This window comes from Panthera uncia (assembly GCF_023721935.1).
Source record: "Panthera uncia isolate 11264 chromosome E2 unlocalized genomic scaffold, Puncia_PCG_1.0 HiC_scaffold_19, whole genome shotgun sequence".
Lineage (NCBI taxonomy): Eukaryota > Metazoa > Chordata > Mammalia > Carnivora > Felidae > Panthera > Panthera uncia.
The window spans coordinates 14,916,615-15,060,793 of record NW_026057588.1 but is presented as its reverse complement, the minus strand read 5'-3'; the positions used below and the strand labels follow the sequence as shown (position 1 = coordinate 15,060,793).

Below are 144,179 nucleotides of genomic sequence, written 5' to 3'. Positions count from 1 at the left end.
ATCTGTAATAGATTAAAAAATCAAGGGCTAGTTTATTTAAAGCCAACTTATTAAGTAATAGAAAGAATAAATATTGTATATAGAAACAGAGCACAATAACACTAGAACAAAAGGGGATGGCCGAGTGGCTCAGTCAGTTAAACGTCCAACTCTTGATTTTGGCTCAGGTCATGATCTCAGGGTCAAGAGATGAAGCCCCATTGAGACAGGCTCTGCACTGGGCATGGGGCCTGCTTAGGATTCTCTAACTCTGCCCTTCTCCTGCTGTCTCTCTTCCCCCGCCAAAAAAAAAAAAAAAAAAAAAAAAAAAATTCAAAGACAACACTAGAACAACAACAACAAAAAATCTTCCTCATTATTATAAAAGCTATAGTATTAGATGACCAAAATAAAGGCTAGGAAAACAGACAAGTGAAAGTCTTTTTTAAAAACTGTAAATACCAGAAAACATCACATAAAACAATATACAGAGTTAAGCCCAAACATATCAAAAATGTACCTGGATTTTCACCTATTAAATTGAAATGATACTTAGATTGGTTCACAAAGCAAGACTCAATTCTATACTGTATGTAAATGCCACATGTAAAATAAAGTGGTTTTTTTTTTTTTAATGTTTATTTATTTTCCAGAGAGAAAGAGAAACAGAGTGTGAGCAGGGGAGGGGCAGAGAGAGAAAGACACAGAATTCAAAGCAGGTTCCAGGCTCTGTCAGCACAGAGCCCGACACAGGGCTCGAACTCACAAACTACAAGATCATGACCTGAACTGAAGTCAGATGCTTAACTGACTGAACCACCCAGGCGCCTCTAAAATAAAGTGATTTTTAAAAATTAAAAATAGAAGTCTGAGTAAAGGTCCTAAAAAAAGCATAAAAAGGCAAGAAACCGATTCTTCCCTAGGGCATTCACAAAAAAGGCAGGCTGCTGACTTTTTTTTTTTTTTTTTTTGGCTGACATCTTGATTTTAGTCCTGTAAGACCCATTTTCTACTTCTAACCTCTAGAGCTATAAGATAATAAATTCCTGTTGTTTTCAGCCACTAAATTTGTGGTACTTTGTTACAGCAGCAATACAAAATTAATACAGAAGTAGTCTGGCACAACCTTTCTGGAGGGGAATGTGGCAACTCCTAACAAAACTACATATGCACTTACTCAGGAATCCCATTTCCAACTCTCCTGAAAACATAGCCTTGACATTATGAAAATACGTATGAACATGGTTATTTACTGAAGCACTGGTTATAACTGTAAAATAGTGCAAACAGCTAAAAGTCCACACATCAGAAAGTAGTTAAGTAAATTACCATAACACCCACATAATGAAGTATTTTGCAGCTGTTAAAAAAATGAGGAAGATCTCCATGAATAATATGGAGTGATTGCCTGTGTATATAGTTAAGTGAGAAAAATAAAATGCAAAGTGTATCTACAGTATGCTACCCTTCATGTAATGTACAAAGACTTACAAGAAACTATACATATGTTGGCTCATTTGTACAAATGAAACATAAAAAGGACAAACCTGAAAATACAGAGATTGGTATCTACAAGAAGCAGATAAGAGAGAGGAAGAAGTTAAGGAGATAAAAATAGGATAGTGGGGATGAGGAGAGAGTAACACATTTCTGAGGACGTATTTTTGTATAGCTCTGATTCTTAAAAGCATAATAATGTTTCAGATACCAAAAAAATAAGTAATTAAAATCAACCACGATGTGGTAAGAACCCAAACAGAATACAAACAGTAACAAATGAACCTAAAAGAACTAACCTAACTTTTTTCTAAATGTTTATTTATTTCTGAGACAGAGAGAGACAGAGCATGAGTGGGGGAGGGGCAGAGAGAGAGGGAGACACAGAATCCGAAGCAGGCTCCAGGCTCTGAGCTGTCAGCACAGAGCCCGACGCAGGGCTCGAACTCACAAACCATGAGACCATGACCTCAGCCGAAGTTGGTCGCTCAACAGACTGAGTCACCCAGGCGCCCCTAACCTAAGTAACTTTGAAAAATAGTATTTTGGCTGAATACTATAAGACTAAAGACAAAAGGAACCATATATGAATAATGTAATCTAGTTAGTAAATTTGTTTCTCACAGAGGAGTATCTTGGAAATTCTGAAATTTTGTGTATGCTAAAATTGAGTAAATAAGTAAATACATTGTTTCTTATTGTTAGAACAACAAATTACAGATAAGGAAGAAGGTTACAATAAGCCCTATGGAGTAAAACTAGAATCAAGATATCAAAATAAACTGGTAATTTTAATATATATAAAAAAAACTGAGACAGAAATAAATATAGAAGTGTCTGTGTACCTGTGTGTGTTGGTATATATACATATATTTTCCAGCTCAATCTGCTGTGAGGGTCTAGGAGCAAAGACATCCCAGTAGCAATGAGCACTCATAGCACCTACACCTTGGTTTCTAAACATCATTTCCCAATAAAAGGAACCAGAGCTCCTAGGAGCAGGACCTGATTCAAGGCTGGGGCAAGGAAAACAAGATGAACCGGGAACACCCAGAGCTGGGGAGGAAGGAAGTGCTCGAAAATGGATAGGAGCATGTTAAAAGGTCAAAGAAACCAACTGGAATGAAATCCCAATGGTCAAAGCTAGGGCAATTTGAGCAACAAAATAATGATTTATTGGCTTTATCTCCCTCAGAAAAAATAAAAATCCATGATTCCATAAAGAAATAATTGAATAAATAAATGGGAGAAAAGAAACAGTTTTTCTAAGACAATCCTAATTAATATATGTAAAGGAGGGAAATGGAAAAATCAACATTAGGTCAATATCACAGTAATAACTATTGCAGACAAGATCCAATGGGGCAATGGATGCTAAAATTAGTGGGCAAAAGTTTCAAAGACACTGAATAGCCTCAAAGTATCTCCCCTAAGATACTTATTAATTACAAATAGAAAAATAGTAACTTTACATTGGAGAAACCAGACAGACACTACCTTACCAAGTGATCAAAGACATATCAATATTATGAATCCAGTATGTTGCACTGAGTGGAACTTAACATTATTTCTGTTGCACTTTTTCCAAAAATGCGTTACCTCAATCTAATCACGAGAAAACATCAGGTAAACCCCAACTGAGCGCAAGCAGATGTAATGAGCGATTTGTCCAGACTGAAGTATATCTGAAGAGTCTGGGAGAGATTCCTCCACGATGATAAAATCAATAGATTAGCTAATGTGTCTGACTGTCTTAAGAGATTTAGATAGTTGATGGAGAGTTGGGAATTGAGTGAGGAATAGGTATACAGAAAATCAAGGGGGAAAAAAAAACAAACAAATAGACAACCCCACCCCCACCCCAGAAATTATTAACTCCAGGAAAAATAAAAAGTTGTATGGAGGGGCACCTGGGTGGCTCAGTTGGTTAAGCGTCTGACTTCAGCTCAGGTCATGATCTCACAGTTCTGAGATCGAGCCCTACATCAGGCTCTGTGCTGACAGCTCATAGCCTGGAGCCTGTTTCAGATTCTCTGTCTCCCTCTCTCTCTGCCCCTTCCCCACTCATGCTCTGTCTCTCTCTCTCTCTCTCTCTCTCAAAAATAAATAAACATTAAAAAAAAGTTGTGTAGGAAAAGTAATCTTGGTATATACACAGAATGGCTATGACTAGCACTTAATAGCCACAATAATATAAACACAATAATATAAACCCTGAACAGTGATTCAATCAAAATTATGATACTGAGGAGATGGGAAGTGTGTGTGTGTGTGTGTGTGTGTGTGTGTGTGTGTGTGTGTTTGTGCACGTGTGTATGTGTGTATGTGTGTGAGCACATACATGTATTTGATTTAGGATAAGAAAGTATTAAATTCTTATTTTCAAAAACAAAATTCTTATTTTCTTAGAAGATACTGGTTGACGACTAAACCTGAAAAAGTAATTAAGAAATAGCAACATATACGTATTTGTTAAAGAAATGAAGAAAACATCAAAAAAGTTGCAAAAGTAAAGAAAGTTGGTCCATTTAAGGAGAGGGAAGCTAGGGAGGTGGACAAAAGACTGCCTTTTTAAAGGGAATATGCCTTGTAAACCTACTTGACTCGTTAAGAAATGTGCATGTATAACTTTTATAATAACTTGGATAAAAATAAAAACTCTAAAATGAAATCTGGAAATGTACACATTTCCGATCCTAAAAGGAAAAGAGCTGGCGAGGACTGAGATTTGGGTTATTTCTAGACGAATCATAGAGCATATACTTTGATAGAAATAGAGAGAAACCCACCCCCACCAAGCCCAGGGTAGCCTCCTCAAGTGCAGGGAAGCATTCTCATGACCAGTTGGGCTGGCACCTTACAACAACACTCCTTGTCCAGTTCCCTGTCACTCACCAGCATATTGACCATCTGACATCTCTTTCTCCACCATCCAAGGTTCCTTCCCTTGCTCCAATAAGGAGATCATGTTGGGCTTAGAAATGGAGAGTCCTGTTTACAGGAGAAGAAAAATGAGAGCAAGAAAGAGACACACAGAGACAATCAACTTGCTTTAGCCTTTCTAGGACTCAAACGCAATCTTTTGGTCATTAAGCAAGAAAGGCAATTAGAGGAAGGGCCAGAGAAGGGAATGATGTTGGTATGAAGGATGAAGATGAAACTCTTTCCGTAGCAGTGGTTCTCAAAGTGCTAGAGCAGAAGCACCACCACCTAGGAACTTATTAGAAATGCAAATTCTCAGGGCGCCTGAGTGGCTCAGTCAGTTAAGAGTCCTACTCTCGATTTCAGCTCGGGTCATGATCTTATGGTTTGTGAGTTCAAGCCCCAAGCTGGGCTTCACCCTGACAGATAGGAGCCTGCTTAGGAGTCTCTCTCTCTGCCCCTTTCCTGCTTGCTCAGCACACATGTGTTCTCTCTCTCGCTCTCAAAATAAATAAATAAACATTAAAAAAAAAAGCAAATTCTCAGGCCTCAACCCAGACCTACTGAATCAGAAACCACAGTGGTTCTCAAACTTTAATGGGCATCAGAATCATTAGGAGGGCTCATTAAAACCCAAATTACTAGGCATATTCCCAGAGTTTCTGATTTTGTAGGTCTATAGTGGGATGCTATAATTTTCAATTTAACAAATTCCTACGCCATACTGATGCTGCTATTCCAAACCACCCTTCTCCAACAATGGGAACTATTCATTTCTAACTCTTTGAAACTACTTCAAATTATTTCCTGGGAACAGGAAGAAGAAATTCAGCTAAGCACTTAAGATGACCTAAATATTCCTAATGGAGGAAGCAAAAACACCCGAGGGAAGATTCTGAATTATGGGGAGACATCCTTACCAAGCCATACCAAGTTCCTGTAGTTCTCCAACATGACATCTCTGTATAAATCCTTCTGAGATGGGTCCAGCCATTCCCATTCCTCTTGGGAAAAATCTAGAGCCACATCTCGGAAGGTCACCAAACCCTGAAATTATAAAAAAAGAAAAAAGAAAAAAAAATCTCATTTGCCAAGTGCTCCCATATGGTCCTGGCAGAAAAGATGAATTCTGCCAGAGTTCTCTAAGTGGTCCAAGGAAACTGATTATTGGGGAGCAAGTACATGTCCAAGTTTGTCGAATATTTTGAGAGAAAAACATTTCACATTTTTGTAAATAAAAAAAGACCTATACACAGGAAAAAAATAGCTTATGGCATGAAACATGAGTTTATAGCATGCAAGTATGTGAACAAGGCTGTTTTATGTTACATACACTATGTATCAGGAAATTCTTATAGGGATGATTCCTTTATATTCCCCAAACTGGGATATCACATGGGTCAGAGAAGTGAAGAAAGGCCTTAAATTGGGCTTTGACTAAAGGGTATGGTCTGAAACTTAGACTCTATATGTAAGGAAAAACTTCCAAAAATGTGTCCTGAAGACATAATAAAGTATATGTGAAGATATTTAGATAGAATTTTCATTGGAAGGTTACATCTGGAAAAAAACTTACATATCAAAAAATAAGAGTTTAGCCTACACCACTGAACTATAACCTGTATGAGGGAAGGATATCTGTTTTACAATCTCTTGATTATCCAGTGTCTATTATAAAACCGGTCACATTGTAAACAGTAAATATTTGCCACTCAGTGTATAAATGGTAGTTTCCTATAGTATATCCATAGGAAGGAAGAGTACTCAATGCTTAAAATGACATTTTAAGTTCCGTTTTGCAGAGTATGATCTCATTTTTTATTAAAAATAATAAAATCGCTATCAGTGCCGAGAATGAATCTAGTGCCAAGATCTCAGACGCCAGCCAAATCAACCTGCAAGTGGGTTCTTCTAAACACAGCAGCTTCGGGCCTGCTATGTTAACTCTTTCTTGCACATTGCTCTATTTAGTTTTCTATTTTTTGAGCTGGTCTTTATATTTTAAATTTATGGAGAAAATAATCTCTTCTGCTAGTGCTTTCAAATTAAATGTTCTATTGTTGTCCATCAAATTGCAAAAATAAATAAATATTAAATATGGTTATTCCACATAGTAGAAATGTGGTTGAATGTGGCCAGAGAAAAAACATCAGACAAATACATACTGTTGTATAACTTCCGTGTGCCCCTCTACACTTCTCTATGTCCTGTGAGGTTGACCTGTATTAATTGCATTAATAGACTCCCTTTCCCGACCCCATCTTCAGTTGGGTTCAGCCACAGACAAGAGATGAGAGAGAGGCAAGCGAAGCACAATTTTTACTCTGCTGGCACCCTCCCTGCAGCTCCGCCCTGTGTGGCCCCTGTCCTTCACTCCTAGGTCACAATGTCTGTCAGTGGCCCTCTGCACTCAGATCTCTCTGTCTCTGGGTTCAGGCCCAAGTTTTATTGTTATGAGTCCCAGGGTATAGCACTATCCTCTGTGGTTTCTTTATATACTGATCATAGCTTATAGAGTCCCCTTTTGAGTTTCTTGCTGGAACCCTGACTGATAAAATGTTAACCCAATGTACTTCTAGGATATGACCAGAGATTCCACAAAAGCACCACTACACTTCCCTAATAAATTCACTTTCCAACTCTCATAGTTTCTGTCTCTCTTTCTCAAACTACCACCAACTCTGTTCTCTCTTTGAACTTCCTCATCTTCTTGTTCATTACAAGTCCTTGCTGCCCTGTATCCATACTCATATATTCTGTCTTCCCTCTGTTTCAATGCATAAAACTCTAGGCTCCTATCTATGACCAATCCCTTCACTTGTCCATACAAAGACACTGTCACCTCTCTCCCTTGTAATTATCAGGAAGATATAAGATATCTCCCTTATCGGTATTTTCTCACTTTACTAGATTATTTCTATCAGTATACAAACCGATGCAATACTTTCATCTTATAAATAGATAAAGTCCCTTCCACAATCTCACTGTAGTTATTGTCCCATTTCCTTACTGCTCTTAACAAAACTCTTCCAGGGGTGCCTGACTGGCTCAGCCAGAGAAACATTCAACTCTTGATCTTGGGATCGTGAGTTCGAGCTCCATGTTGGGTGTGCAGATTACTTAAATGAAACTTTTAAAAAAATAAGAAAACTCTTCCAAAGAGTTGTTTACATCAACAATATCCAATAGAAATACAATGTAAGCCACGTAATAAATTTTTTTAGGGGGCGTCTGGGTGGCTCAGTTAAATGTACCACTTCTGCTCAGGTCATGATCTCACAGTTCATGGGTTCAAGCCCTGTGTCAGGCTCTGTGCTGACAGCTCGGAGCCTGGAAGCTGCTTCAGATTCTGTGTCTCCCTCTCTCTCTGTTTCTCCCTCACTCGCATTCTGTCTCTCTCTCTCAAAAATGAATAAATGTTGAAAATTTTTTAGTAGCTACATCAACAAAGCAAATAGATTCAATAATGGAAAAAATAAGAATAACTGCTATTTATATTCTGCTATTTATTGCCCAATTACTACATTTCAGACACCCTAATAAGCATTTTACAGTTATTATCTTATTTAATCTCACTGTAAAACTTATTTTAAAAAAGTAAGAAAAAAGTATAAAACACATTTTATAGATGTTTAAGACCAAATGTCATGCTGAATCACTAGGTTATATTGCAAAAAAGGAAAAAAAGGTTAACAGAAATAGGTAAATTTAATAATATACTTAATTTAACCCATTATATCTAAAATATTATTTCAACATATACCCAATCTAAAAATTATTAATGAGATGTTTTACATTCTTTTTTTGTACTAAATCTTCAAAATCTGGTATATATTTGGTGCACTTGGGTGGTTCAGTCGGTTGAATGTCTGACTCTTGATTTCAGCTCAAGTCATTATCCCTGGGTCCTGGGATCAAGCCCCACATCAGGCTCCTTGGAGCATGCTTAAAATTTTCTCTCTCTCTCCCTTGGTCCCTCTCCCTGACTTGTACTCTCTCTCTCTCTATTTCTAAAATAAAAAAATAACAATACTAATAAAAATTAAAAATCTGGTATATATGTTATAGCACATCTTAATTCAGAGCAGTCTTATGTGGCTACTGGGTACATTACTGGGCAGTGTAGGTCTAGACTCATCTCGATTCTCACCTTTTAGGCCAGTGTTCCCTCATGAACCCACTGTAATGATGCTTTCATCTCAACCCCTCTATGAAGTAGCTCTTGTCAAGAATATCAGTAGTTTCCATGTTACCAAATCCAATGGTCAGTTCTCAGTCTGCATCTTCCTCAGAAGAATTTAATTCTGTTGGTCACATCCTCTATAAAATACTCTGTACTTCTGACTTCCCCACTCTTCTGGTTTTCCTTCTACATCAGTCCTTCTCAGTCTCTCTTGCTGGTTCCTCTTCTTCTTGTCAGCCTCTAGATACTGAATACCTAAATTGAGTCCTTGGGCATCTTTCCTATAGACACTCACAATCAGATAATCCTATCCTGTCCTACGGCTTTAAATACACTAATCATTCTCAAATTCACACCCCCAATCATGATTCCAGTGTATAATCAATATTGTACTTGGATACCCAATCTCACAAACTTAATATATCTAGAACTCAGTTTTTGTTCCCATCTCATTCTGCCCTGTCTTTCCATCTCAGTAAATGGCACAACCATTTGTACAGTTGCCCAAGTCAAAAATCTTTGTAGTTATCCTTGACTTCTTTCTTCCTCTCACATTCCACAACCAACCCCTGACCAAATCCCACATTTTCTATCTCCAACATATACCCCAATCCCAGCAGCTCCAATGATACCACCACAGTCCAGGCAGCTATCACCTTCCACCTAGATTACTGTGGTAGTCTCCTAACTGATCGCCCACTCCACCCTTAATTCCTTTCTATTTTCCTTTTAAAATATAAATCAAATTGGGGTGCCTGGGTGGCTCAGTTCGTTAAGCATCTGACTTTGGCTGAGGTCATGATCTCATGGTTTGTGGGTTGGAGTCCCGCATGGGGCTCTATGCTACCAGCTCAGAGCCTGGAGCCTGCTTCAGATTCTGTGTCTCCCTCTCTCTCTGTCCCTCCCCTGCTTGTGCTCTGTGTCTCTCTCTCTCTTAAAAATAAACATAAAAAAAATTTTTTTAAATATAAATCAAATTACATTACAAACACTCCAATGACTCTCCTTCACTCTTAGAACAAACCTCAAAGTTCTGGTCATGAGTTTCAAGGGCCTATATAACTTGTTCCCCAGCTACTCCTCTGATCTCATAGTGTTCATTTCCCTCTGAGGATACTGGCTCAATGATATTCCTAGAGCTCATCAAACATGTTCCCGCCATAATAACTTCATATTTGCTATTCCTTCTACTTTTAAAGGTCTTCTCCAAATCTCCACGAAACCTAATCCTTACTTTCACTGAAGTTTTTCTTTGCTTAAATGTCACTTCCTCAGAGAGGCCATCCTTGACTTCCCTATTTAATAGGGCGCTCAATAATCACACCTCTGTCCTTTATTCCACTTGCACTAATCCCCAGCATAACAAATCATGAGCTATCTAAAAAGGATAGTTCTCTTCCATCACATATTTGAGCACAGCACTGAGTAAAAAAGATACTAAGTGATTTATAGAGAGATTATATGAAGTAGTTGAGAGAGACAAGTGTGAGAGTGCTCACTGGGCTATTTGTGACTTTCTGAAGTCACAAAGTCCTAAAAAAAGAAGTAGAATTTCTGGAAACAAAGTGAAAACACCAACTTACTTGAGACATGGCTTTACAAAGTCCAACAGCCATTCTTCCTTTCTTCTTTAATCTTCTCTTTTGGAGAACAATGTCCTGAGAAACGAGAATTAAAGGGGAAAAAAAATGGCAAACCAGCCCCAGATTGCTGATCTGAGAGATTCACAAAGATAGAACACTTGTCCCTTTATGGTCTCTACAGCCTCCTTGCATAGGCCAGCCCTAAGCCTTCTAAGATCTGAGAAAAGGCCACAGATTAATTTAACCCCTGAAGTCCTCACTGGTATTAAGAACATATAGCTTGAACTCAACAAAATCTAAATGGCCAACAAGGTGGTTTATGATCTGGCCCTTGGATGCCCCTTAGACTTCATTTCCTACCCTCATTCCGCTTGCTCGCCCCACTCCAGGCACACAGGTTTTCTTACAGTTCCTCAAACACTGTGCACAGTCCATCTTCAGGGCCGTTACCTTTGATTTTCCTTCTGCCTGGACATGGCTCACTCCCTCTCTTCATTCCTGTTTGTGTTCAGTTGTTACCACATAAGAGGCACTTTCCTGAAAATTCTATCTAAAGATAACTTCCCTTCCAGTCTCTTTTTCCTTATTGTGATTTTTCTTCGTAGCTTTTGACACCATTGGACATGTTACTTTTTTTCTCTGTTTATTGTTGTCTCCCCAAACAACAGTGTGGGATATAATAGAACTAGGATTTGTTTGGTTCACTGATTGTATCTCTAGTGTTAGAATAATGCCAGAACCTTTGCAGGCACTCAAAAATTATTTGTTAAATGGAGGCGCCTGAGTGGCTCAGTAGGGTTAAGCATCCAACTCTTGATTTTGGTTCGGGTCATGATTTCACAGTTCGTGGGATCAAGCCCTGCATTGGGCTCCCAGCTGACAGCATGGAGCTTGCTTGTGATTCTCTCTCTCCATCTCTTTCTGCCCCTCCCTCCCTCACTCATTTTCTCTCTCTCTCTCTCTCAAAATAAAAGCTTAAAAAATATTTATTAAATGAATAAATCAATCTTACTGGGCCTCCTGTAATATAAATAGCGATGTTACACATGTTGTACATGCCATTATCTTTTTTTTTTAACATTTATTTGTTTTGAGAGAGAGAGCGCGCACGCACACGAGCAGAGAAGGGGCAGAGGGAGAAGGAAAGAGAGAATCCCAAGCAGGCTCTGCGCTGTCAGTGACCCCTGAGATCATGACCTGGGCTGAAACCAAGAGTCAGATGCTCAACTGATTGAGCCACCCAGGCACCCCTACATATGTCATTATTTTCTTTATTCTTCACAAAACGCAAAGGTAAATATTATTATCCTTATCTTGCCAACAAGTAAAACTGAGGTTCAAAAAGCTAAAGCAACTAACTCAAAGTCGTAAGAATCAACTGCGACGAGACTCAAAACTGGTCCTCTTTCAAGAGCCTACAATGTCTGAATGGGAATTATTTAACATAACCTGGGGAATCAAAGCCATATATCTACTAGAGAGGCATTTTCAGAGATGCAGATATTACCTTTATTACTTCACAGAAATAGAGCTTGAGGCAGGCATTGCTAAATTTTAATACAAACCAATAACAAATTGCACAGCCTGAAATATTTGTTGTTCTCTCAGAGCCAACATTTCTTCAATCTGAAAATGAGGACAGTCATGTTTGACCTAGAATTCAGGATATACGACTTCCTAAACCTGGGCTACTCTGCACTGGCCAATCAGTCTCTGAGAAAGTTATTTCCTTAGTGCAACACAGCTTGAAATTGTCCATAAAAGCCTTTGCAACCTGAGAGGAGAATCAATGAAGCCTTCTCTGCATCTGGGAGCCCTACATAGCATCTGCATAAAAGAAATGTCTTTTACTTTTTTATTGTTTTAGAGAGAGAGAGAGAGAAAGAAAGCGCAAGCAGGGGAGAGGGGCAGAGGGAGAAAGAGAAAGAGAGAAAGAGAAAGAGAGAGAGAGAGAGAGAGAGAGAGAGGGAATCTTAAGCAGGCTCCACACTCAGCACAGAGCCCAACATGGGGCTGGATCCGGGGACCCTGGGATCATTACCTGTGCTGAAATCAAGAGTCAGAAGCTCAAGTGATTGAGCCACTCAGGCGCCCCCCAAAAATGTCTTTTATATTTCTGTCTGCAAAGAGTGGTGCATCACTTGGGTAATACTTCCAAAGTTTGAGATAAGCCATCAGTCTCCGAAAGAAGGTGATGTTAAAGACTTGGGCTTCACATAGCCCCCAGGCGCATGGTGACTCTCCACTCCTTCATTCATTGGCTGCATGACCTTGGGCAAGTTACTCCATCTCTCAGAACCTTTCTTTCCTCACTGTCTCACTGCCAACTGCTGGTGTAAAGAAGTGCTACCCTCGTTCCTGCTTACATTCTCTACACACATCTGGAAAGGAAATGAGACCGTTTTTCTTTATTAACTATGAAAGTCAGAAGCAAAATTTAGCTAACTTGGTATATCAGAAAAAGAGCCATGGATTGGCCTCTCTCAGCACCAAACGTGGAAGAGTTTTGACAAAGACAAAGCTAAAATCTGAAACTGCATGGCCTGAGGTGAGGAAGACCTGGCTTTCAGACTGAGCTTTCCATCCCCAGAGCAGTCAGTTTGAGGATGGTCTCACTACAATGTCTTTAGACTGGGTTCTGTGACTCACAAGGGGACTGAAGGACGAGACCCACATTAAGTTCCCATATCCTGACAGTTCCTCGTCCAAGACCAGGGACAATCCTCTCCAACACCTTCAGAATCCAAGGCCCCCAGTTTTCACTCTCACAGTATGGGAAAGACCAAGAGAGTTTAGTAATTAAAAGCAAGGCCTCTGCCTAGGCTCAAGACCCTGTTCTGTCACTTATAAACTGTCTGAACTTGGGCAAGTAATTTTAATCTTTCTGCGCCCACAATCACACACTAGGTCCCACACAATCAAGCCTTCAGTCTCACGTACACATACAAATTCTCACCCAGTCACACACATACACTATACATGGTCACACAAGCTCACCTGTAATGTCAAACACATACACAGTGGCATTAACCCAAAGACAGAGATGATGACACACAATTACTCCGACAGACAGTCCCACGCAATCTCGCAGTGACTTAGGACACAAGGTCACACATCCGGTCACCATTACTCATACAAATTTATACCTGCAGAGAAAGATGCTCATGGGTTCGCAATCACACCTGCTGTCACACACATTCAAACACTGTTATATCCACAGAGACAAGTAGTCAAACATAATCACACATATTCATACAGCGACACAATGTCACACCCGCTGTTTCTCACAAACCCATATACAGTAACACATAGTTACACCTGCAGAAACAGACACACACACAGACACACACAGTTTTATACCTGAGACATATAATCTTTCATAATCACACACACGGTGCCACACAAGATCACATTCTGTCACATCGCGACCTCTCACACAGTTATACAGGAACCCCTGAGGGCACCTCCCTGGCCCCATCCCGGTCCCTGACGGTCCACCTCAAGCCCGGCCCTGACCTCTGGCTCCCGCGCTCAGCCAGGCCCAACTCACCTCCCGTCGCCGCGGGCTCTGGAAACCCGCCCAGCGACCCGAGACCCACGACGTCCCCTCCCAGAATGCCCCGCGGAGCGAAGCGGAGCAGGGACTGAGCCGTGCGGGACCGCGAGCTCCTCTGGGGACACATCCAGCTGGACTGGACGCAGCTCAGCTTTTCCTTAGGACCCTTCGAACCACCAGCCCCAGAGAGCTTTGCGCCGCGGCCTTCATTTGCTGAACTACATTTCCCAGAGGGCCCCAAGGCCCGCCTCTACTCCGCGCCTGCGCAGGTGGCCGCAGCCGTGGGAGTCTTGACCCGAGAACCGTGTGCCACCCTGGCGGATCTTGGGCACGCAAGTGACTGTGGGCGGCTGTGCGTGAGGGAACCGTGAATTTGCGCACGTCCGTGATTGTTACTGAATTCTCAGATGTGGCGATTTCTGTGTGACCGTCGCTGCACACTTTTGTGCTTGTGCACCACGGGGCGAAGCCTTCTGTCAGTGCAGTCAGCTTCTGTATTTAAAATCACGTCCCGTGATTGTGGGTCGATGTGTGACGCCGAGAATGTGAGGGTGCCTGTGGGTTTGTGAGAGGGACTGTGCCTGAAATGGACGAGCATTTCTTTGTGTTCTTACGCCAGAGGTCGAAGGAGTTTACCTGTGACCAGAGGTGGAGCTTTATTCGTTTCTGGGCTGGCTTTTAGTGTTGAGCCTGTGGAAGAGGTTTCTTTGTGTGCCTTTGTGTGTGACTGTCTCCAGATCTAACTGTTCTCCCAGCCCCCCACGCCACCCCTCATCCCCGGCCATGGGCCGGGTCACTGCTACCTTCATGTTTATATCCCTTTTCTACTAGGACCTAATGTGATACCACAGAAGGGTGATTACATTCCGTTTGTTAGGGAGACGCTCATTTGCACCAGAGCCCTTTATAATATGATAGCCAGTAGCTCTGGGGGTGCTCCTGATGCTGTTTCCACCTTTTTACCTTACAACTTCAATTAGGGTCCAGCTTCAAGAAAACTATCCACAGTCAGGAAGACAAGAAAGCGAGGCCCTGAGTGATGATAAAGAAAACCAAAACTGAACAGTAGTTAAAGAAGTTCAAAAATAGATTTTATTCAGGAACACTGCAATAGGGGAGAAGAACTTCAGCATAGAACCAGGCTCAGTTCCAAATACAGAAAGAACAAATAGGGTTTATATGCAATAGCAAGTTGGTGGGAGTGGGGGGAAGTCAGTGGATGGAAAATTAAGAGGAGACATCAAAGGTAAGGGGAAATTCTTGCTGGACTGACCAAGAGAGTTCTTGATATCAGATATCGCCTGGGTGGATGAAGACTTTAATTAGATATTAAGAGTAATGAGATATCAAGAGGTCTGGCTAAACTGAGTTGACAGAATTCTTGCTAAAACTGGGTAATGCAAAGACAAACACTGAAGCCAAAAGTTGAATCCTAGTTGAGAAGAGAGTCCAGAGGAGCCTAACTAAAATTTGGTCAAGGAGGAAGTATTTGACAGTCAATATATTTTTTTTCTTTTCTTTTCTTTTCTTTTTTTTTTTAAATTTACTTATTTTTAAGAGACAGAGAGAGACAGCACAAGTGGGGGAGGGGCAGAGAGAGAAGGAGACACAGAATCCGAAGCAGGCTCCAGGCTCTGAGCTGTCAGCACAGAGCCCGATGTGGGGCTCGAACTCACAAACCCTGAGATCACGACCTGAGCCGAAGTCAGACGCTTCAGCAACTGAGCCACCCGGGTGCTCCAACAGTCGAAATTCTGAACAAAGCAGCATTCTTCCCCACCCCCAGACCCTGGAAGATCTGGAAGGTGCACCCAAGTCAAGATCTTGGTAAATAGAGGTATGTGGAAACAAGGGGGGAAGTTCTTGAAATGAGAACCAATCTTTGGAGAATAAATCCTCCGATCCCCATTCCATCAAGAAACCTCTAATAGCTAAGGCTGGAGAGTTGGACAAAAGGAGTGTGGCTAGTAGGGTTGAATGATTTGCTGTTTATAATGTGAAATTGGGCACTGTTACTTTCAGAAGAAGTCAAGCACCTTTTTTTTTTTTTTTAAGGCTCTAGAACATTTAATAATTGGGTTGCTTCAGTGGGGAAATGTACTAGGTAAGTGTTCTTTGGATAACTGTGATTGGCTACTTGACCAATACATCAAACAGCTCTTCCCTGGATCTGATTATCAGTGCAGGATAGAGATCATCTTGGACATTTCATACTAAATGCTAGAAATTTAAGATACTCCATTCTTGACTGGCATAATATACCTTCAAGAGAAACTTTGAGGGCACCTGGGTGGCTCAGTCGGTTAAACATCAGACTTTGGCCCAGGTCATGATCTCGCGGTTCTTTAGTTCAAGCCCCATGTCGGCCTCTGTGCTGACATCTCAGAGCCTGGAGCCTGCTTTGGATTCTGTGTCTCCCAGTCTCTCTCAGCCCCTCCCCCACTCGCACTCTGTGTGTGTGTGTGTGTGTGTGTGTGTGTGTGTGTGTGTGTGTCTCAAAAAATAAGCATTAAAAAAAATTTTTTTTAAAGAGGAAGTTTGTGTACGACTATCTCTTCAAATGTCAGTAATTGATCATAGGAAGACTTTTTGTCCCTTATTTACTTTTCTTATGTCATACCACCAAGTCCAACACTGGTTTGAGTCTAGTCATCTCCAGTAGAGTAGGACAGTGGTCCTCAAAGTATTCCCACAAGTAAGCGGTTGTACTGCTAAAACAAATTGTGGTTAGGACTATGTCCATCAGGATATAGTAAAAAAAAGCAGAACTATACTGGTAATTTCAAACAATATTTAATTACAGGAAATTGATTATACAATGTTGGATGACTGAAAGAGCAAAAAGGGGACAGATTTGTAACTTCAAGAAACAGCTAACACCATAGAGCTTAGGGAACAAAGGAGAGAGGAAGGATTTATCAGAACCTAAGAGTTTGGAAGAGGAGTCTGTTAACATGACTGTTAACTGGGTTTAGCAGTCTGGTGCTGAGAAAGCAAAAAGAATTTGCAGGCAAGCTATAGCCCTCCTCTACTGCTAGAGATACTGAAAGAACTGGAAAACAAGTGAGTTCCTTCTCCCTTTCCCCTTTTCTTCTCCGTACTGAGCCTTCCAGTCTCCCTTTAATGCCTCCATGGGCAAACTATAACAGTAGCAAGGGAGACTGGGACATCTTTGTCAAAGTCCCAGCTCCAGCATCTCAGAATAGAGAAAGGCATGCTTGAAGCCGAAACTATGACAGGGAAATGATCAGTCTATGATCCTTTTTAAATTTTCTGGAAAATAAATTAATTCATATAATTTTTCATGTTACTTTTTCTTCTTAGAAATTTTTCTTAACATTGTCACTACTTCCTTATAAAGGAATCCTATTAAATAACAAAAAATGGTGCATGTTTAGTAATAGTATCTTAATAACAAAGCAATTCAAATTCTGAAATAGCTATCAGTATATAACATGTAGCTATTTGGATGAACTCATGTTTTTACCTATTTTGTTGTAATTTTGATAATAAATATTGATTTATACATTTTCTAACTTTGTGTCATCTAATATAAATATTTCATGGTGAACCACTAATTGCCCCCATGACTTAACAGTTCACAATATCCTAGTAAGTGTGAAATTCATGGTATGTGATTTTTTAAAAATAAACTTAGATTATATTAGTTATTTCTTTTTTAAATTGAGATATAATTGATATATAATGTCATTTTCAGGTGTACAACATAATGATTCAATATTTGTATATATTGTGAAATGATCACCACAATAAGTCTAGTCAACATCCATCACTATACATAGTTACAAAAGTTTTTTTTCTTGTGATAAGAACTTTTTAACTCTTAGCAACTTTCAAATATGCAATACAGTATTAACTATAGTCACCATGCGGTACATTACATCCCCATGATTTATTTATTTTATAATTGGAAGTTTGTACCTTTTGACCCCCTTCACCTATTTCTTTTTAAGTTTTACTTAAGTAATATCTAAACCACATGGGGTTCTAACTTACGACCCGGAATCAAGATCTGCAAGCTTCTCCAACTGAGCCAGCCAGGTGCCCCTTCACCCATTTCACCTAGATTGCATACCCCGCCTCTGGCAACCACCAATTTGTTCTGTATCATTCATGTGTTTTTTTTTTTAATTAAAAAAAATTTTTAAACCCCAGTGTGAGGCTTGAACTCATGACCCCACATCAAAAGTTGCATGCTCTACCTACTGAGCCACCCAGCTGCCCCTCTTTGATGTGTTTAGGTTTTTTTCTTTTTTTAGCTTTTTCTTATTTGAAGGCAGTCATTCTGAATTGAGAATAAAATCAAATTTAGAATGAAGAAGCCAAGAAAGATTTCTTGTGTTAGTTATTTTGATTGACCACCCATATTCTTTTTTTTTAATATATGAAATTTATTGTCAAATTGGTTTCCATACAACACCCAGTGCTCATCCCAAAAGATGCCCTCTTCAATGCCCATCACCTACCCTCCCCTCCCTCCCACCCCCCATCACCCCTCAGTTTGTTCTCAGTTTTTAAGAGTCTCTTATGCTTTGGCTCTCTCCCACTCTAACCTCTTTTTTTTTTTCCCTTCCCCTCCCCCATGGGTTCCTGTTAAGTTTCTCAGGATCCACATAAGAGTGAACACATATGGTATCTGTCTTTCTCTGTATGGCTTATTTCACTTAGCATCACACTCTCCAGTTCCATCCACGTTGCTACAAAGGGCCATATTTCATTCTTTCTCATTGCCACGTAGTACTCCATTGTGTATATAAATCACAATTTCTTTATCCATTCATCAGTTGATGGACATTTAGGCTCTTTCCATAATTTGGCTATTGTTGAGAGTGCTGCTATAAACATTGGGGTACAAGTGCCCCTGTGCATCAGTACTCCTGTATCCCTTGGGTAAATTCCTAGCAGTGCTACAGCTGGGTCATAGGGTAGGTCTATTTTTAATTTTTTGAGGAACTTCCACACTGTTTTCCAGAGTGGCTGCACCAGTTTGCATTCCCACCAACAGTGCAAGAGGGTTCCCGTTTCTCCACATCCTCGCCAGCATCTGTAGTCTCCTGATTTGTTCATTTTGGCCACTCTGACTGGCTTGAGGGACCACCCATATTCTTTACACTAGAATGTTTTTCTCTAATCCCGCCTAGGGACGGATAAAGCACAATTTTACCAGGGCTTACTTAGCACTGCCTATTGGGGCATTTGTAAAGAATCCAGACCCTACTATTAATACTAGTGAAGAATCTTCTCACACCATAATTCATGAATGTCAAATCCAGATAAATAAAAAACCCATGGCTGACTTCTGGGGAATGTCTAAGATCCAAACACTGTGCAATTTCCTTTATAAATGTTATTTCATTTGTTCTTCACAATAGTACAAATAAATATTCCTATCCAATTTTTCAGTTGGGGGACTCAGGAGTGTGACAACTTGTAAAAGTTGAGATAGCTGGTATGAGATAGGAGTCAACCTCATTTACTTCTCTTTAGCATCACGTGTCTGTGATGGTACACTTTGATACATCATTTACTAAACTTGATCTTCTTTTATCAGAGTAGTGGTCTTTCAAATGTTTTGCTACCTTCCCCTTACAACAGTTTCAAAAACTAATGTATCCCCTTTTACATTATTGACATCTACAGTATTTTCTTTATAAGTTTAAATGACTCAAAGATACCATTGTAGCATATTTTCTATACCAATATCAATTAAACATACATAAGCTTTTTTAACGTTTGGAAAGTGTGCACTGTGCCTTTTTCTTGAAATCGTTTCCATTCAACTTTCACCACTGAATTTTGTCTTAATGCAATAATTGCCTATCCTTAAAAATCTTTTACTAATCATCTTGATTTACTTCTCTGCAGCAAAAATGAAATTTTAATTTTTCCCTGTGACCAAAACACTCTATAAGTGTCAAAAAGATTTTTAACGATTCGGTTAATACAATTATCAGTATCTAGTAACAAATATATTTTACATTTTAATAATTATTAAACATACAAAGGGTCACAGTTTGGCCCTCATTTGGCCAAGCCCCTTTCCTTCCTGGTGAGAAATCGAGATGCAAAGACACATTCGTGTCCAGAGCGTGAAACCTCCTTTAGACCGTGCTCAGGGTATCTGCGAATTTTCCACTCAAGTAGCTTCAAGGCTGCTACCAGAGTCTGTGCCTCTTCTGTGTCCAAAGCTCCCTCCCTCCATCTGTCCTCTGGAAGGTCAATGTGCTGCCTATGTGCACAAGGTGGCCAAGTGGTAGCTACATGGTGAGACTAGACAGCTTAGACATACAATCTGGAGTGCCCACCAATGTGAACATGAGGCCCCTTTTTGGTGTGGGACAAAGGTGGAGATGGTTAAGAGAAGGGAGCTGGCTGGCGACTTCTACTTGTATGTTGACCCAGGTCTCTAAATGTCAGTGGCAGGTTTGCTTCCTCTACAATCTGTTTGGACACCACTGATTTTGTTAAGATAGGGTGCTTTGAAGTAGGGAAGTAAATGTTGGAGGCAATGAAAAATGGTCAAAATGATACAATTTGAGTGTAGAAGTAACAGGAGTGGCTGGCTGATGCTTGGATGTGAATGGGAAGGAAAGAAGTTAAATACAATACTTAAATTTTCATCCCGAACATCTACATGAATGGTAGTTTCATTTACTAAGATGGTAAACAGTGACTATGTAGGGTGAGGTCATGTTAAGCTTGAGATACTTGTTGAATGTTAAAGAGGTGATATCAAGTAGGCATTTAGACGTGGATGTAGCTCAGTGGAAAGGTTGGCAGTTGGAGTAAGAATGTGGGAATTTCAATTAAGATGCTTTTAGCTGGAAGTTATGTAATGCCCAAGTGGAAGTGGCTTTTACAATAAAGGTATTTATTTCTCCACTTGGCAAAACGTTCAGTTGGCTTAGCAGCTGAATGATTATATCAAAAGTATTTTATATCATTTATTTTCATAGTAGATACCTTTTATCAAATGCAGTTGGTTGAGTAATTGCAAAAATTTGGCTTTAGTGTGAAATCATGAAAAAATGATACATGCCAAAACCATTTGAGTTTTATCCTAAAATATTTAAATGCATATTCATTTACCTGTATTTTGATGTATCACAAGGAATTTATATGACTTTCTTCTTCTCTCAAGAGCCTTCCAGCTTTTTTTAACCTAATTTTCATTGCAGCTTCTGCATGTTGGCTGAGAGAACCTAATTCTTGCCGTATCTATTTCTTGTTGGCTTTGGCACATCAGCCCACAGCCAGACATTCTGATGCCTTGAGTCCAAATCCAGAAGGGGAAGAGCATATGGGGAGGGGAGGGAATAGAAGTGATTGAGGGAGTTATACTTCCCTGAGTGAACTGTTTTGTGTAGTTTAGACTTTTAGAAATGTTAGTGTTTCACATATTAAAAGAGTAGATAAAATTAACAAATATTAGTTTTCTGTTGTTATACAACCAATTACTACAGACCCATTTATCTCAATTTCTGTGGGTCAGGAATCTGGGCTTAGCTGGCTCTTCTACTCAGGGTCTTACAAAGCTGAAGTTAAACTGTCAGGTGGGCTGCAGTCTCATCAGTAGGCTTGACAAGTAAAGGGTTAGCTTCCAAGCTCTTTTAGGTAGTTGGCAGAAATAGTTTCTTTGTGACTATAGAATTCAGGGCAGTCTGTTTGGAGTGCCTGTGTGGCTCAGTCAGTTAAGCATCTGACTCGATCTCAGCTCAGGTGTTGATCTCAGGGTCGTGAGTCAAGCCCCACATTGGGCTCTGTGCTGGATGTGAAACCTACTTTTAAAAAGAATAGAAAGAAAAAATAATTTATGGCAGTTTGTTTCTTCAAAGCTAGCAATAAAGAGAAAATCTTTGATTCTCAGAGTCTCTCTTTTTTTTAAATTTTTAAATGCTTATTTATTTTGAGAGAGAGTGGGGGAAGGGACAGAAAGAAGGGAGAGAGAGAGAATCCCAAGCAGGCTCCACACTGTCAGCACAGAGCCCAACTCAGGGCTCTTTTTTTAAAGTTTTTATTTATTAAGAAAGAGAGAAAGAGTGAGTGGGGAAGGGGTAGAGAGAGGGGGAGAATCCCAAGCAGGCTCTGCATTGTCAGCAAAGTGGGGCTTGAACTCATGTACAATGAGATTATGACCTGAGCCAGAAGTTGGACGATTAACTGATTGAGACACCCAGGTGCCCTGACTGAGGCCCTCTTAAAGTGTTTACCAGATTAGGTGAGCCACCTAGTATAATTTCCCTTTCCCCTACATAGTCAACTGATTAGGAACCTTAATTACACTTGCAAAATCCCTTCACTTTTGCCATACAATTTAACATAAAAACAAGAGTGATAGCCCATAATCTTTACCATATTCTGTTGGTTAGAAGCTGCTCATAGTCCCACCCACACTCAAGGGGAGGGGATTACTCAACAGTGTGGTTATTAGGAGTGAGAATCATGGGAGACACCCTAAATGTGTTCACAACAGCAAAGATGAAGAGAACCCTAAAACTAAACACAAACAGAAATCAAATGAATAACATAACCACAGTGAAGGGTGGAAAAAGAACTAACCCAAGTAATTCAAATGTAGTAAGTAATTTGTCCTCAGGCCAAAGACAAAAAGATCTACAAAAATAATGAACTCCAATGAGTAGGTATGCTTATCACAATTGTATGCATTAGCAATTCTGAAACTACTTAATATGTATTCCAAGAATGAGCAAATAAGTAAATATATGATGGATAATGAGAACCAGGTTTTTCACTATAAGAAAATGGAGTTACAGGGGCACCTGGGTGGCTCAGTCGGTTAAGCATCCAACTTCGGTTCAGGTCATGATCTCATGGTTTGTGGGTTTGAGTCCCGCATTGGGCTCTGTGTTGACAGCTAGGACCCTGGAACCTGCTTCAGATTCTGTGTCTCCCCCTCTCCCTACCCCTCCCCCGCTCATGCTGTCTCTCTGTCTCTCTCAAAAATAAACAAACGTTAAAAAAGAAAGAAAAGGGAGTTACAGATGTGGAAAGGAAGGTTAGAATAAACATTGTGATGTTGGATTGAAATTGGAAGTATCCATATGAACTGATTTTTTTTCAGATATAAACAGGTATTTGTGTACACACACACACACACACACACACACACACACGTAAATTTCCTAGCTCTGTCAGCAGAGATGGTCTAAGACCAATGAGCACACCTATTACCTAGGTCTTGGTTCCTAAATATCATTCTCCACTGAAAGCAACTATAATTTCTTAGAGAAATGGTGAATTCCAGGGCCGGGGCTGAGAAAGTACAAAATGAGCCTTTACTATCTGTCAGAAATTAAGGAGATGCTTAATGAATGATGGAAACATGTCAGCAAGACACAAGAGGCCAGCTTGAAGGGGCTCCCATTGGCCAAATCTAAGAAACTTTGAGTTAAAGGGTATATAGTACTCATACCCCCATGGTCACCCAATTCATTACTCAGTGGCAACCCATCAGCCAAGATCCCTCAAGAAACCAGAATTCTCTATTTTCTCGGATTTTTGTTTGTTGATCTTGTACTCTATAACTTTGCTCAATTTGTTGATTAGCTTTATCAGTTTGAGTTCACTTGGATTTTCTATATATAAAATGATGTCTGTAAATAGAGATGGTTTCACTTATTCCTTTCCAATTTAGATGCTTTGTATTTATCTTTCTTACCTAATTGTTCTGACTGTGGCTTCCAGTACTTGAATAGGATGCTCTATTCACAAAACAAGAATATCAAGATGAAAATGAAAAAGTGAGTATAGCAAATACTACCAAAAAAGGCAAATGCAAACAGTACTGAGAACGGACTAATTAGAAGCACTGAATGGGACCTGGGGTTGCTCAATGGTTTTAAAAGAGAAAATCCATCAAGAAGAAATTTTATTAATTTCTGTAGATCTAAATAAAATAGCCTTGAAATGTATTAAGCAAAATTTGATGGCAATACATGGAGAAGTGTTTCTTAACATGACCATAAATTTATTTACTATTTCACTTACAGAAATGGAAGTGCTAAGTTTTTAAAAATAATTAAGGCTTACTACTTCTTCTGGGGTGAGTACAATGGTGCTTATTCTGTTAATATTACTTGTATCTATATTTACATTACAAATCTAATTTCACATGTTAACATAGAAATAAATATGAAATTAATACAAAACAACAGGAGAATAAGGTAACGATATAGAAAAACATCAACATTTATAACCTTTTGTGTTAATTTTGGTAGAATATTGTTAAAATACACATACTCATGTTACATACTTGCTTTTTAAGATACTCATGAAAACTGGGGTGCCTGGGTGGCTCAGTCAGTTAAGCATCTGACTCTCAGTTTCAGCTCAGGTCATGATCTCATTTTGTGAGTTCAAGCCCTATATTGGGCTCTGTGTGGAGCCTGCTTGGGATTCTCTCTCTCACTGTCTCTCTGCCCCTCCCCTATTCTCTCTCAAAATAAATAAACTAAAAAAAAAAAAAAAAAAAAGATATACATGAAAATTCAGAGCCTGATTAGATTCAAAACTAAACTTTATGAATTAAACTGGAAGTCCACTCTGGAAAACAGCATGGAGATTCCTCAAAAAATTAAAAATAGAACTACCCTATGACCCAGCAATTGCACTATTAGGTATTTATCCAAAGGAATCAAAAACACTGATTTGAAGGGACACACGTACCCCAATGTTTATAAAGCAGTGCTATCCACAATAGCCAAAGTATGGAAAGAGCCCAAATGTCCATCCACAGATGAATGCATAGAGAAGATACATACATACATACAATGGAATACTACTTGGCGATCAAAAAGAATTAAATCTTGCCATTGGCAACAATGTGGATGGAAATAGAGTGTATTATGCTAAGCAAAATAAGTCAGAGAAAAACAAATACCATATGATTTCACTCATATGTGGAATTTAAGAAACCAAACAAATAAACATAGGAGAAGGGAAGGAAAAATAAGACAAAAACAGAGAGGGAGGCAAACCATAAGAGACTTTTAAATACAGAGAACAAACAGGGTTGCTGGAGGGGAGGTGGGTTGAGGATGGGCTAAATGGGTGATGGGCATTAAGGAGGGCATTTGTTGGGATGAGCACTAGGTGTCATATGAAGTGATGAATCACTGGGTTCTACTCCTGAAGCCAATACTACATCATATGTTAACTAACTTGAATTTAAATAAATACATTAACATTTTTTAATAAAATGGAAGAAACTACAAAAATATATTGACTATAATGCTATAAAATTTAAAAAAACTAAATACTAGGAGAGTGTAAAAATGAATACATCCATCTAGCCATTTGTAGAAATAGTAATTCTTGGCTAAAAGAAAAAATAAAGATAAAAATTATAACTGATTTGACTTTCAGAAGAAAATAAAAAGGAAAAGGTAAAAAAAAAACCTGAAGTATGATTGAATAAGCTTCAAAAAGCAATTAATAAAAACTAGCTTCAAGATATTAGTAAATATTAACAAAAATTAACAAAATATAAGTTAAAAACACATTGGAAAGATTAAAAGAATAGATTTTAATAAAAAATAGAAAAATTGGCAAGAATATTCAGGAAGAGACATAGCGACAGGCACAGAGATTAAGTAATTATATAATTTAGTTCTAGCAATGAGTATTCCCCAAGATTTGTGTGTTTTGTCTAGATAGAGCAGCATACTTAAATTGTAGGTTTACATCTGCCAGTGGGTGTTAACAAGCATTTCCTTTGCATTTGTGTTATTTGGTAATTTTCTTCTATGCCTAGTTTAATTTTTTTTAAGTTTATTTTATTTTTTTTAGTAATCTCTACACCCAACATGGGGACGAAATCATGACGCAGAGATGAATATTCTCATGCTCCACCAACTGAGCCAGCCAGGTGCCCCATGCCTAGTTTAAATTATATTAAGTATAATAGCATGTTAGGTAACTTCTTTTTTTGGTGTTTAAGTGTGTGTGAAGTATTTTTTGTTGTGAGATATAGACCATAAACATCTAAACGTTTTGTTGTTAAGCTCCACACCCAACACAGGACTTGAACTCATGACCCTGAGATCAAGAGTCGCATGCTCCACCAACTGAGCCAGCCAGGCAACCCCAAACCTGTTTGTTTTTTTTTAAAGACTTATTTTTAAGTAATCTCTACACCCAGTGTGGGGTTTGAACTCACACCCTGAGATCAAGAATCACGTGCTCCACTGACTGAGCCAGCCAGGTACCCCAAAACCATAAACATCTAGAAACAATGCACTTTAAATGAGAAGTAAAGTGCTTCACTTTCACTTGGGTTTGAATATTTTCCACCAAAAAAATTAAAAAAAAATAGATCAGTGAGAAGAGTGGCATTATCTTGTATTTTTGAAAATCTCTTTAATCTTAATATAGCTAGTATTTTATATGTGCTCTTGCATTTAATTTGCTGAGATAAATAATATGACCCCACATGTACAAATTTAAAAAATGGAGATGTATCTTAATGACCTTTTCAGATATTTGTTAATATTATTCTTTGACTATACCAAAGTATACCAAAAGTCAACAAGTGATAATTTTTTAAAGGTTACTGTAATGTGGACTCTGGCCTTTATCTCTTTTTTTTTTTAAAGATTGGTATTGGGGCGCCTGGGTGGCGCAGTCGGTTAAGCGTCCGACTTCAGCCAGGTCACGATCTCGCGGTCCGTGAGTTCGAGCCCCGCGTCAGGCTCTGGGCTGATGGCTCGGAGCCTGGAGCCTGTTTCCGATTCTGTGTCTCCCTCTCTCTCTGCCCCTCCCCAGTTCATGCTCTGTCTCTCTCTGTCCCAAAAATAAATAAAAAACGTTGAAAAAAAAAAAAATTAAAGATTGGTATTAATTTTAATTTTTGTTTTTGGTTTTTCTTTTCTTTTTTAAAGTAAACTCTATCCCTAAAGGTGGGGCTCGAACTCACAACTCCAAGATCAAGAGCTGCATGCTCTACTGACTGAGCCAGCCGGGTACCTTTATCTTTTAAACTGAAATCCATTTGCCTATCTTATACTTTAATATCACCATGGATGATTTTGTAGCATCACACACTAATCATTTGGAAAATACTTGTTCAGTGAGTTAGGCAGATCTTCCAAATGTTTACGTATTTCATTATATGGTATTACAAAATCACATTCATTAATATCATCAGCAATCTTGTCACAAAAGACTAAGTAGTGGAAAGCTGTCAAGTTCATGGCGACAGTTGTTTTTCAATATTCTAACTTTTGGTTTGAAAGTCAAATTCACAAAAATTACTACCAGTTTTCTTCATAAAAGCATATAATACATTTCTAGTCTAAATACATCGGTAAATAAGAGTATCTTCAGTATGGATTCAACCTGGAAACCAGAGACAGCCCCTGGAAGCAAGCAAAAATGGATACTTCCTCCCAAAACCTAGAGCTAGGACAGTCATGGTCTTTCTCACTTGTAAGCCCTTTTGCATAATAAAACCTTCTTCTACCCACATACTACCTCTGTCTCCATGAATTCATCATTTCCCAAACTTCCCTGAAACTGACTGCTGCTGGGTCCTGCTCTGGGAAAGCAAGATAAAATCAGCAATGGTCTCTGTCAAGTCCCTTGTTCTCAGAAAGTCGGACAGATTTTAAGGGGCGAGCTCTATTATTGCTGTTATCTCTAACATCCAGGCTACTGTGTAAGGAGGGTTTAAATATTCTCAGGAAATGACATTAGAATAGTCTCTATTCCTTTATTTCAATCTACTTCTAAGTGCTCCCTCCATCAAGTTACCTGATCTTCCACAACCCACCATCCCCACTGGGGGAAGCCAGAGCTCCTGAATATGAGCCAGTAGTTCTCCTTCAGGTGGACTGGAGAGGTTGACTCTTCCCATTGGGCTCGTGAACATTCCTGTCACATGTAAGTAGCTGTCTCCACTTTGGTGTCTGGTAATGGCTGACTTCTTACTAAAACCACTAGGTGTGACTTCTGGCATCTTGTGAAATAGGACTCTTGACTAAAGATTTCACTACACTCGCTGTACACACAAGGTGTCTATCCTGAGTGTGTCCTCTGATGTCTGATGAGGTTTGATTTCCGACTAAAGCCTCGCCCACACTTCCTACAAATGTAAGGCTTCTCTCCTGAATGTATCCTCTGATGTCTAACGAGGTGTGACTGCCGGCTAAAGCCTTGCCCACACTCCCTGCACACGTGAGGCTTTCCCCCGGAGTGTGCCTTCTGGTGTGTGACGAGAGTTAACTTATCACAAAAGCCCTGCCCACACTCTTTGCACACAAACGGCATATGACCCGAGTGTGCCCTCCTGTGCCTAAAGAGGTTTGGCTTCTGGCTAAACCTTCTACCGCACTCCCTGCACACAAAAGGCTTTTCCCCTGAATGTGTTCTCTGGTGTGAGATGAGGGTTGACTTATCGTTGAAGCCTCGTCCACACTCCCTGCACGCAAATGGCTTTTCCCCTGAGTGTGTCCTCTGGTGTGTGATAAGAGTCGACTTCCGGGTAAAGCCTCGCCCACATTCTCTGCACACAAATGGCTTCTCCCCCGTGTGTGACCTCTGGTGTTTGTTGAGGTTTGACTTCAGGCTAAAGCACTGCCCACACTCCAGGCACACATAAGGTTTAACCCCGGAGTGCGTCCTCTGGTGTGTCTTGAGGTTTGATTTCCAACTAAAACGGCGCCCACATTCCGCGCACGCGTAAGGCTTCTCTCCTGTGTGTGTCCTTAAGTGTCTACTGAGATGTGACTTCTGGGTAAAGCACTGCTCACACTCCCTGCACACATAAGGCTTCTCTCCCGAATGTGTCCTCTTATGTCTGATGAGATGTGAATGCTGGCGAAAGCCACGCCCACATTCCTTGCAAACGTAAGGCTTCTCCCCAGAGTGTGCCCTCTGGTGTGTGATAAGGTTTGACTTCAGGCTAAAACTCTGCCCACATTCCTTGCACATATAAGGCTTGACCCCTGAATGTGTCCTTTGATGTGTGAAGAGGTTTGACTTCCAAGTAAAGCCTCGTCCACACTCCTCACACACATAAGGTTTCTCCCCTGAATGTGTCCTGTGGTGTGTGATGAGGTTTGACTTCCAGGTGAAGCCTCGTCCACACTCCTCGCATACATAAGGCTTCTCCCCTGAATGTGTCCTCTGGTGTGTGATGAGGTTTGACCTCCAGGTAAAGCCTCGTCCACACTCCTTGCACACATAAGGTTTTTCCCCAGAGTGTTTCTTCTGGTTTTTGATGAGGACTGACATGTTGCTAAAGCCCTGTCCCCACTCAGTGTACAAGTAAGGTGTCTCCCCTGTATGCATCTTCTGGAGGCTGAGCAGGTTTGACTCCCTCAAAAAGCCTCGCCCAAACTCCCCACATTTGACTGACCCAAATCTTGAGACTTCTACACCACGCGATCCTTTGTCTGATTCCTCAAGGTCTGTCCTCTGGCCTAGGCTGGGCCCTATATCCAGCACCGTGTTGTCTTCCCTGGACCTGACTGGCTGTTCTTGCAGTGGGCTGGACAACACCTCCCAAGGGCCTCTTCTGCTTACTCTCCTGAACAAGGGCTTGGAGTCTTCTGTCTCTTGAATTTCTGCTTTGTCACTCAAGCAGGCTTGATCAAAGAGTTGTTTCTGCTGCTGTTTCTGATCTTCTGGATAGGGTTTCCCTGGACGGAGATGATTTCCTGCACAGTAACTTGAGAAGAGCTGAGGAAGATGCCTGAGCCACACATGTTGGCTGAGGCCTCGCTGACTAGAGAATGCCAACGGGCAGGGGAGATAAGGTTGAATTTCTAGCTTTGATCCTGGTGAAAAAAGAATATATTTAGTCAGAGTAGCCATAGGTAGGGTTGCCTGGGCCATTTTACTCTGCCTGTTGGTCATTCATAATATGTTTATATCACAGCATGTCTCCCACTCAGACATCCTTTCATCCATAAAAAATGGCTATTTTTCATTTGAATTTAAACATTACATTTTTAAGTACAGGAGTTAGCAAACTTGTCTAGTAGGCCAAATTCAGCCTGCAACCTGTTTTGGTATGACCCACCAGCTAAAAATGGATTTTACCTTTCTAGGGGAAGGAAGGAAGGAAGGAAGGAAGGAAGGAAGGAAGGAAGGAAGGAAGGGGAAAGAAAAAGAGAGGGAGAGAGGGAGTGAGGAAGAGAGGGAAAGAGAGAGAGAGTGAGGGAGGAAGGGAGAGAGAGAGGGAGGGAGAAAGGAAGAAAAAGAAGGAAGGAAAGAAGGAAAGAAAGAAAGAGGAAGGAAGGATAAAAGAAAAAGAAAGGAAGAAAGAAAGAAAGAAAAGAAAAAAGAAAGAAAGAAGAGAGAAGGAAGGGGAGGGGCAAGGGAGGGGAAGGGGAGGAGGAGAGGGAAGGGGAAAGGAAAGGAAAGGAAAGAAAGAAAAGCAAGTCAACCAACCAACCAATGGGGCACATAACTTGGAAAGCTTAAAATATTTACTAATGTAGCCCCTTACAGAAAAAGTTTTTGACCCTTGTTCTATGGCAATGTGGAAAACTCATACTAAAAACTTATTTTCACAATACCTGACAGACTACAAAGTTTAATTCCAGAAATCAATCAAAAACCTACAGTAACTTGAGAAGTGTTTATTCACAAAAAATACTGAACTCCAGATAAGAAAAGTGGGAATCTGTAGCATTGTTGCCTGGAGCTGTTCTCACCCTTCCAATCCCCCAGCTTGGTTGGTGTGGTCGTTATACTAGGACAGGCCATAGAATGATCAGTGCTGCCGCTGCCAGAGGGGCAGTCACTTGATTTGAGGGGGAGGTGAAAAACCAATGCCCAGTGGAACTGTCCATAAATGTGATCTAGGTGGTAAATGAACACGGAAGGCCACCAGGGACTGCTGTCTGAGGTTCAGTCTTGGTTGGGAACAACAACAAAAAAGACTGGTAGACCATCCAGAAATGTAGCAAGGGAAACCTGAAAGTGAGAGAGCCAGGGAAGGGCTTGATAAACTCTCCACACAATCCTGGCTGACTGAAAGGCTGTTTGCAAAAGCAGGGAAGATTGATGTGATTGATGCACATAACCCTGCCTGATAGAGAGGCTACAACCAAGTAAAGAGGAAAACATCAGAGGGGTCAGTGGAAAGTAAAAGGCCAGAAAAGGCTTGAAAACTATCTGAACTTAGAGCTCCCCACCCCACACACTCATCCAGTGGCAGAGGCAGGAAGCCTTACTGGCTCAAAGTCTTTGAACACAACCTATTGCTAATGTCACAGTTCACTAAGCTCTGCAGACACAAGGTTGAAAACAGGAAGCCAGGATTAAAAATAAACACAAGAATAAAATAACAAATCACGCAGAAACATCATCTTCACAGAAAAAGCATATTCCCTGTATTAAGGTTAGAAATGTTTCTAAACCAAAAACAGCAACAACATCTAGGCAGGAAACATGAGATACCAGAAGGGATACAATGCAGTATCTAAAATATCCAGTTTTCAAAGAAACAGGAAAGAGTGACCTATGTGGAGGAAAAAATGTAGCCAACAGAAACTTTGCTGGGTGGCCCAGATGTTGATGTACGAGGGAAAAAGAGCATTCAAGGCTGGTATTATGAATATAATTAAAGAACTAAAAGAAACAGTGTGTAAAAACTTAAAGGAAAGTATGACTACTTAAGAAATAGAAAATCTCAATAAAGAATAAAAACTATTAAAAAGGAGTAAAAGGAAATTCTGGAATTAAAAAGTCAAATAACTGAAATTACAAAATTACTAGAGAGATCCAACAGCATATTTGAGTTGGTAACAGAAACAATGAAGTTGAAGATAAATCTATAGAAATTACCTAAACTGAAGAACAGGTGAAAGAAAGATCGAAGAAAAGCAAAGAGCCCCAGAAACCTGTGGGACACCATCGAATAAACCAATCTATGCGCAACGAGGACACATGAAGGAGACAACAGAGAGAAAGAACAGGAAAAAAATGTCCAAAGAAATAGTAACTAAAAAGTCTGAAATTTGATGAAAAACATTAATCTGCAAATCCAAGAAGCTCAACAAACCCCAAGAAAAACATAAAGTCCTAGAGAGACACATCATAGCCAGATTGTTGACTATCAGAAAAAAAAGACAAAGAGAAAATCTTAAAACCAGTAAAAGGAAAATGATTCAACATGCACAGGAGGAAACAGTATGATTAGTGCTAACTTCTCATCAGAAGTAATGGAGACCAAAAAGCAGTGGAGTGATTTATTCAAAGTGCTGAAATAAAGGTTAAAAAGTTAACAAGGAAGGGGACACCTGAGTGGCTCAGTTGGTTAAGCTTCCAATTTCTGCTCAGGCCAGGATCTCATGGTTCATAAGTTCGAGCCTGCATTGGGCTCTGAGCTAACAGTATAGGGGCCTGCTTGGGATTCTTTCTCTCCCTCTCTCTCTGCCCCTACCCCATGTGCATGTATGTGCACACTCTCTATCAAAATAAATTAAAAAAAAAAAAAAAAGAAAAGCTAGCCAGGGAGAATTCTATTCTTACAAAAGTATCCCTCAAAAATGAAATTGATAGGGGTGCCTGGGTGGCTCAGTGGGTTCGGTGTCCGACTTCAGCTTAGGTCATGACTTCACGGTTCATGAGTTCAACTCCTGCATCGGACTCTGTGCTGACAGCTGGGAGCCTGGAGCCTGCTTCGGATTCTGTGTCTCCCTCTCTCTCTGCCCCTCCCATGCTCGCTCTTTCTCTCTCTCTCTCTTAAAAATAAAATTTAAATTTAAAAAAAAGAAGAAAAAAATTGATACAAAGATATTCACAGATTAAAAAGTACTCACAAAGTATCTATTGCTGGCAAACGTGCCTTACAAGAAATACTAAGTAAGTCCTCCAGGCTGAAAAGAAATGACACCAGACACTAACTCAAATCCACAGGAACAAATGAGGACCATCAACACTGGTAAACATGTAAGTGAATATAAAAGACTATGTCTGTATATTTTTCTCTTTTCTTCTCTTAACTTCTCTAAAGTGCCTAAGATTATCATAAAAGGCCTATAACACCATATTGTGGGCTTTATAAAATATCTATTTTACTGAAACTATTAACTAGATTGTGATAAATTAGATGCATATTTTAATTCCTAGAGCTGCACTAAGAAAATAACTTCAAAAACTCCATATTTGTGCCAAAAGGAAGGGAGACGAATAAAAAAAACCATGAGACATATAAAAAACAAATAGCTAAATGGCAGACTTAATGCAATCAATAATTGTATTAAATATGAACAAACCGAACACTCCAAACAAAAGGCAAAAAAGTTCTTAGTTACACCACCAAAAGCACAATCCATTTAAAAACTGGACATCACTAAAGTGTAAAACTTATGCTTGAAAAGACACCACTGGGGTGCCTGGGTGGCTCAGTCGGTTGAGCAACCGACTTCGGCTCAGGTCATGATCTCATGGTTTGTGAGTTCGAGCCCCATGTCGGGCTCTGTGGGGACAGCTCAGAGCCTGGAGCTTGCTTCGGATTCTGTGTCTCCCTCTCTCTCTCTGCCCCTCCCCCACTCATGCTCTGTCTCTGTCTCAGAAATAAACAAACATTAAAAAAAATTTTTTTTAAAAAGAAAGAAAAGACACCATTAAAGAGAGTGAAAAGCCAAGCCACAGACTTGTCTTCTGAAACTTCATTTTATAGAGTGGAAAGTATGTGAAAATCGTATATCTGATATAGGACTGTGTCTAAAATATATGAACAACTCTTACAAGTGAAAAAGAAGACAAAACAATCCAATTGAAAAATGGGCAAAAGAACTGAATAGCTATTTCATTAAAGAAGATATGTAATGGTTCTAAGCACATGAAAAGATCAACATCATCAGTACTAGGGAAATGCAAATTAAAACCACAGTGAAATACCACTACACATCCACCAGAATGTTTACAATCACAATTAGAGACAATTCCAAGTGCTGACAAGGATGCAGAGAAAGTGAAACTCTAACATCCTGCTAACAGAAAATGTAAAAATAGAAAACGGAAATGTAACATAGAAATGCTAATAGAAATGTACAGCCACTTTGGAAAACAATTTGCAGCTTCTTAAAAAGTTAAATATGAACAAAGCATACAATCCAGAAATTTTATAGCTACTTATCTACCCCAAAATGAAAATGTATGCCCACATCGAGACTGGTACATGATTGTTCTTAGCAGCACTATTCACAATAGCCAGAAGTAGACACCACCCATATATCCATCAACCTGTGAATGGGTAAACAAAATTGCTATATTCACACAATGGAATATTATATGGAAATAAAAAGGAATGGATTACTGATACATGCCACAACCCGGATGAACTCAAAAACATTATGCCAGATACAAAAAGCTATATATTTTACGATACCATTTATAGAAAAAGTCCAGAAACAGCAAATCTAGAGAGACAGCATATCAGTGGTTCCCTAGGGCTCAGACAGGAGGAAGAATAGATGCAAATGGGCAGAAAGGAACTTTTTGGAACAATGGACTATTCTAAAGTTAAATGGAAGAAATGATCATACAACAATAAACGTTTACCAAAAATAATGCAACTTACAATAAGTAGATTTTATGGCATATAAATTATATCTCAATGAAGTTTTAAAAAAAACAGGAACTGTAAGACTGTGTATTTCTAAAATGTCAGTGTCCAAAAGACAGGAAAGGTTACTGAAATGATCTGTATTAAGGGAGATTAAATAGACATGACATGTCAATGTGCTACCTAAACCTGGATTGGATGTTCTGCAGAGTAAAAAAAGATATTACTGCTTCTACTGACAAAATTATAATATGAGAAGTAGATATTAGATAACATTACTGTATCAAAGTTAAATTTATTGACGTTGATAACTACCATGGTTATATGACAACACTGCCCTCCTTAAAAAAATCTTTTAACAAAATGCACATATGAACCTACATGCACACATATATATACATAAATATATCCACATACATCTGGAGAGGGGAGAAGGCGATGGGAGAACAAGTACATAAGATAGCACACAAGCAAATGTAAAATATTAATAGGTAATTTTATGATGCTATTTTATAATAACATATATGCCATATATATTTACACATATGTGTGTGTAGAGGATATAAGGTATTCTTTGTACTAATTTTATTTTTTAATTTTTATTTAATTTTGAGAGAGAAAGAGAGAGAGAGAGAGTGGCAGAGAGAGAGGGAAACAAAGAATCCTAAGCAGGCTCTGCACTATCAGCAAGCCCGACGTGGGGCTCGATCTCACAAGCTGTGAGACCATGACTTGAGCCGAAATCAAGAGTTGGATACTTAGCCAACTGAGTCACGCAGGTGCCCCTGTACTAATTTTATTTTTGCAAATTTTCTGTAATTTTGAAATAATTTCCAAATCTCAAGTCCAAAATATATAAATTGAATTGGTCACAAGAATCCCCTACAGAAAACAATGATGAAACTGGATAAATACAAGAAATAATTACTTAAAGTCACTGGAAAACACTCAAAAGCAACCAGAAACTGGTTGGAGGAGAGAGTTTACACTAAAAAAGCAATGGAAAGGGAAGGGTAAGAATTTCGTTTGTGAGTTTCTTGCTAAAGAGCACTCCTGACACACACAACCACAGCAGTGGAGAAATAGTGATGAAACACCAAAGCCTTATGGGCTCAAGGTACCAGAGGTAAGGATTCAGAGGTGGAAAAGAAGCTGCAAATATGTGTTAGGGATACAAGGACATCTATAGTCTTAAATCCTTATACTAGACAAGAAGGAAGGCTGAAACGTAATAATGTTAAGCATCTATCTCAAAAACAGAAAAAGAATAATAAAATAAGCCCAAAGTAAGAAGAGAAAGGAAATATTAAACAGAAGTTCAGACATAAAACATACAATAGACATGATCAACAAAGACAAAAACAACAACAACAACAAAAGGCAAAATAAACAGGTAAAACAGTTGTCTACATATGAAACTCCAAAGAATATACACAGGACAAATTACTGAATTAATTAAACCACTCAACAAGGCCACTGGGTATATGATCATTATGATGAAATGAATTTTAGTTACATATTTTAACAAAGAAATTATACAAATTTAGTTTGTAAAAATATAGCTCTCCAAAAAAATAAGCCTACGTATAAATTTAAAGATGTACATTTACAGAAAGTTATAAAGCCTACCAAAAGGTAGCAATAATGATGTATTAATAAATAAGTGAAGGAATACACCACACTAAGAGAAAGATTTAATATTGTAAAAGAGGTCAATTTTCTCCAAATTAATATATTAATACATGTATATTAATTAATATATAAATTCAATGCAACTACAACAAAATCCTGACAGGATACTTTATGAAATCTGACAAGTTGATTGTAAAAGTTCAATGGGTAAAGCTACAAAGACACGTGAAGAATAAGATGGGAGGACTTAACCTACCAAACACTAAGACTTACTGTAAAGCTGTAGGAAATGAGGGGCGCCTGGGTGGCTGAGTTGGTTGAACATTTGACTCTTTTTTTTTTTTTTTTAATTTTTTTTTTTAACGTTTATTTATTTTTGAGGCAGAGAGAGACAGAGCATGAATGGGGGAGGGTCAGAGAGAGAGGGAGACACAGAATCTGAAACAGGCTCCAGGCTCCGAGCTGTCAGCCCAGAGCCCGACGCGGGGCTCGAACTCACGGACCGCGAGATCATGACCTGAGCTGAAGTCGGACGCTTAACCGACTGAGCCACCCAGGCGCCCCGAACATTTGACTCTTGATTTTGGCTCAGGTCATGATCTCATGTCGGACTCCAGGCTGACAGTGACAGTACAGAGCCTGCTTGTGATTCTTTCTCTCCCTCTCTCTCTCTGCCCCTCCCCTGCACACTCTCTAAGTAAATAAATAAATAAACTTAAAAAAAAAGAGTACCTGTAAAAACTGACAAAATCTGAATCTGATTAAAGTCTGCAGTTTATTTAATAGTACTGTACCAATGTCAACTTCTTGGGTTTTGAAATTGGAGAAAGCTGAGAGAAGAGTAGATGGGAACTTTCTGCATTATTTTTAGATTGAGACTTCTATTATTTCAAAATCAAACAGCTTTTTGAAAAGCATATAGGCAGCCCACAGACTGGAAGAAGATGGACATAATACATTTAACAAAGGATTCATTTCCAGGATTTATTTAAATACTTCTGCCAATGGACAAGAAAGAGAAAAGCAGGCAAAAGATTTGAACAGGCAATTCACAGAATTCAATGCTAATCAACCTATGAACGTTTGAAAAGATGCTCAAACTCCGTGCTAAGCAAATTAAAACTAGTGTGAGATGCCATTTCATACCCAAAGGATGGTCAAAAACTAAAACCTTTTGTGATGGCAACCCTGCAGACTAATGAAACAATTGTTGAGGGCCAGTTGGCATTGCCTAGGCCAGATGGACAAGTGCACGCTCTTTGACTCAGCTACTCTACTCCTGAGCACATATCTTAAAGACACAAATGCTTCTATGCTCAAGGACACCTGTATGATAATGTTTATAGTTGCATTCTTTAATAGCCAAAATTGGTAAAACCACAGATGTCCAACAAAATAAAATGGATAAATGAATTTTGTATTTTAATTATGCATAGACTACAATAAACACGATATAGTAGTGCAAATGAATGAACCAGAACAACCTGTATCAACATGGATGAATCTTATAAACTCAGTGTCAGTGAAGACAGCAAACTACAGAAGGATATACATATTATGATGACGCTAATGTAAAGTTTAAAAATATGCCAAACAACTATAGATAGTTGAGGGATTCATATTTATGAAGCAAAACAAAAAGCCATGCATAGAATTATAAATCCCTAATTTTGAAAAAACACTACTCTTTGGGCAGAGGTGTGGGAAGGTATAGGGTAGAATCTGGGAAAGGGAAATAGGAACTTCAATTGTTTAGGTAATGTTTTATTTTTTAAGCTAGGATGTTGGCTCATGGGAACTTAATCTTCATTACTGAGTAATGCATTTTTTAAACTATGGGAATTGGACATGTAGAGATAATCGATTATGTTTCGCCTAAGAGAAACTGGAAAGTATCTGAAGAGTAGCAGACTTCATATCCATGGGGCAGGTACAGTTTTTAAGATCACGATGAGAGAAAGAAGCCCACGCATGAGGAAAGACTAAACATGACGAAGAAGGCAAGCCAAGTAAGAGGAAGGGAGGCTTCCTGGTAGAGGAAAGAGACAAGGAAACCAAGAAAGTCCCTCCCTCAACTGAAAATGATATTCTGGAAGGGAACTCATGCCAGGCAGACTTACCAACGACCTAGGAGACCCGAGAAGAGCTTCTTTCCTGTACCCGAGAGATGTGTCCTCCTTCCCTATCTGTCAAGCTGCAGATGGTCCCATCTTCCCTGTGTCATACTTACCTGGACAGAGGACCAGCGGACATCGTTTCTCCTCAATCCAGGGCTCTTCTCCTTGCTCCAACTGAGAAATGAGTTTTGGCTTGGAAAATGGAATTTCTGTTCACAGGGGGAAAAAACAAACAAGGAGATTTTTGGTTATGGGCTCAAGGGGCCATTCCAGAACTCAGAGCCAAAATGGGGAGGGAAACCCAAAAGGTGGTACAAAGGACCTATAACAGTGAACTCTCAGGGTGCCTGGGTGGCTCAGTTGTTCAAGCATCGAACTTCGGCTCAGGTCACGATCTCACGGTTCGTGAGTTCAAGCCCCACATTGGGCTTTGCACTGACAACCTGGTTGGGATTCTCTGTCTCCCTCTCTCTCTGCCCCTCCCCTGCTCCCCCTCTCTCAAAAATAAACATTAAAAAAAAAACCATTAAAAAATAGTGAACTCTCTACAGAAGAAGAGTTGAGTAAGTAAAGGTGACTCTAATCAGAAAATCAGCATATTAATACTTGGTGAATGAAAATCTCCTAGGTTTCAAACAACATAAAGTAAAAAGAGAGGAGAGCCCCAGACTTGAGAAAGAGGACTGGAAACACAGTATTATATGCAACATGAGTAAATCCACCTGTTTCTAATTCTAATAAATCCAGATTTACCCTGAGGGAAAATGTAAATTATTGTTTTTAAGCCCAACCCTAGGACAGTTGCTTCATGGTAGGCTTTCCTCATGGTGTGTAGAAAATACTCTGTGGGACAGATTTTAAGTGCTAAGGGAAGCCATCCTTACCTAGTGAGACCAGGTGGTTGTAGGTCTCCAGCATCACTTCCCTGTGCAGGGTCCTCTGGGCAGGGCTCAGCAAACTCCATTCCTCTCGGGTGAAGTCCACAGCCACATCCCTGAATGCCACGAATGCCTTTAACACAAAACACACTGCTGCTCATCCAGGAGTTCGCCTTGCTCACAACTCAGGATGAGGAATGAAAAGGCTTCCCTGTGGGAGGCAGAGATTTCTAAACCCTACTTTGTAAATGAAGGGTAACAGGATATGCCACTATGCCATTTTGACGTAAGTATTATTTTTTATTAATGTTTATTTTTGAGAGAGAGGGAGACAGAGTGTGAGCAGAGGGGCAGAGAGAGAAGGAGACAGAATCCGAAGCAGGCTCCAGACTCCAAGCTGTCAGCACAGAGCCGGATGCATGGCTCAAACCCACTGTGAGATCGTGACTTGAGCCAAAGTCGGGTGCTCAACCGACTGAGCCACCCAGGAGCCCCTGAAATAAGTATTATTTTGAGCTGAAGGAAACTGAGCAGAAGCAGATACAAGAAAAGCTCTCTGCACTCCTCCTATCTTCCTAAAAGAAGAACATAAATTTGTGAGGGTATTCCCCTCCCTCCCCCCAACCAGGAAGAATAGAAGTTAGTCACTGGAAACAATTTATCAGCCAGGAGATGGCACCAGAGGAATTTATACAACAAACCTTACTAACTAGCCCCTACCTTCCATCAGTTCTCCCATGTATTTACCTCCCCACAACTTGCCACCTTGGAAACTCAAAATCCTTTTCCTTGGTCTTGTCACATCTCTAAAAAGTTACTGTTCTTTTGTTAAGATGCTATATGAGCCCAAGTTCTAACCACCCCTTTGAGTTACTCAACACTGAATATTCCCATGTGTAGGTATGAGGTACATATTAATAAACTTCTGTTTTTCTCTTGTTAATCTGTCTTTTTGTCAGTGTAATTTACAAGGCCCTGGCCAATGAACTCAAAACAGGTAGAGGAAAACTGATTTTTTTTTCTTCCCCTATATGACCTTAGTGCCAAGGGTTAAAAGACCATTATTCTGGGGACACCTGGGTGGCTCAGTTAAGCTTCTGACTGTAGATTTTGGCTCAGGTCATGATCTCACGGTTTGTGAACTCGAGCTCCACATCAGGCTCTGCACTAACAGTGTGGAGCCTGCTTGGGATTCTCTCTTTCTCCCTCTTTCTCTGTTCCTCGCCTGCTTGTGCTCTCTCTCTCTCAAAATAAATAAATAAAAGACCATTATTCTCCTATCTTTATCCAGCTGGCACCATTTGTGCACCTATTACTGCCAACATCTTAGACTAGCTGCTATGGGGAATAAAAGCAAAATACAAGTCCCTTCACATTGGGAGCTTTAAATCTAGGTAGAAAGAAGAGGAAGCCATCACAGGCACAAACTTAAACAATAAAAAATAATCATCTTACTGAGTTTGAAGGATATTAGAGACTACTTGATCTAAGCATTTATGTTCTACCTGCTTGAAGCAGCTGAGTGTCTTGAGGGGGTGAATACCAACCAACAGGGGTATTGGTTGGGTATTTGTAGCAGGACCCATCCCTCCCTCTCCCTCACACTGCCACTGCCCTGATGTGGCCTGAAGAGTGCAAGTGGGTGGTTGGGAAGACTGTGGACTCAGATCACACTGTCCCCAACTAGATTTGGAACTCACCTGTCCCCAACTAGAGTACTCTTCAGCCAATTAGTTAACCTATCAGCACTTCCGTTTCCTCTGTGAACCAAGAAAAACAGCATTTATCTTACTGGATTATGCTGAGGATCAGAGAAGTTGGTAAATGTAAGGATTCAAGACAAATGTCTGCTGCACACAGTGAGCGCTCCAGAGAGGAATTCCCTGGCCATTCTATGAAAATTCTTCCTTCTCATTCAGGTTCTTATTCCCCTCTCCTGCTTTAATGTATCCCCTTCACTCTAGATAACGCACATGTTACTCATATTTATTTTCTGACTCTGTGCTAGACTCTAAGTTCCATATGCATTGTTCACAGGGCTATTGCCCTGATGCCCAGAACAGAGCCTGCAAACACTAAGCAGTCAAGTATTTTTAGATGACTGAATGTGCATTTATTATTATTATTCCCTGAACAAAGTTTCAAATGGCCTTCTACTACCTAGAACGCTGTACTTTGGAAGGTGGGAAAATATAATGGCCCTTGGCATGGAAGTACTGGTGAGGTGTCTTGGCGTGGAGGTATGCAGAAACCAAGCTCCAAGGAGCCTAGTTATCCAGTTCTGAGATTCTTCCTACCCCATCAGTTTTTCTGTCTTTTAAAAAATGGCAAGGGATGCCTGAGTGGCTCAGTGAGTTAAGCATCCAACTTTGGCTCGGGGCATGAGTCTCCCATCAGGCTCTCTGTTGTCAGCTCAAGCTGGCTTTGGATCCTTTGTCTCCCTCTCTCTCTGCCCCACCCCCATCAGCGCTCGCGCTCTCTAAAATAAATATTTATTTATTATTATTATTTAAAAATTTTTTAAATGTTTATTCATTTTTGAGAGAAACCAAGCACAAGCAGAGGAGGGGCATAGAGAAAGGGAGACATAGAATCTGAGGCAGGCTCCAGGCTCAGAGCTATCAGCACAGAGTCCGACGTGGGGCTTGAGCCCATAGACCACAAGATCCTGACCCGAGCTGAAGTGAGATGCTTTATCGACTGAGCCACCCAGGCACCCCTAAAATAAATATTTAAAAAGGGCAAAACTTGCAGTCCACAGATAGGGTTAGTTTGAGCCATACAAAGCATTAAAAGTTTTATTTATATTACTTATATAATGTATGATTTCACATGAAAATATCAACTTATGAGTCCTGTTAAAAAAAAATCCATAAATCTGACTACTCTGGGCTTTGCACTGCTGCAGGGCCACAGTTGGCTGAACGTGACTCACACTGGGGGTCCATTACCCTAGGCATGTTATTGGCAGGTTGCTGCAACTCCTACCTTATCTGTTTCATTTAGCTACCTGCCTGTTCCCTTTGGTGATTTGACTTTGCATCCTTTCTCAGAACATCATCACTCCTTGAGGGATGATACTGTGTCTCTCCCCTCTCAGGGGACCCTTCCCCAAATTTCCTGTCCCCTATCAGTGCAACTGTTCTATACTGGTTGTAGAATGGCTTTAAGACAGGACCCCACTTTGTCCCCCGCCTACAGTAATCCCAGAACCAGCCCTCCACCAAACTAATGATTATAAATAAAACACAGACAGGATGAATGAGAGCTATGGTTCTTACCCCTCATCCCTAGCTCTTCCTTCCTTCATTCCCTCCCTCCCTTCTTCCTTTCTTCCCTCCTTCCTCCCTTTCTCCCTCTCTCTCCTTCCCTCCCTCCTTCCTTTCTTTCCTTCCTTCCTTCCTTCCTTCCTTCCTTCCTTCCGAGTGTGAGTAAGGGGAGAGTGGCAGAGGGAAAGAGAGAGAGAATCTTAAGCAGGCTCCATGCTCAGCATGGAGCCCAATGTGGGACTTGATCCCAAGACCCTGACCATGAACTGAGCCCAAATCAAGAGTCAGACGCTCAACGGATTGACTCACCCAGTTCCATGGGGTGCCTAAGTAAGGGCACCTGGGTAGCTCAGTCAGTTAAGTGTCTGACTCTTGGTTTTGGCTCAGGTCTCATGATCTCAAGGTTCATGAGTTCGAGTCTCACTGTCAGGCTCTGTGCTGGTGTTATGGAGCCTGCTTAGGATCATCTGTCTCAGCTCCTCCCCTGCTCTCTCTCTCTTTCAAATGGATAAACTTAAAAATGAATGAATGAATGAATGAATGATCCTAAGTACAGCCATGGCTTAAAATCACTGGGTCAGAGGAATCTCAGGATAGAGAGATGAGACCAGGTTTTATGAGAGGAAGGTATGATCTTGGTCTTAAAGGGCACACAGTATTTTGAAGGGTCAAAGAGAAAGAACAGAGGTGGGCACTCCAGGAAAGACATATAGAATGGGAGGAAATAAAGAATGAAAAGTGACTAGCTATGGGGCTCCTGGGTGGCTCAGTCAGTTAAGCATCTGACTTCCGATGAGGTCATGATCTCGCAGTTCACGAGTTCGAGCCCCACATTGGGCTCTGTGCTGACAGCTCAGAGCCTGGAGCCTGCTTCGGATCCTGTGTTTCTGTCTCTCTCTCTGCCCCTCACCTGCTCACGCTCTGTCTCTGTCTCTCTCTCAAAAATAAATTTAAAACAAAAATTAAAGAAAAAAAAAAGAAAAGTGGCTAGCTGGAAAAGACAGAAGGTAGTTTGTAACAGACTACAGAGGGTTTGAAAGGCCAAAGGAATATAAAATCCTGTACTGTGCATTTAAGGTAGTATTTGAGTAATACCCTTGAACTGATGGTAGAGGAGTGTACATGTGGATGGACAGGTGGTAACGTACATGTAGCAAAATACTATTGAATCTAGAGGTGCCTAGGTGGCTCAGTCGGTTAAGCATCCAACTTCGGCTCAGGTCACGATCTCATGGTTCATGAGTTCGAGCCCCGTGTCAGGCTCTGTGCTGAAAGCTCAGAACCTGGATCCTGCTTGGGATTCTGTGTCTCCCTCTCTCTCTGCCCTTTCCCATTCACGCTCTGTCTTTCTGTGTCTCTCAAAAATGAAACGTTAAAAAAAAATACTATTGAATGTAGGTGGTGGGTGTGTGAGTCAATGTTAAAGTCTTTGTATTTTTTCTGTAGATTTGAAACTTTTCATAATTAAATATTGGAAAGAAAAAGACTACTCACTCCTTCAGATACCTGCCTAGTCCTTCTGGTGATTTGATTTTACAACCCCTTCTTAGAATGAACACACACACACACACACACACGCACATATACACACAAATACTTTGAAATCGCTGACAAAGTAGCTACACTGGAGACCAACTCACATTTTTTTCAACAAGTTTAACACAACTGGTATTCCTGCAACCCTGGAAAAATTCATGGTTTCTCTGTCGGAGAACCATACACATAGGGAGTGTGCTAACTCTAAATGGATGACACTCCATGACCTGTTCCAAACCTCTCTCACTGGCTAGCAACTCAGCTGGCAGCGTGGGGCACTAAAGCCAAATCAAGGGGAGGCCAGACTGGTGTAAAAGCAATCTGTCCCTTTGTCAGCTGAAAAATGGATCTGAGGCTGATGCTACCTGACAAGACACAAGTAGCCTGCTGCTGGATCCTAGCAGAAGACTTCATTTTTCAGATGGAGTGACAGGGAGTCCATCCTTTTTGTGATGCTCACAAAGGTGGGCACAGATGACCCAACTGAGGCAGTAGAGATAAGTGCACTGGCTTTAAGTGTGGTCCCTGAACCCACAGCACCAGCACCCCTGAGGAACTTGTTAGAAATACAAATTCCTAGGCCCCATCAGAACCACTGAATCAAAAATTCTAGGGTGTGGGGCCCAGCAATCTGCTTTCACAAGCCTTTTCAGTGATTCTGATTCACAGAAAAGTTTGAGAAATAGTAGCTACAAGCACACTTTGGAGACAACCATGTTTAAATGACAGCCCTCCTTCTCCCATGACTTTGTACCAGTAACATGACATTTCTGTGTCTCAATTTTCTAAAAATGGGTATTTGAATAATATTACTTTTAGGGTGGTCGTGAAGTTTAAAGTTGCTATTAATAAACATCCTATGACTGTGAGGGGAACCAGCCTGGATGAGGCTGACACTGTGAGCAAAATCGACGAGAGGAATGAACGACTCCTAGTCCTTGATAATCTTATGAAGCGAGAGAACCAACCCCTCCAAGTGTACCCTGGCTCTGAACTTTCTTTTTATTTTTTATTTTGAGAGAGAGAGGGAGAGAGAGAGTGTGTGCAAGTGCATGAGCGGGGGAGGAGCAGAGAGAGACAGGGTGAGAGAGACAATCTTAAGCAGGCTCCATGCTCAGTGCAGAGCCCGATGGGGCTGGATTGCATGACCCTGGGATCATGACCTGAGCCAAAATCAAGTGTCAGAGGTTCAAACAATTGAGCCACCCAGGCGCCCCTGGACTTTCTTTCTTTTTTTTTTTTTTTCTAATGTTTATTTATTTTTGAGGGAGAGAAAGAGAGAGACAGACAGAGCATGAGTGGGAGAGGGCAGAGAGAGAGGGAGGGAGACACAGAATCTGAAGCAGGCTCCAGGCTCTGAGCTGTCAGCACAGCTGACCACAGCCACATGAGTAAGGCCAGGTAAATCAATAGAAGAGCCACTCATCTGTGCCAAGCCTAATGGCTGACCCACAGAATTGTGAGCTAACAAATGACTTTTGTTTTAAGCCCGATAGAAATGAAGAAATGAAGAACCAATAGATAGAAATGAACTACCATAACAAATACCGAAAACACATGGCATTAGCTTTGGGAACAGGAACAACAGAGGCTATTAGTAGGGCCACCTGGGTGGCTCAGTTGGTTAAGCATCTGACTTCAGCTCAGGTCATGATCTCATGGTTCCTGAGTTTGAGCCCTGTGTCAGGATCTGTGCTGACAGCTCGGAGCCTGGAGCCCACTTCGAAATCTGTGACTCCCTCTCTCTCTGCCCCTCCCCCGCTCATGCTCTGTCTCTCTCTTTCAAAAAATAAATAAACATTTAAAAAAATTGTTTTTAAAGCTTCTGCACAGCAAAGGAAACAATCAGCAAAACTAAAAGGCAACTGACAGAATGGGAGAAGATATTTGCAAATGACATATCAGATAAAGGGTTAGTATCCAAAATCTATAAAGAACTTATCAAACTCAACACCCAAAAAACAAATAATCCAGTGAAGAAATGGGCAAAAGACATCAATAGACACTTCTCCAAAGAAGACATCCAGATGGCCAACCAACACATGAAAAAATGCTCAACATCACTCATCATCTGGGAAATACAAATCAAAACCACAGATACCACCTCACACCTGTCAGAATGCCTCACATTAACAACTCAGGCAACAACAGATGTTGGCGAGGATGCGAAGAAAGAGGATCTCTTTTGCACTGATGATGGGAATGCAAACTGGTGCAGCCACTCTGAAAAACAGTATGGAGGCTCCTCAAAAAACTAAAAATAGAACTACCCTACAACCCAGCAATTGCACTACTAGGCATTTATCCAAGGGATACAGGTATGCTGTTTCGAAGGGGCACACGTGCCCCAATGTTTATAGCAGCACCGTCAACAGTAGCCAAAGTATGGAGAGAGCCCAAATGTCCATCAATGGATGAATGTATAAAGAAGATGTGGTATATATATACACACAATGGAGTATTACTTGGCAATCAAAAGGAATGAAATCTTGCCATTTGCAACTATGTGGATGGAACTAGAGGGTATTATGCTAAGTGAAATTAGTCAGAGAAAGACAAATATCATATGACTTCACTCATATGAGGACTTTAAGACACAGAACAGATGAACATAAGGGAAGGGAAGCAAAAATAATATAAAAACAGGGAGGGGGACAAAACATAAGACTCTTAAATATGGAGAACAAACAGGGTTACTGGAGGGGTTGTGGGAGGGGGGATGGGCTAAATGGGTAAGGGGCATTAAGGTAATCTACTCCTGAAATCATTGTTGCACTATATGCTAACTAATTTGGATGCAAATTTAAAAAATAAAATTAAAAAAAATTTTAATATAAAAAAAACCAGGCTATTAGCAAAAGTTGGAAAAGTAGTAAACAAACTGTTAGTGCAGACTAGAAGTGTAGCGAGGAAACCACCATGGCGGCTTGAGAAAGGGAATGCATTCTACATGCTGGCAAAAATGTCACCTGTGCTAGTTTGGAAAATAGAAAAAAACACTTCATGATTTTCAGATCTGGCTAAAGAGATCTCTGGGAACCCCGTTATAGGCTTCCGTTGGATGCTCCTAGCTACATACGATAAGAAAGAGAAGAGCTTGGGGTGCCTGGGTGGCTCAGTCAGTTGAGCGTCCGACTTCAGCTCAGGTCACGATCTCGCGGTCCGTGAGTTCGAGCCCTGCGTCAGGCTCTGGGCTGATGGCTCAGAGCCTGGAGCCTGCTTCCGATTCTGTGTCTCCCTCTCTCTTTGCCCCTCCCCCATTCATGCTCTGTCTCTCTCTGTCTCAAAAATAAATAAATGTTTAAAAAAAAAATTAAAAAAAAAAAAAAAGAAAGAAAGAGAAGAGCTAAAGAGGCAACTAAGCAGTTTATAAGTATAACATAGAGAAAATACAGACCCGTGGGGAAAAAACAAGCCGAGCACCCTAATCAACTAGCCTGGTAACTAGCCTGGTAACGGTCATGCATGGATGGTCTCCAGTCCCAAACTGCCCCCCGACTGCAGCAACATGAGCAAGCCCAGGTGAAACCTGCAAAACACCCATCTGTGCCCAGTTCAAAATGCTGACCTAGAAAATTGTGTGCGAATAAATTATTTTGTTTTAAGTCCATAAGCTTTGGGGTGGTCTGTTACGCAGCAAAGGCTCACTGATAAACTGATAAAGGAATGTCATGTTAGATGAAAAATACTTTACAACCAATATCATCCTTGACTTGCTGTGATGCTAATGCTGTCAGAAACTCCTTAGATTTGGCAAGGAATAGACTCAGTCCTCCTGTTTTTCTCTCACTCTGGAGCATGAAGTCATTACTTGGAAAAGAGGACAGATTCATCTGAATGACCTGAACAGTTATTTTTTTCCCTTTCTTCAGCCAAGTGCCTAAAAAATGAATTAATCTATGTTAAAAGTATATATGATGGCTCCACTGTGTTGGCAATAAACACACTTACAGAATAATCAGAACATGTCAGAAAAGACCACACATTTGAAATGAAGAGTGTCCTGAATATCTAAGACACTGTCATGAGCCACTGAAGGAGGGTTTCTGAACAGAAAACTGATGTTACCGTAATGTTTGGGGAAAATGAGAATCATAGAAACACGCAGTGGGTAGCAAAGGACTATATCAACACGCGGAAATAAATTGGGACACGATTGTGAACATTCACATGAGAAAAAAGATCTGCACTGGCAGGTCTACCCTGGGGATGTAAAACTACACAGTATAACAATAAAAACAAAAACAAGAAAACTGCACAACATGAAGCAGACATCGTGATGGAAGAAGGGGGCCTCAAAAATGGAAGAAATAATCCACAGTATCAAATGTTTTAGAACAGGCAAAGTTCCAAAGCTCCAACTGGTGTGAGTCCCCACTGCTTCAAAACAGTCATTTCCATTTACCTTATCATATTCCTGTTATGAGAGTAAATACAAATCTATAAAAAGAATTGCATGCACTAGGGGCGCCTGGGTGGCGCAGTCGGTTAAGCGTCCGACTTCAGCCAGGTCACGATCTCGCGGTCCGTGAGTTCGAGCCCCGCGTCGGGCTCCGGGCTGATGGCTCGGAGCCTGGAGCCTGTTTCCGATTCTGTGTCTCCCTCTCTCTCTGCCCCTCCCCCGTTCATGCTCTGTCTCTCTCTGTCCCAAAAATAATAAATAAAAAACGTTGAAAAAAAATTAAAAAAAAAAAAAAGAATTGCATGCACAAGATTGATCATAGAAGCAAAATTTACAATAATTAAAATAACTGCGAGCAAGTTAAATGTTCCCCCAAAGTGGACGGAACCCTCTTATACTGTTGGTGGGAAAGCAAGCTGGTGCAGCCATTGTGGAAGACAATATGGAGGTTCCTCAAAAAGTTAAAATAGGAACTACCACGCCATCCAGTAATCACACTACTGGGTATTTACCCAAAACAAAACAAAATAAAACAAAACAAAAACATGAACTCAAAGGAATACAAACACTCCTATGTTTATAGCAGCATTATTTACAAGAGCCAAATAATGGAAGCAGCCCAAGTATCCATCATAGATGAATGGAAAAAGAAGATGTGGTATAAATATATAATGGAATATTATTCAGCCATAAAAAAGAATGAAATCGCGCCATTTGCAACAACATAGATGGTACTAGAGCATATAATGCTAAGCAAAATAAGTCAGTCAGAGAAAGACAAATACCGTATGATTCACTCATATGTCGAATTTAAGAAACAAAACAAACAAGCAAAGGAGAGAGACAGAAACTGAGAAACAGAATCTTAACTACTGAGAACAGACTGATAATTACCAGAGGGGAGGTGGGTGGCAGGATGGGTAAACTAGGTGATGGAGATTAAGGACTGAACTGGTGATGAGCACTGGGTGATGTATGGAATTGTTAAACCTCTATATTGTACACCTGAAACTAACGTAACACTGTATGTTAACTATACTGCAATTAAAAATAATAATACAAACGTTCCCCCAACTTGGTTAATAGTGGATGGGTTCATCCACTCATTGCACTATTATATAAATCACATCCAGTGGGATAAGTGTTGGTAACCCTAACCCTCCACCTATGAAAAATTTGTCTGGATAGATACACTGTACTAGCTTTAACATAGTGATTTTATCATTAAGGTCTATCAAAATGTGTATGTGCGAGTGTGTGTGTGTATGTGTGTGTGTGTGTGTGTGTGTGTGTAAAATTAAACAAAAACCCCAATGGTAACAGAATCCCAAAACAAAATGGAAGACTCGGAAGTGTGCAGGCTGTGCCCCTCCACATTACTGAATGTTGTCCACCAAGTACCCTGCACACAGCAGACATTCAGCAAATTTGTTCAATGAAATCAACGAAAAAATGCTGAGGCTTAGCAATACCCTGTGCCTGCCAGCCCATCTCATTTGTTACAAATTCTCATTTGTTCTCTCAGGCAAAGGTCCCTGGCAGTGACACCTAATATCCTACTGCATATTTGTTTAAATTGGTTTGCATAATTCAGCTGTCATGCATATCAGAGTACCTGCATGGTCTATGCAAACCCCCTGAAACATGTAGTTAATTATGCGCCCCAAATAACATAACAATACAAACAACAGAAACTCCTTTGATACTTAGTTCCTTCAAATAAATTTATTTAAATTTGTGGTTCCTCTATGCACCAAACATTTAGTATGTGTCAGGTACTCCTCTAGGCACAGAAGTTTCATCTTAAACAACTTATCCATTCAAATGCTTGTACCCTTTGATCAATTTTTCCTAATACTTTTTTTTTTTTTTTTTTTTTTAAGTATTAGGGGCAGGAAAAATCAGCCCACACAAATATCTAGCTTTTCCCAGAAATCATAACGCTTTCCTATTAACATTACGAGGTGGTGAAGAATACACACAAAAGACTCAATGTTACGTTAGGTAATGTCCTCAATTAGATTTATTATGCATTCTTGGTACTAACACTTTCAAATGAATGAAATATTTTACAAATGAGAAACACAGAACTCTCATAGTTGTTCTGATAACATCCAGGAAATTGTAAATCACTACCACAGAAGCTCAGGATTAAATCAACGTCTCATTTTCTGTTTAAATTTTCCTGATTTGTTTTTATATGGATAGTCAAAGCAGATCTGAAATAACCAAGTAATGCGTGTCAAAAATCATAGTAAACCAGGCTGGCAACTGCGTTGGTGCTCGATAAATGTTAATCACATTCAATTAAGGGAAGGTCATCACAGCTACCATTGACAGGGGTTAGAAAGTTTCCCCTTAGGGGCGCCTGGGTGGCTCGGTCGGTTAAGTGTCCGACTTCGGCTCAGGTCATGATCTCACAGTCCGTGAGTTCGAGCCCCGTGTCGGGCTCTGTGCTGACAGCTCAGAGCCTGGAGCCTGTTTCAGATTCTGTGTCTCCCTCTCTCTATGACCCTCCCCCGTTCATGCTCTGTCTCTCTCTGTCTCAAAAATAAATAAAAACGTTTAAAAAAAAAAAAAAAAGAAAGTTTCCCCTTAAATCCCTATACATCCATGCCTTTGATTTCCTTATGTCAAATTCCTTCTCAACATCCTTCAAAACCTAGCTTACTCAAAGACAAAATCTACACGCCTCAGTCTGGCACTCAACCTAGCCACCCAGACTCAGAGGTGAAAAATGAAAATCCTTCAGGGGCAAGATAGGTAATAAATGAGAGAGGCAGGCAAAATGATAGCTGGTCAATAGTTTCAACCTCAGTTTGGAAGGTATTGTGAAAAGTGCAGCAAATAAACTCGGCAGGACCTGTCCAAATGATGAAGACACTGTTCAGTGTGAATTACCTGACACCAGAGTTAAGAGCAGTTTATTTTCAGAGAAGCAGGCAATCCAGAATTTTTGGTGAAATCTCCAAATGCTGAAAAGGCTCTCAATGTAAAATTCAGGTCAGACCATCAAACTCCTCTCTGTTCCATGCGTCTGTATCTTCACCAGCACATAAAAATCAACCTGAAAGCATTCTATTAACCACTACAACCTTGCCACACTGTGGCCAGGGCACTGTGCCCTGCCTCAGACTAACCATGCTTCCTGCTCTCCTCCCTGCTCTGCCAACTCTCCAACTTGCCAAACCCTCAGGGGCAGTTCTGACAGCCCTTCTTCTGGAAGCCCTCCCTAACCACCTCAGGTCACAAGCATCTCTGCTGTCCCTACCCTTCATCCTTATCACTGGACAATTAAGCTTGGATGTTCCTGTATTTTTATTTAAACTGTTTTACGTGTGCTGTTCAAACTGACCATTTCGAGGATGGCCGAGGTATGGAAGAAACAGAAAGGAATGGTGAAGGGGGGATTCTATGTCAGATGAGCCACCACGCCTCCACGAACAGGAGTGAACTTGGCCCAATACCAACAAGGCAGTCTGCAGTGCAAGAAAAAGGAACAGGGCCATTCTGTTGGCAGCCAGCATGGAATTTGATGAAAATTCTCACCTCTTTTTTGGCTTTCAGGAGCCCCGTGGCCATTTTCCTGGTCTCCTGAATGCTCTCTCTGGAGAAGGGCAAAGTCTCAGAAGACAGATCTGGGGATGTGAAGAGAAATGCCCCTATGGAGAAGCCCCTCCCCAAGAGTCGGGGGGGGGGGGGTCGGCTCCGGAGCCCCACAACTGCGGGTTGAGAGTGTCCAGAAATCACCAGCACAACCCAATTCCCATCCAGAGCCCTGGGAAAAGGGTCCAGGGTGACCGAGCACCCTCACATTCAGCCCCAAGCTCTGGCCAGGGAGTGGAGCCCATGGCCCCCTGCAGAGGCGTGGGGGGTCCGTCTCTAACCTTATGGGCTGGAATGAAAATATAAAGGCCTGGAGGTGCCTACAGAAGAACGCCCGAGTACAGAGGCAGCCTGTTCCCCCACGAGTAAAACAGGGACAAGCAGAGGGATGCGCTGACTGGACGAGGCAATGGTTATAGGGCACTCACGGAACGCGGGGTGCACGTTGCCGATCCTGAGGCTGAGACTCGGGAACGAAGTGCAGAAGTACGGGAAAATCCCGAATGAAGTGCCGACGCCACTTCCAAACAGCGAGTGGCGGATCCCACGGACCGGAAATGCTCCTGCTACGTCAACTCAAAAACAGGGGGAGCGGAAGGGACGGCGGAAGTGGCCGCACGGGCTTCTGGACTGTGTAGTCTTTGAGACAGAGAGGTGGTGGGTGAGTAGGCTTGCTAACTGCAAGGTGACTTTGACTTCTGCACCTCTCATACAACCAAGTTTAGGAGCCCACTGTTAAGATGCCCAGACCGCAAGGTGCACTTATTTCTCCTCCGAAGGGCAGTGAGATCTTGCGGACCACGAGAGGGTCGCAGAAGTGCCCGAGGATTTTAGGATATGTGATCCTGGCTTCCCGCCGGTGCTACGGAGGCGGGTGGCCAGGCTGTGCACTGACGGTCAGCGGCGCGGACGAACTGGGGTAACTCATGCCAAGGCGCCGCCCCGTGTGCCCTTCCCGTAGCAGAAACCAGGGTCCAGATTGGCGCGAGTGGGCGCCGGTCACGGCAGAGCACTTGAGGGATGAAGCAGTGGAGTGATGCTTTGTTGGGACTCGGGGATAAGAGCGACACCGGCCTTGGTCCCCGGAGGTAGGAGGGGCGCCAGTATGGACAGGGAACGCCAAGGCTATTTTTGAGGAGAGCGGGATTGGCTGGGCTAACTCCAAGCTTTGGTCTTGTGTCCCCGGGGTTTTGGTAGATAGGGAGGCCGGACTTGAGGCCAAGAGCACAAGGCCCCCTGGTGGTAGACGTAGTCCCTGGGTTTTTTGTTTTTGTTTGTTTGTTTGTTTTTGGTGTTTGTTTGTTTGTTTGTTTTTTAATTGGTAGCTAGGTGACAGGTGACACTTAGAATAAATTTACAGGGGTTGTGGTTGGGAGGTCGGGGGGGAGTGAAGAGGAAGCATAATTTGACAGTTTTGTTCATCATGATTTTTTTGCATGAATTCTGATTTTCAAAGATACTACCTTAAAATATTTATCTTGAATACTGAACTTTTATGGTGCCCCTTATATTTTGCCCCCCAAAGTCCTGGCTGTAGGGAAAGGCATGAATAGATCTGACACTATATGAACCTCATTGGCACCTACTGGCTTGTAGAGTTGATAGGAGATGAAGGCCTGGCTTCTGGGCATTAAGTAGCCAGAAAGAGCCCTTTGGGAGCTTACCCTGAATGGTTGAGTTGGGTTATCTTTTCTTTCCTGATTTCCTTAGTATCTACAATTTCCTGATAACTGAACCTTCCAAAGCCCCACCCACAAAACACCTCCACGACCTATCATGGTGCACATATTCGAAGACTACTCTTGAATCTTCACACCCTACTCCAGAATATCTTCCAATATCTCTTTACCTGAAGGAGTAAAAAAACAAAGTTTGCATGTTAGTATCAGCCTTCCCCATTGGATGGTGTTTAGGAATGAGGATCGGCCCAGTGACCTATTCCAGTCCTGGTGGCATACCTCAAGAGTTTCGTATCCGTGAATGTGAAATGCTTGTTAACAACTCATTACGAACCAAAGTCAGGCATGGGGCTGTGAAGAGCATACATGAAATGGAGGGACTGAAAGCTTTAGAGAAAGGATTGGGGTGCTGGTGGGGGGAGGTGACTGGAGGTAAGATTCTGAGATTATCCAGATCCCTATGTGTAGACATGTGTGTACACAGTCACTGAAGAGAAACCTAGGCTGATAGGCTACCTGTAATAAGTCAAACATAATATAACACAGCAGGTCAGGTGAGGGGCACTTGGGTGGCTCTGTCAGTTAAGGATCTGACTCTTGATTTTACTCAGGTCATGATCTCACGATGCATGAGTTTGAACCCCCCTGTTGGGCTCTGCGATGACAGTGTGGAGCCTGTTTGGGATTATCTCTTCCTCTCTCTGCCCCTCCCCTGATCAGATGAACACTGCTCTCTCTTCTCTCTCTCTCTGTCAAAAGAAATAAACATTAAAAAAAAAAAAAAAGCAGGTCAGGTGATGATGTGACTCTGCAAACTTACTCATACCCCTTTCTCTCCTTCGGGGAGGGGAAAGGGGTTGGAGGTTGACTCAATCGCCAGTGGCCAATGACTTAATCAATCATGCCTGCCTGTGCAAAAACCCAAAAAGCCTTCATAAAAACCCAAAAAGACGGAGTTCAGAGAGCTTCCAGGTTGGTGGAGATTCAGGAAGAGTGGTCACTCAGAGCATGAAAGCTCTGTGACCCTTATCCATACCTTGCCCTATGGCTGTTCCATCTAGCTGTTCTTGAGCTATATCCTTCTATAATGAACTGGTAATCCAGTAAGTAAAATGTTTCTCTGAAATCTGTGAGCCTTCTATCAAATTAAATAAACCTGAAGAGGGAGTTGTGGGAGCCTCCAATCTATAGCCAGTTGGTCAAAGCCCAGGTGACAACATGGACTTGTAATTGGCATCTTAAATGGGGGGATGGGAGGGAGTCTTGTAGGACTGAGCCCTTCACCTGTGCCATGTGATACTGTCTCCAGGAAGGTAATGTCAGAATGCAGTTGAAATGTAGGACACCCAGCTGGTGTCTGAGACTTGCTTGAATGTGTGTGGGGGGGGGGGGGGGGGGGGAGGGGGGGGGGGGGAAACCCACAGTTGGAATTAAGGTGCAGAACCCCTTTATCTTTTTTTTAAATTATTTTTATTTTTTTCAATATATGAAATTTATTGTCAAATTGGTTTCCATACAACACCCAGTGCTCATCCCAAAAGGTGCCCTCCTCAATATCCATCGCCCACCCTCCCCTCCCTCCCACCCCCCATCAACCCTCAGTTTGCAGGACCCCTTTATCTTGAACCTGAGTTTCCTTAATAAATCTCAGAGCTTTGAGATTTAATCTCTGTGCTTTGAGGAGTCCTATTTCCCATACTCCTAATTGCACTCTGAGGCTCAGAGATGTGAAAATCCATTTAAATTATAAACACAGTGGAGGAAAAAAAAACTAGTCATGCCCATCTAGGAAAATCAATTAAGAAGAAAAAAATTGAAGAAATATTCTTTGAAATTAAAAGCCAGACAAACTACTGTGTCACTGATGACAAAGAAGAAATTGACCTGCAATCTATTAAATCACTGGAAGAAACAATGGTGAAAATACTAGAATAAGGCTACTTTGGCACCCAGAGATCTTAAAAACAGTGCCTCCCCAAAAGCACTATAGGAGGAATTTCTAGTTGGAATAAACTCAGAAAGTTTAAATAAAACTGATCACAAAAAGGGAAGGACAAAACTCCATAACTGGACAGTGAGGGGGTGTGGGTGAGTCTAAATCACCAAAAAGTCAAATCATTAAAAATTAATTTCCAGTGAATGATCATGAGTAAAAATGATGGTTAGAGGGAAGTTTTTAGCCTGAAAGTAATCTATGACTTAGACATTAAGGCAGAGGCAGAAAACTAAGGAGCTAGCAATCACCTCTTAGGTCAGAAAATGAACAGGAAAACAAGGATATGAGGGAGTGAAGAAATAATCAGATGAGGGTGGGTGGGGGCACTTATGGGAATGTAGGAGGCAGAAGTGCAGTTTGTGCATAAAGTCATTACAGAGACAGTCCTTGGGGAGGGGGGTACACAAAGGATCATACTAGATGTGGAAGATGACAGTTACCCCTGGAAGGTATATTCAGGGGTTGATATTAGATTGTTTAAAAAAAAAACAAAACACGAAAGAGTCAAGTGTAGAGCCTTTCCCATCCTATGCACAGATGGGAGGGCAGCATGAGTGACATCAGCACATGATGGGCAAATGGGGTAAATAAATAAGTAGAGGAAACAGCCCTCAAGAGTGAGATGAGGGGGGCACCTGAGTGGCTCAGTGGGTTAAATGTCCAACTCTTGGTTTCAGCTCAGGGCATGACCTCACAGCTTCTTCATGGGTTCAAGCCCTATGTCAGGCTCTGCATTGATGGTGAGGAGCCTGCTTGGGATTCTCTTTCTCTGCCCCTCCCCCATTTGTACCATCTCCGTCTCTCTCAAAATAAATAAACTCTTAAAAAGAAAGAGCGAGATGAGGAAAATGTGCACAATCCTGTCCTCGGAAAGACACACCAGTAAAATACTCATGTGGGAACTCTGGGGTTCGAGGGTAAGAGATGGCTGCCCACACCTCTGCTATGTCCCTGCAGCCACAGGCTAGCAGGCAACACCTTCTGCTCCAACAGAGTTGGCCAGAGAAGGCAGTTAGAGCAGAAGTCAGGGAGGAGCCAGGGCCTCCCAAAGGGCCTGGAGACCTGCTGGTGCCACAGTGACTCCCCAGTGGGGAGGAGGCTCCACAGTGAGAGAAAAAACACAAAGTAAACACAGAATTTGTATATTTTTATAATAAGATATTTCATATACATTCAAGTAGAGGTGGCTACAGTGGCAGAAAATAAGACAGAGGAATCAGCTAGACACCACAGATGTGTAATGATGGATAAATAAATTATATGTAAGGAGAGTTTATCCACATATGCAGGCTTTATATGTTCATAAATACTTATATTTATGCACCATAGAGATGCATAAACCAGTAGAGATGTTCACACAAACTGCACTCACACTGTGAAGTCAACAGAAGATGAAGTAAAAACAAAGCGGTTAGAGAGCATCAGTCTATTTTGTGAGACACACACAAACACAGCTTCTCACCTCCCTTCTGAACACCACTACTGCCTGCAGCAGTAGAGGCCAATTCCAGCCCGGGCTACTTCTACAATGTCATAAACATGGATATACATACCACAGACCTCACTAGAAACTAAAGCCAGGAAGTGCAGAGACTGCGGAAGACAGACTTCAAGTAAGAGGGACTACAAAGTCCGGGAGAAGGCACTGGGGAGTAGTGATTCCAAGAGGATCCAGATGCCTGTGCAAGGGCCAAGCAGTGAGCAGACACATGTGACTAGTACTAAGTTAGCATGAACTCAAACATCATCTAATTATAGTGCTTCTCAAATGTTGGTGCAACAGATCCACTCGGAGGGCTTGTTAAACAACAGATTGCTGGGCCTCACCCAGAGTTTCTAATTCACTGGTCTGTGTGGGGCCTAAAAATCTGCTTTTCTAACATGTTTCCAGGTGACACTGATGTTGCTGGTCCAAGGACCATACTAAGATCTAGTCTAACACTAGGGGCACCTGAGTGGCTCAGTTGGTCGGTTAAGTGTCCGACTTCAGCTCAGGTCATGATCTCACGGTTTGTGAGTTTGAGCCCCAAATCTGGATCTATGCTGACAGCTCAGAGCCTGCAGCCTGCTTCGGATTCTGTATCTCCCTCTTTCTATCTCTGTCTGCCCCATCCCCGCTACTGCTCTCTCTCTCTCTTTCAAAAATAAATAAATAAACATTAAAAAAAAAATAGATCTAGTCTAACACCAGGTCACGAGGAGGTACTAAAGAGCAAAGAAGCAACAGAAGGGACTTAAAGACTACGTGGAGGGGCTTCTCTGTAAACTCCTCAAATGTAAAAACCTTCAAGACGCTGAAAGAGCATTTACAGCATCATGCCTACAATAAAAGGTACCATGGAGGGAGTGCTCTGTCAGGTAGAGTGACAGGCCCAAGCAATGTACCTATGGAAACCTTCCCCAAAACCTGTGACCCTGGTGCTCTGAGAAATCCTACTTTCCACCCTCTCTCATTGAGATCTGACACTCTGTTTGCTGATAACATCCCATCACAGCACAGGAAAGAACATCATTGATATGCCCGTTTTATGGTATTTATGGACTTTCTTAGGTAAAAATAACACTCACGTAGAAATTTTTAAAAATAAATTTTTCTTTTTCATATAAAAGAACACAAAATTTCATATCAGTTTAATGGAAATCCTAAAATACATAGAAAAGATATAAAAATGATTATCAAAAATACTCAACGAGGCAAAGCAGTACTTAAGAGTGAGGTCTTATACATCCTAAATTATATATAGCTACATATGATATTTTAAAAATCAAGGCAGGGGCGCCTGGGTGGCTCAGTCGGTTAAGCATCTGACTTCGGCTCAGGTCATGATCTCACGGCTTGTGAGTTCAAGCCCCATGTTGGGCTCTGTGCTGACAGCTCAGAGCCTGGAACCTGCTTCAGATTCTGTGTCTCCCTCTCTCTCTCTGCCTCTCCCCTGCTCACACTCTGTGTCTCTCTGTCTCTCTCTCTCTCAAAAATAAATAAACATTAAAGAAAATTTTTTTAATCAAGGCAAAAACATAAGGGGTGCTACACACCTCTAAATTTATGCATTCCAGTTGTCCAGTTTAACGCTAATTTGGAGATCTGTCAAGAAAAATACATTAAAAAAAATGGGGAAATGGGAACCCTCTTGCACTGTTGGTGGGAATGCAAATTGGTGCAGCCACTCTGAAAAACAGTGTGGAGGTTCCTCAAAAAATTAAAAATAGACCTACCCTATGACCCAGCAGTAGCACTGCTAGGAATTTACCCAGGGGATACAGGAGTACTGATGCATAGGGGCACTTGTACCCCAATGTTTATAGCAGCACTCTCAACAATAACCAAATTATGGAAAGAGCCTAAATGTCCATCAACTGATGAATGGATAAAGAAATTGTGGTTTATATACACAATGGAGTACTATGTGGCAATGAGAAAGAATGAAATATGGCCCTTTGTAGCAACGTGGATGGAACTGGAGAGTGTGATGCTAAGTGAAATAAGCCATACAGAGAAAGACAGATACCATATGTGTTCACTCTTATGTGGATCCTGAGAAACTTAACAGAAACCCATGGGGGAGGGGAAGGAAAAAAAAAAAAAAAAGGAGGTTAGAGTGGGAGAGAGCCAAAGCATAAGAGACTCTTAAAAACTGAGAACAAACTGAGGGTTGATGGGGGGGTGGGAGGGAGGGGAGGGTGGGGGATGGGTATTGAGGAGGGCACCTTTTGGGATGAGCGCTGGGTGTTGTATGGAAACCAATTTGACAATAAACTTCATATATTGAAAAAAAATGGGGAAAGTGTCTAACTCAACTAATGGGGCAAAGGAAATAATCATTAGTAAGTAACTGCAAATAAATACCCAACCAAGACAAAAAAGCATGTCACCTCCTATGGGAAAAGGCTGAAATGAGGGTTACAGGAAAAAACTATGACCCTCAAAGAAAAGCAAGACAGAATAAATCAGGCCAAAATGTTAAGGAACTGGAAATGAGTCTCCAGATCAGAAAAGAAACACGACAAATGAAAAGAGAGAAAAGAGGGAGCAACAGGGATGTTGCTCACAGACTCCAGGGATGTAGAGGTCCATGAGAATAACGGACACTGCAAGAGAGGTGGAGTGTGTACATAGAATCATTCTCTAGAGCTGTGCTGTCCAATAATGTAGCCACTCATCACACGTGGCTACTGAGCACTTGAACATGGCTAGGCTGAATTGAGAAATGGTATAGGTACAAAATACACTCCAGATGTTGAAGACACAAAAGGATGCTAATTAAGGGGCACGTGGCTGGCTCAGTCTGTGGAGTGTGCAACTCTTGATCTTGGAGTTGTGAGTCTGAGCCCACGTTGCGTGTTACTTAAGAATAAAATCTCAAAAAAAAAGTCAACTCATTAATAAGTTTTATGTCAATTAAATGCTGAGACCATACTATTTTGGAAATATTGGGTTATTCAGATGTTAAAATTAATTTCACCAGTTTCTTCTTACTCTCCCAAAAGTAGCTACTAGAAAATTTAAAAATACATATGAAGCTTGCATTATATATCTATTTAAAAGCACTGTTCTGGAGAGAAATGGTCTCTAGCAGGGTAGGGTCATAGGGACATAGGAGAGGTGGGTGGAGGGAAGTGACAGAGACACCCCTGGTAAGCAGCTTCACTTGCTGGCACTGAGGGACACTGGCGATTCAGGTGTGGACATGCCTCATTTATGCATAGCAGCAGGGTTAGCATGGGTGACACCAATGGGTGCTAGGCTGACATACGAAACTACCTAGTTTTACAAAACTTTTTTAAAAATACTATTATATCAATGACAGCTCACAGAAAAAAATTATAATTGAAATAAGAAATACTTAGGACAAATAATATACACATACACAGCATCAAAACTATCTGGCTAAAAACAGAGTCCCACTTCTCCACACCGTCCCCCTCCAATTCCATTAAAGTACAAATTATAAGAGAATTGAAGCTCCAAACCAATAAGCTGAGATTGTGAGAATGTTTCTGTTTGGAGCAGGAATCTCACTTCCCCAGTGGGGTTGAAGGTGCCTTCTACTGTTATCTCTGCACTGTGCCCTTTTGACTAAGTTACCGCTAATGTTGAGTTAGAAATCAGTAACAGAAAAACTAGGGGAAAACCTAATTTGGATGTTTAAGAAAACAAAGTTCAAAATTCACTGCTAAGGAGAATGAATCTTCATGGGAAATATGAAATACTTTTTCATGAAAATTCAAGAAAATTCTAACAACCGAAACTTTTGGAATTAGGGTAACCCAGATGAGATTTTAATCCCCCTGAAGGACTTAATTTCCTATGCACCAAGAGCACTTTACAGCTAGAGGTGGAAAATTATCTTTATAACTTCTCACAAAAGATTGAAACTAAATATCCAAGATCAGGTTTTCCTACTCTGATAGAACTGCTCCTGAGAACAGAAGAGGCCTACAGATCTGGAAACTACTCAAGGAATCTGTATTGCTCCTTCATGGCATACCCACAATGGGAACCCAGCAATAACAATAAAACAAAACAAAACAAAACAAAACCAGACAACTCTTGTAATATGGTTAGAATCTGAGGTCTTCAGAGGTGCCTGGGTGGCTCAGTCTGTTGAGCGTCTGACTCTTGATTTTGGCTCTGGTCATGATCTCAATTCATGAGTTCAAGCCCCATTATGGCTCTCCACTACGAATACTTGGGATTTTCTCTCTCCCTATCTCTCTGGCCCTCCCCTGCTCTCTTTCTCTCAAAATAAATAAATAAACTTAAAAAAAATGAAGTCTTCAGCTGGGACATTTTCTATCCTGGAATCTAAACAAGCCAAATATAACCCCTTAAAATGATGTGAATAAAATTAAAGAAGGCATTGGGAGAGAAAGACAGATGAGAGGTTTAAAGGAACACTTGCTTTTTTACTCCAACTTTCAGGGCTCCTCACTGATGAGGGGTCCAGTCCCAGCTCTGGACCAAAAAATGGGAGAATTTTAACATGATTAGTGTTTTCTTTATTATCTATAGTTATAAAAACATTCTCAATAGTTTGTGTAAAAAATAACAACTATCACAGGTGACTAAGACATAAAAACTATCTCCCACTCACCTACCCACAAGCTGAAGAATTTTAAACTGGTAGGGTCATTGTCTCGATTATCACCATGACATGAGATCAAAACCAAATCACCAGGTGCCATATAAATTGGATGTCTCAACTGAAATAAATATATGCTGTGCCTGATGAGGCAACTGAACTTATCCACTGGGGCAGCACACCAGGAGGTGCCACACATGCATCTAGGTGTGCATTTGAACAGAGGGATCAAACTCTCACCCCACAGCTCTCCTATCCCTCACTGGCACTGCAAGGGTGGAGCTGGGAGGGAAACCCACATCTCAGCAATACCATGGGGAAAGAGATACTTTGGAATTTTGCCCTGATTTCTGAAGGGCATTTCCCCTTCTCCCTCTGGGTTATGTTTAAATCCTCCTGTTGTCCACTCATCTACCATTTTGCCACCCCAAACTACAGCCCAAGTCATCTCCTGGGCCTTTCTTGGTGTGAATGTTGAAAGCTTAGCCTTACCTCTTCAATCTCTGCAAGATTTGCCCAAAATTCAGACCTGAAAGAATAACAAACAAGATTTGCTTGAGAAGGTTCAGTCTCTTCCTTCTTAGAGGAACCTTTAAAGAACTATTAGTCCAAGGAGTTGACATGGCGGAGTAGCAGGGGCACTCTACGCTTTCCTTGTCTCTCAAACACAGCTCTATTGAGGTCAGATCACTTGGAACACCCAAGAAATCGAACGGAAAGTGGCAGAAAGATCTCCACAGTTGGAGGGAGACAGCTTGGCAGATGTGAAGTGCGTGGATGTGAACTGGGAGAAAAAAATGGCAGTGCCACAGAGGGGGAAGGAACCCTTTCCATGAAAAGTCAAAAAAGAGAGAAAGAGTTGAGTTACTGTGGCATCAAGTTAGCACAACAGGCAAACTTTTCTGGACCACAGACTGGGGAGAAAGAAGTACTGAGTGTCCCAGATCTTTTTTACAAACAGCTTTTGGAGCTCAAACTCTGGGGTTTTGAAAGTGCATGACCTTCTCCAGAGCAGAGCTGTGGCGGGTGCTCCTGGGGAGGAGGGAGCTGCCCCCACAGTGCATAGTGTGGTGTAGAGATCTCCAGGGTGCACTGGGAGAGAACAGTCCCCTTCCTGGAGTATTTCTGGAAAAGGATATATTGCTTCCCCAAGGACAAGAGACCCTGGAGGTGCCAGCCAAAGGCCTTTCATGAGCAGGGTGGAGAGGCTCTACTCCAGATAAGGGGAGCAGATCCGTGCCTTGCTGGGTCCTTTAAGACTTTGGGTTTTGGTGGTGCCTGGGTGGCTCAGTCAGTTAAGCCTCCAGATCTTGGTTTTGGCTCAGGTCATGATCTCATGGTTCATGGGATCGAGCCCTGTGTCGGGCTCTACACAACAGTGCAGAACCTGCTTGGGATTCTCCCTCCCTCCCTCCCTCTCTCTCTCTTTCTGCCTGCACCCCCCTCTCAAAATAAATAAATAAACATTAAAAGTTTTTAAAAAACACTTTGGGTTTTGAATCCCAGCCACACACCAAATAAAAAAATGCAGGAGAACTGTGGTGCAGGGCAAGCTAACTGCCCTCGCTATTCCGTTAGGGCTGTATGAATAAGCAGGGGTTGAGATCCCTGGGCAGGGACGAGACATTTGGTGGTGCCATTTCCGCCCCCCAAAATCAACACTGTGGGACCTCAGAGAGCAACACAGAAGCCCCCAGTGGAGGTGGGATCGCTTAACACCAAACCCTGCCACTCTGTGCCTGGCAACTGTTTATTTACTGGGGCAAGACTGACTCTGAGCCAACACAGGCAGCCTCTCCTACAGACCATCACAGCCAGCACTCCACATGCGCCAAAAGACAACTCTTTTTTTCTCTCCTCCTCCTTTTTTTCTTTTGGTTTCAGGCTCATAGTTTCTTATCTGTTTTTTTCTTTTTTTTCATTTTTCTTTTCTCTTTTTGGGGGGGGGGAATCAGTCTTTTTTATTCTTTTATTTTTCCTTCTTTTTCTTTTCTTGTACTTTTTTTTCCCTTTCTGTTTTTTTGGAATCAGTTTTATAGTTTTTTGCTTCTCTGTTTGGTCTTCTTTTCTCCCCTTTCATTTTTCTCTTTATATGGGATCAGGCTCCCTGCCCCCCTTTTTCCTTTGTTTCCAGGGTTATTTCAACAAACAAATCAAAGCACACCTGCTTGAAGGTCCAAACATTCCATCACTACAAGCAAGGAGGAGTTCTGCAGGGGACTGACTGGCCAGTGGGAAAGAGAGGCCAAAAATGCAACAGCAGAGTGCATGCAACATACACCAGAAACTTCTTGAAGTGCCAGGCCCTGGACAGTGTATGACCGCTTTTTAATATAGTAGTACTCTCAGGTGCAGGACACATAACAAACCTTTAAAATATGCAAAAGACAGAAACTTAGCCAAAATGACAAAAGGGAGGAATTCTCCCCAGAAGAAAAGTCAAGAAGAAATCACAGCCAGGGACTTGCTCAAAGCAGATATAAGCAATATATCTGAACAAGAATTTAGAACAATAGTCCTAACACTACTAGCTGGGCTTGGAAAAAGCATAGAAGACACCCGTGATGCAGAGATCAAAGACCTAAGAACTAGTCAGAATGAATTAAAAAATGCTATAACTGCGATGCAAAATAAACTGGACACAGTTGACAACGAGGACTGAAGAAACAGAGGAGGGAATGTGTGAAATAAGATAAAATTATGGAAAATAATGAAGCTGAAAAAAAGAGGGAAAGCAGATTATTAGATCATGAGGGGAGACTTAGAGTAAGTGATTCCATGAAACAAAATAACATCTGTATCATAGGAATTCCAGAAGAAGGGCAGGAAATGGGGGGAGAAGGTTTATTGGAGCAAATTATAGCAGAGAACTTCCCTAATCTGGGGAAAGAAACAGTCATTCAAGTCCAAGAGGCACAGAGAACTCTCTTCAAAATCAACTCCCCTCAAAATACAAACATAAAGAGAGAATTCTGAAAGCAGCTAGGGACAAAAGGTCCTTAACCTAGAAGGGTAGACACATAAGGGTAGCAGCAGACCTGTCCACTGAAAACCTGGCAGGCCAGAAGGAAGTGGCAGGAAAGACTCAATGTGCTGAATACGAAAAATATGTAGCCAAGACCACTTTATCCAGCAAGGCTATCGTTCAGAATAGAAGGAGAGATATAGACTTTCCCCGACAAACAAAAACTAAAGTAATTAGTGACCATTAAGTCAGCCCTGTAAGAAATTTTAAGGGGGACTGAGTGGAGGAAAAAAAAGAAGACTAAGGCAATGAAAGAATACAAAGGACCAGAGAATGCCACCTCAAACACCAACTCCACGGGTAACACAATGGCACTAAATTCATATCTGTCAATAACCACTCTGAATGTAAATGGACTAAATGCTCCAATTGAAAGACCGGGGTGGGGGGGGTGGTGGGAGGCACCTGGGTGGCTCAATTGGTTGAGCTGCTGACTTTGGCTCAGGTCCTGATCTTGCAGTGTGTGAATTTGAGCCCTGCGTCGGGCTCTGTGCTGACAGCTTGGAGCCTGGAGCCTACTTCAGATTCTGTCTCCCTCTCTCTCACTGCCCCTCCCCCACTCACACTCTGCCTCTCTCTCAAAAATAAATAAACGTTAAAAAAAAGACATAGGGTATCAGAATGGATAAAAAGTAAGATTCATTTATATGCCACCTATAAGAGACTTGTTTTAGACCTAAGGGCACCTGCAGATTGAAAGTGAGGAGATGGAGAACCATCTATCATGGTAATGGAGGTCAAAAGACAGATGGAGTAGCTATATTTATATCAGACAAACTAGACTTTAAAACAAAGGCTGTGACAAGAGATGAAGAAGGGCATTATATCATAATTAAGTGGTCTATCCATCCAGAAGAGCTAACAATTGTAAATATTTATGCTCCCAACTTGGAAGAACCCAATATATAAATCAATTAATCACAAAGAAACTCATTGAAAATAATACCATAATAGTAGAAGACTTTAATACCCCACTTACAACAACGGACAGATCATCTAAGCAGAAAATCAACAAGGAAACAATGGCTTTGAATGACACACTGGACTAGATGGACTTAACAGATATATTCAGAATATTTCATCCTAAAGCAGTAGTATACACATTCTTCTTGAGTGTATATGGATTATTCTCCAGAGCAGATCACATACTGGGTCACAAATCAGCCCTCAACAGGTACAAAAAGATCGAGATCATATCATGCACATTTTCAGATCACAACACTATGAAACTTGAAATCAATTACACAAAAAAATTTGGAAGGCCCCCAAATACATGGAGGTTAAAGAACATCCTACTAAAGAATGAATGGGTTAGCCAGGAAATTAAGGAAGAAATTTAAAAACACATGGAAGCAAAAGAAGATGAAAACATGACAGTCCAAACCCTTTAGGATGCAGCAAAGACAGTCCTAAGAGGAAAGTACATTGCAACTCAGGTCTATCTCATGAAGCAAGAAAGGTTCCAAATACACAACCTAACCTTACACTTAAAGGAGCTAGAAAAGGAGCAGCAAATAAAGCCCAAGGCCAGCAGAAGAAGGGAAATGATAAAGATTAGAGCAAAAAATAAACAATATAGAAACAAACAAACAAAAAATACCACAGATCAATGAAACTAAATGCTGGTTTTTTGAAAGAATAAATAAAATGATAACCCCCTAGCCAGACTTCTCAAAAAGAAAAGAGAGGTCCCAAATAGATAAAAATCACAATGAAAGAGATCACAACCAACACCACAAAAACAGAAACAATTGTATGAAAAATTATATGCCAACAAACTGGACAATCTGGAAGAAATAGACAATTCCTAGAAACTCACACACTACCAAAACACAAACAGGAAGAAATAGAAAATGTGAACAGGCCCATAACCAACAAAAAAATTGAATCAGTTATCAAAAATCTCCCAGCAAATAGGAGTCCTGGGCCAGATGGCTTCCCAGGGGGATTCTACCAGATATTTAAAGAAGAGTTAATACCTCTTCTTCTCAAACTGTTCTAAAAAAAAAAAAAATGGATGGAAAGCTTCCAAACTCATACTATGAAGCCAGAATTATCTTGATTCAAAAATCAAAGACCCCACCAAAAAGGAGAATTATAGTCCCTGATGAACCTGGATGCAAAATTCTCAACAAGATACTAGCAAATTGAATTCAACAGTACATTAAAATAATTATTCACCATGATTAAGTGGGATCCTGATCATGCCCTGGGCTGCAGGGCTGGTTCAATATTCACAAATCAATCAATATGATAAACTACATTAATAAAAGAAAGGATAAGAACCATATGATCCTTTCAATAGATGCAGAAAAAGTATTTGACAAAATACAGCATCCTTTCTTGATAAAAACCCTCAAGAAGGTAGGGATAGAAGGAACATACATCAACATCATAAAAGTCATATATGAAAGGCCCACGACTAATATCATCCTCAATGGGGAAAAACTGAGAGCTTTCCCCCTAAGGTCAAGAACACGACAGGGATGTCCACTCTCACCACTTAGTTCAACATAGTACTGGAAGTCCTAATCTCAGCAATCAGACAACAAAAAGAAATACAAGGCATACAAATTGGCAAATAAGTCAAACTTCCACTCTTTGCAGATCACATGATACTCTACATGGAAAACCTGAAACACTCCACCAAAAAACTGCTAGAACTGATACATAAATTCAGCAAAGTCACAGGATATAATATCAATGTACAAAAACCAGATTCATTTCTATACACCAATAATGAAGCAACAGGAAGGGAAATTGAGGAATCAATCCCATTTACAAATGTACCAAAAATCATAAGATACCTAGGAATAAACCTAACCAATGAGGTAAAAGATCTGTACGCTGAAAACTATAGAAAGCTTATGAAAGAAAACACAAAAAAATGGAAAAAGCATCCCATGCTCATGGACTGGAAGAACAAATATTGTTAAAATGTCTATATTATCCAAAGCAATCTACACATTTAATGCAATCCCTATCAAAGTAATACTAGCATTCAAAGGGCACCTAGGTGGGGTGGCTTAGTCGGTTAAGCGTCCAACTTCAGCTCAGGTCATGATCTCACAGTTTGTGAGTTTGAGCCTCGCATCCAGCTCTGTGCTGACAGCTCAGAGCCTGGAGCCTGCTTCTGATTCTGCCTCCTTATCTCACTGCTCCTCCCCCTGTTCACGCTCTGTCTCTCTCTCTCAAAAATAAATAAACATTTTAAAAATTTAAAAAATAATACTAGGATTCTTTACAGAGCCAGAACAAACAATCCTAAAATTAGTATGGAACCAGGAAAGACCCCGAATAGCCAAAGTAAAAAGAAAACCAAAGCTGGAGGCATCACATTCTGCACTTTAAAGCTGTACTACAAAGCTATAATCATCAAGACAGGATGGTACTGGCACAAAAACAGACACATAGATCTATGGAGCAGAATACAGAACCCAGAAATGGGCCCACAAACGTGTATGGCCAACTAATCTTTGACAAAGCAGGAAAGAGTATCCAATGGAAAAAAGACAGTCTCTTCAGCAAATGGTGCTGGGACAACTGGATGGTGACATAGAGAAGAATGAAACTGGACCACTTTCTTACACAATGCACAAAAACAAATTCAAAATGAATGAAAAACCTAAATGTAAGACAGGAAACCATCAAAATCCTAGAGGAGAAAACAGGCAACAACCTCTTTGACCTCAGCTGCAGCAACTTCTTACAAGGCATGTCTCCAGAGGCAAGGGAAACAAAAGCAAAGAACTATTGGGACCTCATCAAGATAAAAAGCTTCTGCACTGCAAAGTAAACAACAAAACCAAAAGCCAACTGACGGAATGGGAGAAGATATTAGCAAATGATATATCGGATAAAGGGTTATCCAAAATCTATAAATAACTTACCAAAGTCAACACCCCAAAAACAAACAATCCAGTGAAGAAATGGGCAGAGGACACAAATAAACACTTTTCCAAAGAAGATAACCAGATGACTTATGGACACATGAAAAGATGTTCAACATCACTCATCATCAGAGAAATACAAATCAAAACCACAATGAGATACCACCTCACACCTGTCAGAATGGCTAACATTAACAACTCAGACAACAACAGATGTTGGTGACAATGCAGAAAAAGGATCTCTTTTGCACTGCTGGTAGGAAGGCAAACTGATGCAGCCACTCTAGAAAACAATATGGAGGTTCCTCAAAAATGTAAAAATAGAACTACCCTACGATCCAGCAATTGCATTACTAGGTATTTATTCAAAGGATACAAAAATGCTTATTCAAAGGGGCATATACACCCCAATGTTTATAGCAGCACTATCAAAAATAGCTAAACTATGGAAAGAGCCCAAATGTCCATCGACTGATGAATGGATAAAGAAGATGTATATATATAGAATGGAATACCACTCAGTCATCAAAAAGAATGAAATCTTGCCATTTGCAATAATGTGGATGGAACTAGAGTGTATTATGCTAAGCGAAATAAGTCAATCAGAGAAAGACAAATATCAGATGATTTCACTCATATGTGGAATTTAAGAAACACAATAGATGAACATAGGGGAAGGAAGGAAAAATAAGATAAAAACAGAGAAGAAGGCAAACCATAAGAGACTCTTAAATACAGAGAACACACTGAGGGTTGCTGGAGGGGAGGCTGGTGGGAGGATGGGCTAAATGGGTGATGGGCATTAAGGAGGGCACTTTTTGGGATGAGCCCTGGGTGTTATATACTAGTGATGAGTCCCTGGGTTCTATTCCTGAAACCAACTACACTATATGTTAACTAACTGGAATTTAAATAAATAAATATCAGTCCAGTGTCTTCCCATCTCTCTCAACAACTCTTGTGACCCTCCTTCAGGAGCAGAAGGCAAAATCTTACCCAGGACCACCTGCCTCCATGAACTGTAACACAGCACAGAAACTCAATATAATTTAACATAATACAAAGTCAGGAAGGGATGCCCACCATGAAATATTAAATCAATAAAGTTGCAGTGATGGGGATGGGGGAAGAGTCATACAAGACTCTAGGGATGGGCTGCAAGTGGGTCCTGAGAAATTCCACATTCTGGCAGAGGTAGGAGGTGGGCAATCAGGCTTTGAAGAGAAAGGTAAGCCAAAATTCTATCAGTGCAAACACACACAATTAAGATCACACGAGGTCAAGTGAGGTGGGTTAAGAATGACAAAAAGCAGAGGAAGCAACTGAAAATGTGAAGGGGTTTCTCCATAAGCCATTAGGAGAGTAAATGCACCTCCAGGAAGTGTTTATAGCAGTATTTCTTCAATTAACAGGGCAAAGGTTGGGGCAGCAAGGAGCAGGCACTTCCCCTGGATCATCAATGTGAACCTGGCAGCCAGTCACTCTGAATGCTACCATTTTCCCTATGACAAATCAAAGCCACAGAGAGGTTCATTGGTAGGTTCAAGGTCAGACAGGTAATAAAGGCTGGATATGTGATCTGAATGAGGCTGTTGGCCTCCCAGGACTGTGCCCGATGCTCAATGAGTAAAAATCAACCTCACATAGTGATAAGTACAATCAAAATATCTCTCCAAATCCATCAAGTTATTCTTTTTGGTTAGTATTTGCTTTGTGAGCTAGACAAGGCAGAAGAAAAAGGAGAAAATGAAAACTCAGTAAACACATTTCTAAATTGATGCATGGTCAAAGAAGAAAATGCAATATTCCCAAGGAAAAAATTTCATTTGGCATAGGGACCTAAGCCTATATGAGGTCTCTCACCCAAAGTCATGAAATAAATCCTACCAAAATAAGAGATCCACTGAGTAATATTTTATTTTATTTTTTTTTTTATTTTTTTTTCAACGTTTTTTATTTATTTTTTTTTGGGACAGAGAGAGACAGAGCATGAACGGGGGAGGGGCAGAGAGAGAGGGAGACACAGAATCGGAAACAGGCTCCAGGCTCCGAGCCATCAGCCCAGAGCCTGATGCGGGGCTCGAACTCACGGACCGCGAGATCGTGACCTGGCTGAAGTCGGACGCTTAACCGACTGCGCCACCCAGGCGCCCCTGAGTAATATTTTAAAGGAAGGTAGTGGGAAGGTCAATTTGGGAAGGTAGTGCTATTACCTATTACTAAAAGAGTCAAACCAGGGGTTTTTGTTTTTGTTTTTTAAACAAAACAAAAATCTCTAAACCTCCTTAACTAGCTGTTCCTTTTACAAAAACCACTCTCTATATATCTCTTCCCCAAAAAATAAGATTTTAAAGAAATTGGGGAATTATTACTAAAATATTAAAATCAGTAACTTATTTTCCCTTAAAACAAACAAACAAAATTCCAAAGTAACTTGCTGTGCCTTTCACAGCAATTTCTCAAAATAAATGTTATGAAGCCTAGGACAATCAAAACTAAAAGTTGGGTTTAAAAAAATTCTTTTAACATTTATTTATTATTGAGAGACAGAGAGAGACAGAGAACGAGCAGGGGAGGGGCCGAGAGACGGGGAGACACAGAATCCGGGAGACACAGAATCGGAAGCAGGCTCCAGGCTTTGAGCTGTCAGCACAGAGCTGGACGCGGGGCTCGAACTCACAAAACCTCGAGATCATGACCTGAGCCAAAGTTGGACGCTTAACCGAAGGAGCCACCCCGGCGCCCCAAAACTAAGAGTTGGTTTTAACATAAAATCCCCCAAGCCGCTATAACTGGCTGTCCTTATCACAGACATTCCACTAAATAATAGAGCTAACGAGAATGGAATTTTTTTAAAGGTTGGGCGCTATAGTATCAATACATTCTAAACCAGGAATTTATTTAATAAACTTGAACCCACTGGCCAACTGTTCCTGAAGGGCGTCCTGCAAAAAACACCTGCCGAAAAATAAAAGGGTGTTTTACCCGGGTGGACTGAAAAATGCTCGCTTTTACCTTTAATATCAAGACCCTGCCAGTCGGTGGTCGGGAAACCATGTGGAGCAGTCCCTGCGACGGCGCCCAAATCCAGTTAGAGCAGGCAGAGCTGAAGGTTTACCTCTGGGATTTGGCACCCTCGCGACTGCTGAAATCCCAGGCACGCACTACGCACCCGGAGGACTTCAGGGTGGCTGCGTCCCTCGTCGGGCGGTCTCTTGCCGGGACAACGCAAAAATGTGCAACAACGCTCAGCGCCAGTACGGCTTCTTCCGGCCCCGCGCTCGCCTGTGCCTTCGCGTGGGGACGGGCTTTCGGAAACGGTGGTCAAAGGGAAACCCGATTAAATGTTAATACACTGTACTCGGTTTCAAGGCCACACCGAAGAAGGGAAGAATGAAGGTATCTCAAACATAGAGTCCTTAGCCAATGGATGTGCAAGGGAAGAGGGGTTCTCCTCTTCTTGACAAATAAAAAGCGTTTGCGGCCACCCACCTACAAACAATAACAAAAGTTTCTTGCGGGACCCTGGGCAAGAACGCTTGCCCTGGGCGCAGCATCTCGGCTTGCAATCATGTTTCGCGCTTTTGGCTTCATCTTCTCGGAGATTTGCACTCGGCGCAGGAGATCCTCTGGCCTTGTTACGACCCGTAAACTCCGAGGCTCGACTTTGTACACGGCAGGTCTCTACCAATTGGCTAATAAATCATAAATAATAAAGGAAATGGACAGAGAAGATATTAATGAATAAAATCAGACGCTTGCGGTGAAGGGCCCCTTCTTTGCAAAAACCAAATCCAGGGGCAAGTTGCAGGTTTCCAACCAGCAATCAGAGTACAGAGGGGGCAGGTAGCAGGGCTTTGCATTTGATGCAAATAACTTGTCAGTAAAATCCCAGGGTTTGCAGCCATTTTAATGTTCTCCAGTTTGCCTCAGTTCTGGGCGCAGCGCTTCGCTTACAGGAAGCAGTGACCAACGGGTTTAATTTCAGCAAACTCCTCTTTATGTAGGTATCTGGAACTCTCTTTGGAGGGAACAGTTTAAAATTTCCATTTCAAAGGGTCTGTGGCCTTCTTGCGTTTGTTTCCTGGCCTCCCCTGGAACCCGCGAGCCACTCGACTCCAATCTCCACCCACAGAATTCAGAGCCCTATTCTGCTCCGCGACTGTTTTCCAAAAAGAGGTAACAATATCATGCAGACTGGCTCTCTGGTTCTGATCTGGGCATTTGCGTTCAAGTCCAGACAGTGCCATGCACTTCGACTGTGGTTTTGAGGGACAGGAGGACGGAAAGAGACCATGATTGACAGACCAGCGCTCCTAAGGCTGGACCTTCCAACAGCAAAGGCGCTAAGGGGAGGCCTGCGAAGCCGGGCCAATCAGGCTGTGAGTGACCGGTGGGGGCAGGTCCTTGCAACAGCAAAAGGTCCCTGGGAGGGAATCCACCGCACCAAAGGACGCTGAAGCGTTGCTTTGGGAACCAAGGGCCTTTCAAATCTTAATTAGATCCTTTCTCCGAGAATTTTTCTGTTACTGGCTCATCTCCCTATGAGGTCCCAATGTGCCGATTTCCGCAGTGGAGTTTCCTCTAGTCTCGGGACTATTTCCTAAATCACTGCGCTAATCTCACTCGTCTGCCCCTGATTACCGCTAGTATTTGTCGCGTGCTGTCCCTTGTCCCAGCTAGATTGGCTGTTTCGCTCGCTTCTCAGAGGGCATTTGGGATTTTGGAAGAGGGGGCAGGTCCGGGGTACCTGTTGTGGGGTAGGAGGGGAGGAGGGGGGACGGGCTTCTCCACACCTTTGCCCACGCAGGATCCCCAGGCTGTGACTGAAGAATCATTGTCTTTTCCGGAAGGTTTTAAATATGAGATACCTGGGAAGAGGGCAGAATTGGAGCCTGGTAGGAGCTGGGGAGGGGAGAGCACGGAAGGGTGGGATATGCGCCAACTAAGGCGGTGTCTTTATTCCGCTATCTTTATTTTACACCATACCTTTGCCTAGTCAGGTTTCCCACTCTGTACTAGGCACACCTCTCTCTTCTACGGGGATCTGAGGGGGATATTAGTCCCCAGTCTCTCCTCCCTTGACTGGATTGGAATTGGTCCCAGAGGTTTTAATCTCAATTTACACATCTTGGGTGGAAGGGGTGGCGTCTTTGAACTTTTAAAATATTCAGTTTTTGCTGTTATATTTATCATTCTCTTCCTTCATGGATTCTGAATTTCGTTTCTTACATGCAAAGGTATTTTCATCTTTCGTTTAAAAAAAAACAAACACCTTTAGGGGCGCCTGGGTGGCTCATGGTCATGAGCCCCTCCCGGTTCATGAGTTCTAGCCCCCTGTCGGTCTCTGTGCTGACAGCTCAGAGCCTGGGGCCTGCTTCAGATTCTGTATCTCCCTCTCTCTCAAAAATAAACATTAAATAAAATTTTTTTAAAAACCCTTTATTTTCTTCTAATTATGTTAGAGTTCTGATTCTTAAATTTCTTTTGGAGTTGATTTTGGGGTACCATGTGAGGTAGAGATAAAATTGGGTGTCATCCTTGAGCAGGGGCCATGCTAATCTCGGTCATTCCAATTTTATGAGACCAGTGCTCTCACTCCTGAGCTACGGAGCCTGTCATTCCAATTTGAGTTATGTGCTGCTGAAGTGAGCACAGTGTGAGGTAGAGATGTAACTTTTTTTCCCCAGATAAAACAACTGTCCACACACCATTTACAGAACAGCCATTCTTTCCGGCTCTCTTTACATTTGTGTTCCTATCCCAATACCACTCTGAAGCTTTATGGAATATCTGGCTCCTGATAGGGCAAGTCTTTCCGTTAATGTAATTACCTTCCAAAACTTTTCTGGCTCTTCGGGCCCATTTTGTCTTCCAACTGAGAACTGGTATGAGCTAGTGAATTCTATTTTTTTGATGCCGGCATTCTGATTGTGATGGCCTAGAATTTAAAGATTACCTTAGAAAGAACTGACATTTTAACACTAAACCTACCTATCTAGAATTGTGGTATCTCTTTCCCTATATTCAGGTCTTTTATGTCCTTCAGTAAAATTTTATACTTTTATTTATACAGATCTACCATTATTCTTTTTAGACTTCTCTCAGGCTTTATTCCAAGACTTATTTTTAGACCTGTCTAAGGTCTTATTTGTATAATAGTTTATATTGTGATTATATACTACATTTTCTAAGTAATTGTTACTAGTGTGTACATTTTTAAGAGTTGAACTTATTTATATTGAGTATAAAACATGTAGAAATAGGTAGTTTTGGGGGTGGCCTGGGTGGCTCAGGTGGTTGAGCGCCTGACTCTTGATTTTGGCTCAGGTCATGATCCCAGGGTTGTGGGATTGAGCTCTATGTCAGGCTCTGTGTTGAGTGTGAGGCCTGCTTAAGATTCTCTCTCTCTCTCTCTCTCTCTCTCTCTCTCTCTCTCTCTCTCCCTCCCTCCGCCCCACTCCTCTGCTCCCACACTCTCGCTCTCTAAAATAAATAAAGGAATTAAATAAATAAATAAATAAATAAATAAATAAAAGAAACATGTAGTTTTGCTTTGCTTAAATAAATTACACATACTGTTTTGTACTTGTTTTGGTTAGTTAACATTATTTCTTGAGAATTTTTCCATCTCGGTACATACAAGTATTTCATTTTTTTTTTAAGCTGGTTAGTTTGGGGGCGCCTGGGTGGTTCAGTTGGTTAAGCATCCGTCTTGGTCTCAGGTCATGATCTTGCAGTTTGTGAATTTGAGCCCGTGTGGGGCTCTGTGCTGACAGCTCAGGAGCCTGGAGCCTGCTTCAGATTCTGTGTCTCCCCCTCTCTCTGCCCCTCCCCCACCTGCATGCGCTTTCTCTCTCTCATAAACATTAAAAAATTTGTTTTAAACTGGTTAGTTTCACAGTAAAGATGAACCATGGTTATTTACCCATTCCCTACTGGTGGATATTTAAATTATTTTCAGTGTTTTGATTTCATTGCAACACTGTAATGAGTTTTTTTAATTTTTTTAAACGTTTATTTATTTTTGAGACAGAGAGAGACAGAGCATGAACAGGGGAGGGTCAGAGAGAGGGAGACACAGAATCTGAAACAGGCTCCAGGCTCTGAGCTGTCAGCACAGAGCCCAACGCGGGGCTCGAACTCATGGATCGCGAGATCATGACCTGAGCCGAAGTCGGCCGCTCAACTGACTGAGCCACCCAGGCGCCCCTGTAATGAGTATTTTTAAAGTGTTACCTTTTTCCATTTATGTGATGTGACTTTTGCTTTAGGTTGGAATTGCTCACCAAAGAGTCTGTGCATTTTGACTTTTCATAGGCACCGTGAGACTGTCTGGTCAAATATTCTTTCCCAGAAGCCACCTATTAGGGTGTCTGTTTCTACCACAGCTGCCAACATGACCACCCAGGACCATTTGTGGCCCCTTGGACTAGTGGACTCCCATTTGTCTGTAGCTGGGGACAGAGGTGGGGGGCGGGGGATGAAGAATAGGCTTCTGTGTTTTCCTCCCCTTGTGTTGGCTGCTCTTTCCTTCTGGAATTTCTCTAAGATGAGAACATAGTAGACCTTCAGAATCCTCCATGCCCTTCATTTGTTGCTTCAGAGCTGTCAATTGCACTGAATCCAGAAAAATTCCTCAGATCTATCTTCCTGTTCAACATATGCATTTAAACTGTATTCATGGGGCGCCTGGGTGGCTCAGTCGGTTAAGCTGCCGACTTCGGCCCAGGTCATGATCTCGCGGTCCGTGAGTTCGAGCCCCGCGTCAGGCTCTGTGCTGACAGCTCAGAGCCTGGAGCCTGTTTCAGATTCTGTGTCTCCCTCTCTCTCTCTGCCCCTCCCCTGTTCATGCTCTGTCTCTCTCTGTCTCAAAAATAAATAAAAACGTTAAAAAATAAATAAATAAATAAATAAATAAACTGTATTCATTTTGGGGAGCCTGGGTGGCTCAGTCTGTTAAGCAGCTTACTTCAGCTCAGGTCACGATCTAGGCTCAGGTCATGATCTCGCAGTCCATGGGTTCGCAGTCCATGGGTTCAAATCCCTTGTGGGGCTCTGTGTTGACAGCTCAGAGACTGGAGCCTGCTTCAGATTCTGTGTCTCCCTCTATCTCTGCCCTTCCCCCGCTTGCATTCTGTCTCTCTCTCAAAAATAAATAAACATTTAAAAAAATTTTTTAAATAAACTGTATTCATTCTTCCATCCAGCCCATTTATTACGCTTTTAATTTCAACAAGTTCATTTTTATTTTCCAAGTTATTTTAAAGTAATAACTTCTCATATTTCACTGATCAGAGTAATTAGACTCATTCTAATATTCTGTCCTGTTTTCTTTATTAGCCATCTGCCTCGGTTCTGTAAGTGCTTAACTTTTTAACCACAACCTACCATAGAAGACACAAAAATAGTATAGAGACCTTCTGTGTGTTAACATCTTCCCCTAAATATTAACATCTTATAGAATCTCGGTATAATTATCAAAACCAAAAAATTAACATTGTACAACAATAAGTAGCTTTTTCCTATTAGGGTATTTATATTTAACATATTTGTATGCTTAATATTTAAACTCACTGCTCCCTTCATATTCAAGAAATCCTATTTATTTTGCTTTCTTGTTCTTTTATTCCTGACTTTTGTTCCACTCATTTTAGTTTCTTCCCACATAGTGATACAGAATTTTAATCCCTTTTCCTTATTTAATATTATTCCTTGCTTCCTATTTGTCTGATATTATTGCTACACTTGAAACTATTTTGTTAACACCTTCTTGTGATACCATTTTAAAACATCTTTTTATTTTTAGCGTGTATGAATCTGTTTTGGCTGTCTCTTATAAACACCATGTAGCTGGAAGTTTCTTTTCCAATGTTAGAGTCTTTCTCTTTTCATTCAATAATTCAACATTCTTCTAAGGATTCAAAAGTAATAGTTTTTTTAAAAGCAATGTTAAGCTATTACTACACAGCAGGCTCATGTACAGATTTTACATGGAGTGTAAAAAAAAGGACTATGCCATTCCATGCTAAAATATATATATAGGGGCACCTGGCCAGCTCAGTCAGAAGGGTGTGTGACTCCTGATCTCGGGGTCATAAGTTTGAGCCCCATTTTGGGTGTAGAGATCACTTAAATAAATAAATAAACATATATTATATATATATATGAGAGAGAGAACATATATGTTCTATATATACATATATGTGTGTGTGTGTATATATATATATATATATATATATACAGAGAGAGAGAGAGAGAGAGAGAGAGAGAGAGGTACAATTACTCCTATTATTTAAATGTATAAAATAAGACCAGAAAAGGCATTAGAAGAATGTGCCTCATGTAACACAACAAATGGAAAGAATGGATTTGTACCCACAAAGACTGGCTTCTGAGTCCACAAGCTTGGTCACCATGATATATTGCTACATTTTAAATGTTTTTTAAAGTTTATTTATTTGAGAGAGAGAGAGCACACGTGCAAGCAGGAGGAGCGGCAGAGAGAGAGGAGAGGGAATTCCAAGCAGGCTCAGCACTGTCAGCGCAGAGTCTGATGTGGGGCTTGAACTCATGAACCGTTGAGATCATGACCTGAGCTGAAATAAAGTCAGCTGCTTAAATGACTGAGCCACCCAGGTGCCCCTATACTGCTACTTTTATACTCTTTTTAAAATGTTGCTGTATTTTTCCCTCTCCCTTTGGGCATTTTTAATCAGTTTTCTTCACCTTTCCCTGTTTAATTATATATGGAAAAGTCAGTATTTCCCCTCCACTTCATCCTCTAACTCAATTCCAATGTTAACAAGATGATGAACATCTTTCCACAATGTTCTCCAGGATTCATATAAGTATTTGAAAACATTCAAAAGTATACATAAAGTTTTGTGTTTTCATTATTTTATTATAAATGATTTCAGTTTTTTCATATAATAATTTACCATGGCTATCACTTCAGAACAGTAGATAAAACAAACAAACAAAAAGAACAGTAGATAATGAGCAAACTCATCCCTTGTAAGAGTTAAAGTATCCTCCATTATATGATAGGCTATAATAGGATAATAATAATAATTTAAGATGTTGAAATACTTTTGTCACTAAAACTAAAGCTTCAATAAATTATTTTTACTTGTATCTTTATGAGTTTTGTTTTTTTTTTAATTTTTATTATGTTTCTTTATTTTTGAGAGACAGAGCGTGAGTGGGGGAGGGGCAGAGAGAGAGGGAGACACAGAATCCAAAGCAGGCTCCAGGCTCTGAGCTGTCAGCACAGAGCCCGATGTGGGGCTCACACCCACAAACTGTGAGATCATGACCTGAGCCGAAATCAGACGCTTAACCGACTGAGCCACCCAGGCGCCCCTTTATGAGTGTTTACTAGAGAAGGCCCTAAGATTCACCTCTGATTTACCTTCAGGCTCTATCCAACCAGGAAGTGAAAATAAAGGCATAGTTGCCAAATGCCTAAGTGTTAAAAGTGTGCCACAACACACACACACACACACACACACACACACACACACACACACACCATCTGCAAAGACTAGGGCATTATTTCTGGTTCCAGGGAAAGAAAATTTCTATTGAATCACTAGTTCACCAGTAGAACAAGAGACTTCTATGGCCACATACAACAATGAATTTAGACTTTACAAAATTAGTTCAGAAAAGCCAGTAAATGAACAAATATCAACAACTATAACAAGCAACCAAAGTAAACCTGGGAAACAGGGCAAATATAATCTCTAGAGTTGTCATAATAGTCAGGAGTTCTGGTTTTTAACGAAAAATTATAAGGGGAGAAGTCCTTTAGGCTTAACCAAAATGTCACTACACAATAACTCAATCCACATGAAGAAATAACACTTCAGGCACCTGGGTGGCTCGGTCAGTTGGGTGTCCAACTCTGACTCTTGATTTCAGCTCAGGTCATGATCTCATGGTTCATGAGATCGAGCCCTTGTCAGGCTCTGTGCGGACAGCTCAGAGAATGGAGCCAGCTTTGGATTCTTTTTCTCCCTCTCTCTGCCCCTCCCCCACTTGCATGCACATGTGCTCTCTCTCTGTCTCTCTGTCTCTCTCTCAAAGTAAATAAACTTAAAATAAAATAAAATAAAATAAAATAAAATAAAATAAAAGGGCAAAGGACTTGAATAAACATTTCTCTAAAGAAGATATTCAAATAATAAACACATGAAAAGAAACTCAACATCATTAGTAATTACAGAAATGTAAATGAAAACCACAATAAAATATCAACAGCCACCAACACAGCAATGATTTAAAAAAAGGGGGGGGAGGGTGACAACAGGGGGTAGCTTTAGTCGGTTGAGTGTCCAACTTCGGCTCAGGTCATGATTTCACCGTGGGTGGGTTCAAGCCTGCATTGGGCTCTGAGCTGACAGATTTTGCTTCGGATTCTGTGGCTCCCTCTCTCTGCCCTTTGCCCACTCACACACTCTCTCTCTCTCTCTCAAAAGTAAGTAAATATTAAAAATATTTTTAAATACAATCTATTATCTAAAATGTCCATTTCCCAACAAAAATTGTGAGGCATGCAAATTAACAGAAAAGTATGACCCATACCCTGGAAAAGCAGGCAAGAGAAACTGCCTTGTCAGATTCATCAGAAAAAGACTTCAAAAGAGCCATTACAAACATGCTCACAGACCTAAGGGAAACCATGATTAAAGAAGTAAAGGAGGGGCGCCTGGGTGGCTCAGTTGGTTGAGCGGCCGACTTCGGCTCAGGTCATGATCTCACGGTCCGTGAGTTCGAGCCCCGCGTCAGGCTCTGTGCTGACAGCTCAGAGCCTGGAGCCTGTTTCCGATTCTGTGTCTCCCTCTCTCTCTCTCTCTGACCCTCCCCCGTTCATGCTCTGTCTCTCTCTGTCTCAAAAATAAATAAACGTTAAAAAAAAAAAAAAATTTTAAAAATTAAAAAAAATTAAAAAAAAAAAGAAGTAAAGGAAAGGCCTGAGTGGAGGGGGAAATAGGGAGTTATAGTTCAATGGGTATAGAATTTCAACTCTGCAAGATAAAAAAGTTCTCAGGCTGCCTGGGTAGCTCAGTTGAGTGTCCGACTTCAGCTCAGGTCACTATCTCATGGTTTGTGGGATCAAGCCCTGCATCTTGCTCTGTGCTGACAGTGAGAAGCCTGCTTGGGATTCTCTCTCCCAGTCTCTCTGCTCCTTCCTACCTCACTCTCTCTCTTTTTCCTCTCAAAAAAATAAACATTAAAAAACAAAAAACAAACAAAAAAAAGCTCTAGGGGCTCCTGGGTGGCTCAGTTGATCAGTCAACTCTTGGTTTCCATTCAGCCATGATCTCAGTTTGTGAGTTTGAGCCCTGCGTCGGGCCCTGTGCTGACAGTGCAGAGCCTGCTTGGGATTCTCTTTCTTACTCTCTCTGCAGCCCTCCCCCCTCAAAATATATAAACAAACTTTTAAAAATAAATAAATAAATAGTAAATATTTCTGAAGATTAGTTGCACAACAAAGTGCATATAGTTAACACTATTGTACTACTGTTCACTGAAAAATGGTTAAAATGGTTAATTTTGTGTTATGTGAGTTTTTTTTAAGGCTTTATCTTTTAAGAGCAGTTTAAGGTTCACAGAAAAATTGAGGGGAAAGTACAAAGATTTCCAAAATATCCCCTGCTTCCACACATGCATGGTCTCTTCCATTGTCAGCATCCCCACTGGATATATTTGGTACAATTGATGAACCTACACTGACACATCATAATCACTCAAAGTTCATAGTTTCCATTAGAGTTCACTCTTGATTTTGCACATTCTATGGCTTTGGGCAAATGTATAATGCTATGTATCCATTATTACGGTATCATACAGAGTATTCTCACCACCCTAAAAACCTTCTGCGCTCTACCTATTCATCACTTCCCATCAATCCCTGGTAACCGCTGATCTTTTTACTGTCCTCATAGGCGTTGATATACCTTCCATATGACATATACATATGACTTCTCAAAAAGAAAAGAGAGAGGACCCAAATAGGTAAAACCATGAATGAGAGAGGAGAGATCAGAAGATGCGTGCCAAAGTAATTAGGGATAAAAGACATGATGATGTCTGCAATTTACTCTCAAATGATTCTGAAAATTATAAATATATAGAGATACAAAGATAAAGAAACTGGGCAAAAGTTGGCAATTGATGAATGTGAGTAAAGGGAACATTGGTGTTCTTGTACTATTATTGCAATTCATCTATAAACTTGATGCTATTTAAATTTTAAAATCTTCTGCAGTAAAAAACAAAAACAAAAACAAAAACCTCAACAAGGCCTACAAGCCCTCAAGAAAAGACAGCACTTCTCAATGTACACAGCAGACACTGGGGCTTGTGGAAGAGATACTGAATCATTTGTGAACTAAATAAATGGAAAGTAGGGGCAAAGGTTAAGGTGTGCCAGGGTTCCGATATGGTGGTGAGGTAGGGAGAGTACATTGAGGAGGGAAAGAGGACTTTCCTACAGCTGTTCTATGTTTCATATTTGTCTTAGAGACTTAGTGGGCTCTGCAAAGCAGTAAATAAACACATGTCATCTAACTGGGGGAAGAGATTACTGCATGAAAGAGGTTAAATCCCACTCACTGGGGTCTCGCTGCCAGGAACCTAGGGGCCATTTTCTCCTCTTTTCACAGATCTCTCAGGGCCAGCAGATTCCAAGAGGGCAGAATAGGGAGGTAGGAGCAGTGAGGATTGAGTCACATGCCAGAAATCCTCATACCCAGTCTCTGCAGATCCACTCTACCTAAAAGGAAAATAAAAGTATTAATATAAAGTCCAGAAATAAATCCACAATCATATGGTCTATTAATATTTGACAAAGCAGGAAAGAATATCCAATGGGAAAAGGACAGTCTCTTCAACAAATGGTGTTGGGAAAACTGGACAGAAGCATAAAATAATGAAACTGGACCACTTTCATCACACACAAAATTCAAAATGGATTAGAGACCTAAATGCGAGATCTGAAACCATAAAAATCCTAGAAGAGAATACAGGCAGTAACTTCTTTGACATCAGCCATAGCAACGTCTTTCTAGATATGTTACCTGAGGCAAGGGAAACAAAAGCAAAAATAAATGATTGGAACTACATCAAAATAAAAAACTTCTGCACAGCAAAGAAAACAATCAACAAAAACTAAAAGGCAACCTACAGAATGGGAGAAGATATTTGCAAATGACCTATCCAATAAAGGGTTAGTATCCAAAGTAAAGAATGATATAACTCAACACCCTAAACACAAATAATCCAATTGAAAAATGGGTATTAGACATGAACATATATTTCTCCAAAGAAGACATACAGGTGGCCATCATGAAAAGATGCTCGTCATCACTTATCCTTAGAGAAATGCAAATCTAAACTACAAAACTACAATGAGATCACCTCATACCTGTCAGAATGGCTAAAATCAACAACACAACAACAGGCGTTGGAAAGGATGTGGCAAAAAAGGAACCGTCTTGCACTATTGGTGGGAATGTAAACTGGTGCAGCCACTGTGGAAAACAGTATTGAAGTTCCTCAAAAAGTTAAAAATAGAACTACCTTGTGCAATCACACTACTGAGTATTTACGCAAAGAATACAAGAACACTAATTCAAAGAGATACATGCACCCAATGTTTATAGCAGCATTATTTACAACAGCTAAGATATGGAAGCAGCCCAGTGTCCACCAATTGGATAAAAAAGATGTGGGATTTATATTTATATTTATAATGAACATTATTCAGCCATAAAAAAAGAATGAAATCTTGCATTGTAATTACATGGATGGAACTAGAGAGTATAATGCTAAGCAAAATAAATCAGAAAAAGACAAAAACCATATGATTTCACTCATGTGGAATTAGGAAACAAAACAAACAAAGGGAAAATGAAAGAGAGAGAGAAATCAAGAAACAGACTCTTAATTATAAAGAATTGATGGTTACCAGAGGGGAGAGGGTTGGGGGATGGGTTAAATAGGTGATGAGGATTAAGGAGTGCACTTGTAATGAGCACTGGGTGATGTATGGAAGTGTTGAATCACTATATTGTACATCTGAAACTAATATAATATTGTATGTTAACTAACTGGAATTAAAATAAAAACTAAAAGAAACCCAAAAAACAAAAACAACCTCCACTGCAAGACCATAAAGAATGTAAAGAATCTCTGCACAGCCAGGCTGTGACTCAGGGCTCATCTGTTACTAAACTCACACCTCCACCTTTAACATGTGGAGCTATAACTTCCACTGGGACAACAAAGTTAAAACAACATCTCTACAGCCTTGTGGCCAAGAGTACGGGGAATTCTCTTTTGCAGATATCTGTGCTGGTGATTATAAGGTGTGATACTCCTGGCTTCACTACCGCCAGAAACAAGTCCCCAGGATTAGGTCTTTTAACTCCACAGCACCTGGGTGTGTAGCGAAGCTGCTGACCCCTTTGAGCTCTGGGGCCTCTCAGATGCAAAGTAGGGGCAGTCTTTTGGCAACCCACAGAGGGCCTGGCCAAAGGAACAGCCCACCCTGGTGTCCAGGACAACCTGCCCATCGCTCTGATAACACATCCCCTGGCCCACTTTCGGAAAAGCCCTCTGAGTCAGAGGTGAAGGTGGTCTCATAGGAAGGAACATCTACAAGGAAAGTGGGGACTCTGACCCCCCTCCTCAAAGTCCAAGCCACATCTCCAAATCCTGGGATGCCAGAACACATCCTCACCCTGAAGACCCCACCACATCCCCAAACCAGGGGCATCCACTTCCTAACTCCTCCCTCCTCTCCCAAACCCCAAACTACACAGATCTAGCCACGAACCACAAACACCTAAGAACATACAGCCCCAGACGGTCCCCCAAATCCCTGTACTACCTACCTCACTGTCCTCTCCCCCAACCTGGGGTTGTCGTGTCGCAGCTGCCCCAAACCAAAATACCCGGCGAGATTTGTCCCTTAAATCCAAGGGCCCCTGGCTTCTGCCCCCCAACCCAAGGATGCGGACAGCCCACCAACCTGGGAACACAAAGTCGTAGCCATCCTCCACATCTCAACAGAACCAAGAAGATCCTATACCATCCCTCAGACCTCGCGAGCGCCGAACGTTTTTCGTTCGTCCTTCGCACGACCCGGGTACTCTCGGCTATTCCTGCCGCCATCAGCGCCCCCGTAAGATTGGGGGACTCACCTCTCCAGGTATCCGCCTGGAGGTCTTGGGCACGGAGACCGCCACTAGACTTTCACGGGGCGCGTCCCCCGGAACCAGCCCTGCCCACACGCACCGCGGAATAAGACCCAGCGGCTGGTGCCGTGGTGCACGGAGGTGCGCGGGTCCGGCGGATGGACCACATCTCCCAGAAGCCCCCGCGCAGGCCGGGGGCGCGCAGGGAGCCCCTCCCGGAGACCCGGGCAGACCCGTGCAGGTGAACCCAGAGTCTCAGCAGGGGACATCCCCTTTGGCAGCGCTGGACCCGCAAACACAAAAACGGACACGTGCCTCCGCCGTCTGCAATCAGGTATAAAAAATACCAGTAATTACTCTATCCAGAGATAGCTGTATATAAGCTTATATCCTTTATATGAATATTTATGTCATCTTAACCTGCTTTTTAAATCAAAAATATATTGAACATTAAGTGTTCTTCCGCAGTATTTTGTAAATTCTACATGCCACTTATGTAATTGTCTTATCTTCTTGTCATTAGGTTTTTTCAAATTACCGGTATTACAGCCACCATAACGTGTGTTTGGCAGAGCTCAAAGGCAGGCACGGGAGTGGGAAAACTTTATAGTTGAAAAGAGAAGGCTTCAGGGATACATTGATTGGTTATTGGTATAGAGAAGCTGGAGGTGACTAATGAGAAGCAGTCCATTTTATATGACTGGTTTGAAGATAGAATTTGGCTTCTGTGGTTGGTCCTGAACTGGATGCAGAGACAGAGAGGAAAAAAAAAGAAAAATTAGGGAAGCTAGCAGTCATTGTCCAAATCCTGGATGTTGTGGGCTGATTGCTGCCAAGGTCGTAGGTTGGTTTCCTGTTGGAAACTGGTTGGCTGCTGCAGAGTTTGTAGGTCAGAATTCTATTTTATATACGATCTGTTTGTATATATCCACTCTGTCAAGTTTAATGGTTCCAAACAACAGCACTCATTTATTATCTTTCATGGTTTCTCTCGATCAGAAATTCTAGAACAATCTGGCTGGACAGTTTGTGCTGGAATTTTTCATGATAGCTGTGCACAGTTCCGGGAGCCACTGGGGGCTGGCTGGGCATCTCTCTTATTTCATGTAATCTCTGGGTTTCTATGTGGTCTTTCTGTGTGGGCTACTTTGGGCTTCTTAACAGCATGGTAGCCTTGGACATCTTACATTGCAGCTCAAGGTTCTAAAGGCAAGAGTCCCAAGAAAGATCCAGATGGAAGCTGTATCACTTTTTACGCCTAGCCTCAAAATCACATAGCATCATTAACACTGTGCTCATGATTTAAAAGGCCTATCCAGATTCAGTGAAAAGGGAAAGTGCCTCTACTTCCTTACAGGAAAGTGGCAAGGTTCTGGAAGACCATCTGACACGAAAAATATAGTTGTGGTCATTTTTGGAAAATGCAATTTGCCAGGCGCCTGGGTGGCTCAGTGTCTTAAGCGTCCGACTTTGGCCCAGGTCATGATCTCGTGCTTCGTGGGTTCGAGCCCTTGTCGGGCTCTGTGCTGACAGCTCAGAGCCTAGGGCTTGCTTCGGATTCTGTGTCTCCCTCTCTGCCCTTCTCTGGCTCATGCTCTGCCTCTCTCTCCCTCAAAATAAATAAACATAAAAAAATTAAGAAAAAGAAAGAAAATGCAATTTACCATAAACTACAAACAGATAGAAGCAGAGGAATAAGTCTTAATTTTCACTGAAGACTGAACATTTATTTATATTACTGAGCTGAAACTGTTTGTAGTAGGTAGGAGTGATTAAAAAAAATCATGACCTCTAAATAAAATTTTCAGCAGGATTAGGGAAAATCTAGCTCCACCTGACATATTTAAAGTGACAATGAGAGATAAAAATGAAGCTGTTTTCTTTTTACTCTCCTTGAGTATTGCTTGATCAACTTGATGATTACATAAAAATAGATCCATTGATACATAAGAGATAGAAAAAGAAATGATAAATAGCCTATAAAGTTGTAACCAAAGTATTACCAGGTGATTTGGGTTTTTCCCTTTTGCCTAAGCATGCATCACTTAAGCATGCTTGTTACTACTTCTGGTACTATCCATATAAAAGATGATTTTGCTTTGTTTTAGTTGTTAATAGCTCTTCCCAGATTCATTTATTTAAAGAGGTGAAGAAGTGGCTCATTCTTTCTTTAAAAAATGTTTATTGATTGATTGATTGATTGATTGATTTTGAGAGGGGGGAGGGGTAGAGAGAGAGAGGGAGAGAGAATCCCAAGCAGGCTCTGCACTGTCAACTTGGAGCTTGATGTGGGGCTAGACCCCATGAACCGTAAGATCATGACCTGAGCCGAAGTCAAGAGCCAGATGCTTAACCAACTGAGCCATCCAGCATCCCTGAAGTAGCTCATTCTTAAAAATTATTTTTCCTTGGGCAGAAGTAAAAGCTTGCTATTCTTAAAAACAGCTTTCATGGGGTATCTTGGGGGGGGGGGGGCTCAGTCAGTAAATCATCCAACTTTGGCCCCGGTCATGATCTCACAGCTCGTGGGTTCAAGCCCTGCTTCAGGCTCTGTGCTGACAGCTTAGAGCCTGGAGCCTGCTTCCGATTCTCTGTCTCCCTCTGTGCCCCTCCTCCACTCGTGCTTTGTCTCTCTCTCTCTCAAAAATAAATAAACATTGCAAATTAAATAAATAAGTAAAAGCAGCTTTTGTAATTTGAATGGTTTTTCATTGTGCTCATTAGTTCTCAATATTGAAAAAAAACTGTTTCTAAGCATTTGGGTGTGTGTTTCCATTCTGTCTATAAGTTAACTCCCACGTCCTTCAAACTGTGTCGTGGGTGCGCTGGGTGTTCATGTTGTTACTTTCTCACATCTCTTTTTCATGGTGGTCTTCTTTTTTCTTCTGATTGAGCCCAGTTAGCCATAATACCCTAATGGTGAAGAATAATCTTTGTTGATAATTATCACTTTGGACCTAATATAATCAGAAATATGACAGTATCAATAGCAATAGGTTTTTTCCCCACAAATTCCAATACTGTCTGCATAGTTCCCAAGAATTATAAGGTTATAGTTTTTCTTTCTTTAATGTTTATTTATTTTGAGAGAAAGAGAGAGAGATAGAGCGTGAGTGGAGGAAGGGCAGAGAGAGAGGGAGACAGAGGATCCGAAGCAGGCTCTGTGCTGACAGCAGAGTCCCCGTGAGAGGCTGGAACTCACCTGTGAGATCATGACCTGAGCTGAATTCGGATGCTTAACTGACTGAGCCACCCAGGTGCTCAAGGTTGTAGTTTTACTTGCAAGCAGAATGAGGTTTTCTTTTCAGAATTCTCACGAGCCGTCACTACTATATTCTAGTGACATTTTCCATACATTGCATTAGATACATTTGTTTCTGCATATTTTTGTTTTATATCATTGGTTGCACTACAAGCCACTCAATGGTATCATTTTCATGTATAATCTCCGCAAGTACTTAAAGCAAATTATTACATGTTTCAAGTAGTACTTATACATGTTTGATAGTTGAGCAATAGTTGGAAACCCATAGTTTATTTGTTTTAGCTTCAATTTAATATTCTATTTTCTCAATATATTTCAGTTTATGTGTTCATTATGATACCAGAATATATATACATTTTTCCATTTTGTGCTCCTACAAATAGAATATTTTGGGGTACAAACATTTAAAATTTTATTAATTAGTGAGAAGTTTCTTCCCAGTGTGCTTGCATAGATTTACACTCCCACCAGTATAAATGTATGAGTTCCTACTTCCCAGCTTTTCAGTTCCGGAAGATTTTACCTCCCTATGTCAGTCTGCCATTTCTACATAATAATCTGCCCTTAAGTTCTGGTGTAAAACAAGTATTTATATTCACACGTGTGGAGGTTGGTTGGGAGGCCGCTTTTCTAGGCTGGGTTAAGCTGAGGTGACTTGACAGGCAGCTGTCCTTGTTCTAGGATAGTGGGGTAACCATACATTTGATGGTGACCACTTCCTTGAGACCATTCCACCAGATGGTACAGAGTGATTCAAACTCATCCCATTCTGTCATGTCTCCTGAATTAGGAAAGAACAAATTCAGGCCTTTGCCTTGTCCACCTGAGAGAGAAATATGAGAACTATGAGCAGTGGTAGCATGCCCAGAGCAGAGGGCTCTATGAAGCTCAGAGGGAGAAAAGTATATTTAGTTCAGGGCAAAGTCATCCTGGTTCATCTGAAAGTCTTGTGTTCCATGAAATCCCTCATCCTGGGAAAACCAGCAGGGTTGATCACTCTAGATTAATCCTTGGTTTGATAGGAACCCGTCCCAGAAGGAACCATCTTTGAGATAAAGCTGGTTAAAGCAGTCAAGTCAATTCAGATATGCATTGATAATACTGTTGCACCAACTGTTATCAGAATCAATGTGGTGGGATCTTGGTCTTATGTGTTTCATTCTAATTGGAGTGAGGGATAATATCAATATGCTGTGATAAAGAGCCGCCTCCTTGGTAGAAAGGACAGCTTTGGAAAGGGAAATGAATAACCATGAACACATAGTGAGGATAAATACAACGTGTGCTAGTGATGGTGTCCAAGGGAGACATGAGCGGTTGAACACAGGAGAGTGTGAAGAAGGACTACTATAACAAAATGAGTTTAGTAACAAGCAGAATTGGAAGCGTTTTGTAGCTGACTGAAAAAAAAATTGACAGTGTTTATTCCTTGCTTAGGAAATGAGTGCTTGGACTCTTGAGATAGAAAATAGTCTTACAAGCATAGATTTTTCTTTGTCCTTATTGTGGGTACTTCACCAATCAATTCTCTGCAGTTTTATTATGCCTTCAATGTAATTTTGTCGAATTCATAACAAAACATATCCCTTTACCATTTGCTCAGCATTTTTAGTTACATCGATTCACCCATCTTCATGACCACTCTATGAGGCAGAAGGTATGGTTATGTTATATACACTTTAAGCCAGAATATACAAAAGCCCAAAGAGGTTTAATTTTGCCAAAGACAATACACATTGTTAACTTAGCTGCTTAGTACCTGGAACCTCCTGGAAAACATTATTTTGAAGAACTTGCAGAACTGAGAACCAGACAAGAATTCAGACTGGTAGTATAGGGCATGATTATCCTATCCTTGTTTAAATGAGCCTCTGTAGGTGTATGTAACCCTGGGAAATAAATTATTTTATTATTTTATTTTATTATTTTTTAGTTTTTTATTTAATTAATCTCTATACTCAGTGTGGGGTGTGAGCAGGGGAGAGAAAGAATCTTAAGTAGGCTCCACGCTCAGCACAGAGCCCAACATGGGGCTTGATCCCAGGACCCTGGGATCATAACCTGAACTGAAATCAAGAGTCAGATGTTCAACTGACTGAGCTGTCTAGGCACTCCTAAGCTAATTCTTGGTGACAAATATAAATGGGATGTTTTTATTCTCTTTTTACTCATGAGGAAAATAAGACCTTTAGAACAATATTTAAATGCTTCAGGACACATCACCAAAAGTGATGGTTATTGAATAAGTTTAATGTACATATGGGGTGATTAGGTTGAAATGCTGAATGTTTTACTTTATTATGTACTGTTTCGAATCATTGTATGGGAGAAAAAAAAGTGTCAGTAGTCATCAGTCGCAAAAATGCTTAGTTTCATAAATAAACCCCTGTTTCACCAAGAAGGTAAAATAGTTTAATCAAATGGATGGCCTTAACTTAGTTGTCTTACAATAACAAGAGAAAACACTAATATAAATAATGTCAGGGACTCTTCTAAGTATTCCATGTATATTAACTCTTTTAATCCTTGCTACAACCCTATGAAGTATATTCTATCATTATCCTCATATTCAATATCAATAAACTGAGGTTACAGGTAGGTAATTTGCCCAACCCACAAAGTTACAGAGTGGTAAAGCAAGAATTTGAACCTAGACATTTCTGACGTGAGTGTCCGTGTTATTGTTTTTCCTCACAGCTTTATTGTGATATAACTGACATATAACATTGTGTAAGCTTAAGGTGTAAAATGTGGTGATTAGATACATGTATATATTGCAAAAAACCATTACCACAATATGGTTAGGTAACACATTCATCACGTAATTACCATTTGTGTGTATGTGTGTGTGAACATTTGACATCTACTCTCTTAGCATATAGTCCCATGCTATACATCAGATCCCCAGAATTAATCCCTCTTAAAACTGGAAGTTTGTACCCTTTGACCAACAGCTCCCTGTTTTCCCCACCTTTCCAGTGTCCCATGTTCTTAATCTCTACAATACCCTGCCTCTGAGCCAATTAAGAAAATTTTCCCGTTTCTAATACAATAACCTTGGATGGGTAGGCCTTAGGAGACCCAAGTGGCAAACAAAGGGGGATTTTTTTTTCAATAAAAAAACAGAGAAGAGTCCTAGAAATTTACCCAGATGGTTGCAGTTAATATTCTCCCAACAGTTCTGAGGATGCCCTGGGACCATTTCCATTCCCCTGACTTTCTACTAGAAAGTAGCATGGGGTTCCATTCTGCCAGTCAAGAGTCCACCAGCTGCCTGTCACAGCCATCAGCCTCCCTGAAGGGGATTTGTGGCTGTTGCCAGGAGCTTCTCTGGGCCTGAGTGACTTCAAGCCATGGTGATAAACCTTGGGGAAACCAAGACTGCAGTTCTCTCCAGCCCAACACAGCAGAATCCTGTGACTCGCTGGAGGCTGGGATTGATGTGTAAAACTCCCTGGACTGGAACTAAAAGGAGCATTCATGTCCACTTTCTGAGTGACTTATGCTGTTGTTTCCCAAGAGGTGTTCTCCACTGTTCATTTTTGGGTCTTTCATCCTTCTTGCCAAGGGTTTCCTATCCCATCACCTCCCTCAAGAAGAGTTTAAAACGACTTCACAACAACCGAAGCTCCATCTCTCAAAACATGGATGAGGGTGCCTGGGTAGTGAGTCAGTTAAGCGTCCGATTTCAGCTCAGGTCATGATCTCGCAGTCTGTGAGTTCAAGCCCCGGGTCGGGCTCTGTGCTGACAGCTCAGAGCCTGGAGCCTGCTTCGGATTCTGTGTCTCCCTCTCTCTGCCCCTCCCCTGCTTATGCTCTGTCTCTCTCTGTCTCAAAAATAAATAAAAATATTTTTTAAAATATTTTTAAAAAACATGGATGATTTTGTTCGCGCCCATAGCTTCTGTCAACATCTAGGGTTCAAACTTCTGACACTAATCAGGATACTTCTAGAGAATTTGGGGATCAGTCCACCCAGGGACCTTTCAAGCCTGTCCAGGTAGACATCACGCAGACACTGCCCAGTGAGAGCACCACCCAGCCCAGTGAGAGCACTGTGCATGCGTGCGGGCTGCCCACATGCGTGCACAAGTCAGTGGGTCCACCGGGGAGCCTGCTCTGAGGCTGCCACGTACTCCGGCTTGCGAGGACATCCTGACCGAGGCATCCTGAGGGGAGGCTGTGCACAAGGCAACAGCCCTGACAGTCTTCAGCTCCCCAGTGATGGTGGCGCTGGTCTGGGAGCAGGAGCCCCAGCTGCCTGTGCGAGGATGGAAAGGCTGAGACCAGAGCTGCTCCTCCAAGGCTGAAAACTGGGGGTAAAATGTATTTCTATAAGAACATGAAACATCGAGAGACCATCCTCTCTCTTACCGCTTGCAACCTTTGGTTTGGTTTGGTTTTGCTTTTCTTTGTTTTGTTTGCATGAGAGAGGCCCCCTTAGGTGTATGTATTTGAGGCCAGCATTACTCTTGCTTCCGGTACCAGCAGTTTATGACCACATGTTGTGATCAGTGTAATAAATGGGGACAAAAAATTAAAAAATAAGACTTTTAGATTGGTCTGGGATTGGCACTGACTCTTCTTTTTTTAATTTTTTTTTTTTACTTTTTAAATAATTTTTAAGCTTTTTATTTCATAATGATTATAGACTCACAGGAAGTTGCAAAAATAGTACATTCAGTCCTGAACCTTTCACCCAACTTCCCCAGAAGTGATACTGTGGTACGATATCAAAACTAGGAAATTGATCTTGTACAATTCTGTTAACCAGGCCACACACCCTACTCCCCATTGTCATCAATTTGTACATTTGCTCATGTGTGTATGTGTGCGTTTGCAGATTCCTGTAACCACCACCACAATCAGGAGATAGAACTGTTCCATAGCCACAAAGGGACTCCCTCTGCCACGCCTTAATAGCCAGACCCATTCAACCCCATCCAGGCTCCTGTCCCCTGAGAACTGCTTATCTGTTCTCTGTCACTAGAGTTTTGTCATTTTGAAGATGACAAATGGAAGCACACAAAATTTACCTTTTGGTATTGGCTTTTTTTTCCTCCATTAAGCGTAATGTCCTTAAGTCCCATCCAAGTTGTTGCACATATCCATAGCTAACTCCTTTTTATTGATGGGTATTATTCTATTGTATATATGTGATCTGTGTTTTCTTAGAGTCTGTATTTGTCTATTTGGCATCTATTCATCACAGGATTAATGGCATTAACTGTATTTTCTTATTTTCTATATTATTGATGGTCTGGCATTTGGGAGACTTATAGACCTAGAGAGAGATTCCCTCCTAGGGCTAACCAATTCTTAGAGAAAGCAAGGGGCTTAGTCAGAAGCATGTCTTGTATATACAAACCAACCAAACCAGAGTCTATAGACCCCAACCATCTCCTTATCTAACTACACGAAGTCAAAATTTCCTCTAACCTAAATCATCCCAGGACCAGGTACCAGGCAACTAAAGACCGCTGCTGTGTTAAAATTGAACTGGGTAAAATTTAAAGATCTTACTGGCTTGGGGCACCTAGGTGGCTTAGTTGGTTAAGTGTCTGACTCTTGGTTTCAGCTCAGGTCATGATCTCACGGTTCATGAGTTTGAGACCCATGTCAGGATCTCCAATGACAGTATGGAGCCTGCTTGGAATTCTCTCTCCCTCTCTCTGCCCCTCTCCTGCTCATGCTCTCTCTCTCTCTCTCTCTCCCTCTCTCTCTCAAAATAAATAAATAAACTTAAAAAAAAAAAAAAGACCTTACTGGCTTTATTCAATATTCATTAATCGGGCAGCATTCAACCTAGCAGGTAAAAAGGGGCTCCAAAGAGCCATACATAGCAAGAGATTTTATAGGCAGAAGGGAGCAGGAACGGGTAAGTTGTACTTGGCAAAAAAATTAGAGTAGTTATTGCAAAGTTACTTTCCTTTAAGGCATAGCGGGAGTCCATCGAGCAGATTACCTAATTAGTGCTGATCAGGCAATTCCTGAATAACTGGTTTAAGATTCCATTTCTGGGAGAGCCACACACCTACCAGGATGGCTAAAATATTGTGACAACAGCAAATGGGGGTGAGGATGTGAAGAACTAGATCACCCATATATTGTGGTACATATAATATAGTAATACAGCAAGCACATCCACTGTTGAAATAGTTTGGCAGTTTCTTATAAAACTCAAAATGCACCTACCATGTGATTCAGCAGTTGAACTCTTGTGCATTTATCCCAGAGAAATGAAAACTGTGTTCACACAAAATCTGTACACAAATGTTCATATTAGCTGTATTCATTATATCCACAACTTGGAAATCATTCAAATATCCTTAAGTGGAAGAATAGTTTTGTTAGGCTGGCTGGTGATGCATGTGGCAAAGAATTGCACAAAGAGTGGAGCAAAAAGCAGGACGGAGTTTATTCACTGTCCAAGGGAGGAGAGTGGTCAGACATTAAGAGAAATGTCAGCCCCGAGTTTCTGTCAGTCTGGGCCTTCGAAGGGGTTTTGAAGGATGTGAGAGGGTTAAAGGTGTGCCCATGGAAGGATGTGGGGAGCAGGTGAATCGACTTGGTAGAGCAGAAGGTGGCAGGTTTTTGAGGGACTCTGTTTGAGGCCTGCTAGGGATGTGGGTTGCGGTCAGGCTAGAGAAGAGTATGTTTATTATTTTTTTGATGTTTATTTTTCAGAGAGAGAGAGAGAGAGAGAGAGAAACAGAGTGTGAGCAGGGGAAGGGCAGAGAGAGACACAGAATCTGAAGCAGGCTCCAGGCTCCGAGCTGTCAGCACAGAGCTCGACATGGGGCTTGAACCCATGGATCGCGAGATCGTACCTGAGCCAAGGTCAGACGCTTAACTGACTGAGCCACCAAGGTGTCCCTAGAGAAGAGTATGTTTAGTAGTTGGGGTCTACTTTCCAAGAGTGTAGGGGACTGTGACATAGAAAAACAGAGTTAGGACCAAGTGTAGACACCTGTGAGTTTTGCCTATAAGCATGGCTGCAGGGGGAGGGGTGCTTTGAATAGATTCCTTTCAGTTTTTAAAATTGTGGCACATTAAAATAAAAACAAATAAAAAATTGTGGCACATTCACACCATGGAATACTACTCAACAATAAAAAGGAACAAACCACTGGTACATGCAACAAGTTGGATGATTTCAAGGCTATTAGGCTGAGAAAAAAGGGGGGAAAGGCCACTCATGAGAGGTTACATATGTTTGCCTCCATTTATATAGCATTCTTGAAATTTTAAAAATTATTAAAATGGTAAACATATTAATATAAGTTGCCACAGCTTAAGGATGTGGGAAGGGGTGGCATGGCTATAAAGTGGTAACATGAGGTAGCCTTGTGGTGATGAAACAGTTTTGTGTATTGTGGTGGTGGCTACATGAAACTTACACATGACAAAACCATATAGAACGGTTACATACAGAAATAACTGCACATAAAACTGGTGAAATCTTTTTCTGATATTGTACTATAGTTACGCAAAATATATACCATTGAGGGTAACTGAGTGCCGAGTACATGGGACCTCCTTCTATGATTATAAAGAAAATTATTACCATTGAACTTATAAAATTATTTGAATTAAATGATAATCAAAATAAAACATAAGAAACAAGATGAGGTAAAACTTATAGGAAATTTATAGTCACAAATAAACACATTGGAAAAGAAGAAATGGGGAAAATCAATGAAATTCACCTCAATTCCTTAAATTACATTAAATTAAACCCAAAGATGAATAAGAAAATTATAAATGATTAAATAAAATAGAATATAGTCACATAATAGAGCCTATCCAGAGAGCAAGCTCTTTCCACCATCTTGGAACTTGTGGAGGCCTGCTGGGAACAGGACTCCTGAAACGACAAATATGTCTGGAAGGCTGTGGTCCAAAGCCATTTTTTCTGGCTATAAGCGGGGTCTCCGGAACCAGAGAGAGCACACAGCTCTTCTTAAAATTGAAGGTGTTTATTATGCTCGAGATGAAACTGAATTCTTTCTAGGCAAGAGATGTGCTTATGTGTACAAAGCAAAGAACAACACAGTGACTCCTGGTGGCAAACCGAATAAAACCAGAGTAATCTGGGGAAAACTAACTCGTGCTCATGGAAACAGTGGCATGGTTTGCACCAAATTCCGAAGCAACCTTCCTGCTAAAGCCATTGGCCACAGAATCCTTGTGATGCTGTACCCCTCAAGGATTTAAACTAACTGAAAAGTAAATAAATAAAGGTGTAGATTTGTTTTCTTGTAAAAAAAAAAAGTCATTCCTTCAAAAGACTTCAAAAGTGGTTTATTAACCACTGCAAAAACTAATCAAGTGGAAAAGACAAGGCACAAATAACCAAGAGCAGGAGTAGAATGCACAATATAATACAGATTTCAGAAAGAGTAAGACTATACCTATTTATCTAAGGGATGTACAAGATAGGCTATTGCTTGAGCAAAGAAAGTTAGAGAACCAATGCAGAGCTTGGTGCCATTTATTTATTTAAGTAATCCCTACACCCAATGTGGGGCTCAAACTCATGACCGCCGAGATCAAGAGTCCAGTGCTCTAACTGACTAAGCCAGCCAGGTGCCCCTAGCTTGGTGCCATTTAAAAACTTGAACAAGGACAAATCAAATCTAACGTGTAATGTTGATATGAGCAAGGAAAAAGGTATGAAAAGATAAGTAAGCTTTGTTGAAGTTATAGATAGGTCTGAAAGAATTGAAGCGGGGCATGATATTTATTTATATGTCTTTTCATTGTTTACTAGTTGTGAAAATATATTACTGCTGTAATTTTGGTAGAGGAACATAATAAAAGACATATTAAAAATATGTACATTCGAGGAAAAGAAAAGTTCAATTTTGGATAGCTCCTATTCAAATTTTCAAGTAGAAGTAGAAACAAAGCCAGAGCTGAAATTCCAGATACTTCTGTCTTTTTAAAGTCTTCAGGTGTTTTTCTTCCTTAGAATATTAACTGCGGATTTTTTCAAACATTTGTAACGATGCAATTTAATGTATTATCATTTTTCCTGTAGAAATTACCATAATTCCCAAATATCATGTTCAAGAAAATCTCTCTCACAGGATCTGGCTGGACAGAAAGTTATAGAGGAAGGAAAGACTTATGACACCTTTGGTGAGGGACATTTCCTTTTGCAGAGCACGACCAGTCTCTCGGACAAACCAGGGCCTGGTATTAGAGCCCTGGAAAAACCTCTAATGCCAGATACTTAGCTAGCTACCTACAGCAATCTCCTAAACTTTATCCTGCTATTTATGCATTTTAGTCAAGTAAATCCTTCCCAGTTGTGTTTCTCACAAATGTTAGTGGCCATTAGGAGGAAAATGGTTTTCTTCATCAAATTAATTTTTTTAATGTTTATTTTTGAGAGAGAGAGAGAGAGAAAGACAGAGAGAGAGTATGTGTGTGAGCAGGGGAGGGGAAGAGAGAGAGGAAGACACAGAATCCGAAGCAGCTCCAGGCTCTGAGCTATCAGCACAGAGCCCGACGCAGGGCTTGAACTCATGAACCGTGAGATCATGACCTGAGCCAAAGTCAGACACTTAGCCCACTGAGCCACCCAGGCGCCCCTTCATCAAATTAATTTGTGACATGCTGGAATATACAAGTTGAACTCTGGGGCTTACTGCTATTTCTGGACTCTATTCTACTGCATTGACCTGTTTGTCTATCCTTAGACAGCCACTACAGTCTTTCTTGCCTTATCATAGTCTTCTGGCTAGTCTTGAAATCAGATGCCATAAGTCATCCAATTTGCTTTTTCTCAATGCTTATTTTTAACTGTTCTAGGTCTTTGGGTTTCTATACCGTAGCTCCCCACTTATCCGCGGTTTCCCTTTCCCAGGTTTCAGTTACTCTGTTATAGTCAACCACAGTCCCAAAATGTTAAATGTAAAATTCCAGAAGTAAACAATTCATGTTTTAACTTGTGCACCATTCTGGATCGTGTGATGAAATCTCCTGTTATTCCGCTCCACCCCACCCAGGATGTGTCCCTTTGTCCAGTGTATCCACACTTTCTATACTACCTGCCTGTTAGTCACTTAGCTGTCTAGGTTATCAGATCAATTTTTGTGGTATCACAGTGCTTGTACTCAAGTAACCCTTATTTGAATTAATGGCCCCAAAGCACAAGAGTAGTGATGCTGGCAATTTGACAATGTCAAAGAGAAGCTGTAAACTCCTTCCTTTAAGGGAAAAGGTGCAAGTTCTTGACTTCATAAGGAAAGAAAAAAAATCAGATTCTGCACTAGCTGCAGTTTCAGGCATTCACTGTGGGTCTTGGAACATATCCCTTACAGATAAGGGAAGGGGAACTACTGTACACATCTTAGAATAGATTTACCAATGAAAATTTAAAAAGCATGCTGGTGTTTTGACTGGAATGGCATCAAATCTACAGATAAATTTGGGGAAGTTTGATGAAAGATACTGAGTTTTCCGGCCACAGCCATAGCATCTCCATTTAGATCTTGTCTTCTTTCAGCAATGTTTTGTACTTTTCTATATAAAGGTCTCTCATATCTTTTATTACACTTATTCAACTAAGTATCTTATGTTCTTCAATAAACTATATTTTGCTTTTTGTTTCATTTACACTTGTATATTGCTCATGTAAAAGTATACATTTATGGTCAATTGATTTTTGGTAACAGTGCCAAACCACCTCAGTGGAGATGGAAGTCTTTTAACAAAAAGTACTGGAACAACTGAGTATCTATGTGAGGGGGGAAAATGAACCTCAACCTGTACTTTATCCCATACATAAATATCAATTCTAAACGAATCACATACCTAAAGTGAAAAGTTAAGACTATCAAGCATCTGGAAGAAAACAGGATTTTCTATATAATCTTTAATCACTGAGCTCTGTTTAGTTCTGCACTAAAGAACATAATCTGTATGATGTTAGTCTGTTGACAGTTACTGAATGTTTTACGGCCCAACATGTGGTCTGAGTGTTTCCTGTACAATTGAAAAGCAAGTATATTCTGTGGTACAGAGTACAGAGTATCATTAAGTCAGTTAGGGAAAGTTGGTTAATAGTGCTGTTTAATCTGGATTTTAATCCATCCAGAAAGTCCTCAGTATCATTGTAGGCTCTAATTTCTCTTTATCTCTGCAGTCTCTATCTGTACTCCCTTCATCCACCCATATCCATTCCCATCCCCATCCCATGCACCGCACCCAGGTATGGAAAGTCACATAGCAATCTGGTCATCTGAAAAGGGCTTATTCTATCAGAAATTCAGTTCAGTACTTCCTTGCCTCCGCCACTCTTAGTCCCATAGGAAACTATTACTTTTATCTTGTCAAGGTTTTTCTTGCTGTTGTGGAAGTAAAGGCCTTTCGTAGCCCTCTACATTCTAATTGCAATGAAAGTTGAAATTCTGTGTTTAATAATCTCTTTCCCACCTCCCACTTCACCCTCGTACTAACATACATGGCAATGATTGCGTTCATTGGCTGTTTTAAAGACTTCAAGTGAGAAGTAGACAGGGTATAAATGGATGAATGCTGTGGTTTTGCAGCAAGTAGGATAACTCTTTATTTATAAAATAATCCCATTCTGTCAAATACTGCTAAGAAAAAACAAGAAGAGTGCATCTAGAAGGCATTGGGGCTTGATAGTGTATTTTCACTTGAAGTGCTTTAGTTATTTGAACTCTAGAAATTCCATGTCACTTACCTTGTATTGCATTCCAAGAATTCCTTGCTCTCCCAATCCATTTGGTTCCTGAGTTTCTGATACTAAGGGATACCATGTTACCTAAATCAGTTTGATTTTCAAGTTTCAGGAAGCAAGTAGGAAGTTTGGATAACGGTTTATCAGAAACATTTTGTTCCTAAATCCAGATCATGACAGATATTTGTTTTCTTTCATTAGATTACTAGATTTTATTTACTAATTTATAACACTGCACATTTTAATTACCGATTCTGGACATATTGTCTATTTATGTTCTTGTGGCAAGTTTTAACACTAGGATTGTAAGTTCAGAAAAACAGATAACTTGCTATCTCAGTCTGTGTCCTAAAAGAGTTCCTAAAACATTTCATAGATTTCATCTATTAAATACATCTAATTTGGTGTCTTCCTTAGTAATAGCTCTGTGACATTTAATTTTGGTCTAATTTTAAAATGTTCCTTTTGGGCTGCCTGGATGGCTCAGTTGGTTAAGCATCAGACTTCGGTTCAGGTCATGATCTCGCAGTTCATGGGTTCGAGCCCCACATCAGGCTCTGTACTGACGGCTCGGCACCTGGAACCTGCTTGGGATTCTGTGTCTCCCTCTCTCTCTGCCCCTCCCCTGCTCATGGTCTGTCTCTGTCGCTCAAAAATAAATAAACGTTAAAAAAAAATTTTTTTTAAGTTCCTTTTGGAGGAGAATCTATTAAGATTTTATACGTTTTCTGTAGTCAATTCTGATGTCAATTCAATTTCTTTATAAAAGTCACATACTTCGTCTAGATTTTCAGATATGGTATAAAAATATCTATTGTACTTTTAAGTTTTTTAACTGAGATTAAAACTCATATGCTATTATATTCACCCTTTTAAAGTATATTGTTCAGTGGTTTTAGTGTATACACAAAGCTGTGCAACCCACTGTAATCTCAGAACGTTGTCATTATCCGAAAATATATAGTCCTTTCAAAATTAAATATGTAGTCATTTCAGTCTGTAATTCACACTGCTGTTCATTTATCATCCTTACTTCCCCACACAAATGACTAAAGTATGTCTACCTTTTTTCTGTCAAATAATCAGAGCTTTGGTTTCAGATCTTTTACTTCTTTCTTCCATTTATTTTTGCATAACTAACAATGCCTTTCTCTACCCACGTTTTAGACTTATTTTTGCTTGTTTAAGCTCCTTGGGTTCTATATTGAATTTATTAATGATGTCTCTATAAGAGATATACGTGCATATTGGTTTATAAAACTTCCAATACAACCTGCCGTTCACAGGTTTTTCATTCGTGTTCTCATTTTCATTCACATTTAAATAATACATATGTTAAGGACTTAGTTCCTTAACCCATGTTAATCAATAGGGGGCACTAAGTTAAAATTCAGATATTTGATGGGTATCCTATTGTTACTGTTTCTTCCCCTGATTCTGGTAAAAAAAAAAAAAAAAAAAAAAAATGTGGCTTGTATGTTTTCTGCTTTGGGGGTAACTAATTATTAGGAAAAATATACTTATCTCTTCTTGTTTTTTGACAGCTGTCTTTTTAACTACTCATCATTATATCCACAGGGTTTCAGACTGACATTAATTTTTGTGCAGTATAGAAGATGAAGTCTGAAGGAAGACTATTCATACATTCTTTTTCTTTTCCTTTTAAATTTCCATGCGGGATAATGAGTGATGAGAAAAGCTTTCCAATACTTATTTCATTCATTTCTCTTTTTTCATTATGAATTCTTTGATTTAGACAAAGGTAAAGAACATGGTTAAAATCCTTTCCACAAATAATAATGAAGAAAACTATGAAAATGTATCATTGATGATAGTGGACTTTCACTAAACATTTACTATGTGATAGGAATAGTTCTAAGCACTTTACATTTATTAATTCATTGAATCTTCACAACAAACCAATACATATAGCATGATTATTTTTACTAATACATGAGAAAAAAAAAGTCACTAACATATATAAGTAAAAAGTAAAACCAAACCAAAACAAAACTAGAAGGATAAACACTTTGATAACAGTGGTTTAATTATCTTTCTAGTATGAGATTGGGGTTAGAGTTGATGAAAAGGAACAAAACAGTTTATGAAGAGAAAATGTGGATAATTTCAACAATTAAAACAGATGTTTTGGGGCACCTGGGTGGCTCAGTCAGTTAAACGGCCAACTTCAGCCCAGTTGATAATCTCACAGTTCGTGAGTTTGAGCCCCACATCAGGCTCTATGCTGACAGCTCAGAGCCTGGAGACTGCTTCAGATCCTGTGTCTCCTCTCTCTGTCCCTCCCCAACTCTCTCTTTCTCAAAAATAAATAAACATTTAAAAAAATAAAAATAAAACATATTTTAAAAGAAAGAAATATCCAAAGTTAAATTTTTGGCCATACGAATCAGGGCAGATTTCATAACTGCAAATGTTCAGATGCAAACAAAACATGAGTAATAGTCATTTTAAAAAGTCATTAAGTATATATATATCATTTTAAAAACCTATATTTACTGAAATGGCAACCATATTTTTTTGGCATGATCAAAACAGGTGAAGGGATAACATGTATACCATGACTTCCTTAAAAACAAAATCTGGTAGGATTTGCTCTACCAACTTAAGAGTAGTCGTCTATAGCTGGTATGATTACAATTAATCTTGGCTTTTTAGTTTCTGTTTTTCTGACTTTCTGTTTTATGTAAGAAAGTATAAATTTGTAACATGAACAAATGATTAATACTGACTTCAAAACCAAGGATATAATTCCACAATTAAAAACTAACAAGGTCACACAATTTTAAACACTGTGATATTGGTATAAGCACAAATATATAGATCGGAGAAGAAAAACTACAAGCAAATATAAACAAGAATATAATGTGTCACCAAGAAGGCAGAACAAAATAATGGGGAAGGAAAGAATTATTGAAAAACTGCCCTTAGTACAGATTGGGGGACAGAGAATATGCAAATGTCAATTTAGAATCTTAATTCGTAATTTAGAGTGAAATATATCTGGATTAAAAAGAAATTAAAATAAAATTTAAAAATAAAAAATAGTGAAAGGGTAACTATCAAATATGAATTTCTTTTCATTTAAAATATGAGGAAAGTGACAAGAGCTTTAACTTTTATTATTCATCAGTGTGAATTCCCTGATGACGAATGAGATCTGAGCCACTACTAAATGCCTTCCCACATTCCTTACAGTTATAGGGCTTTTCACCACTATGAATTCTCAGATGTCGTGTGAGGTTTGAGCATTTATTAAAGGCCTTTCCACATTCATTACATTCATATGGTTTTTCATCTGTATGAATTCTCTGATGTTGAAAAAGTTGTGAGTTCTGAGTAAAGGCCTTCCCACATTCAAGACATTCAAAGGGTTTCTCACCAGCATGGATTCTCTGATGTTGACGAAGTTGTGAGCTCTGAGTAAAAGCTTTCCCACATTCCTTACAATCATAGGGTTTCTCCCCAGTGTGAATTCTCTGATGATTAGTAAGTGCTGAGCCACTACTAAAGGCTTTGCCACATTCCTTGCATTCATAGGGTTTTTCACCAGTGTGAATTCTCTGATGCTGAACAAGCTTTGAGCTCTGAGTAAAAGCTTTGCCACATTCCTTACATTCATAGGGTTTCTCACCTGTATGAATTCTCACATGTTGGAAAAGTTGTGAGCTCTTAGTAAAGGCTTTCCCACATACTTTACATTCATAGGGTTTTTCACCAGTGTGAATTCTCTGATGGTCAATAAGATTTGAGCAATAGCTAAAGGCCTTCCCACATTCCTTGCACTCATAGGGTTTCTTACCAGTATGAATTCTCTGATGTTGAGAAAGGTATGAGCTACAACTGAAGGCCTTTCCACATTCCTTACATTCAAAGGGTTTTTCACCAGTATGAATTTTCAGGTGTCGAGTAACATGTGAGCCACAGCTAAAGAATTTCCCACACTCCTTACATTCATAAGATTTTTCACCAATATGAATTCTCTGATGTTGAATAAATTGTGAATTCTGACTAAAAACCTTTCCACATTTTTTACATTCATAGGGCTTTTCTTCATTATTAATTATTTGATGTAGAGTAAAAAATGTCTGTTGAATAAATGTGGGCATGTATTCATGAGTGAATATTTCTTGGCTTAAATGCCCACTTTGATATCCCAGTTGTTTTTCAAAGTGGCTTCTATATTCCAAAATGTCTCTAAAACTGGAGTACTCAAGGCCATGCTTTGTAAGTCCCATTATCTCCCTCTGGCATGATTCTATTTCATAAACTTCCTTCTTCAGAGATAATAACTTGTTTTCACACATTGATTCCAGATCTGAAAGAAAATGGAATGATAAATATTCTCCTCCCCCTGCCCCCCATTTGTGAAAAGTTAAACTTTTATAATAGAAATGGAAAAGTTAAAGTGAAAATAAGATGTGGTAGCAAATGACATACAGTTATCAAATATATCTGTTTAATCTGAAAATGGACCAAAAGAATGCATTGAAATTAATGAGATATAATGCAGAATGTGGAAGGAAGAGACTACAGAAACAGGAAACCACAATGATTCTCAAGTATTGATATGGATCAGAATCATAAGGAAAGGATGATAAATATATAATACTTGGGCATATTAAGAGATTACAAATTATATATACATCTATATAAGCATGGATGTATGTGTGTATAAGAAACCACAGTGTACCATCATACTATCTGTATTACAAAAAGTGAATAATTTTCTGACCTCCATTAAAGATTTCCTAAGAGGAATAAATACATATAGGGGAAGATTCTTGGGCTCTGTGGTATCATAAAGAATAAATTTGGTCTTTGTCCCAGAGCTTCAAAAACCCTTGGAATTTCCTGAGTGATAGGAGTGGGTTTTTTGCTATGCTAACGAAGTGATTCTTGGCAGATCCCTAGATAGCTACAGAATGGGGACTGGTCACCAGAAGGATCGAGAATGTTGTTAGAGGGTAGGGACTTTCAGCTACTTGACCTCTGGGGATAAAAGAGGAGCCAGAGACTGAGTGGCCAGTGACTCAATCAATCATGCCGAAGTAATTAAACTCTAAAAAACACTCTGGACACCAAAGCTCAGTGGAGTTTTCTGGTTGGTGAACACACTCGATGTGCTGGGAAGGTGACACACTTTGATTGCACAGGGAGAGGGCATAGAACCTTTGCATCTGGAAGCCCACTAGACCTTGCCCTAATATGTATCCTTCAGAGTAAAACTGCAGTTATAAGTATAGAGCTTTCCTGAGTTCTGTGAATCATTATAGCAAATTATACTTGCAGGAAATTATTATACTCGTGGAAATCCCCAAATTTATAGCCAGTTGCTCACAAGTGTAGGCCTCTAAGAACCCCAAGACTTGCAGCTGGCATCTAAAGTGAGGGCAGTCTTTGGGTGCCTGGGTGGCTCAGCCGGTTGAGCATCCAACTCTTGACTTCAGCTCAGGTCATGATCCCAGGGTCATGGGATCGAACCCTGTGTCAGGCTCCACTCTCAGTGTGAAGTCTGCTTGGGATTCTTTCTCTCTCTCCCTCCCCTGCTCACACTCTCACTCTCTCTCTATAATCAAAAAAATTTTTTAATAAATTAACAAAGACATGGGGCACCTGGGTGACTCAGCTGGTTAAGCGTCCAACTCTTGGTTTTGGCTCGGGTCATGATCTCACAGTGAATGAGTTCGAGCCCTGCATCACGCTCTGCACTGACAGCATGGAGCCTACTTGGGATTCTTTCTCTCTCCCTTTCTTTCTCTGTCCCTCCCCTGCTCTAGCTCTTTCTCTCTCTAAGATAAATAAATAAACATTTAAAAAAAAACTTAAAAAAAAGAAAGGGAGGGAGGGCAGTCTTGAGTACAACCCTACTGTGTTGTGGGGTCTATGCTAACTCTGGGTACTTAGTATCAGAACTGCAGCACTCCCAGTTGGGGTGGAAACAGAATAGGTTTCAAAGTAAGGATATATTAGCCGCAATTTGAAAGAGAGAGGGCTAGCCACAAGGGAGAAGAGCCTAAAGTAAGTCTAAGGTTTGGAACTAAACTGATGTGAGTAGCCTATAGGGAAGACTCAGAATATGTTATGTTCTAGTGATTCAGTAAAAATACTGCTTGCCTTGGAGTTTTGTGGTGCTGATCTCATGAGAAGAGAGAGACTTGCTCATGTACCACTGCAGTGACTGACAGAGGAGGCAGCTAAAGTTTGAGGCAGACAGAAAGAAAAGAAGACAGTGCAAAATACTGTCATGGTGGGGCACCTGGGTGGCTCAGTAGGTTAAGCGTCCGACTTTAGCTCAGGTCATGATCTCATGGTTCGTGGGTTTGAGCCCTGCATCGGGCTCTGTGCTGACAGCTTGGAGCCTAAAGCCTACTTTGGATTCTGTGTCTCCCCCTCTCTGTTCCTCCCCCACTCACACTCTGTCTCTCTCTCTCTTTCTCAACAATAAATAAAGGTTAAAAAATTAAAAAAAAAAATACTGTCATGGAAAGATGACAGGAACCAGAAGCAAACTGACTGGAGTGGAATTCCAACTCTGACAGCCACTCACTGTATGTTCCTGGGCAATTATTTCATCTTTCTAAGTCCCCATCTCCTCTTCTACAAATGGGAGATAATCCTTACCTAATGATTACTGGGAGGGTAAGGAATAATGCATGTAAATGTCTTTGAGTAAAGTGCTCAGTATTTGATAGCTATTATTATGAAAGAATTTTTTACCCAAAATGGGGATTTTAGGCAAATAAAATGGAGCCTAACGGACCATCTCAAGCCAGAAACAAGGAATCCATTCCAGCATAATCTTTTTCTTCTATCCCCATATGATCTTTCAGCAACTTTCACCTACTTAAACTCCTAAGTAATTTTTAAAACTGTCCTCTTCTATGTCCACTGCCAATGAATGGCCTCTTCCAAACCAGAATCACCTCCTACTTAGACCACTGCAGTAGCCTCCCAGCCCATCACCTCACCAAGTTCTCAGACTCTTTAATCTATTCAGCAACCAAAATTAATGTGACCTGGCCTTCCACTGCTCAAAACCAAATTCCCCATACTCACTGGCAAAGGCTAAATGATCTCCAGTTTTGACTCACACTCCTCTCTCGCTTGCTCATGGGCCCAGTAACACTGGCTTTCTTTCAGTTCTTCAAACACACCAAGCTTTCCCCTCCTAGCAGGGCCACACAGGGGTTCTTCCCTCTGCCTGGAGTTTTCTTTATATCTTAAATAGTAAGACCTAGCACTGAGCCTAGTACTACAGTAATTCTGAAATATTGATGAGCACAAATGATTTTTCACTATGTCTACATTAACAGTAAAATCAGGGGCGCCTGGGTGGCTTAGTCAGCTAAGTGTCCGACTTCAGCTCAGGTCATGATCTCACAGCTCATGGGTTCAAGCCCCGTATCGGGCTGTCTGCTGTCAGTGCAGAGCATACTTTGGTTCCTGTCTCCCTCTCTCTCTGCCTACTCCCCAGCTTGTGCTTTATCTCTGTCTCAAAAATAAATAAAAACATTTTTTAAAAACCCACAACAGTAAAATGCTATGAAAATATCTGTGATTTCCATTCATGTCAAAATCATAGGAACTCCTAATACTGCTATGGTTTGTTTCATACACCATAATAGGAAGATATGCTAAATTTCAATTAGAGGATACTAAATATAAAGATGCATTTTTTCTTTTCATCCAGGTTCATGGACTCCCTAAATTTTATCCAAAAGAATCCAAAATCAGCAACCTCTGAGTTAGAGTGATCCTTTAAAAACATGATGTCACTCCTCTGCTCAAATCATCTCATTCAGAATAGAATTCAAAGCCCGTACCAAGGCCCACCACACCCCAAATCATCTGCAGGTATACCTACTTCCCACCTGCACCTAATACACAAACATAAACACATGTACATCCTGCTACTTTGCTGATCTCCTTTCACACAAGTCCCTCTTTGCTTATTTATTCTGCTCCAACCATAACGGGAGGAGCCAAAAAAGCTCCCAGGGACTTTGTTCTTCCTTTTCCTTCTGCCTAAATCTCTTCTACCAGATATTTACACTACTTGTTCCCTCACTTTCTTCAGGCCCTGGTTAAAATATTTTCTCATCAAAGAGGCCTTCTCTACCCTCCCTTCATATCACTTACCACCATCTGACATTATGAATATATCTATTTTTTTCTCTCTCACCTTATAGGACATAGGCTTCAGAAGAGCAAAACTCTGAATTTTTTGTTCAGTGCTGTAATCCCAGCACAAGGACCAATGCTTACTAGACAGTAATGCTCTCCTGGAGCCTTTAAGATAAGGTAACACTTTATCCTAAATCTCTCTTCCTCTGCCACCTCTCCCTTTCCGTTATGGGCACAGACCTTTCTGTTTTTCCCAACACTGTCCATCATAGATGGTGACTACAATCACATACAAGACTCTCAACTACTATTTCAGTATGGATTTTCTTTTTTTTTCTTTAATTTTTTCTTTTTTTTTTTTATTTTTTTTTTTAAATTTTTTTTTTCAACGTTTTTTATTTATTTTTGGGACAGAGAGAGACAGAGCATGAACGGGGGAGGGGCAGAGAGAGGGAGACACAGAATCGGAAACAGGCTCCAGGCTCCGAGCCATCAGCCCAGAGCCTGACGCGGGGCTCGAACTCACGGACCGCGAGATCGTGACCTGGCTGAAGTCGGACGCTTAACCGACTGCGCCACCCAGGCGCCCCAAATTTTTTCTAATGTTTATTTATTTTTGAGAGAGAGAGAACAGGAGTTGGGGAGGGATAGATATAGAGGGAGACATCGAATCTGAAGCAAGCTGCAGGCTCCAAGCTGTCAGCACAGAGCCTGACGTGGGGCTCGAACCCACCAACCATGAGATCATGACCTGAAGTTGGATGCTTAACCGACTGAGCCACGCAGGTGCCCCTCAGTATGGGTTTTCTACTTCTGCATATTTAGCCTCTGACTTTCTGCTAAGCTTCCTGATTCTCTTTACTAGATTCTACTTTTTTATGGATATTCTGATTTTTTTATGGATATATTTTAGCCCTACTTTTTTGACTCCAGTTCTTAGTAACATACATGATTAGCAAACTGCAGCACCTGGCAGACTCCTTTGCACAAATTAATAAATGAAAAACATTGGGTAAAGGAAAAACACACTACAAACTGATAAAGCAAGTCACTAACAAATAATACTAATGAAGACGAGTACTTGGAGGAGGGGCAGTGCACATACACACACATGTTTTTTGGGGGGGTGGTAACAGAAAACATTTAAAGGAGTCCAAGAGGAAGAAAAGCTAGCAAGAAACTGATTCTAAAATACAGGTGAGAGTTTTACTGGAGGGGAAGTAAAGGGCACCTTCTACCTGAAGTTACGAGGGGTGTCGGCAAAAAGTAGTAGAAAGAGTAGTAAGTGAGAGAAGGAATGAAACAGGTCATTTGTAAACTCATGCTAAAAGGACTTATTTTTTCCCCACAAGTCTAGATAACACCCAAAGGTGCTGTTCCTTTACGGATCAGCTGTAGTGCCTTGCTCCTGCCCAATCATTTCTCACTCACCTGAACATAGGCCTTTTGTCAGCTCTCTGCCAACCATCCAGGGCTCTTTCCCTTGTTCCAATAAGGAGATGACTTGAGGCTTAGGAATGTAAAATCCTGCTCACAAGAAAAGATACGGAACATGGTTATGCGGTGGGTAAACCAGATCCAGAAATCAGATCCAGTCCCTTGGTGACCAAAGAAGAGATGCCACTACAGGAACAGCCAGAGAAAAAGGATGACGCTTCAGCCACAGTCATTGCAGTTGCCCATTTCCAACTCTTCCTTTTCATTGCAGCTCAAACCATTTTTTTGGGATAGGGAGCAGAAATTCAGCTGGTAACTTGAAAAGCAGCTGGGAAATTCACTGTGGAAAAGAAACATTCCAGAGGAGAACTCTAAATTACTGGTATAAGAGCCCTTACCCATTGACAGCAGATTGCTATAGTTCTCCAACATCACATCTCTGTACAAGTCCCTCTGACCAGAGTCCAGGCACTCCCACTCCTCCTGCGAGAAGTCTACAGACACATCACTGAACACCACTGAGCCCTGGAACAATAAATATATGCATTACTTGTGTAATAAGGGAAACAATTCAGAGGCTACTGCATTTGTATTGTGGGGTAAAGAAAATGAGCAATTACATTGATATCACTCAATCATTATCTTTTAGGATCTTAAAAATAGATGCAAGAGTAATCAGTTTATTTTGTAATAAAATATTTGGGGGTGCCCGGCTGGCTCAGTCAGTAGAGCATGGGACTCTTGATGTCGGGGTTGTAAGTTTGAGCCCCACATTGGGTGTAGAGATTACTTAAAAAAAACCACAATCTTTAAAAAAAAAAAATCTAGGAATAAACAAGAGGTGAAAGACCCATACTCTAAAACTATAAAACACTAATGAAAGAAATCGAAGAAAACAAAAACAAATGGAAAAGACATTCCATGCTCATGGGCTGGAAAAACAAATATTGTTAAAATGTTTATAATATCCAAAGCAATCTACAGATTTAATGCAAGCCCTATCAAAATACCAACAGCATTTTTCACAGAACTAGAACACTCCTAAAATGTGTATGGAACCACCAAAGACCCTGAATAGCTAGCCAAAACAATCTTGAAAAGGAAAAAAATGCAGGTATCACAATTCCAGACTTCAAGTTATACTGCAGAGCTGTAGTAATCAAAACAGTATAGTACTGGCACAAAAATAGACACATAGATTAATGGAACAGAACAGAAAGCCAAGAAATAAACCAATAATTGTATAGTCAATTAATCTATGACAAAGGAGGCAAGAATATCCAATGGGAAAAAGACAGTCTCTTCAACAAATGGAGCTGGGAAAACTGGACAGCAACATGCAAAAGAATGAAACTGGATCACTTTCTTACGCCATGCACAAAAATAAACTCAAAATGGATTAAAGACTTAAATGTGAGATCTGAAACCATAAAATTCCTAGAAAAAAATACAGTAGTAATTTCTCTAACATCAGCTGAAACAACATCTTTTTAGATATGTCTCCTGAGGCAAGGGAAACAAAAGCAAAAATGAACTATTGGGACCTTATCAAGATAAAAATCTTCTGCACGGCAAAGGAAACAATCAGCAAAACTAAAAGGCAACCTATGTAATGGGAAAAGATATTTGCAAATGACATATCCGATAAAGGGTTAGTATCCAAAATATATAAAGAACTGATCTGACTCAATACCGCAAAAAACAAATAATCCAGTTAAAAAGTGGGCAGAAGATATGAACAGACATTTCTCCAAAGATGACATACAAATGACCAACAGACACATTGAAAAGATGCTCAACATCACTCATCATCAAGGAAATGAAAATCAATACTACAATAAGATACCACCTCACACCTGTCAGAATGGCTATAATCAAAAACAAAAAAATCACAAGTGTTGACAAGGATATGGAGAACAAGGAACTATCTTGCACTGTTGGTAGGAATGCAAACTGGTGTAGTCACTGTGGAAAACAGTATGGAAGTTCCTCAAAAAATTAAAAATAGGGGGCACTTAAGAATGGTAAAGGATTGGTGGGGCACCTGGGTGGCTCAGTCGGCTAAGCATCTGACTTTGACTGGGGTCATGATCTCGCGGTTTTTGAGTTGGAGCCACATGTTGGGCTCCGTGCTGACAGCTCAGAGCCTGGAGCCTGCTTCAGATTCTGTGTCTCCCTCTCTCTCTGCTCCTCCCCTGTTCACACTCTGTCTCTCTCTCTCTCAAAAATAAATAAACATTTTAAAAAATTAAAAAAAAATAATGGTAAAGGACTGGGACACCTGGGTGGCTCAGTTGGTTAAGCGTCCGACTTCAGCCTAGGTCATGATCTCATGGGTTGTGGGTTTGAGCCCTGCATCAGTCTCTGTGCTGACAGTTCAGAGCCTGAAGCCTGCTTCAGATTCTGTGTCTCCCTCTCTCTCTGCCCTCCCCTACTTACATGCTGTCTCTGTCTGTCTCTCAAAAAATAAATGTTAAAAAAATTATTAAAAAAAAAAAAGAAGAATGGTGAAGGATTATCTGGTTAGACTGAAGAGAAAAGGAGAAAAGGGGACCAAGGATCCTGAAGGGCAAACCTGATAGCTAGAAATTTCAGGAGTAGGAAAACAAATACATGACCATTAAAACATTTTTTTTTTTTTTATTTGAAACTAAATGTCAGGAAAGAAAAAGCATCAACTTACCTGGGCCATGGCTTTCTTTCAGTATTGCAGGAGAGGATCAGTTCTCCTTGGGGCTGTTTTCCTGAGAAAGGATAGTGTTTTGAGAAAGCAGAGCTGGGGAAGCAAAGAATGCTGTAGAAATCACACTGGCTTTCCAGCTTTCAGTTGACTACTCTGGGTCTTATAACTGTGGTTAGTGGGAGTATGGGATAAATCCGACTCCTTCAATCCCAGAGGCCCCTGGCTTTAGCTACAGTATGATAGATCCTGGCTAGTGGATTCAAAGGAATATAGACTGAGATTTCCTCTCCTTCATCCGATTAACCCAGGTTCTTGCCTCAGCCACATGATTCAGGCCAGACTTTGTCCCACCTCAGTGATGTTGCTCTGAACCCAAGACACAGCTGCTGTGACCTGCCTGAGCAGATCCCTCCTCTGCAGCCCTCACTCAGGTCCCCAGGCACATTTACCCAAATGATACTGTTTGGCCAAGAACACAGTATGCTTCGATCAGAAGGACTAAGACTTACCTAATCAAGTCTTCTTACTTCCCAAGCCCAAGATAGTCTGTCAACTTCCACCTCCCCAAGACAACCCCCCACCCCCACCATACACAAAGGCACTCCTCATTCTTCCCCTATAGCTCTTAAAAAAAAAATTAATTTTGCTTATGTGTTTTTATCATGCAAAACAGTCAAAGTGTCAACTTTCATAGCTTTTGGGTAAGAAAATTTTTCTGCCTTATGCATATTTATATAAACTTCTCTTTTTTAGGGGCACCTGGGTGGCTCAGCCAATTAAGCATCCGACTTGGGCCCAGGTCATGATCTCACAGTTCATGAGTTCAAGCCCTGCATTGGGCTCTGTGCTGACAGCTCAGAGCCTAGAGCCTGCTTCAGATTCTGTGTCTCCTTCTCTCTCTCTGCCCCCACTTGTGCTCTCTCTGTCTCTCAAAAAGAAAACATAAAAAAAAATTTTTTAACTCCTCTTTTTTAACGCTTTTTCAACACTTAGGTCTTTAATCAACTATTATTTTATTTTGGTATAATATTATTTAATAAAAGACTATAAGATTATAAATTTATGATATATCAGTTAAGAATCCTACTTAATTTCTCTCACAGAAGAGGCTGGCTACCCAAGTGTATCAAAGTCACATGTGAATAATATATCTGACTTAAAATTCACTATTATTTTCTACGCCACTAAGAAAGAAAAAAAAAACTGTATGATATATCCTGATTTCAGATACGTTGAAACAAGGAGGGGGGAAAGTGAGCCTTACAGCAGGTGACTACAGCATTGATTTAAATGCTATGCCATTATTATAGATGATACATGTTTGGATTTATTTGTGGTTCTATTTTGATTCAGTGATCTATCCTTATTCTTTGGCCAGCATCACACTCTCTATTTACTATAATTTAAAAAATAGGGGCGCCTGGGTGGCGCAGTCGGTTAAGCGTCCGACTTCAGCCAGGTCACGATCTCGCGGTCCGTGAGTTCGAGCCCCACGTCAGGCTCTGGGCTGATGGCTCAGAGCCTGGAGCCTGTTTCCGATTCTGTGTCTCCCTCTCTCTCTGCCCCTCCCCCGTTCATGCTCTGTCTCTCTCTGTCCCAAAAATAAAAAACGTTGAAAAAAAAAATTAAAAAAAAAATATGTCGTGTAATTTAAAAATATGTCTCAATAAAAGGCTGCTTCCATTACATACCTATTAGAATGGCCAAAATCCAGAACCCTGATAACACCAAATGCTGGTGAGGAGCTACAGGAACTCTCATTCATTGCTGGTGGGGACGTAAAATGGTACAGCCACTTTGTAAGACAGTTTGACAGTTTCTAACAAAACTAAACATCCTCTGATCATATGATCCAGCAATCATGCTTCATAATATTTACCCAAAGGAGCTGAAAACTTATGTCCACACAAAGACTTGCACACAGATATTTATAGCAGCTTGATTACTAATTCCCAAAACTTGGAACCTTTAGTAGGTGAATGGTTAAATAAACTGTGGCATATCCAGACAACAGAATATCATTCAGCTATAAAAGGAAGTGAGCTATAGAGCCATGAAAAGATATAAAGGCAGCTTAGATGCATATTACTAAGTAAAAGAAGCCAATATGAAAAATGGCTCAGACTGTATTGTGGTATTTTTTCTTTCCATTTCTTTAAGGAAAGAAAAAAGAACCCTCAAGGCAATCTTGCTATTCCTGTACTTCACAACATCCCTAATGACCTTCTAACATGAGACCACTTAATCAGACTACATGTTTTTGTGTTACCATATATGGGAGACAAAGAAGTAAAAATATATTTAAAAACTGCAGCACGTGGCATTTGGGGCTCAGTTCTTTGGATATGAACCCAACTGAGCAGTGCCTGCAGGAGTAAAGTCGCTTCCTGGAAAGAAAAGCCTCAGTGTCACGACTCTGTGCAAGAATCCTGCCACAGTATGACTCAAACTATATAACAATCTGGAAAAAACAAAACTATGGAGATAGCAAAAAGAACAGTGGTTTCCAGGGACTGGGGGAAGGATGAATAAGTAGAGTACAGAAGACTTGGAGGGCACTGAAACACTCTGTACGATACTATAATGATGGATACATGTCATTATGCATTTGTCCTAACCCACAGGATGTATGAGAATGAACCATAATCTGAACTATGAACTTTGGATGATCATGGGGTGTCAGTGTAGGTTCGTCAGTTGCTACTAAATGTACTTGGTGGGGGATGTTGATAATGAACGAGGAGGCTTTGGGCATATGTGGGAAAACTCTGTACCTTCCTCTTGATTTTATTATAAGCCTAAAACTGCTCTAAAAAAATAAAGTCTTTAAAAAACAAAAAACAAAAAACCTTGGACACCCTGAAGCCAGACTGTCTAGATTAAAAATAAATGGGGGCATATGGGTGCCTCAGTCAGTTAAGCATCCTACTCTTGATTTCAGCTCAGGTCATGATCTCACAATTGGTGAGACTGAGCCCCATGTTGAGCTCTGCACTGATAGCATGCAGCCTGTTTGTGATTTTCTCTCTCCCTCTATCTCTGCCTGCCCCCAGCTCATGCTCTCTCTCTCAAAATACATAAACTTTAAAAAAAAAAATCCATAAAAGGGGCGCCTTGGTGGCTCAGTTGGTTAAGCATCTGACTTCAGCTAAGGTCATGATCTCGCAGTCTGTGAGTTCGAGCCCTGCGTCAGGCTTTGTGCTGACAGCTCAGAGCCTGGAGCCTGCTTCAGATTCCGTGTCTCCCTCTCTCTCTGACCCTCCCCCATTCATGCTGTGTCTCTCTCTGTCTCAAAAATAAATGAACGTTAAAAAAAATCCATAAAAGATTCTATGTGACCCCTGGGTGTCTCAACCGGTTAAGCATCCAACTGGCTCAGGTCATAATCTCATGGTTGATGGGTTTGACTCCTGCGCTGGGCTCTGTGCTGACAGCTCAGAGCCTGGAGCCTACTTCAAATACTGTGTCTCCCTCTCTCCTGCTTGTGTTCTCTCTTTCTCAAAAATAAATAAACTTATAAAAAAAAAGATTCTCTCTCTGCCCCTCTTCCCCACCTGCACACGTTCTCTAAAAAAATTAAAAAATAAATATAAATAGGGGCGCCTGGGTGGCTCAGTTGGTTGAGCATCCGACTTTGGCTCAGGTCATGATCTTATGGTTCGTGAGTTCAAGCCCCACATCGGGCTCTGTGCTGATGGCTCAGAGCCTGGAGCCTGTTTGGGATTCTGTGTCTCCCTCTCTCTGCCACTCCCCTGCTCCTGCTCTCTCTCTGTCTCTCAAAAATAAATAAATGTTAAAACATTAAAAAATAATAATAAATAAATATAAATAAAAATTAAAAATAACCCCTCATTACTCATCTCTTCCAAAAGTTTCGTGATATTCTGACTTACTTTCCCATATGAGCATAAATCATTTTAACGTTTATTTATTTTGGGGACAGAGAGAGACAGAGCATGAACGGGGGAGGGGCAGAGAGAGAGGGAGACACAGAATCAGAAACAGGCTCCAGGCTCTGAGCCATCAGCCCAGAGCCCGACGCGGGGCTTGAACCCACGGACCGCGAGATCGTGACCTGAGCTGAAGTCAGACGCTTAACCGACTGAGCCACCCAGGCGCTCCGAGCATAAATCATTTTAAAAAAAAAGGTACTGGTATTTTTCTTGGGGCTGCATAAAATGAATACGTTAACTTTAAGGAGTTTTGACACCTTTATGATTTTGAGTCTTGCTTTCCTAGAACACGGAATACTTTTCAATTTATTCAAGTCAATGTTTGTGTTCTTCAGGAACAATGAAGTTTTCTCCATATGTATCATGCTCACTTCTTTTTCAGATATTCCTGGGTATTTTATACTATTTTTGTGGCTGCTATTAATTATATGTGTACATTGTAAGTATAGTAATTAATGCACATGTAATATAATAATTATAAGTATATAAATTAACGAACACAATATCTAAAATTACATATTTATATTATAATGTTTATTTATTTTTGAGAGAGCGAGCGAGCGGCAGAGGGGCAGAGAGAGAGGGAGACATAGAATCTGAAGCAGGCTCCAGGCTCCAAGCCATCAGCACAGAGCCCGACATGGGGCTCAAACTCACAAACTGAGATCATGACCTGAGCCAAAGTTGGATGCTCAACTGACTGAGCCACCCAGGTGCCCCTATATTTATTATGTTATATATAAATATGTTATACATATACATTATTATTTACCTATTGTTATACTTTTTCCAATGTATCTTCCATCTGTTTTTAAGTATACAAAGTTCTATTCATTTCTGGATATTGACTGTGTACCTTTTTGAATTCTCTTATTGTTTGTACTAGTTTTCAGTCTGTAATAGGATGTTAAACTATGCCTCTCTCATTCCCAGTTTAGGAGAAGCCCTGGAGAAGAAGAACAACAGGGACCATGAAACTCTCCATTCCACAGTGAGAACCCTGGCCATCTTATGTGTCCTGCAAAAGGAGCTGGCTGCAAACTGATTGTGTGCCTTTGGTTCAATTCAACATCTATTCTAAAGGTATTCTGGAGATTGGAGCATGTATGAGAGAAGCTGTCTTTGAGAGAAAGATCTATTTCTGGAAAGCACTGCTGTGCTCTGTTATTTCTCCTACCTCACAAGGACAGAAAAGTAGGACCCAAGTGCCACCAGGGTTCCAAGTAGAATGTGACAGGAGTTCTTGGGAAAACTTTCCTTATGTTCCAGAGTTTAGAAAGCACAAAGACTGTGGGGCCTGATACCCTCTTGGGACTAGATATGGGCCCCACAGTAGGAGTGGGCAAAGGTCTAGGTTTATTCTAAACCTACCAAAAGGATTTCCAGCTCTAGAGAAGAGCTCCATGGAGGACTGATGCCCAAAGCCTGAATGTAGGAACTGTAAGCAGCTACCTGGAGTAGAGCCATTGCCCTCTCCTTAGAAGTAGGCAGATATGGGGTGCCTGGGTGGCTCAATTGTTTGAGCGTCTGACTTCGGCTCAAGTCAAGATCTCGTGGTTTGAGAGATCTTCAAGCCCTGCATCAGGCTCACTGCTATCACCCTGTCAGGGCAGAGCCCACTTTGGATCCTCTGTCCCCCTCTCTCTCTGCCCCTCCCCTGCTTGTGTTCTCTCTCTTAAATAAATAAAACATTAAAAAAAAAAAAAAAAGGAGTAGGCAGATCTGAACATGGCCCAAAGCAACAGAGAATAAGCATCCATACAATTAAGATTTTTCTTTTCCTCTCTTTTTTGCTGCTTCCTACTTCAAGGAGTTGTCTAGTGTGACAGAGAAAAAAGAGAAGCAATCATCAAGCTTTTTCACTGGAAGCTTCCAGTTCAAGGAGCCACGAGGTTAAAGTTTTATCTTTATTTTTTTTTGAGAGAGAGAGCGAGAGCACATGTGCTAGCAGGGGAGGGGAAGAAAGAGAGGGAGAGAGAGAGAATCTTAAGCAGGCTCCACGCAGAGCCTCATGAGGAGCCCCAAGAGGTAGGGCTCAATCTCATGAACCATGAGATCTTGACCTGAGCCAAAATCAAGAGTCAGACGCTTAACCAAGCTACTCAGGCACCCCAGGAGGTTAAATTTTTTAAAAAGTTCACAGCATTGATTAGTACAGTGAAATGAACATTCTAATTACTAAAATGAGACCCATTTTTGGACTGAAAGAAACCAGAGGACTGTTTATTATCCAACCATAAATGAAACACTTATCCATAGGCAGAAAATGAACTGGCCTAGAGAAGCGTGATACTAGAAGTTATAGGAAAAAAATAAAGCAATTGTGTTTTAGTTATTGCCTATGGAGTACTAGTTTTCTAATGGATTTAGAAAAAAAAAAACAAAAAAGGTTAAATAATAACTGCTGAAATTGCTTTCTCCCTGATTTTATTGTGAATATTTCTGGTATTTCACCATTAGGCCTTGTTAGTTTTGCTTTTTTTTTTTTCTTTTAACTTTAATTTTTAATTTAGTCCAAGTTAGCATATAGCACAATAATGATTTCTAGAGGGTTTTTTTTTTTAACTTTTTAATACAGAAGTTTCCAAACATACACAAAAGTAGAGTTTACATAGTATGAAAACCTTCCATATACCCATTAGCTTCAATAATTATCAAGTCATAGCCAATCCAGACTCTCCTCCACTAATTTTAGGTTAGCTGTGATTTTTGTTTTAACAGTTTTATTGAGATAATCTTCAACATACTGTATTAAGTCAATCATTTAAAAAATTTAAATTCTATGTCTTTTAGTTTATCACCACAATCTAATTTTAGAACATCTTCATTTCCCCTAAAAGAAACCCCATTTACAGTCTCCATTTTCCCCTCCTTCATCAGCCCTGAGCAAACACCAATCTACTTTCTGCCTCAATGGACTTGCCTATTCTAGACATTTCATATAAATGGAACCATATGATATGTGGCCTCTTATGACTCGATTCTTTCATTTAGCATGTTTTTATATCCATGTTATAGCATGTTATCAGAACTTCATGACTTTTTATTGCTGAATAATATTCCATTGTATGGATATATCACATTTTGTTTATGAATTCATCAATTGATGGGCATTTGGATTATTTCCACTTTTTGGCTATAGTGAGTAATGCTGCTATGAACATTCATGGACAAGTTTTTGTGTGAATAAATGTTTTCAGTTCTCTTGAGTATATACCTAGAAATGGGACTGCTAAATCATATGGCAACTGTTTAACTTTTTGAAGAACTGCCAAACTGTTTTCTAAAGAAGTTGAACCATGTTGCATTCCACCAGCAGTTTCTCAAAATCTTCATCTTGTTATTATCTCTTTTTCATCATAGGCATCCTTGTAGCTATGAAGTGGCATCTCACTGTGGTTTTAATTTACATTTTCCTTATGACTAAAGATGCTGAGTGAAGTTAGCTTTTAAGAACCCAGTTCTTGAAACTGAGAACAAACTGAGGGTTGATGGGGGCTGGGAGGGAGGGAAGGGTGGGTGACGGGTATTGAGGAGGGCACCTTTTGGGATGAGCACCGGGTGTTGTATGGAAACCAATTTGACAATAAATTTCATATATTGAAAAAAAAAAGAACCCAGGTTTTTTTTTTTTTTTTTTAACGTTTATTTATTTTTGAGACAGAGAGAGACAGAGCGTGAACAGGGGAGGGGCAGAGAGAGAGGAGACACAGAATCTGAAACAGGCTCCAGGCTCTGAGCTGTCAGCACAGAGCCCGACGCGGGGCTCGAACTCACGGACCGTGAGATCATGACCTGAGCCGAAGTCGGACGCTTAACCGACTGAGCCACCCAGGCGCCCCAGAACCCAGTTCTTTAGAATGCTTTCCTAATGTAATTTCCACGACAGTCCATTACTTTCCCCAAGGCATTCCCATTCATGTTGGAAGAGGCAATAACTCTATTTCCTATTAAGGACAAGGAAATTGAGGGTGGTATGAATATTCTGAATGGCTGATGGGACAGGGGAACCAGCACATCTTTGCATGGTTTTGGCTGGGAGAAGGGATGATGGAAGTAATTAAGACAGAAAGGGCATAGGCCCAATAAAACTGGGGAGACTGACACTAATCTTGATTCTCTTTAGTAAACTCTAGGCATTCAGTTCATTTTTTCACCTGTACAACCCATATTACTTTAATCCAGAGTAAACCTGCTCAAAACACTGAGGCTAATCTTGAAAAAATACTATCTGTATTCTAAATCTCCTACTCTTGTGGCTGCTAATTTTTAGGTAAATAGAGTCATAAGGAAAGTTAATAGTCTTATGAAGTCACAGAGTCACCATTGGAGTTTTCAATCACTGTGTAATGAAGCTAATATTTAACAGGGGCACATACCTGTTGTGCCCATAGCTCCTTTCCTGAGGAAGAAGGTGCCCACCCGAATATAAAATTTAAGTCTTGTTTGATCATTTTAAAAAAGCAAATTTTGGGGCACCTGGGTGGCTCAGTCGGTTAAGCGTCCGACTTCGGTTCAGGTCATGATCTCGCAGTTTGTGAGTTCGAGCCCCGTGTCAGGCTCTGTGCTGACAGCTCAGAGCCTGGAGCCTGCTTCAGATTCTGTGTCTCCCTCTCTCTCTGCCCCTCCCCCATCACACTGTCTCTCTGTCTCTCCTTCAAAAATAAGTAAACATTTAAAAAAATTTTTTAATAAAAATTCTATTCCATAATAGACGTTTCTTGGGGGAATATCTCAAATTTAATTACTTCCTCAATTAACTGCTAACCCCTTGCCCCCAATAATCTATCAAAGTATGAGAAAGTTTTGAAGGTTGAAAAAATGACTTACCACAAGAAAGCCAAAAAAAAAAAAAAAAAAAAATCAATGTGAACACTAACTAAACCTTAAAAAAACTTTTGAGCTCTGGCGCCACTTAAAGTAGCCCAACAATAGCAGCACTTTTGCTCAACATAAACTCTCAGGTATAAGAGAGTCTTTTGTATTTGGTCTTTTATTCAATTCCAAGTAGGAAAGGAGAGAAGTGAAGAAAAAAGAAAAGAGGGTTCCTGAATAGTAGCTGACTCCATGTCTTAGAACAGAAACAAAATTGGCATGTTCTGCTGCTGCTGCTGTTGCCAAAAGATGATACTCTCAAAGTATCAGGTGCTCTGCTGAAAGGATTCCCTTTAAGAGTCTCCTAAGGGGAGCCTGGCTGGCTCCATCAGTAGAGCATGCAACTCTTGATCTCAGGGTTGGGGGTTCAAACCCTACACTGCAGGTAGAGATTACTTAATAAATAAAAGTTAAAAAAAAAAAAAAGACTCCTAAAGGGGGCCCTCATTGGCCACACAGTGAAAATTTATACAATATACTATGAATACCTCTCCTGCCACTCCTCCTTGTATTATGATGGAGTCTACAAGAACCAACAGTTGATTAAAACATTGAAAAATGCTTTAAGTCCATAATAACATGTGAGAGAAAAATATAAAGTGCGCAAAAGAGAGTGAATAAAAAAATTTTTAACTAGCCATAATTAGTGATTATAGGTATGTGTATTCTTTCTCATCTTATTATTTATATTTCTGGTATAAGTGCTTGTTTCCACCTATATAATCTGAAAAGTATAGACTCAAGGAACTTTGAAAAAAAAAACAGCCTTAGAAATAGGAAAAACTGGGGTGCCTAGGTGATTCAGTCAGTTGAGTGACTGACTCATAATTCTGGCTCAGGTCATGATTTCATAGTTGTGAGATGGAGCCCCATATCGCACTCCACGCTGGGCATGGAGCCTGCTTAAGATTCTCTCTCTTTCTCCCTCTGCCCCTCCCACCTTCCAAAAAACGAAATAGGAAAAACTGTACTGAAACCAGGAAGGACCCATCACACCTGTGGCCTCACACAATAACCCTGGATAGAGGGTACTTCACAGTTAGTCGGCACAAGTGGGCACGCACAAATCCAAGTAGAAATAAGGTATGATAAAATAATAAGCTGAATGTCCCAAATGAGAGCTCACTGCAAACTCAATTCTTATTATCACCTATGAAATAAACATTTTATTCACAAAATTAAACCCCGAATAATTAAATAGTGATATTAATTAGGAAGATTTAGTTCTTTTTAAGAACACCTAGCCTAGCCCAGTACATCTTCATGACAGGACAATGAGCTGTGATGACATTGCAGACCATGCAAAACTTTAAACACACATCACATCCAATAGAAATCTGTATTAAAAGCAGAAATGTACATGTCTGATGAAGTATAAAAAGGGACTCAGCACGATGATCACTAGGCTCAGGTTCTAATCATCTTATATTGTGCAACTAAGTCCCAGGTATGAACGAAGAATTAAGTGAGAACTCAGCCTTTCTCCCATCTGACTTGGTAATCTGTGTCTTCTTTTTTTTTTCTTTACATTTTTCTAGAGGTTTATCAGTTTTATTAATTCCAAAAACAAAATTTTTGGCTTTATTAATTTTCTCTATTGTACATTCATTTTGTATTTCAATATACATAAATTTTTATTTGAGCTCTAATTCTTATTATTTCCCATTTTTTGCTTTCTTTGGGTTTTAGTATACTTTTTCTTAACATCTTGAGTTAGATCACTAATTTTTCAATGTTGTTTACTAGCAGATCTATATATTTTCCTTAGGTTCAGCTTTAGCAACACCACACATTGTGATATATTTTCATTGTCGTACAGTTAACAATATTTTTTAATTTCCATTGCAATTTCTTCTGTGGGTCACTTGTTATTTATAAATACATTGCTTAAATCCCAAATATTGCGGATATTTCTAGGCATCTTTTTGTTATTGACATCTAGCCGAATTCCACTATGATCAGAAAACATACAGTATGGGGGCACCTCGGTGGCTCAGTTGGTTAAGCATCTGACTCTTGGTTTAAGCTCAGGTCATGATTTCATGGTTTGTGGGACTGAGCCCCGTGTTGGGCTATAGGCTGACAGAACAGAGCCTGCTTGAGATTTTCTGTTTCCCTCTCTGTCTCTGCCCTTCCCCCATTCACTCTCTCTGTCTCAAAAAAAAAAGTAAATAAACTTTTTAAAAATTTTTAAAAAGAAAACATACAGTATTATTTCAGTCCTTTAAAATTTATTGAGATTCCCTTTATGGTCCAGCATATGATAAATGTCTCATGCATCTGAAAATAATGTATACTGCAGTTGTAAGGTACATTGTTCCACATATGTCAAGAAGGTCATTTGTCAATTATGCTGTTCCAATATTATACAACTTTACTGGTTTTATATTGATTGTTCTGTCAGTGAGAAGTGCTGTGAAAAGTGAGAAAAGTGCTAAATATCCCCTACTATGATTGTGATTTGTCCAACTACATCTTTTAGTTCTGTCAAATATATCTGAAACATTTTACAATGGTATGTACATTTAGGAGTGTAATATCTTACTGGTGGACTGACCTTTTTATTATAAACTATTTTTCTTTCTAACAAAGCTTCTGTTCTAAAGTCGGTTCTCATACAATGAAGTGAGAGTGTAAATTGATAAAAATCTTTTAGGAAAACTATCAGTGTATTTTAAAGCTGAATATATGCATAACCTACAACACAAATATTGCACTCTTATGGATATACCCAACAGAGTGCATTCATATGTGTACCAAAAGACATGTACAAGAATATTCAAAGTAGCCTTGTTCATAATAGGCCCAATCTGAAATCTTGAAAATAACTCAAATGCCAATCAATAATGGAATGGATAGGGGCGCCTGGGTGGCTCAGTGGGTTAAGCGTCCGACTTCGGCTCAGGTCATGATCTCGCGGTCCGTGACTTCAAGCCCCGCGTCGGGCTCTGGGCTGATGGCTCAGAGCCTGGAGCCTGTTTCAGATTCTGTGTCTCCCTCTCTCTCTGACCCTCCCCCGTTCATGCTCTGTCTCTCCCTGTCTCATAAATAAACATTAAAAAATAATAATAATAATGGAATGGATAAATTGTGTTCTATTCATACAATGTAATTTTAAACAGCAATAATAATGAATGACCCACAACTACATGAAGCAACATGGATGAATCTTGCATATTCATACTACATAATATTATTACATATTACATTCATATTACATGTGAAATAAAATGTTAAACAAAAAAAGCCAAGCACAAATTGTGTGGTACTATTTATATAAAATTCCAGAACAGGGAAAATTAATCTATGGCTGTAGAAGATAGAATAATGGTTATATTTGGGAGAGGTAAGTAGTGAATGGGTGGGACAAGAATCAGGCTTCTAGAATGCCAGTAACGTTCTATTTCCTAATCTGATTTGGGATCTGGTTAAATGAATATGCTTACTTAAAAAAATTCATCAAGTCATATATTCTTTGATTTCTCTACTTTTGTAATGTATTTTATACCTTAAAAACAATATGATATACCTTCGTATCTGCAGAGAAAAAAATTAAAATGCCAAGGTATTAGAGAGAAAACAGATGACTATGTTTATAAAGAAAACAGATGACTATGTTTATAAACTGCTGGTAGGAATTTAACTGGTACAACCATATTGAAAACCAGCTCAGTATTATCTAGTAAATTTGAAGATATACACATATCCTTTGGCTTAGCAATTCCATTTGTATGTTTATACCCTAGGAAAGCATGCATATGTGCACCAGAGTACTTATAAAAATATGTGTAGAGCAGCCCTTTCAAATCAACCCCAAACAGGAAACAACCAATATCTAAACATATAGCTGTGGTATAACAATAAGGGTAAGTCTAAGAAATACAATATTGTGAGGAAAAACAAGACTCAAAACAACACTACCCAGCAGAATTTAATTTCTATAAAGTTAAAAAGGAAAACCTAGACTATATTGCTTAAGGATGTGTAGATATGAGGTAAACTTTTTTTTGTTTTTAAACATCAACAAGAAAATACATTATCACCAAAGTCAGAGTTACTTAAAGAGGTGAAAAGAAGTTTATTCTTGGGGCAGGACTAATAGAGGCTACTGGAGGGCTGACACAGGTTCCTGTTATATTAGAGGTGCCCTTTATAATTACTTCTTAAAATGTCTATATTTTAAGCACTTTTGTGTATCTAATATTTAGGAATTTTTAACAAAGGAAAAATTAACTATATAACAGCTATAAATTTTTCCTGAAAACATAAGATATGAAATGATGAATGCTATGAGATTCCAATCTTGAAAATAATGTATACTGTATGTACATAAGGAAATGTATTAGGAGGAAATTGATAAAAATATTGACAGCGGTTATATCCGGGTAGTAGGAGCTTACTTTTACTCTCTGTAACTTTCCATTTTCCAAATTCTTTAATCATGGGGTGTGTGTGTGTGTGTGTGTGTGTGTGTGTGTGTGTTTAAAAGAAGCAAAAGCTTAATACATAGGAGAAATGAAGCTATTTTCTAAATTAATATGTGAACACTATGTAGACAGAAATGATGGAGAATACTGGGATTGTGTGCCCACCCTACAGCATCTCATCATTTTCTTTAATGAGAATTTGTAGGAACCAGGTCACTTGATGAGTCTATGTTAAACAAGGCCAACCAGAAGAAAAGCAAAAAGTAAACCTCATCGCACCTTTTATTTGGCTTGGTCAACAGCCATTCCTCCTTCTTCCTCTGGGGACCTATCTGAGAAGAGCAGAGCTGAGGAAGTAGAAAGGAATCATGAGATGCCAGGCCTTCCTTGTGGCCCAAACGACCAGAGCAGTAGTAGCTCTGGACTCACACCTACCACTCATGGAGAGAGATCAGAGTCTATGCTGTTGGGAGCATTCCAGTCTGAGCATGTCAGAAGGGGAGAAGCCTCTGCTGTCCAAGACCAAAATCTTGTCTTGACTTCACACAACCACTGGGACAACGCACACTGCCACCCTGGCAACAATGACAGGCACCCTCCAACTGCACACACGGTGCCACAAAAAATTACATGCTCATACTTACACATCCTCACATAGTCACAGATATGCAGTAGGCTTAGTTTTGTTAACGCTCATAAACCACAACCACACATACACATACACCCCTCAGCCAACAGTCATAGTCGCATAATCACAAGTTCTGTACACTCCCCACCTCCTACACACAATGTCACACAAAACGCACGCACATTATCACAGACCTGCCATGGGGACAGCCACACCGACACACAGAGCAGCACAGTCAGAACCACACATTTACAACTGACATCTCCAGTTACACCTGCAAACAGAGGTCCGCGCATGGTCAGTCACAATGACACACCCACCACAGAGACAATCACACCCCTACACAGAACGCCGCACAGTCACATAAGGTCACAGTCGTACACATGGAATCCTGTTCCTCTTGCCCCTTCCCCCAGTCCCACCAAGTCACACCTGCCGAGACTACGGACCCGCCCAGACCGCACCTTCAGGTTGCCCCGGTCAACCTACGGACGCACCTGCGCAGCCTGGTGGAGCCCCCCAAAACTTAGGCCGCTCACCTTGCAGTTACCCTTCCCGGGAGGCCGACGGTCGGGCAAGCGAGTGAAGGAACGGCCGTGCTCCTGCGAGGCCTCTGGGAAATGTAGTCCGGAAGGAGTCGGCTCAGACAAGATGGCGCCTGGTGTTTCGATTTCCTGAAGGCGCAAAAACCTGGGTGAAGCCAATATCCTTGCTCCCCTCTCCATATCGCATCAAGGGGCCGTCCAGATCCACGCTCAGTCTCCAGGTTAGGCTCCCACAGGACACAGCCCACATATCCTGGAGATAAGCTTCCTCCATGGAGCTTGCCAGTCCCTGGGAGCCACATATTTCCTAAAAATAGAAAAAGGTTGCTGGGTTCCCACGGAAGTTGATTAGAGCCGAAAGAACTTCTGGGAAATGTAGTCTAGAGGTGGAAAGGGTGAGACTGCCTCCCATGTAGAGTGTCTTATATGACTGAACTTCACCACAGTGAAGAGAGGAGCCTCACCCAAGACTTTTTTGGGACTTGTATATGTTAACCTTAAAAACAAAACTGTCAGGGGTGCCTGCGTGGCTCAGTGGGTTAAGCCTCCAACTCTGGATTTCAGCTCAGGTCATGATCTCTTGTTGGGGAGGTAGAGCCCAAGTGGGGGTCCAGGCTGATAGCAGGGAGCCAGCTTGGGATTCTCTCTTTCCCTCTCTCTCTGTCCCTCTGCCACCTACTTATTCCTAATAGAAAAAAGAAAAAAAAGAGGATGGCTATTAAAATGTAAAAATAGCTAAAAACAAACCAAATCAAAAAAAGACACTAAAGTTTTGGCTGAGCCTGATATGAGTGGAAGAGGATGAAGGAAATAAAGTAAAATAAGTAGGACTTGGTGGAACAGAGTTTTCATGAGAATTCTGTAGGACCGGAGAGTATGGGTGCAGCTATTACAGAGATGAGCGTAGAAAAGAACTATGAGGAAGAAAGTAAAGTGTGAAATAAAATGGCTTGTTATGAAAATTGTATGCTTCAGATCATGACAAGCCTGAGATTCAAATCCTAGTCCTGAAAATTACCATCTATGACCTTGAACTAATGATTTGTGCTGTGTGCACAACATATTCTACATCATCAAAAATCTTGAACACAGTATTTTTTTTTCCCGAGTGTCATATGGATTAAGAAAACATGTGTAAAGCTTACACAAAATAAGTTCTTAAAGGCTATTACATTAAACACTCCCCAACTCATTATTTGAGGCCAGTATTAAATATAGAGTTACTGTATGACCCAGTAATTCCAGTCCTATACATAGATCCAAGAAAATTGGAAATGTACATTCATGCAAAAACCTATACACAATTGTTCATTGCAGCATTTTTCACAATAGCCAAAAGTGGAAACAACCCAAATGCCTGTAAACAGATGAATGGATAAAGAAAGTGTGTTATATCCTTACAACAGAGTATTATTTGGCAATAAAAAAAACATGCCACAACACAGATGGCCCTTGAAAAAATTATTCTAGGTGAAGAAGCCAGTCACAGAAGACCACATTTCATTTATAAAAAATGCCTAGAGTATGCAAATCTGTAGATACAAAGAGTAAATTCAAGTTACTTAGGGTTGGCAGGGTTAAGAGGAATTGGGAGTGGTTGCTGATAGGTGTAGGGTTTCTTTTTGGGGTGATAAAATGTTCTTGGATTAGATGATGAAGATAGTCATACAAACTCTATGGATGTGCTAAAAGTGACTAACTTGTACAACTTAAGAGTTAATTTTATGGTTTGTTAATTATATTTATTTATGTGCATACTTTTAAAAAGTTTGTTTTTAGTAATCTCTATATCCAATGTGGGGCTCAAACTCATGACCTTAAGATCAAGAGTTGTATGCTCTTTTGACTGAGCCAGCGAGGCTCCCCTATGTGCATTTTTTTTTAAATCAACTTTACTGAGTTACAATTTAGGTGCAATAACATGCACTCATTGTAAGTGAACAATTTGATGAGTTTGAACAAATGTAGACATCGTATATCTGAATTTGTGTAACCATTGACGGGTTTATGCACTTTTGAGTTGTTTCCATATTGGCTAATATAAATAAATCTGTTATGAAGTATTTGTGTACAAATCTTTTCGTAAACATATGTTTTCATTTATATTGGGAAATATGTAGGAGTGGAATTGGTGGATTATATGATTAGTGTATAATTTTAAAAGAAACTGCCAGGTTGTTTTACAAAGTTGTACCATTTTACATTCTCACCAGAAGTATATGAAAATTCCAGTTGTTTCACATCTCACATCCCTTCTATATTTGCTATTGTCAGTCTTTTTAATTGTAACCATTTGAGAGGGTTCAAATTGTGGCATCAAATTGTGGTTTGATTTGCATTTTCTGATGACTATGGATTTCAGCATATTCATACACTTATTAACGGTTCTTTTATTTCTTTTGTGACATCTTAATTTTTTTTCCATTTAAAAATTGGTTGTGTTTTTATTATTGAGTTGTAGTAGTTTTTACATACTTTGATAAAAGTCTTTTGTCAGACATACATATTGTAAATATTTCTCCCTGCCTAAGGCTTGCCTTTCTCAATTTCTTAATAGTGTCTTTCAAAAAGTAATTTTACTTTTGATAGAATCTAATTTATCACCTCTTTTCTTTAATGCTTTATGCTCTTTGTGTTCTTTCTAAGAAAACGTTGCCTATCCCAGTGTTATTCTCCTCTGTTTGTTCGAAAGTTTTTATAGTTTTATTTTTTATCTTTAGATCTATGGTCCACTTGAAGTTCATTATTGTGTATGGTGTGAGGTAATAATAAAAAATACTTTTCCATATGGAAATCCAGTTGTTCTAAGCTATTTGCTGACAGTTTGTTGAATTACCTTAATGTCTATGGTAAGCAAGATATTAGGCTCCCCAAAATGTCCACATTTGAATTCCTGGAACCCATTGTTACATGGCAGTGGGGATGAAAAGTTGATATTTAGCTGACTTTATGGGGCGCCTGGGTGGCGCAGTCGGTTAAGCGTCCGACTTCAGCCAGGTCACGATCTCGCGGTCCGTGAGTTCGAGCCCCGCGTCAGGCTCTGGGCTGATGGCTCGGAGCCTGGAGCCTGTTTCCGATTCTGTGTCTCCCTCTCTCTCTGCCCCTCCCCCGTTCATGCTATGTCTCTCTCTGTCCCAAAAATAAATAAAAAGTTGAAAAAAAATTAAAAAAAAAAATAAAATAGGGAGTTGTCCTGAATTATATGGTTGGGCCGAGTGTAATCACAGGATCCTTAAATGGGGAAGAGGAAGGCATAAGTGTCAGTGTCAGAGTGGTGTGAGGGAAGACTCAGTCATTACTGGATTTGAAGATGAAAGGAGGCCATGAGCTGAGGAAAGCAGAGTTTCTCAAAGCTGGAAAAGGAAGGAAACTGATTCTCTTCTAGAGCATCCAGAAAAGAATGCAGCCATGTCAACCGTTGACTTTAAGCAGTGAAACTCATTTCAGACTTTTGACCTAAAGAAGTATGAGATAACTATGTGTTGTCTTCAGCCACTAGGTTTATGGTAAATTGTTACAACAATAGGAAACTAATACATCGACTTTGTAAAAAAAAAAAAAAATCAATTAACTATGTATGTGTAGGTCTAATTCTGGAATCATCTCTATGTTTATTCTTAGCAAATATTAATGTAAATAATTTTTATCGAGATATAACAGACAGCATGAAATTCATTTTAAATTTAACAGTTCAGCAGTAGATTTTATTATATGCACAAGGTTGGGCCATCATCACTGTTATCTAACTCCAGAATATTCTCATCATCGAAAAAAGAGACCATGTACTTGTAGCACTCACTCTCCATTCTCACCTTCCTCCATCACTAGTTTCCAAAAACATACTTTCTGTTTGAATGGTGTTGCCTATTCTGGACATTTCATATAAATACAATTATACATTTTGAAGCCATTTGTGTCTGGCTTATTTACTGATGCATACTGTTTTCAAGATTAATCTAGGATGTATCAGTACTTCATTCCTTTTTATTACTGAATCATATTCTACTGCACAAACATATACATTTTGTTTATCCATTCATCAGTTGATAAACTTCTGAGCTGTTTCTAGTTTTGGGAAATTATAAATAATGCTGCAATGAATATTCATGTACAAGTTTTTGTGTGAATATATGTTTTCAGTTCTCTCGTGTATATACCTAGGAGTGGAATTGCTAAGTCATACGGTAATTCTATGTTTAACTTTTTTTATCACACTTTTTTAATGTTTATTTATTTTTGAGAGACAGAGAGAGACAGAGCATGAACGGGGGAGGGGCACAAAGAGAGGGAGACACAGAATCTGAAGCAGGCTCCAGGCTCCAAGCTGTCAGCACAGAGCCCCACATGGGGCTCAGCTCGAGCTCATAGACTAAAAGATCATGACCTGAGCCCAAGTCTGACGCTTAACCGAGCCACCCAGGTGCCCCTATGTTTAACTTTTTGAAGAATGGCTAAACAGTGCACACTGGCTGCACTGTTTCACAATCCCACAGGCAATTGTTTGAGGGTTACATTTTCCACATGTTAAAAACACTTGCATTTTTCCATTTGTTAAAATTATAGCCATTCTAGTGAGTGTGAAGTGACATGTCATTGTGGTTTTAATATGTATTTCCCTGATCACTAACGATGTTGAATGTCAGTTTCATAGAAATGTCTATTCAGATCCTTTCCCATTTAAAAATTGAGTTGTCTATTATGGAGTTGTAAGAGTATATTTTGGATAGAAGTTCCTTAATAGATATATGATTTGCAAATATTTTCTTTCATTTGATGGGATGTCTTTTCACTTCTTAGATGGTGTCCTTTTTTTTTTTTTAATTTTTTAATGTTTATTTTTGAGAGAGAGACAGAGCATGAGTGGGGGGAGGGGCAGAGAGAGAGGGAGACACAGAATCCAAAGCAGACTCCAGGCTCTGAGCTGTCAGTACAGAGCCTGATGTGGGGCTCAAACCCGCAAACCGTAAGATCATGACCTGAGTCAAAGTCGGACACTCAACTAACTGAACCACCCAGGCACCCCTACATGGTGTCCTTTGAAGCACAAAATATTTAATTATCTTGAAATGAAAATTATCTAATTTTTTTGTTGGTCATGCTTTTGATGTTTTATCTAAGAATCCTTTGGCAATCTGAGACCATGATGATTTGCCCCTGTGTTTCCTTCAGAGAGTTTTATAAAAGTTTTAGCTCTTGAATTTATCAGTTTGATCCATTTGGGGTTAATTTTTGTATATGATGAGAGATAAGGGTCCCACTTTATTCCCTGCAGGCAACTATGCTGTTGTTACAGCACATTTATTTTAAAAGCCTGCTCAAATTTTCTCAGTCGAATCATCAAAATTGATTGACCTTATAGATGCATGGGTTTATTTCTGGACTCTCAATTCTATTCCATTGATCTACATTCCCATCCTTGTACCAATATAATAGTGTGTAATTGTCCTTACAGTAACTTTAAATAGAGAAGTAAAGGGGCGCCTGGGTGGCTCAGTCAGTTGAGCATCTGACTCTTGATTTCAGCTCAGGTCATGATCTCAGGGTTGTGGGATCAGTCGGTTTTTACAAATAAGTCAACTGAGATTCTATAGAATTGTTTCAAATCTGTGGATCAACTTGGGAAGTACTACCATCTTAACAATATTAAATTTTCCTAGGGGCACCTGGTTGGCTTACTTGGTAGAGCATGTGACTCTTGATCTCGGGGTTGTAAGTTTGAGCTCCACACCAGGTGTGGAGATTACTTAAAAAAAAAATAAAGGAGGGGCACCTGGATGGCTCAGTCAGTCAAGCGTCTGATTCTTGATCTCAGTTCACGTCTTGATCTCAGGGTCATGAGTTCAAGCCCTGCATTGGGCTCCACTCTGGCCGTGAAGCCTACTTAAAAAAATATATTAAGTCTTCCTATCTATAATCTTGGGATGTCTTTCCATTTATTAAAGTCTTTTAAAATTTATTTCACCAAATGTTCTATAGTTTTCTAAGTTTTACACTTCTTTTGTTAAATTTATTCCTAAGTATATTATTGTGAGGCTATTGTAAATGGAATTTTTTAGTTTTTAATTTCATTTTCAGATTGTACATTGCAAGTGTATATGAATACAACGGATTTTTTTCTACCATAGAACAAGTCAATATTTGTATATATTGTGAAATGAACACAATAAGTCCAGTTAACATCTATTACTAAACATAGTTACAACTTTTTTCTTGTGATAAGAATTTTTAGATATACGTCTTAGCAACTTTCAAATATACAATACAGTAGTATTAACTATTGCCATCATGCTGTATATCATATCCTTAGAACTTATTTATAACTAGACTTTTGACCAACTTCATCCATTTTACCCACCCCACACTCCTCACTTCTGAAAACCACCAATAGGTTCTCTGTGAATTTGGGTTTTATTTTGTTTTGTTTTAGATTCTACATATAAGTGAGATCATACAGTATTTTTCTTTCTCTGTCTGACTTATCTCACTTACATAATGCCCTCAGGATCTATCCATGCAGTTACAAATGGCAAGATTTCCTTCTTTTTGTGGCTGAATAATATTCCACTTCCCAAGTATACCACATTTTCATACATCTTTTTGACTTAGTGTTTTCTTTTCCTTTGGGTAAATACCCAGAAGTGGAATTGATATATCATATGGTAGTTCTACTTTTAATTATTTGAGAAAAATTCCATGCTTTTTTCCATAGTGGTTGCACCAGTTTACATTCCCACCAACAGTGCATAAAATTTCTCCTTTCTCCATTTCCTTGTCAAACATATATTTCTTGTCTTTTTGATAATGCCATTCTAACAGGTATGAGGTGATATCTCATTGTGGTTTTCATTTGCATTTCCTTGATATGGTGAGTACATCTTTATGTAATTATTGATCATATGTATGTCTTGTTTGGAAAAATATCTACTTGGGTCCTCTGCCTATTTTTTAACTGAATGTTTTTGTTTGCTTAGGTATAGAGTTGCATGGCTTCTTTATATATTTTAGATATTAATCCCTTATCAAATATAAGGTTTGCAAATATTTTCTTTCATTCATTCAGTTGCCTTTTCATTTTGTTGATGGTCTCCTTTGCTGTGCAGAAGCTTTTTTCATTTGATGTAGTCCTACTTTTTTCTGCCTTTGGTGTCAAATACAAACAATCATCATCAAGACCAATGTCAAGGAGCTAACAGCTGTTTATTTCTAGGAGTTTTATAGTTTTAGGTTTTTTTTTTTTAACCTTTCCAAATCAGAATATTTGATATAGTCATAGTAACATCATCATCATCATCATCATCATCATCATCATCATCATTATTCCTTATATCTATAGTATTTTATAGTTTTCAAAGCAAGTTGAAAATATTCTCATACATTAATGTTCCATTTATTTAAAAGTCAGAGTTTTGACAGCACTTAGTTTCACGTTTTACATTCAAGTTGTTAACCCATTTTGAGTTAATTTTTAGGTATGTAGTAAGAGAGTGGTCCAGTTTAATTCTTTTGCATGTGGCTGTCCAACTTGCCAACATCAAAAATTACCATATGATCTAGCAATTCTAATCTTAGAAAGCCTATTCTTTTTTTTTAATTTTTTTTTAATGTTTATTTATTTTTTGAGACAGAGAGAGACAGAGCATGAACGGGGAGGGTCAGAGAGAGAGGGAGACACAGAATCTGAAGCAGGAAAGCCTATTCTTTTATGTATATACCTAAGAGATATTTGTACACCCAAGTTCATAGCAGCATTATTCATAGTAGCCAAAAGGTAGAAGCAACCCAAGTGTCCATTAATGGATGAATGGTTACACAAAGTTTACGTAGAATGGAGTATTATTCAGCCTTAAAAAGGAAGAAAATTCTGTGATATCCCTCAACATGGATGAACCTCAATGACATTATGATCAGTGAATGAGCTGGTCACAAAAAGACAAATATATATGATCTCACTTACATGAGGCACTAAAAGTAGTCAAATCCATAGAGACAGAAAGTAGATAGTGGATGCCAGGAGACAGATGGGTAGCAGGAGGAATAAAGAGTTGTTGTTTAATGAGCGTAGACATTAAACATGCAAGACAAAAAGAGTTCTGGAGAACTCTTAGTTGTACAACAATGTGGATGTATTTAACACTACCGAACTGTACACTTAAAGATAGTTAAGATGATAAATATTATGTATACTTCATAACAATTTTAAAAACCCTGGACATGAATATAGCATTTTATAGCAGTTTTATTCATAATAACCAAAATCTGGAAACAATCCAGATATCCTCCAGTGATAAATGGTTACAATGTGGTATATCCATACCATGGAATACTACTCACCAATAAAAAGAAATGAACTATTGATTCACACAATAACCCATCTGAATACATAGAGAATTGTACTGAGTGAAAAAAAAAAACAGTAAAAGATTATCTACTATGTAATTCCATTTTATATAACATTCTTCAAATGACAAAATGTAGAAATAGAGAACAGAGTAGTGGTTACCAGGGATTAAGAAGGGGGTGAAGTTGGGAGGAAAATAAGTACGACTAGGAAAACATAAAGGATCCTTATGGTAATGGGCATATTCTGTATCATGACTGTATACTTAGAACTTGTGATATTATACCATGGTTTTGCAAGATGTTACTATTGAGAGAAACTGCATTAAACATACACAAGATCTCTGTATTACTCTTACAACTGTGTGTGAATCTCTATCTCAAAACACAAAGTTGAACTAAATAAGTTGGGGAGAATTTTTTAAAAAAGAAATTAAAGTCTTTCCATTTGTTCAAGTCAACTTTTTTTCTTACAAGAGTGTTTTAAGGCCTATCTCCTACAGAAGGTACATTTCTTAAAGTTTGTATCTAGATATGTTATATTTTGTGCTTTTTTTTAATGGCTTATTTTATTTTTTATTTATTTTTTTTCCAATATATGAAATTTATTGTCAAATTAGTTTCCATACAACACCCAGTGCTCATCCCAAAAGGTGCCCTCCTCAATACCCATCACCCACCCTCCCCTCCCTCCCACCCCCCATCAACCCTCAGTTTGTTCTCAGTTTTTAAGAGTCTCTTATGCTTTGGCTCTCTCCCACTCTAACCTCTTTTTTTTTTTCCTTCCCCTCCCCCATGGGTTTCTGTTACGTTTCTCAGGAGCCACATAAGAGTGAAAACATATGGTATCTGTCTTTCTCTGTATGGCTTATTTCACTTAGCATCACACTCTCCAGTTCCATCCACGTTGCTACAAAGGGCCATATTTCATTCTTTCTCATTGCCACGTAGTACTCCATTGTGTATATAAACCACAATTTCTTTATCCATTCATCAGTTGATGGACATTTAGGCTCTTTCCATAATTTGGCTATTGTTGAGAGTGCTGCTATAAACATTGGGGTACAAGTGCCCCTATTCATCAGTATTCCTGTATCCCTTGGGTAAATTCCTAGCATTTTGTGCTTTTGTAAGTGGTTTCTTTTCTATCATATTTCTTAACGTTGTTTTTTATATATAAGAAGACTATTGGGTTCTGTGTACTGTATCTTGCTATGTTACTACATTTTCTTATTTTAGGATTTTCCCATTGATATTCTTAAATTTCTTACTGTCTGCCAGTAGAGAGAGTTTTAACTTTTTAAAAAAGTTAGTTAGTTAGTTAGTTTATTTATTTATTTATTTATTTATTTATTTATTTAATTTAAAGTAATCTCTACACTCAATGTGGGGCTCCAACTCACAACCCTGAGATCAAGAACTGCATGATCTTCTGACTGAGCCAGCCAGGCACCCCTCCATTTTTGCTGGGGAATTTTATAACTCAGATTGTTTTCTGTTTCAATTGCATTGGCTAATACCTTTAAAACAATGTTAGGGGCACCTGGGTGGCTCAGTCGGTTAAGCGTCCAACTTCAGCTCGGGTCATGATCTCACAGTTTGTGAGTTCAAGCCCCGCGTTGGGCTCTGCTGACAGCTCAGAGCCTGAAGCCTGCCTCAGATTCTGTGTTTCCATCCCTCTCCCCCTCCCCTGCTCACGCTCTCTCAAAAATAAACATTAAAAAAATTTGTTTTTAATAAAACAATGCTAAAGTAGTGTTGTAATAATAGGCATCCTTGCCTTGTTTCTGACTTAGCAGAAATGCTTCCTTAAATTAATTATTAAGTAAGGTAAGACGTTGACTTTTGGGCTGAGATTGAGAATATACATTTGGTAAGTATTAATAAAGCATAAAATCCTACCCTTCTTTTCCTTTTCTTTTTTTTAAAACTAGATTTTGAAGGGGCACCTGGGTGGCTGAGTCAGTTAAGTGTCCAACTCTTGATTTTGACTCAGGTCATCATATCAGGGTTTGTGCGTTGAGACCCCACATTGGGCTGTGTGCTGACAGTGCAGAACCCGCTTGGGATTCCCTCTCTCTCTCTCTCTCTGCCCCTCCCCTGCTTGTGTGCTCTCTCTCTCAAAAATAAATTAAAAAATTTTTTTTTAAAAAGGAAATAGGTTTTGAAGTTTTTCAAATGCCTTTTTAAGATATATGGACAATTTTCTCCTTAGGTCTATTAATACTATAAATTATATGAAAGTTTCTTTCCAGATGTTGTCATTCTTTCATTTTTAAAATAAAACTCACTTGGGCATTCATTGCATTTAAACAAAATTCCATTTAACTCTCCTTGCCACTATTTGATTTAAAGATTTTTCATTAATATTCATTACTATGATTAGCCTATATAAATTTTTATGCAATTATAAACAAGATTTGAAAGTACTTTGAAACAGGAAACACATGTGAGAGTTCTATTTCTTTCTCCTTACTTTTTGATAGTGGGACATTTGGCTTTTTTTTTTTAATTTTTCTTTTTTTTTTTTTAACGTTTATTTATTTTTGAGACAGAGAGAGACAGAGCATGAGCAGGGGAGGGTCAGAGAGAGAGGGAGACACAGAATCTGAAACGGGCTCCAGGCTCTGAGCTGTCAGCACAGAGCCCGATGCGGGGCTCGAACTCACAGACCGCGAGATCATGACCTGAGCCGAAGCCGGCCGCTTAACCGACTGAGCCACCCAGGCGCCCCTGGCTTTTAATCTTTTAATAGAATCTGTGCAAAACCTTGTGTGTGTATTTATCAAAGATAAATCTGACAATTTTCTCTATTCTACGTATAGTGGTCTATTTGGACTTTCTATCTTGGCTGGGATCAACTTTGGTAAATTACATATTCCTACAAAATTATCCATTTCAACTAAATTTTTCACATTTATTTACACAAAATTATATGAAGTAGTCTCTTAGGACTAAAACAACTTCTCTCTTCCAATGGTTATTCCTTCCTTGTTATTTCTCAGTTTGTGTACTTGTCTTTCTCCCCTTTTTCTAGATTTGGTTAATCTGTGGTTCTTCTTTTTTGTTAACACTCCCCACTAGTCCCTGCCCTTTGGGTTGCTAAAAAAGAAACAACTGGTTCAAAATGGAATCACTTGTGCTAGGTCCACTGAGACTTAATTCCTAACCTAATTGCAGTTACAGTCTCCCCCAGGAATGGGGGGAGGGTTTTCTGGTTTTCTGGTTAACTGGTTTTCTGGTCAGCACCAATGAGGTCATCTGCCACATAAACCAAAGGAAGATGAGATAATCCTTTCTTTATCCTTTCCCCTTTCACAGAAATACTTTCTGTTTTGCATAGCTCCTTTGAGCTCCTATTTGTTAGATGGGATGCTGCCCAACTCATGAATGATTCTGTGAAGATTAGTAATGGGAAACCTAACCAAAATGAGTTCAGGAGTTTTGGGCAGGAGTGCTATTGCCCTACCATTGCTAGTCAACTGCAGACCCAACAAGAAGAGACAAACTTGACCTTGCAAGTGGAAACTACTATTCCAGGTAAGGAACACACTTTTCCTTATGTCCATGGCAACAGCTTAGCCACTGAAAAGCCACCATACTTTGAACTCCCTCTTCAATCCAAGGGACTTTTCCTTTGTCACAGTCTTCCCAATTTACCCTTTCTCCTTAAAAACAGCTCACCACCTATATCTTCTGTTCCCTGGACTTGCTTAAGGGTTTTGTCTCAGTTTGTGATTATCTTTTATTCCTAAATAAGCCCATCTTTGGTGATAAAATAACTGTTCAATAAAGCCAATCAAATCTTAAAATTTACTCAGTTGAATTTTGTTTTTTTAACAGCGTCTGAGAAGCCCAGTGTTTATCACCCACTTGGCTAAGCCCACATCTCAAGGCACCAAAAAAAAAAATGCCTACCAAAGGAGTCAGCCTATGAATACCCCTAGTAAGGACAAGTCCCAAGCCCGGATTCGTGGACTATAAAGTCCCTTCCACCAGATTCCAGGTGTTTTTATCTCCAGACTACAGTTTTCAGATAGCTCTGCAACTTCCCACATAAAGTTCTTTTAGGAACTTGGAGTTTTTTCCTACTTCCTGGTGCAGCCCACACTCAGGCCGGTGGGCCACGCCTGGGGGGCCGTAGCTGGGATTCTAGACCAGAATTCCCGAAGTGTGGGGATGGGGATTCAGCGGGGATCCCAGCCCGGCGCCATTTTCTTCGCGCAGTCTGGCTCCAGTCTACATTTTCCAGAGGTCCTGCGGGCCCTACTGCACTTTCCGTGACATCTCTGGGTCTCTTCCCACGGTGGCCGGACTTTAACCCCTCGCCGAGAGCCGCAGGAAACTGCGGTAGGCTTGGCTCAGCTTGGTTAATCCTGGAGCTAACCCTGGAGTGGCTTGAGGTGAGGCAGGCAGCCTATGCCTGGGTGGAAGCAAAGCTGATCCACAGCTCCTAGCGGCTAAGAATGCAGCGGGCTGAGGGATAGCAGTTGTGGATGGGGGTGGTGTCAGTGACTGTGTGACGGTGTGCGGTGCCTGTGACGCTGGGTTTGACAATCACGATGTCCCCGTGATGGGTGTATGATTGTGACGCGTTGTGTGGCTGTGTGTGTGTGTGTGTGTGTGTGTGCGCGCGCGCACGTAGGTGCGGGGAGCCCGTGACTCAGCAGGTGTAACTGTGTATCCCTGGTTTGGTTCGTGTCCGAGAAACCGCATGTACGAGCGTGTGGTGCCTATGACCGTGCAGGTGTCGTGTGTGTGAGGTGAGTGTGCGATTGTTACCGTGTGACTGTGGCATTGCGTGTATGGTTATGGATTAGATTACCTTTGGCTGCCCTGTGACTCCAGTGCTCTGTCCCCGGATTCTAACCACTCCTTCCCTGAGACAGCTTCATGGGACCTCCCACCTCTCTTGATGGGAGGAATGGGGCTGAGACAGGGCTTGGGCACGGTTTTTGTTGGAAAATTTTTAACAGACCCTCTTAGCGGTAGCCAGTTCTGGCTTGAGATCGGGCAGCCTTGTTTCGGACTACATCTACTTGATTCTGTAGATCAGGAGGAGTAAAAATACGAAGTAGATTGTGATGGCGCTTGCAAATAAGAGGATGATCAGTGTATTGAAGTGAACTAGAGCAGTAATTATTAAGCTTAGAGTAGTTTACAGGGGATGAAAATTCCCTTCAATTCAAACTATAGCCACAAATTTTGCAGCTACTTGATTCTGTGCTTCCCCCCCCCCACCCCTCTACTTTCCTGAGAATCACAAGGAGGGAGGTGACCCCATGCCAAAATAATAATAAAAAAATTTTGTTAATGTTTATTTTTGAGAGAGAGACAGAGACAGAATATAAGTGGGGGAGGGGCAGAGAGAGATGGAAACACAGAATCCCAAGACTGGACCCCCATGCCAAAATAATAATAATAATAATAATAATAATAATTTTTAAAATATTTATTTATTTTTGAGAGAGAGACAGAGACAGCGTGAGTGGGGAAGCGGCAGAGAAAGATGGAGACAGAATCCCAAGCAGGCTCCAGGCTCTGAGCTGTCAGCACAGAGCCTCATGCCGGGCTAGAACCCATGAACCGCCAGATCTGCCAGACCCCACCAACCGTGAGACCATGACCTGACCTGAAGTCCGTACTCAACCTACCTAGCCACCCGGGCGCCCCTGTATAATAATAAAAATTTTAAAGTAAAAGACCAGACCTAAAATCAAAGTGTTGGAATGACTTTTAAGATGATAATATCCAAACAGTGGAGATGTGGTTACATTAATCCAGGCTATATCCATGTAATATAATTTTTTACAACTAATACATAGTTTTCAGAGTTTGTGTAATTTTTTTAATGTTCTAAAACATGTCATGTTATTTGCTTCAGTCAAATTGATTTTCTTAATGGCCCATATTCCTGTCCCTGGCACGTGTTTATAGCCTATTCATAATTTTCTTACCATTTAGGATGCATCTACCCTGTCTCTGGTGGTTTTTTTCCCCCACAACATAAAAATGACATTGTAGTCTGTTTTCTGATGAAAGTATTACAGACTTAATGAAAAAAATCAGAAACTTGAGATTATAAAGAATCAGAGTTAAATTACCTATAATTACACATCATCCAGAAGTAATCATTATTTTCAAGAATGTATTTCCAAATTTTTACTTGCATGGCCTTATAATTTAATAGGGTGAGATTACAATACACTTATCTTCTGTTACTTGCTTTCCCCTCTCAATAATACAGAAGAGAGACCTTATCCTCTTTGTGAATAAGCACTATCATAATTAATAATTGTGTTGAATTGTTATCTTAATGTACCATAATTTATTTGACTAGTTGCCTAATTGAAGTCTGTGTTTCCAGTAAATTTTTCCCTGTCAAACATTCTTATAAATATAATTTTGTGTTCATTCATAATTATTTCTTTAGGATTGTTACTTAGAATTTGGAATTTTGCAACAGGTAAAACCCTGTTCTAGTACTTGGGGAGGGGCATGGTTTTCATAATACACTGTAAGTTAAGTTATTGTTTGCAGACCTTTCTTTTTGTTTAGGATAGGCATTTATAGCTATAACTTTTTTCCTGGGCACTGTTTTTGCTTTTTCCTATAGGCTTTGGCATGTTGAGTTTTTGTTTTCATTCATCTCAAAATATTTTCTAACTTTACATATAATTTCATCTTTGACCCATTGATTGAAAATGAGTTGTTTGGGCACCTGGGTGGCTCAGTCCATTGGGCATCTGACTTCGGCTCAGGTCATGATCTCATAGTTTATGGATTCAAGCCCTGTGTTGGGCTCTGTGCTGACAGAGCCTGCTTTGGATTCTGTGTCTCCCTCTGTCTCTTTGCCCCTCCCCACTCAGGCTCTGTATCTCTCTCCTTCAGATATAAATAAACATTAAAAACATTTAAAAAAAGAATGAATTGTTTAATTTCTACATATTATTAATTTCCAGGTGTATTAGAGTCATTGATTTATAGTTTCATTCCATTGTGGCTGGAGAACATATATGATTTCATTTCTTTTTAATTTATTGAGATTTCTTTTAGGACCTAGCATGTGCTAGAGACTGTCCTATGTGTACTTGCAGAGAATGTATATTCTGCTGTTGTTGTATGAACATGGTGGTATAGATGTATTTAGGTCTAATTAGTTTATATGTTGTTCTAGTCTTCCCTTTCCTTGTTTCACTGCATTGTTGTTCTATCCACTATTAAATGTGGGGTATTGAATCCTCCAATGATTTTTGTTGAACTATCCATTTCTCCCTTCAAATATGTCAATGTTTGCCTCATGTATGTTTGGGTCTGTTGCTAGGTTCATGTATAATTTTTATATCCTCCTGAGGGACTGACTTTGTCACTATAAAATTTCCTTTCCTCTAGTTACTTTGTTTTAAAGCTTATTTTGTCTGATATTTGTATAAGAACACCAGTTTTCTTATAGTTTCTCTTTGTTTGGTATATCTTTTTACATCCTTACGCTTGCAATCTGTTTGTAGCTTTGAATCTAAACTGTCTCCTGCAGACACCTTGGAGTTGGATCTGTTTGTGTTTTTTTTTTTTTAATCAAGTCTGACAGTCTCAGCCTTTCAATTGCATTGTTGAATCAATTCACACTTAATGTAATTATTGATATTGATGGCAGGCATAAATCCAACCATTTTATCCATATTCTCAACAACATTTGTTGTTCTCTGTTTTGTTTGTTTTTTGTTTTTTTATCCTAATGAGTGTGAAGAGGTATCACATTGTAGTTTTGCCTTGCATTTCCCTAATGATTGAACATCTTTTCATGTGCTTATTGGCTATTTGTACATCTTTGGAGAAATGTTTATTTAATTTTTTGCTCAGTTTTGAATCAGGTTGTTTGTATTTTTGTTGTTGAGTTTTAGGAGTTCTCTATATATCCTGGATCTTAATCTCTTATATGTGATTTGAAAGTATATGCTTCCATTTTGTGGGTTGCCTTTTTATTCTGTTGAGAGTATCTTTTGATGCACAGAAATTTTCAAGTTTTATGAACTACAATTTGTCAACATTTTCTTTTAGTTGCCTCTGTCTTTCATGTCATATCCAAGAAATCATTGCCAACTCTGATATTGTGAAGCTTTTGTACCGTGTTTTCTTCCAAGACTTTCACTGATTTAGGTCTTTTATGTATCTATGGGTGGATGGATGGATTTATCTTAGTTTTTATTTAAATCCCAGTTAGTTAACATACAGTGTAATACTAATTTCAGGTATACAATACAGTGATTCAGCACTTCCATACATTACCTGGTAGTCATCACAAGTACACTCCTTAATCCTCATGACCTATTGAACCCATCCCCCACGCACCTCCTCTCTGTTAACCATCAGTTTGTTCTCTATGGTTGAGAGTCTGTTTCTGGGTTTGTCTCTCTCTCTATCTTTTTCCCCTTTGCTTGTTTGTTTTGATTCTTAAATTCCACATATGAGTAAAACCATATGATACTTGTCTTTCTCTGACTTATTTCGCTTAGCATTATACTCTCTAGCTCTATCCATGTTGTTGCAAATGGCAAGATTCCATTCTTTTTTATGGCTGAGTAATATTCCGTTGTATATATACATCACATCTGTATCCATTCATTAGTTGATGGACACTTGAGCTGTTTCCATAATTTGGCTATTGTAGATAATGCTGCTATAGACATCAGGGTGCATGTATCCTTTCAAATTAGTGTTTTTGTAGTCTTTGGGTATATACCTAGTTGTGCGATTGCTGGATCATAGGGTTGTTTTATTTTTAACTTTTTGAGGAACCTCCATACTATTTTCCAGAGTGGCTGCACCAGTTTTCATTCCCAACAGTGCAGGAGGGTTCCTTTTTCTCCATATCCTTGCCAACACCTGTTGTTTCTTGTGTTGTTGATTTTAGCCATTCTGACAAGTGTGAGGTGATACTTCATTGTAGTTTTGATTGCATCTCCCTGATCATAAGTGATGATGAGCATATTTTCATATGTCTGTTGGCCATCTGTACATCTTCTTTGGGAAAATGTCTATTCATGTCTTCTACCCATTTTTAACTAGATTTAATTAGATTAGTGGAGATTAGATTAGCTGAGTTTTATAAGTTCTTTATATATTTTGGATACTAACCCTTTATCATATGTCATTTGCAAATATCTTCTCCCATTCTGTAGGCTGCCTTTTAATTTGTTGATTGTTTCCTTAACAATCTGCTGTGCAGCATCTTTTTATTTTTATGTAGTCCTAACAGTTTATTTTTGCTTTTGTTTCCCTTGCCTCAGGAGATGTACTGTGGCCGATGTCAAAGAAATTACTACCTGTGTTCTTTTCTAGGATTTTTGAAAAAATTTTTAATGTTTATTTATTTATTTTGAGAGAGAGAGAGAGAGAGAGAGCAGGGGAGGGGCAGAGAGAAAGGAGGAAAGAGAATTCCAAGCAGGAATTCCACACTGTCAATGCAGAGCCGGACGTGGGGCTCGAACTCATAAACCATGAGGTAATGACCTGAGCTAAAACCAAGAGTCAGACACTTAATCTGCTGAGCCTCCCAGGTGCCCC

General features: G+C 40.1%; 3 protein-coding genes and 1 long non-coding RNA gene across 5 annotated transcripts in view; 1 reads left to right on the top strand and 3 right to left on the bottom strand.

Moving 5' to 3' along the window:
* ZNF527 (zinc finger protein 527) overlaps window positions 1–13,931 on the bottom strand; it is a 33,512-nt gene extending 19,581 nt beyond the window's left edge. Inside the window, exons 1-4 of one of the 2 annotated variants that reach the window (XM_049622114.1) lie at window positions 13,715–13,931; window positions 10,165–10,239; window positions 5,319–5,445; window positions 4,372–4,467 (exon numbers count right to left, since the gene is read on the bottom strand). In XM_049622114.1, the coding sequence (XP_049478071.1) occupies window positions 4,372–4,467; window positions 5,319–5,445; window positions 10,165–10,197 (256 nt within the window). In that variant the 5' untranslated portion in view covers window positions 10,198–10,239; window positions 13,715–13,931. Of the gene's footprint in view, window positions 1–4,371; window positions 4,468–5,318; window positions 5,446–10,164; window positions 10,240–13,714 lie in introns of those variants that run through there. The other variant, XM_049622115.1, reaches the window with a different exon arrangement.
* A 12,652-nt stretch (window positions 13,932–26,583) lies between these two features.
* Window positions 26,584–127,185, bottom strand: LOC125916003 (zinc finger protein 383-like). The gene is given in 8 exon segments (XM_049622148.1): window positions 26,584–27,942; window positions 27,944–28,959; window positions 102,737–103,921; window positions 109,162–109,257; window positions 109,566–109,692; window positions 111,851–111,911; window positions 125,385–125,452; window positions 126,273–127,185. Coding segments are annotated over 6 exon segments (2,679 nt in total). The 5' UTR covers window positions 111,860–111,911; window positions 125,385–125,452; window positions 126,273–127,185; the 3' UTR covers window positions 26,584–27,696.
* Window positions 51,037–53,679, bottom strand: LOC125916008 (uncharacterized). The gene is made up of 2 exons (XR_007455810.1): window positions 52,152–53,679; window positions 51,037–51,755 (listed from the first exon to the last, which is right to left on the bottom strand). It is a non-coding gene; the product is annotated as an uncharacterized LOC125916008 (long non-coding RNA).
* LOC125916001 (60S ribosomal protein L35a-like) lies at window positions 95,688–96,121 on the top strand. The gene has a single exon (XM_049622147.1). The coding sequence runs from the start codon at window positions 95,751–95,753 to the stop codon at window positions 96,084–96,086; it is 336 nt and encodes a 111-aa protein (XP_049478104.1). The 5' UTR covers window positions 95,688–95,750; the 3' UTR covers window positions 96,087–96,121.
* Window positions 127,186–144,179: the final 16,994 nt, after the last annotated feature.

What these genes read in the sequence shown, in the direction of transcription:
- LOC125916001 (XM_049622147.1), top strand. Translation starts at nt 95,751, where the DNA reads ATGTCTGGAAGGCTGTGGTCCAAAGCCATTTTTTCTGGCTATAAGCGG.